Source organism: Siniperca chuatsi, linkage group LG13, assembly GCF_020085105.1.
Source record: "Siniperca chuatsi isolate FFG_IHB_CAS linkage group LG13, ASM2008510v1, whole genome shotgun sequence".
In the NCBI taxonomy this organism is placed as follows: Eukaryota; Metazoa; Chordata; class Actinopteri; order Centrarchiformes; family Sinipercidae; genus Siniperca; species Siniperca chuatsi.
In genome coordinates, this window is record NC_058054.1 from 21,042,143 (window position 1) to 21,159,569 (window position 117,427).

General features: G+C 41.7%; 10 protein-coding genes across 18 annotated transcripts; 6 read left to right on the forward strand and 4 right to left on the reverse strand.

The window, feature by feature from the left end:
- Positions 1-5,778: 5,778 nt before the first annotated feature.
- LOC122887563 (protein zyg-11 homolog) lies at positions 5,779-13,477 on the reverse strand. Of its 2 annotated transcripts, none has more exons than XM_044220890.1 (14): positions 13,282-13,477; positions 12,539-12,704; positions 11,370-12,169; positions 11,015-11,155; positions 9,807-9,983; positions 9,479-9,543; positions 9,112-9,211; positions 8,795-8,845; positions 8,159-8,317; positions 7,991-8,038; positions 7,402-7,602; positions 7,260-7,312; positions 6,718-6,815; positions 5,779-6,054 (listed from the first exon to the last, which is right to left on the reverse strand). In XM_044220890.1, the coding sequence occupies exons 1-14, from the start codon at positions 13,282-13,284 to the stop codon at positions 5,882-5,884; spliced, it is 2,235 nt and encodes a 744-aa protein (XP_044076825.1). In that variant the 5' UTR covers positions 13,285-13,477; the 3' UTR covers positions 5,779-5,881. The 2 variants fall into 2 exon arrangements, with proteins under 2 accessions (XP_044076825.1, XP_044076824.1); XM_044220889.1 differs by having other exon boundaries at positions 8,159-8,320.
- On the forward strand, positions 12,601-26,122 carry LOC122887564 (angiopoietin-related protein 1-like). 2 transcript variants are annotated; one of them, XM_044220892.1, is made up of 6 exons: positions 12,601-12,721; positions 15,204-15,364; positions 19,181-20,019; positions 21,612-21,805; positions 22,921-23,191; positions 23,624-26,122. In XM_044220892.1, exons 3-6 carry the CDS (start codon positions 19,218-19,220, stop codon positions 23,809-23,811), a joined length of 1,455 nt encoding a protein of 484 aa, XP_044076827.1. In that variant the 5' UTR covers positions 12,601-12,721; positions 15,204-15,364; positions 19,181-19,217; the 3' UTR covers positions 23,812-26,122. The 2 variants fall into 2 exon arrangements, with proteins under 2 accessions (XP_044076827.1, XP_044076826.1); XM_044220891.1 differs by having other exon boundaries at positions 12,624-12,721; positions 15,074-15,364.
- Positions 26,123-30,141: 4,019 nt separating this feature from the next.
- tada1 (transcriptional adaptor 1) lies at positions 30,142-36,234 on the forward strand. The gene is made up of 8 exons (XM_044220895.1): positions 30,142-30,294; positions 30,887-30,978; positions 31,391-31,456; positions 31,906-32,000; positions 32,220-32,432; positions 33,337-33,488; positions 33,740-33,896; positions 34,778-36,234. The coding sequence occupies exons 1-8, from the start codon at positions 30,212-30,214 to the stop codon at positions 34,928-34,930; spliced, it is 1,011 nt and encodes a 336-aa protein (XP_044076830.1). The 5' UTR covers positions 30,142-30,211; the 3' UTR covers positions 34,931-36,234.
- A 424-nt stretch (positions 36,235-36,658) lies between these two features.
- On the reverse strand, positions 36,659-39,316 carry LOC122887568 (transcription factor AP-1-like). 2 transcript variants are annotated; one of them, XM_044220896.1, is made up of 2 exons: positions 38,558-39,316; positions 36,659-38,440 (listed from the first exon to the last, which is right to left on the reverse strand). In XM_044220896.1, the coding sequence occupies exons 1-2, from the start codon at positions 38,607-38,609 to the stop codon at positions 37,482-37,484; spliced, it is 1,011 nt and encodes a 336-aa protein (XP_044076831.1). In that variant the 5' UTR covers positions 38,610-39,316; the 3' UTR covers positions 36,659-37,481. The 2 variants fall into 2 exon arrangements, with proteins under 2 accessions (XP_044076831.1, XP_044076832.1); XM_044220897.1 differs by having other exon boundaries at positions 36,659-38,445.
- A 3,692-nt stretch (positions 39,317-43,008) lies between these two features.
- fggy (FGGY carbohydrate kinase domain containing) lies at positions 43,009-54,955 on the forward strand. Of its 2 annotated transcripts, none has more exons than XM_044220893.1 (16): positions 43,009-43,169; positions 43,508-43,701; positions 44,399-44,510; positions 45,083-45,234; positions 45,483-45,571; positions 45,813-45,928; positions 46,086-46,214; positions 47,767-47,870; positions 48,321-48,428; positions 49,721-49,782; positions 50,197-50,359; positions 51,488-51,562; positions 51,712-51,832; positions 52,038-52,132; positions 53,911-53,972; positions 54,407-54,955. In XM_044220893.1, exons 2-16 carry the CDS (start codon positions 43,519-43,521, stop codon positions 54,486-54,488), a joined length of 1,653 nt encoding a protein of 550 aa, XP_044076828.1. In that variant the 5' UTR covers positions 43,009-43,169; positions 43,508-43,518; the 3' UTR covers positions 54,489-54,955. The 2 variants fall into 2 exon arrangements, with proteins under 2 accessions (XP_044076828.1, XP_044076829.1); XM_044220894.1 differs by having other exon boundaries at positions 52,038-52,097.
- A 152-nt stretch (positions 54,956-55,107) lies between these two features.
- On the forward strand, positions 55,108-61,748 carry LOC122887570 (phospholipid phosphatase 6-like). The gene is made up of 2 exons (XM_044220902.1): positions 55,108-55,325; positions 60,931-61,748. Exons 1-2 carry the CDS (start codon positions 55,271-55,273, stop codon positions 61,350-61,352), a joined length of 477 nt encoding a protein of 158 aa, XP_044076837.1. The 5' UTR covers positions 55,108-55,270; the 3' UTR covers positions 61,353-61,748.
- LOC122887569 (peroxiredoxin-6-like) lies at positions 55,428-59,659 on the reverse strand. Of its 3 annotated transcripts, none has more exons than XM_044220901.1 (6): positions 59,641-59,659; positions 58,284-58,420; positions 57,497-57,653; positions 56,789-56,938; positions 56,506-56,652; positions 55,428-56,376 (listed from the first exon to the last, which is right to left on the reverse strand). In XM_044220901.1, exons 2-6 carry the CDS (start codon positions 58,373-58,375, stop codon positions 56,233-56,235), a joined length of 690 nt encoding a protein of 229 aa, XP_044076836.1. In that variant the 5' UTR covers positions 58,376-58,420; positions 59,641-59,659; the 3' UTR covers positions 55,428-56,232. The 3 variants fall into 3 exon arrangements, with proteins under 3 accessions (XP_044076836.1, XP_044076835.1, XP_044076833.1); XM_044220900.1 differs by lacking the exon at positions 59,641-59,659 and adding an exon at positions 58,976-59,131; XM_044220898.1 differs by lacking the exon at positions 59,641-59,659 and adding an exon at positions 58,534-58,606.
- A 2,187-nt stretch (positions 61,749-63,935) lies between the features above and the next one.
- Positions 63,936-67,164, reverse strand: LOC122887572 (myocilin-like). The gene is made up of 3 exons (XM_044220904.1): positions 66,426-67,164; positions 65,732-65,836; positions 63,936-65,594 (listed from the first exon to the last, which is right to left on the reverse strand). The coding sequence occupies exons 1-3, from the start codon at positions 66,910-66,912 to the stop codon at positions 64,792-64,794; spliced, it is 1,395 nt and encodes a 464-aa protein (XP_044076839.1). The 5' UTR covers positions 66,913-67,164; the 3' UTR covers positions 63,936-64,791.
- A 9,982-nt stretch (positions 67,165-77,146) lies between these two features.
- On the forward strand, positions 77,147-98,502 carry dnm3b (dynamin 3b). The gene is made up of 21 exons (XM_044220903.1): positions 77,147-77,456; positions 77,854-78,184; positions 80,376-80,449; positions 80,662-80,811; positions 82,079-82,282; positions 83,205-83,303; positions 83,485-83,645; positions 84,019-84,161; positions 84,349-84,484; positions 85,345-85,412; positions 86,054-86,192; positions 86,539-86,625; positions 87,333-87,403; positions 87,597-87,651; positions 89,148-89,261; positions 93,410-93,519; positions 94,365-94,479; positions 94,830-94,994; positions 95,207-95,439; positions 95,554-95,727; positions 96,814-98,502. The coding sequence occupies exons 2-21, from the start codon at positions 78,024-78,026 to the stop codon at positions 96,854-96,856; spliced, it is 2,502 nt and encodes an 833-aa protein (XP_044076838.1). The 5' UTR covers positions 77,147-77,456; positions 77,854-78,023; the 3' UTR covers positions 96,857-98,502.
- A 5,028-nt stretch (positions 98,503-103,530) lies between these two features.
- LOC122887573 (SUN domain-containing ossification factor-like) lies at positions 103,531-117,091 on the forward strand. Of its 3 annotated transcripts, none has more exons than XM_044220905.1 (24): positions 103,531-103,806; positions 106,324-106,438; positions 106,752-106,871; positions 107,234-107,466; positions 107,651-107,758; positions 107,880-108,021; positions 108,109-108,226; positions 108,374-108,498; positions 108,587-108,654; positions 108,763-108,870; positions 109,193-109,298; positions 109,825-109,845; positions 110,305-110,360; positions 111,211-111,293; positions 111,542-111,607; positions 111,715-111,780; positions 111,969-112,056; positions 112,550-113,899; positions 114,012-114,099; positions 115,125-115,229; positions 115,537-115,694; positions 115,973-116,064; positions 116,217-116,272; positions 116,372-117,091. In XM_044220905.1, the coding sequence occupies exons 1-24, from the start codon at positions 103,742-103,744 to the stop codon at positions 116,837-116,839; spliced, it is 4,005 nt and encodes a 1,334-aa protein (XP_044076840.1). In that variant the 5' UTR covers positions 103,531-103,741; the 3' UTR covers positions 116,840-117,091. The 3 variants fall into 3 exon arrangements, with proteins under 3 accessions (XP_044076840.1, XP_044076841.1, XP_044076842.1); XM_044220906.1 differs by having other exon boundaries at positions 107,883-108,021; XM_044220907.1 differs by lacking the exon at positions 109,825-109,845.
- The last annotated feature ends 336 nt before the right edge of the window (positions 117,092-117,427 follow it).

Here is a 117,427-nt window from a genome sequence, read left to right on the forward strand (position 1 = left end):
TACTATGACAAGTCAAAATGTCTATGTTGAAAATACCTATTATGCGACTTTTACTTATTAACTGTTGGACTGTCCGCCTGTTGACAGACTATCAGGTTGTGAGAAGTGAGGAAGTAGTGGTACTACCAAATATAATTGTGAATAATTGGATTATTACCATGTAGAAGTAGTTATTTGGTACTTGCATGATGAAAATGCGGTGAAGATAGAGCAATTAATTTGCGCTCTGACTCCGCACAATCTGTTCTCTTTCTGTAATGTGATCTGCAGTACTACTGAGAAACCTTTCTTTCTTCACACATTTACTGGCACTCACATGTGCATATTGTTGGGATTGGTCCAAAATGAACTACAAATACGAAGTTATTGGTTTAACTAAAGAACTAAATAGTATAATGATAGCATACTATACAGTATAATCATGCTGCTTATGGATGGTTGAGTGTCAGTGTCGAATGCAAAGCTAATTTTCTGCTTTGACCATTTTTCCAGACAGTTTGACTTATCATAGCATTAAAAGCACAGGTGTAATTAATAACATAAATGATGACTGCATTCCATTTAGGTGTTCATGTTTCAGGGCCGTTGTCTCATGCATCATTAATGTTTTTAATTTCACCTCTGCTTTTCCTGCAATGAAAAGTCAAAATGTTTGCTGTGAAAAATGTCTATTGTGAAGTTTCTCCTTTTTCAGTTAGTGAAAATGTGGAAAAAGCAAGCAAGTCTTTGGTAGGAGTGTAATATTTTTTTCATTACACCACTGATATAAGACACTCAGGAATGAATCTTGTGTGTATGTCTGTGTGTGTTTGCTTGCACTCCCTCGTCATATAAGGGAGTGATCTTGACTCATGGCAGTATGCATGGACCAACCTAAACATACTTACTGGCGTGCCATACGTAACTGCATGCCAAAAGTGTCAATCCAAGATTACACCCAAAGCCACGGGAGCAACCAACAACCAGTAACTTGGCTTTGGGTGTAATATTTGCATGGGTTCCTTCAGCATATACAAAATGCATTGCATAGTGTGCATGTCTATTGAGGTCTGTGTAGTAAACTCTCATCTATATCTACATACAACACATGTATATATGAGTTAGTCTCAACTGTGAGGGTGTATTACATTCTGCTACGCACACTGATTAGGCCATGTGACGCCACAGGCAAGGGTGAGGGTGCGGCCTGGAAATAGGATAGCCGGTTGCCCTAATTTATGTCAGCACAGTAACACAGATGGAATGACAAGGAATACCCACGTCTCTCTTTCTTAATAAACATGTACATAGTTGCTATTCTTGTGGATACCTGGCTCTGAAAACCGTCAGTATTGACAGTTTGTGCTCCATATGAGCACTTGGAGGTACTGTGTAGCAGCTGAAAATGCTGAGCTTCAGTAATATACTAAGTGGATGAGCTGCAATTCAATATTCTGCACTTTTTACACCCCCACACTGCAAACTCAAACCATATTTAGGCACATGTATGTGCTCAGACACACAGAGACAAAGCAGCAGTTCTGCCTCCATAATCGACTCCAACACGAATCACCTCTGAGTACAATGTACTGTGCAAAAGCTTAGAAGAAGTGTTCTACTCTCACTAATGCTACATTTACTGACACTAACCAGAACAGCATCTTCCCACATCATCAAAACACAAAAATCAGAAATTTAAAAGAGTTAGACATTTTGGGAAATACGCTTATTAGCTTTCTTGCCGAGACTAAGATCAGAAGATCGATACCACTGTTTGGTGAACATGAAGCCGCAGCCAGCAGCCTATTAGCTTAGCTTAGCGTAAAGACTGGAAATAAGGGGAAACAGCTCGCCTGGCTCTGTTCAAAGGTAAAACAAAATCCACCTACTGTACCAGCACCTTTAAAGCTCACTAATTAACACAATTTGGATGTTGTTTGTTTAATCAGTACAAAAAACAAAGGGTAAAAAGGACAAATTGTGGTTATGCGAGGGGATATGTGCTAGACTATTTCTTGGCCGGGAGCATTAACTTCCTGGAGCCTCCGCTGGTTGCCTAGCAACCTCACAGTGATAGCAAAACTCCATACTCCTGTGTCCGAAATCCCTCACTATTTACTATACTGTGCACTATATTTACCCTCCCCCATTTAATTTGAGTGTCTGAATTCTGAATATGAAATTCATGCTCTACATAATTCCAACAATGGAACAGAAAAGTAGTGTCCTTAGCATGTACACTACTTAACAACAATACCACAATGCAATGCTCTGCATTTTATTGATGCAAAAAAATAAATTACAGTTAGGAAACAATGTACCTCTCTGTGATGACGCAAAATGGTGAAAAAAGTGTCCGAATCTCAATTTATTGCTCACTATAGAATAAACTATTGAGTGTCTATTATATAGGGATTTCTGAGTGAGTTAATAGCCTGCAGGCGCTGGGAGGGGTTCTTTTCTAAATGTATCAACACTCGTGTTCTCTGCTGCACCTTATTTTGGTTTTGATAGCCAAGCTTACCAAGGAAATAGCATGATCATTTCTGCACAGAGAGAGAGAGTGTGTGTAGCTGTGTTAGTAAAAGTAATGGATTAAAAAGTAGTCTGGTCAAATTTGGAGTTTTTCAAATACTAATGGAATTTATTAGGCTATGGCAATTTTACCACTGTGTTTTTTACTGCTTTGAATACCCCTGTATAACCACAACTTTATGTTTTTATACTTTGGTTTTCATATGGATTAAAAAACAAGACGTCTTTCTTTTACACTTGGATAGAGCCAGGCTAGCTGTTTCCTCCTGCTTCCAGTCTTTATATTAAGTTAAGCTAACAGGCTACTGGCTGTAGCTTGTACGCATTGTGGTAACAATCTTCTCATCTAACTCTTGGCAAGAAAGCGTATTTCCCAAAATGTTTAACTATTGCTTTAAGTTGACATATAATGGTACTGATGGGAATATTGCTTGAGAATGGATGTTTGTTTTCATCTCTGTATCCCAACACCCAGAAGCCAGGCCATAGTGGTCAGGATGTGCTTCAGGACAGAGATGCACTCAGATGGCTATGGTCACATCAACTGCGAGCCAGTTCAGTGAATAGATGAGGAAATGCACAGAGCTATTGGATGCCGAAGCTCCTGCAGGTTTGTTTCCAGCCTGTGGATGTTTTACTCGTGTTTTTTTGCACCATTGTGTGCATCTACTGAGCTGAAGGCAAACTGGCCACTGTAAAACACCCGCAGATGGGAGATGTGACATCAAGTAAGAGCGGCGCTAACCGACCGTAATAGCCCTCTGACACATCTACTTACAAACATGCTCGCTCACACACAAACACACACAAAATAGGAAGAAAATCCTTTAGTTGCGGAGCAGTGGAATGACTCACACCAAAGTTAGAAATGAGGGATATATTTCCAGAGACTGCTGCTTGGAAAATGGGTTCCTGTGTTTCAATTATTTCAACAAAATTTCATCATTAATCACTGCCACATATAGATGACAGCATCAAATTACTGTCAGCCCAATCCAACCACCCATACCGCTGTGCTGAACTGGAACGTGCTCTGGAGCTGGAACATAAAGGAACTGCTGCAACTTATATTAAGTTAATATATTTCTTATGCTTACAATTGTAAACATACAAACCGTTTACAATGAGTGTTCCTGTTTTGTACTTTGTTTTGCTTTAATTATTTGTCACTTCATATTCTGACCACACTGAAACACAGAAGGAGGGACAGGAATAATAAGCAAAATGCCTGTTTTTCATTACAGGCCAAAGATGACTTTTCCAGAGTTTTCTCCAGTTTCATTTCCCTCACTTTCTCCATCATTATCAAATCACATTATTGCTGAAATGATTTGTCAGCTGGGATTTATTTCAACTTAATGAAATTATTGTGGTCAATCCTACGTTACATACTGTATGTTTTCTGCTGGACTTGATAGTGACAAGCTCTACTTAGCCCTCCTCTGCACAACTGGCTATTGATTGATGGTGAAGAGTAAGCCCCTGCCTCCACTTGGCAGAGAGGATGGTCCTACTGCTGTTACATATCTGCACACAGGCTCAGGGGCCTGCCAACTCTGTATCTTTCCCCAGCAATAAAAGGTCATTTGAGAGGAGATGGTGTGTCCTTTTGTGCGTCACAGTTCTGCCTGGAGAAGTGTTTTTGTTTTTTTTGTTTTGTCTTGTTGTTTGACCTCTTCCTGCTCTTTAAATCTACTTTTTCCCTCTTTTGCTCTCTGGGTATTTCAAAGGTTAGCGGGGGTCTAATTAACATCCAAGTCAAAAACCTGAATGTCGGCCCTATGGTCTACACTGGGGCCTTGTTAGCTTACAGACATAGCTGCACAAATACACATATGCACTGCCACACAAGTGAACTAGCCCATGCATACACACTTACAGCTAGAGATGTGTTGCATTGTATCTTGGTGTATTCTGGGTGCCCAGACTGGTTCACAATTATGTTAATCCAATAGAGCTGGCTGCAAAAGTGAGATAACGAGATGCTTACTCACACTGAGCACCAACTCAAAAGCAGCACAATGATATTTCAAACTGAGACAGGGAATCTGCAAATTGGTCTGTGGTATTTTTGCACGAACAGTCGTGGAGCATGAAAGGGTCTTTCATTTCCTTTGACTATATCCTCTTATCTCCAGCATGCCTCTCTTCATCCCTCCCGTGCTTTATTTATCTCGTCTAAAGATATTTTTGGCCATAAATCCTATTTTTGCACCTGTCAGTTTCATATATATATATATATATATATATATATATATATAAAACTGGCTGCTGACTGTAGCTTCATATTTAGCCTGCAAACCTGAGAATGCTTTCAATCTTCTATTCTGACTCTCAAGAAAGCAAATAAGTGCATTTCCCAAAATTTGGAACTACTCTTATAATTCTTTCCTCCTTTGTTTTTCTTCCTCAGTCTATTTGATACGGTCTTTTGGTCTGTCTCCGACTCATGTGTCACTTGAATATTGATAGGCTCTTTGAGCCACTCTGATTAACGCAATGCACACCACTATTACCCTTTGTCTCTTCTGTTCACCTTACCTCCTCACATGCTACGTTTTCCACATAAACAACTGACTGCATCACACCATGTTCACTGTAGGACACTTGACCTTTGATCCCACAGGACTGCCACTGTGAGATCAATGTTTAGGGGTTGAAGTGGTTGTTAAATTCTGACCCCGGATCAGTTTACGCAGCTCTTTTCTAACGTACAGCCTACCACTGGCAAGGAGATGACTAACCTGGCTGAATCACAAGCCCGCAGAGCCATACCCTATTTGGTAGACCCCTTTGAATTCCTTTGGGGGATTTAAAAATGTGAGTCGAGGGGATTTGACACTTGAAAGTTGAACATGGTGGTACAACTCAAATATTCATGTGAGGTAGTTAATCCACTTTTCAAAAGGAATTATTAATAGACCAACTTAGAATAGACTCTGTATGCCTACGAGCAGTTCTGTCTTCCAGCTGTGTTACATAAAATATAATGAATTCAGCATCTAGGATACCGGAGAGAGAGATAACTTATTTTAGAGCATGACTGTTTTATAATGAGGCCCTCATGCAGACAGATAAACACAACAGATTCAGACTGCTTTGGAATTTTTCTACTTATCATGTCTGATCTTGAATCTATACATTTAATATTTTACACAAACAGATCTTAAGGGCAAAACAGCCCTGAAGCTGCAGTACTTAAGCACCCTCTAGTGACAGGTTTTGGTTCTATGCCCGATTTACTACACAAACTTTAGTCTCTAGTTTCAGTTTATTTGGAACACTTTATTAAGGTCAAACATTTTCAAACTTAACAGCAATTTGACCTCAGAATAGTGCAAATATTAAATCACTTTTGTCAAGAGTTTCAAGGGCCCATGTGGTTGTTGAAGGGCCCTGAGTGACTCTGGTGTTGCTCTACCATACGCAAGATGCTGTCTGATAGTCCTTTAATGTCGCTGTGTGTGTCGGGGTGAGCAGCCAAAGACTTCAGAAGTTCAGTCACGCCCTCCTTCTCCAGCAGGCTGCTGTAATGTGAAGCTAGAGGATAAAGAGAAGAAGTGATAAGAACATGAGAGAGGAATGGAAGCTTGCACTGATTGACCCCACCACTACTTGAATATTAATACTCCAAAGAAGTCTATATGAATCTATTCAATGGTGCAATATTTGTGGCAAATGTAAAATGATGAAAGGCAGAATAACAAACAGCTCTATTTTACATCAAAATGGGTACTGTAGAGGGCTGAAACTAATGATTATTTTCATTATCGATTAATTGTTTAGTCTATAAAATAAAGTCAGAAAATTGTGCAAAATGTTCATCCCAGTTTCTCAAAGTCCAAGGTGATGTCTTTAAATGTCTTGTCTTGTCTGACCAACAGTCTAAAACCCAAAGGTTTTCAGTTTAATATGATATAAAATAGAGAAATATATATATGTGAGAGGCTGAAAACAGCATTTGTTGCCATTTTTGCATGAAAAATGATCAAAATAGTTGCCGATTATTTTTCTGTCGATCGACTAAGCGATTAGTTGACTAATTGCTGCAGCTCTAGTACTGTAATACACACACAGTTCTGTGTGACAAATTAAATAAAAAAAATCAAATCAATAAATAAGCTGACCCCCATAAATCCACCCATGTGCTCCCCATAGTCAAACTTCCCCCCAATATCCCTACAGTCTGTAAGTGTGTCTCACTGTTTTGACTGCAGACCAGCCGTATGGCCCAGACTGCCCACAGCTGCACTCCTGAGGGCTGACACGTCTGAAGCAGAGGGCAAAATGGACGGAACGACCTGAAATGTGGACACAAGGAGACAGCACACTGAGATTTAAAAAATGTTTTATTTTATTATTTTGTGCTCGAATTGCCAGACAGTCAATTTTCTTTGGCATTAATGCTATCCAGGGAATGTAAACTGAGGTTTCACTCGCAGAAAATGATTTTCAATACATTTTAAAAAGCTTTCTTGTGATTGGCTGAGCTTTCTCTAGCACTCATGCTAGTACTAGTGTGACAAATCCCTATATGGCACCTCAGCAGATATCCAAATAAATGAACCTATACAGGTAATTACATTTGTCTTAAATGTACACAGTATTTCAAACCATGCAATTGTTATGCAACATGTAGCTTGCATGTGATGTTGAATTGAACAGACAGAATGAGTAAATGCATTAAAAATGACTCTACTTCCAAAAAGCTCTCTTTCTGTTTTGTCCAGTTTGCGTTCTCTCACCTGTAAGAGACCATTTCTCTCTCCAGTTGGGTCCACGTTATTATGGATGCATGCTGCAAAGAAAGAAAGACAGCCAAAAGTGAATTGAAATGTTCCCGTTAAATGCAAACCAGCATCCAAAACTTTGGCCTCTCACACGCACCAGCTGCTTCAGTATGGTGCTGCGGAGCTCGTCGTCCAGAGTCCAGGCCTCCGGTCTGGAAGCGAGCTGTGCCAGAATCCCCCCTGCAAAGTAACGGACCCCCACCTCCACCTGGGGATCCTGTAGCAGGCTGAGGATGTGCTCCAGCAGGTCCTCCTCCATCAGATCCGCCTGTAACGCCTCCACCTCTGCTATGTTGTTCTGCAACACAGCAGGACGAATGATAGCAGTGATGACAGCAATAATAATGTTGGATGTAACTTGGTGTTAGGGCCAGAGGGGATACAGCAACTGCTTTATGTCAGATTTCCTACAGATTGATTTGATTTTATATTATTGGTCAAATACATTAAAACACTTGGGGGCAACATGAAACATTTGACAGAACCCCCAAATTCAGATGCTGCCTGATGTCACAGCATTAAGCTCTGAATGTGGGAATGATTGCAGAAAGAAAATGAACATAAGCTGTAAACACTGCAATCACATTTTAGTTTAAACAAGCTATAAACATGCAGCATTGTGGCACACAATCAAAAAAACACATTCTGAACTAATAAGGACACATATACAGACACACTGAACCCACCAGGAGGCCAAGAACTTTCTGCTGAATGGAAGGTTCAGTGTTGTAGGACTGCAATGCAAAAAAAAAAGGACAGCATAAGAGGAAAAATGTTTGAGTGTGTGTGACCCTCTGTGTGGGTGCACTTCCGTATTAACGTGTCTATCAGTGTATTTTGAGGGGCTCCTCTACCTCCAGAACCTCCTCGTACAGCTCCAGGCCCTGGCACTCGATAAAACTGCGAGCAGCAGTGGGCATCTCATCGGTCAGATTCCACAGAGCACTCAGGGCAAATCTCAGCGTGGAGTCCACCACTCCCACCATGGCTTTCTGCTGCACAATAGCCAGCAGCTGCTGTGAGACAGAGCAAATGAGTGGAGAAAACATGAGACGGAGGGGAATGATAGAGAGGGACAAGGAGACGGAGTGCAAGACAGCCAAAAATGACAAAAGAATAGCAATTCTTGTAAATAAACTCAACTGCTGGATACAATTATTTACATATTTATAAGTGGCACCAGACATACAATAAACAAAAATAAATGAAGCGTAGAGAGAAGCTTGATTACATACACAAAGAGGGAAACAGAGAGGTGATTGAATAATGGTGTAACAGTAAACCCAGAAGGATGAGTGCATGGAGCAATGGGGTGACAGTGACAGAGAGTAAATGAGTATATACAGCGGGTAGGTAGTGGAAAATACAGCAGGTGAGAAAGACAGAGAGAGGGAGAGAGAGAGAACTAGAAATACACTCATGCATATCTACCGCTAAGCCGGGGATGTTGTGTACGTTCGAAACTAAATACCCTGAAAGTGTAAATGTACCTTCATAATAAAGACGTCCCTGCCGAGCTGAGCGGTCTCCTCTGTGGACAACTGCAAATAAAACAAACAGATGAGTGCTTCTTTGAATTCTACCCATTTTTCTAAATGTCAAACTCGAACAAACAGTGCTTTTAGTGCACAGAGGAATTGGCCCCATTTAACTGGACTACATGATAGCATAAAGCTGGCTGTTGAAACTAGTGTCAAAGAGGTGCAGGAGGTGACTGAGGCATGGGGCTCTTAACAGGCAGGACTAACAGGTGCTATACTATTTTCCTGCAGCAGACTAATGCACAGTAAGTGAGCAGTGTCTTGACCTTGGCCACCAGAATGGAGATGACAGCCACAGCCATCCTCTGAAGGGTAGGATCCTCGTGGCTGCTCAGCCAGTTAATCACCAGCGTGGCTGCTAAATACCTGAACCATGATCACAGCGTGGATGTAAGGAACACAATATTATTCAAATATACCAGTGATGTACAGACCAGCCTTGGGAAAATCACTTTTACATCTGGAGGAACTATTTCTTTTGGCACTTAGATTTCAAGACAAAATATATTTTAGCTGGATCACAATTTGTTGGAAAAACACTATCGTGCCACTCTATGAGTGCAGTGATTATCTTGGCTACTGCGAGCCCGTGGCCTCATACGTCAAATTGTAACTGAGAGAAAGTAAACTAACTTGTCAAAAGGGACATCCTGAAGGATGTAGTCACTGCAGAGCGCCAGCAGACAGTTCTTTTGCACCTGGAGAGATGGAAACAGTTTATGAAATGAAGAACCATATGGGTGTAAGAAAATATTTGGTTATATGTGTGTATGAGGTATTATGGAGTAACTACAAATACTGTCTGAACATAGCAGAATGGTAGCTGCAACTAAATGCAGCAAATATGAGGTCCGAATCTGATGAATGACAAGCCAGCTGGTAGCAACAGAACCATTCTTTGTGATGTTCTGTAACCACGATAATAGATCTGTAATCGGAGGCACTGAGCGTGTCCCCTGACCTGTTGGTGGTTGGGGAAGGTCTTCATGGCATACAGCAGCTGCGTGACAGTGGAGCTGAGCAGGCTGACAGGCATGGCCTCTGCCAGGTCCTGAGTGGTCAGGTTGAACACACACGCTGTGGCCACCAGGTGGACGTGCAGGGAGGTTGGGTGGTTCTGCATCCCACTCAGCAACAGCTACAGGAAACAAGAAGTTTATGTTATAATCACATGTGTTTCAGAAAAATAAACTGTTTGTGCTTGTGACTGTTTCTGTTGGGTTGTCAGATTGTAAACTGTCTAGAAAAGGCTGGTTGTGGGAGTGTGAGGGGAATGATGTATGCTCTTCTCTCCCTCTGTAACTACCATCAGTAGAGGACAGTGACGGGACAGGGCACGTTCCAGATATTATTAGCGTCTAACTTTCCCACCTCCTCAAACTACTCACCAATCCAGCTGTGAAGTTGCATTGTACTATTTATCTGAAAGGCTCTACTAGAAACTGCCTCTTTACCTCGGCTTTCCAATCACGCCTAAATACAGTAATTATAGTATCAGGTCAGAGGACATTTTAACTTTAGCTGTACAGTATGTTCAAACTGAGCTCGCAAAAACGGGTCCTTACAATGGGAACACTTTTAAATTCCAATATCTCATTTATTTTTATATCTCATTCCTTTTTTAGATTTTACAACATTATATGTGAGCATTTTGAATGCTACTTGAAATTGTTTCCTTTACTTTGGAAGTAATATCTAATGTGAATGAATATTGTGTGCTGTTGTGAATTTCTGTGTGTTTTTCTGTGCTTATGCAGTATATGTTTATTCTTCTGGAAAGGTCTCTCTTGAAAAAGAAAATCTTGATCGCAGTGAGACTTCCTGTTTAAATAAAGGATTAACTAACTAACTAACTAGTTAAAGCTACAGCATCTCAACCTGCAGACAATAAGTGAAGATATTGTGCAACACTGGAGTAAAGAATCATAAAAAATCTAATTTAATTTACTATACAATGCAATTATTAAAGTATAACTCTAGTTTCTCTTATTAGCATAGTTTTGGCCATTGTTTTAGCCATGTTGCCAGCAGTCCAGATCTAATTACTTTTGTGAGTACAATGTAATCATAACCTACTGTATATAAATGATGGCCGAAATGACAAAAGTAAGGGCTGTGCTGATATTGATATTGTAAGATATTGTTCAAACACAATGCTAACCATAGTACCTTTAGCATATCTGGTCGTGGTTTGTCAATGTCAGTGATTAGATTGTAGAGATGGACGAGGGCCTCTCGTATGAAACACTCACGGTCTCTGTACCTTCTCAGGGCCTCGCACACCTGGTTCTCATTAGCCTCTCCAGTTACCTGAACATACACAGCAGATCAGCACTGTCAGAGAGACAGGAAATGCAGCAGCCATATTCAGTACATATACAAACAGAGCCTCAAGTCAAACACAAATGAGAAACTTATGCGAGAGTCAAGCTCATGTGTCTACCCGTAACATTCTCTGACGTCCTGACATGTCACAAATAGTATGACATCAACTCTGTGCCCGATGCTCGCACTAGGTCCTTACTTTTAGATTTTTCTGTGAAGACAGGAGATCACAGGAGCTAGCCCCAGTGGCCAGCAGGCCCAAGAAAACCAGTCCACTCCTGGCCTCCACAAACGCTCTGACTGCTGCTTCAGTGATTCTCTTCCGTCCAGAGATATCTAGAGAAACAAGGGAAGGGAGGACCTGGGGACTCCCCTCCAGAAGCTGCCGCACTGTCTCATCCCCATCTCTCCCGTCGCTGTCGTCCACAGTAAAATGGTCATCTGAAAAGTCTAGATGCCTGAGAGTGTGAAGCTGGCTGAGGACAAAGAGCAACCTGGTAGGTGACATATCCAGCTGCCGCAGCCGGTGGGTGATGAGAGATCTCAGGGTGTTCTTGCAATCAAGCAGTGCAGTAAGCTTTGAGACGGCACTGCAGGAGATATCCAGGCTCTCCAGCTGAGGGAGAGTGCAGATATCCTCAAGGACAGCATCAGTCAGGTCTGTGTTGGCAAGGTTGAGCGTCCTCAAGCCCTGCAGGGAGCTGAAGCCAACACGGGTCCCTCCATCCTCCCCCAGAGACTCCCAGTCCAGATGTAGCCCATTGAGGGATAACCTCTGCAGGCTGGATCTGCACTCCGGGTTGGAGGCCAGGCTTGAGACGATGTTAGCCCCTGTGAGGCCCCCCGAGACACAGGAGGCATCTAGTTCCTGGAGCCGGTGAGGGCAGAGGGCCAAGCGAAAGGCTTCTGCAGACACAGGACAGCAGCGGATGGAGGCTCGGCGCAGGCGGAGCTCTTTGGAGTTTCGGAAAATCCCAACAGTTGTGTCATTCAGTATCCCTTGTAGGGAGAAGCAAACAGAGGGACGTTGTAGGAAAAAGTAGCATCAGTTTGGCCGCATTTATGTTTGTGGAATAGACATTTCCCACCATTTCAGCCTGGCATAGTACACTGTGAACAAGTAACAGTCATATGATTATAGGGTAAGTTAAGGATAATGATAGTAATTAACTTTTGTTTATATAGGAAGTTATGTGCTTGAAGAATTATAACTAACTGAAGGTCATAGGTAAGTCACATCTGTCGTGGTGTTGGAGTTTTGTCCCTTTTCTTCAACTTGCCACAGAACTACTATCACTTGGTAGCTGCAGTTGCCCTCACTTGTTGATATGAATGTTGTTGGGAGTCTTTTCTGTCCCCCTGACCTACCTTTGGTTGCCATCTTACGCAGCAGCTGGTCAGCCATCTCCTGTGGGAAGAGTGGGGCCCAGCTGAGGCACATGGAGCTGTCCGCTCGCCTGCTGCACAGAGCGTGCAGGCTGTGGCACACCTGAGCCAAGCAGAGGTCATATAGGGCCTGGGGGCCCTCGGCATCCTGCAACACAGCTACAGGTAATGAGATAGTACTGGATAATTACATATCATAGTGTAGGTATATACAGATCACAGAACAAACATTACGTTATATATTAAAAATCAATTTGAGTGAAACAGCCCCTTTAAAAATACAATAATTATTTCATTATTGTAAACCTAATATTATTAGGGTGTTATTAATAATTCTGTATTGTACAGGGTGCAATACATCTATGCAGTAACGCCATAAATGTTACAGAGGTTTTTGTTTGTTTGTTCACATTAAATAGATTTGTGAAGCACACTTAGGCCCTGACAGTTGTCTCTCAGGCTTCTTCCTCAGGGGCTCACCAGATCCACAGTGACACAGGATCTCAAACGCTGCATGAGTCTAATTTTATCCGCAACAGATGATGCACTGCACACAAGTAAAGCCCGTTTAAGTCACCTAATCCAACCGGTCTCTGTAGGGCAGTGGACAAAAGCCATTGGTCCTACAGCGCGGTGTGTAGTCTAAGCGAAGTTTGTCATTGACAAGAAGCTCACGAAGATAAAACATTGGCAACATTTAATAGAGGGGACGGGGTCAAACTCACCATGGTTGAGAAGTCGACAGGAAAATAACGGTATCAGGTCGTTCAGCAAATTCTTACATGAAAAGATGTTATTATTTTAATCAATATCTTCCCTTTAAATCAAAGAAAGTTATGAAATCTTCTGTTTGATTAAAGTCGTTGCTGCTGACCGTCGAGTATCAACTGTCACAGGTTGGCTCCCCGCCTCCTATTGGTCAGTGCGCATGACGTCACCGAGGGTTTGTTTGGGCATGTTAGCTTGTTCATTCATGCTAATACAGTGATAATCTCTATTTATTCGACTTTTAACTCCTATCTATCTGTCTGTCTGTCTATCTATCTATCTATCTATTTACTGTACTTTCTTGCACATTCATCCTGGTAGTGTTTTTACATAGGATTAAAGCAATGGACCTGCAACAACTGTGAAGGTGGAGGTGGTAATAAACTCGTTTAGCCACAAGGAGGGGCTCACAGAGAGAGCTGGATTTTAACATTTAACCAGTGTGACAGCTTATGTTAGTTATGGTGAAATGTAAATTTAAACAACTAAACAATTAATTACTAAATACAAAGGCCCAAACTCCTTTTTGTGCATGAAAAAAAAATACTATCAGCAGTGATGTGAACAGACTTTCTAAGGGCAGGGGCTAAAATGAAAAGGGGGCGTCTCATCCATGTACATTTGTGAAGAAGGACCTTGCCTTGCTGAAATATCCGTCTAATGTGACATTAGGGCACAAATCAAGCATGGAAGTGACCCTTTAGGGCACAAACAAGTCCCGTTTAAAATAAGTAAAAAAGACACAGATTTATCTTGGGCCCCTGGGTTGGGAAACACTGATTTAGGCTACATAAGAGTGGGGCTTGTTAAATGTGGTGCAGATACAGATAACGATTTCCAGGCATGGATTGAATTAGCACAACATGTGTTCCTTAGCTTCTTTCAGTAACAGCTTCCTCCAAACACATGTTCTTCTATATATCATTTATTTTAAATGGACGACCCCTATTATATACAACCGACCACCTACACTAGGAGACGCACACTCTCAATCACACATACACTAACATATGTTCTCATACATGTACGGGTCACACACAAGCACCCACACACATTCACTCCTACATTATGAATGTCCTGCCTCGATTGCTCATAAGCAAATCTGTCCACCCACATGCTGAAGTATGTCTCCCCACGCAGAGAATCCCTATGCATCAAAGCCTGTGCTTCCTCCTCAATCCAAAACATTTAGCCGAGGGGCGTTCTTTTTGTCTGCAAAGCCCTCTGCATATTGTCCTCATAACCAAATAAACACAGCTGCCAATAGCTCTTAGGGTTGCCGCAAGAGACGCACACATCCCAAATACAAAGCAAACACAAGAGAAACGCTCACATCCAAAACAGACCTTCTATTATTGTGCTAAAGCTACTGGATCGCCAGAGTCATCCAGTCATTAGATTAGAGCTGATAGGAAACAGCTTTGTGAGGAGGAGTAAGTAGACTATGAGAAATGGTAGTTATATGAATCAAGCTGACAGATGTGTGTGTGTCTTTTTGTGTGTCTGAAAGAAAGAAAAAGAAAGTGTATGTGCATGTCATCAACTTCTACAAGACAAATAGCGTGTGTGGGAGACAATATAACATTGTAAGACCTTCTGAGAGTTAAATGATGACAGCTAGACTGATTTTGAGTGTGAATGTCTTCACCACTCTTTCTGACTCCCAGCCAATCTGATTCACTGCTTAGTTTTTCATTAGTGGTGAAACCTTATATTAGGAGGAGTCTTTCTTTTCTTTCTAAACTTTAGAGGAGGAAGGCAGGGCCAAGCCTTCCCTCTGCTCAAACTACAGAGAAAATCACACCATCAGCCTCCCTCTTTCTGTATATGGACCACCCTCTACTGTTCTCCTAGTGGACAGTGTTTGCTTGTGCCATAGCTGTGTGCAGGCCTTCATTCTCAATGAGAGCAAAGACAGAGGGAGACTGAGAGTGAGAGGAGGAGAATGGAGAGCATGAACCTGCATAGGAAACACAACTGAGACACCAAGCTGGGTCTTACCTGCACCTCCTGGACCGCTGACTGAACTCACTGACACAGGTAAGATGTTTGGGGTTTTTTTTTTCATTTCTCTGATCAGGTTATTTATGAAATGAATATGACATTTGTATTGTTTTTTATGCTTTGGAAAAGTATTGCCAAATTTTCCCAGTCATCACTATGAATAAAAAATTGCAATTTACTGATAAAAGTAAAGGTAGTATAGAACAATAAAGTTAGATTGAAAGTTTAGATGGAAGTGGGGTCCTCTAGACATCTGTGACTCTTCATAAAAACTGTGGAATGACTGTAAAATGCTGAAATTAAGGTAACCATTGGAGCATTTTTAAGTATTCTATATTTGTTTTGAAATTCCATATGTATACATATGGAATTTGATGATCATATTCACCATGTACAAAGCTCATGCATCATGTCATCCCCTCAGCAGACGGACCTAATCAGTGGCACCATCAGAATAACTTGTGGGCTAATTGGCACAGTCCTAAAAAATCTGCTGTCCCAGAGCAAAAGCCACAACAAAGTTAAACTGGAAAAATGGGACTTTCTGATTAGCAATATATTCATGCTGTATGTTGAAATAAAGTTGGAGAGAAATTAAGGCATGCAAAGGCGGTATTCCCAGGGATAAGGTTTTTGAGGGTTTTGATGTCAAAGAAAATCTTTTAATTGGGGAGCTTACCAGTAGACAGTTAGAGCTCAGTGGCACCACTTAGAGTCAGTGGGCCGATTGGCAGTGTCCTCATGTTCCTCTGGGCTGGGAAAACCAGCCACCACAAAGTTTGACCTGTCTGGTTGCAAGGACTGCATTAATATAGATGAGGTGGCTGGATCTGGTCAGGTCTGGCTCTGAGCGAGGAGAGGAGAAAACACCCGTTTAATAAATCAACAAAAAAACATGGCTGCTGCGGCTGACTTGATGAAGACCAGCAGGGTGTGAACGACAGAGAGAACCCTGGTGGTAATAACTGGCCGATGAGATTCACAGCCCTGGCTGAGGAGCCTCTGTGTAAACACTGTCACTCCTGTCAGGCCAGGGCCTGTGAGATTCATATTGTGGGGTTGGAGACGTGCAGACGGGCCAATTGCTGAGACCGAGCTATTGAAGGGGATGACCTGTGATTACGGAAAGACAGGAAAAAGTCTTCTCTGGGTAATAATAACTGCCTGACAGTGCCAAGGTGTTTCTGAGCTCTGACACATGGCCCGTTTTCCTTAAAGTGCCTTTTTCTTTGCCCTCAGATGGTTTATAATCTATGACAAAACAAACTGCAGCTTGTTCCATATTATTTTAAAGCTAAAGTACAGGCTTCAGGGCATTTTCTTGTGCTGCTGAACCTTTAATCCACTTATTAAAAATTAATGTTGGCTCAGACACTTTCTTTCTATCAATAAGTCATTGTGCCTTATGAAAACACAAAAACTTGATATTATATATTTCCCTTGAGGCAAGAATGTTTTTTCCTTTGACAATGATAAAAGGGTACTATTCTGCTACAGCAGCAGTTTGAGCTTAGGTAATGCTCTGGGATCTGTCCCATTAACTGTGGTCAGGACTCTTCAGTGCAAACATCAAGAGGAGACCACAGAAATCATTTAAAGCCCCTGCTGTCTCTGTCTTGGACTCATGTAATTCTGCTTCTTTGGCATCTGTTAAAATCCTCTGCAGATTTGTTTTTAGAGCTCTGATATGAAGTGGGTCATAGTGTGCCTGTCAGAAGTGTTAGATGAAGGTTACTTAACCTCCTTGGCCATATCCATCAGACTGCCTTCTGGTTGGATTTGGCCCGAGTGCCAACATCAGACTGAAGTTGGCTCACCATTAGCCCCACTTCCAGATCCAAACCTCGCTATTGAATATGGAAGGAGGGTTCTTCCACTTAGTATGCATTTTTGAACGTCACCCACCCCTGCTCCATTCGTTGTGCTGTCAAAACCAATAAGATCAAAACACAAGCTTCCCTTCCAGAAATAGACTCCAGAAAACATTACTCATAAATCAGGGATTCCTGCTCCCGCTGCTGCTCCTCAAACACATCAGTTTCCTCACCAAATTCAAAAAAGTATCAGTTTGTACCAGCCAGGCAGAAATGGCAGAAGTCAGTGATGCCCAATGATAACCACCTGCTGACCATTTTGCTCATTACTGATATATGCCGTTCAACACCTCAGTGATTCAGTGTCATCCATGACCACATTAACTAAATTTTCTGCCAAATATTTCATGCTTTTGTCAGGTTCCGAGGTTTTTAACATGCTAATTCTCCACATGAGCCAGTGCAGGTACACTGAAAGTCTATAGGGGAGGTTCATGGAAGGTCTGAGCCAGGAGATCTACAGAAATATGAAAAACAGATCCCAGCACTTACACACACCCAGACACCTGATACAGATGTGGTGAGGGCCGTAATGAAAGAGAAGCCATGAGGGAATGTATTGAAAATATGAGCTATGATAACAGATTTGTGGTGGGTGGGTGGCACTGCTCTTAAGCGTACCGGAAGACACATCTTGCCAAGGGCAGGACTGTCTGCAGTACTTGATGTGTAAAACCAGCTGTGCCTTTGCCACAGTCTGCTAGTTTTCACTCACTCACTAATTAAGCAAGACTCTTGTGTTGAGTCTTGACTGGAAGCCCTCTCCTGTATCATGCCAACAGATGCTCCTTGACTATGTAAGATTTGCAGGCACAGTGGTTATATCGGATTGTACTGGATTAGAGGAGAAAAGAAAACATCTGGTAGGAAATTGATCAAAAAGTACAAAATGAAACTGGACCAAATTAAGACTAAGTCTAGTGATATTCAATATTTTTCTTATTGTCAACAAGGCCAATAAACAGACCACAGCCAACAATGAATTCATCCTACTAACAAGTATTGTCTGTGTAGCCAAAGCTTGATATGGCATAATCCTCTGTGCCATAAAGTAGGCCTTCACTCTTGTCCAAAAACTACTTAAAACCCAACAATGAGTCACACTGTTCCACAGGGTGACATCTCCCATTCTTATGATGAACATGGCCACATGTTCATCATGGTAGTTTTTTTTAGTTGTTGAGAAAATTCCATTCTAGGGCTGTCAATACTCCTAACCCATCAAATGAATATTAATCTGTGGCTTCTCTGTACTTTACTTCTCTTTGAGTAATGTTCGCTAAAGACTACAGTGCCCAGCTGTTTTAGGTTAATTACTGTGCTTATTTTAACTTATTGCTAACATGCTCACAATGGCAATGTTAACATGCTGATGTTTAGAAGGTATAATGTTTGCCATGTTCATCATCATAGTTTAGTATTTGCACGCTAACGTTTGTTAATTAACACAAAACACAAAGAACAGCTGAGGCTGAATACCATTTGTTGTGCAATTATTTAGTTATAAACCAAAATATTGGACAAATTAAAATTTTGACCTGATGATGGAAGCAGATGAAAAGTCAGGGCATCACCAAAGTGATTAGCAGTCATCCCCTGGGAACCACGAATGTCTGTACAAAATTTCATGGCAATCTTTCCAATAGTTGTTGAGATATTTGACTCTGGACCATAGTGGTGGACCGACCGGCCCACTGACCGGCAGAGTGACAATGACATCCCTAGAGCCATGCTGCTAGCATGGATAAAAATAAAACCATATATTCGTGAATCATTTTAAAGATTCACCTCTTAGGAACCAATGGACTTTAGGCTGAAAGCCAAAGACAGGGTAGGGAAGTTGAAAGTATTGAGAGATGGACTAATACATTATTGGTTTTGGTCATTTTATGGGAATTATTAACAATAAGTGTAATATCAAATAACACCAACCTTTGCCTTAAGTAAAATGGTCTACACTTCTCTTTTCTTTTTATAGATCTTTAGCTTGTTTGGCGATAAAGACAGGAGGAACCATGGGATCTGGAACATGGAGCCTATTTATTCTGTTTGGTCTGTCTTTCTGGAGCAACAGCCAAGCCCTCACCAAGAACCCCATCCTCTCTCGGATACGAAGGGCACCAGAGGCCAACGGAGAAGGCAAGAAGTGCTCCTACACCTTCCTGGTCCCTGAGCAGAAGATCACAGGACCAATCTGTGCCGCCCGCGGTTATTCAACCGACAAGGACCGAGTGACACGTCTGGATGTGGCTGCGGTGCGCGACCTCCTTTCAAAGCAGCGTCGAGAGATGGAGACTTTGAAGCTGGTGGTGGATGTGGATGGCAACTTGGTGAATGAGATGAAGCTGTTGAGGAAAGAGAGCAGGAACATGAACTCTAGAGTGACTCAGCTGTACATGCAGCTGCTGCACGAGATCATCAGGAAGAGGGACAACTCACTGGAGCTGGCGCAGCTGGAGACACGCATCCTCAACGCCACCGCAGAGTCACTGCGCTTGGCCTCCAGGTACAGGGAACTGGAGGCCAAATACGCAGCCCTGTCTGCAGTAGTGAACAACCAGTCAGTGTTGATTGGGGCACTGGAGGAGCGTTGTATGCAGGTGTACAGCCGCAGGCATGAGCATTCACCCTTGGGACCTCCACTTGTGCAGGTGGTGCCTGAGAACATTCCTGTTAATGTGCCACGTTTCACCAATGAGATCCAGAGGGACAACACCCGAGGGTTTGCCCGTGAAAGGGGCTCTCGCTCTGGGCCGTCACCCACAAGTGGCACCCTGGAAGTTCAGAAACCTCCACAGAGAAACTTCAGTGCTGAAGGTGAGTGAGTGAGAGAATGAATTAGTGAGTGATCCATCCATTCATTCATTTATTCATTGATTCAGTCACGAAAATCCAAAACAGTCATGGTTAAATTTATAGCAGTCATGACTTTGTAGGCCAACCATAACAAAATAATAATCACTGACTTTGAATACAGCTGCAGGTGGGCCAGTGGCCTCATTTTCAAAGGTTAAAGATTTGCAAATTCAGCTGGAACCCTGCTCCCCGCTCAACAGAAAGAACACAAACCAGATTGGAAATAAAAATGTTGTAACGTCTCAATTGAGGCAGGGGACTTAAAGCAACGCAAAGAAAGACCTAACCTGTGTGATTTCACTCATCAACAGAAATTCCTGACGCATTTAGATTGCCTTAGCCCAAGAATAATAAAGTGTGTAGGATTTCAGTGCAGCTGTGTATGAAAATTGATCCTTTACAAAACTGTTCCATTGCATGTGAGACGTAGACAAAACCCAGGCCGGCATGATAGGCTCCTGCAAACCACAAAGTAGAGGCACTTCTGGTATACTTCATGAAGTGAATGAAGATACCTTTACGTTGTTATTGTAATATTATTAGCCAGGAGAGGGTTACTCGCCCTTAAAATAAACTCACTGCTACATGTGCTATTAATTAAAAATCTTGTAATGAGAATGTCAAATTACCTTGAGAAAAGACAGATGTTAGTCACTTATACAGTGGGTTAACAGGATATTGGTTTTTTGACCTCAAATGAAGGCAAGTAATTTCTTATTAAAGTAACTTAATTTGCCCCATTCTCCTCTGTTGTTCTGGGAGTACATAGTAAACATCTTTGTGGACCTAGACAAATGTGTTTTATATTAGTCTGTCTGCTTGTGTGTTGTTTGTTCTTGTTTACTGGTTTTTCATACTTATTTTACCTTCTGTCAGACAGTGACTTCAATGTTTCCTCATCGTGTAAACTCATAGCACTCATGTTGTTGTCTCAGTGCTCTGGCACCAAAAGGGGCTAAAACTGCCAAAATTCAGTGACTGTGACTTGGTCAAAAGTGAGTTAAGACCAGAATCAGTCTTTTTGACATATATTTAACCATATAACTTTTTTATGCCATAAAAATGTGTCATTTTTGGGGAAAAAAAACATGATTTTTATTTTAGGAACAGCAGTGACTTCACCCTAGCTAGGCTAGCCTAAGGGCAGACACAGCTAGCTTTAACTAAAGTTAATTTACCAACTTTTTCTGAACTTTTTCCTGTAGCTGTGAAATCAATTGTGATGCTCCAACATCTCAGTAATGGAGGTTGTTATACCACATAAATAAGGCAGTAGCTAAATCTAATCATAATGGAGGAATAATCAGATAATGTAGTCCTGCTAAAAGCTAACAAGCCTAGCTTAGATGCCCTGTGCATAGTCCAAAAAGATTTCTGTTCTTTTTGTTTGGGGTTGGCAGTGGAAGGTTGGTGTAATTATCCTTAAAAAACCTTAAGTTAAGGTTTTACAACTATTTAGCTGTTTAATACTTTGTTAGACACTTTGTCTCATTTCCAGCCGGCCCCTGTCTTTCTTACCACCTGCCTGCTTCTCTTATTGTTCTTTCCTTCAGGCCCGTTCAGAGACTGTCTCGAGGCACAGGAAGCTGGCCACAGCACCAGCGGCATGTACCTGATCAGACCAGACGAAGCTGAGAGGCCAGTGCAAGTCTGGTGTGAACAGGATATAGACAACGGGGGCTGGACCGTTATCCAGAGCAGGAGAGACGGATCCGTTAACTTCTTCAGAAACTGGGATAACTACAAGGTGATGGCAATGACACTTCCTTTGCCCTGTCTTACTTTTCTCTCTCCTCTCCTGAGCCAACCAGAATATTTGGCTCATCCAGAGACAACACGGGTGCTGTTACATGACCCATCTAGAGGAACCATCTGGGGTCTTTGGGACTATTTCCTGGGCCAGATCCCTGTGTTTTCACTTACTGTAAAATATAACGCCCTGTCAGCAGCACTATTTGTCCGAGGTCGTTTGGTTTGAGATTCCCATTATGAAACATTAGATGGCCCACTAGGAAGGTATGTTCCACAGCTCAGTCTGCAGGCGTTATTTTCCAAAACCACTACTACTATGGTGCCTTCCTGGGTAGATGGCTGGTTGGCTTACTACACCACACCATATAGACCCTTTCATCAAAGCTCTGTGAGAATGAGATGGAGTTTATCACTGCTGGCAGCCTCGGCGATCCAGGGTTCCATTCTGCCCGGCCAGGTTTGTGCATGTGTAACTGGAAGCTAAATTGCTCTCTTCAACATTGATTTGCCTCTGCGCTCTCCCACAACGCCACCACATGCACACACACGCACAGCACCATAGAGGAGGCCCCGGACTGAAACCCTACATCATTCATCATCTGTTGGCTCACCCAGCTAATCCACAATCACAAACCCCAACCTTCTCTTCCAAGTGAAGTGTGCTGGAGGCACATGGCCAGATGTAGATTGCTCGCGGTTGTTCAACACAAGCGCCCAGACCAGTTTCGCCATTAGCTGTGATCCAAGAGATCTGTGGGGTTTTGAGCGATGAACCAGCATTCTGAAGATGGATGCTTATTTTCCTGCATAAACTCTACAACATGTCTTTCTTAGGAATTTCAAAGACAGGGTGGCATTCTTTGGCAACATGTTTTTTTTTTCTTTTGAAGTTTTGTAGTTTGTCTTGACTACAGAACCATGACCAAAACGTCATCAAAAAGAAAATTCTCATTTGTTCTGTTACAATCACACAGTCTCATCCACAAAGAGGTTTTATGTTCCCAAACAATTCTCATGTTTCTAAACTCCTCCAGCAACCACATAAAAAACAATGCGTATTATTTTCTGTAATCTTTCTCTAACCATCCTTTTAATCTTCTTTTGACTCAGAGCGGCTTTGGAAACATAGACGGGGAATACTGGCTCGGTCTGGAAGGCATCTACAACCTGGGGAGGCAGCGGGACTACAAGCTGCTGGTGGAGCTGGAGGACTGGATGGGCAAGAAGGTCTACGCTCAGTACAGCAGCTTCCATCTGGAGCCTGAGAGCGAGGGATTCCGCCTGCGCCTGGGCACCTACCAGGGCAACGCCGGGGACTCCTTGAGCAGTCACAACGGCAAACAGTTCACTACTCTGGATCGAGATAAGGATGCCTTCTCAGGTAGATGAACATGGGGACCCTTTGTGCTCTTGTAGCATATAGTTTCATCATGATATTTTATTGAAATTTCAAGCTCTTTTAATATTGTGACCTGTGAATTATAGGGTTCTACCTGATATTAAGCTTTAAAGTTTTCACATCCTATATAGGAAAAGTGACATACAGTAAAGTTCCATTTTATTGGTCAAAATCAGACACCCTCAAGGTAGTCAAATAAAAACAAAAAATATATAACACATTCTTGGAATGGGGTTTTCTCAAACTGATGGATCTCAGATAGACCCTTACGTGAAGACCAACTGAACGGACTATCTTTAAGAAGGCAAAACAGAAAGCAATGATTTTCTTGAAAAGTTCTGCCACTGTGTCAAATGTATTTCTTTGAAACTCACTCCAGAGCTAATCATCACTCCTCCTGTTTCCCCACAACAGGTAACTGTGCCCATTTTCATAAAGGAGGCTGGTGGTACAACAGTTGTGGCCAAGCCAATCTTAATGGTGTCTGGTACACCGGAGGCGTCTACCGCAGCAAATACCAAGATGGGATCTTCTGGGCCGACTATGGCGGAGGCTTCTACTCTATGAAGTCTGTCCGTATGTTGATCAGGCCCATAGACTGAGGAGATACTGTAAGCCGGGCTGGTCCAGGGGCAGCTATGGAGGCCAGGGCAAACTTGAACCTTGTTCTAAATTGTGACTAAAAAGAACTCCAATCAATGGAGATTACAACCATCAGTAGTGACTTGAACTGCCTCCCGTAACAGACATGGACTCTGCGTGAACATTGTTCTCTTTATATCATAATAGATTCACACATAGAGGGATTTAAGGGACATTACTATTTATAGTAAGCCATACAGCTACAAATACATGTGATGGTGAAGAGAAATTAAGAATAACTGCAGCTAAATAATGATCTGATTAAGAGACCGCAGTGTTTTCCTCATTACTAGGTCACCCCGTGGAGAGGAGGCGCCACATCCTAAGTTCACTGGTATTGATTTCATTCATAAGCTTTAGCGTCACAGGGTCTAAATGCAGCTCTTCCTACCTCGCCAAGATAAACGTGTAGGGGAAACATTCATACATGGTATTTAACTTGTGCTATAGTTGCTGGGAGCTGGAAAATACATTTTGTTAATACATATATAGATTTATTTAGACTCTGTATCCACTTCCAGATCTGAAAAGACCAACACATTAAGGAGTTGGAGAAAGGAAGGTGGTTTAAATTCATGTTTTATGTACATTTGATTACACAAAAACAGTACTGATTTTTATTTTTCTCTCCCTAAACTTCAAGTGACCTTTATACTGTATGTTAAACTACTTTGTCCAAGTGCAGATGACCAGAAACAATAATTTATGTGTATGATTAACTTATCATAACAGTCAAAAGGGCCAGGTGTCCTGAGGGAACAGTAAATGATCCTACAGAAAATACAACTAATATCCTCCACTGTATATATGACAATCATTCTCAAAGTGTGCTCGCACGTATGGAAATTGCTGTTATATGTTTTTGTCATTTGGCTGTTGATTAAATTTCAGTATGACTCTGGGAAAAACAAGCATTGTTGAGAGAGAGAAAAAAAGATGGAATTACGTTCTGTTTTGAGTGGTTTTCGAGCATGAAAAATATGCTGACCAAGCTTTGAGAGTTATAGGCAATGGGATAGACAACGAGAAACACATTGCTGAAAGCCAGACAGGATGGAGAAAGAAAAAGAGAGGAGGGAGGAGGGAGGGCAGGAGATGAACTGGGATGGAATCGGTCCAAATTTCCAAGTTATTTTCCCCCCCTCTTCCTTTTAAATACAGAGAAATTTACATTCTTTCCACACAAAAGTGCTTGAACTGTATGTTTTCGTAAAAATATCTTTCATTGACAAAGTCACGGGTGCCTGCACTCTGTAATCACCGGTATGGAAGGAAAGCGGCATCCTTTTGGGGAAACCATCCCAGAGGAGAGGGGAAGGGGGGGGTTTGAAGTGGTCTGCTTTGAACAACAGCACTGCATCCAACAGTCTTTGGTCTCTGAGCCCAAAATAGACCCTCATATTGTGTTGTTTTTTCTTATTGACCACAATGGCCCTCACACCCATCTCTTTAACAAACTTTTATAAAGCAACAAAACACAAAGCCGGGAGACCGGTCAAACCCAGCTGGACATGGAAACATGTTTATGAACATGTAACAAAGCAGTGTCTTATAAAAGCAAAAAAAAAAAAAGTTAAAATTAAACAGCAATAAAAGCTGAAACCAATGAGTCACAATACTTGGCAGAACAGTGTTACGCAACTAACAGTCAATAAATAGAGAACATTTAGAGTCACATCAGAGGACATTCTTGTTCATTCGGATTCAAAGGAACTCCTTTCATGTCCCATGCTGATTTATACTGTTAACCAACTTATAATTAGTGCATGACTTGTTAGTTTTTAGTCTTTGCTAAGATTACATGCACATTTCAAACTTATCTTGTTGGTGTGAGTCATGCAGATGAAATGTTGATGTTTTTCCAACTGATTCAAACAGACACTGTAAGTCTTTATGGAAGGAAGTACCAAAAGGATGTTTTCCCGACTGAAATTGTGAAGCATAATTGTGTTTAACAGTAATAAGAGTTCTTTTAAATGTGCGTGGCTGTGTGTGCTTTGCGTTGGCATGAAAAAGTTGTGAGGAGACTGATGAATACATAGTAGAGACATCTCATTTCAAGTTGTAACACATTTCTGTGGATGACTGGGTAAGGGCAAGTCATCAGTTCAGGTCTGAACTACATGACTCTTTTTCACTGTGTATTTCTTTTTGTTCCACTGTCAAACAAAGCACAATGAATACCTTTGTACCTTAAATTTGTCATAACCATCAAACTTCTGTTTCCCGAAGGTAGGCCTAATGATTTCATTAATAGAGTGTCTACATGCATCTCTGTGTTATTTGTGATTTTAAAGGAATTGACATTTTGGCCATACGCTTTTCTTGTTTTGCAAAGAGTTAGATGAGAAGATCAATACCCGTCTCGTGTCTGTACTGTTAATATAAAGCTACAGCCAGCAGCCAATTAGCTTAGTTTGGCACAAAAACTGGAAGAGTTATCTATGCTCATTTAGACTTAAAGGAATAGTTTGACATTTTGGGAAACGTGTTTATTTTCCTTCTTGCCAAGAGTAAAATCAGACGATCAATACCACTCTCATGTCTGTATGGTAAATATGGGGTCAGTTAGCTTACATTAGCGTAAAGTCTGGAAGCAGACCCAGCTAGCCCAAACCCTACCAGCACCTCTAAAGCTCCCTAATTGTGGTTGGTAGTTACGTGCTGGAACTGCAGTCCTATGTCAATGCGCCCAAGAGATAGTCCAGAACATAAAACCCACTAAAACCACAACTTGTTAAATGTAATTTTAGTACAGATTATAGAAATGAGACACAATGTGTTAATTAGTGAGCTTTAGAGGTAATGGTTGGTGGATTTTTTTAAACTTTGGACAGAGCCAGGCTAGCTGTTTCTCCCTGTTTTCAGTCTTTATGCTAACGTAAGCTAACCGCCTGCTGGCTCTAGCTTCATATTTAGTGTACAGATATCAGAGCGGTACTGATCTTTTCTTTTCACTGTCAGCAAGAAAGCAAATAAGTGCACTTCCCAAAATGTCGAACTATTTAGTTTAAGCACAAATCCAATCTAAGTGTATGTATATGAGAATGTGCCCCATCAACCCACACAAGTTCTTTTGTTTTGTACACAGCTGAAAACATCAAGTGCAGGCTCAGAAACTCTCTTCCGAGGGTTTTATTGAACAGCCAACCATCTGAGCACACTTGTTCTTTAAATCCAACACCGTTTTGTGACAGGGCCACCTTCCTGTCACAAGTCTGCCTCTCAAACGTCAAGCCTAACAGCCCCACAGACTGCGAGTGTGGGATACTCTGTCACCACAGCAGCGGTAACTGAAGTCTTCCAATAACTCTGCCCACCACACACTGAACCCTCACATTTTAAACAGCCTCATGGGGGTATGGAAATGCATGATTAGCCCACAAAAACCAAACTCCTGCGCAGTCAGACGTTGGAACAGAGAAGGTGACATCCTTGGCTCTGGCGAGGGGACCACACTCGGGCCTTTACCACCTCGAATACCTGGCCTACAGACTGGGGACGGCCGAGCACTGCTGCAGTGTGGTCCTCTGAGAACCGCTGCAGGTTAAAAGCCCTCTTTGTCACTGAGTGAAGCTTCGCTGTCTATGAATTTCACCACCAAAATGGCACCAGGCTCGGAAGATTTCTGGAAGAAGCTGGCTCGACTGCTGTTTGCTGAAAGACATCTGCTGTTGGGGGAATGTCCGTGAGAGTGACTCATTAGGCCTCAAAAGCTCAGTTAGTGTCACCCAGCAAATCAACAGAGAGGATGTGGACTTGTTTTCTTTGAAAATAAGCACCATGACTAATTTTTGCCCTCCATAACTAAGTCTGTTCCTAAGTGCCCTTTTGATTTAAAGCTTAACAGACACTTGTTTAAGATGGATGATCATTTGGAGGGATCTGGGAAGGCTCACTGAGCTGCAGCTGCAGTTTCCACTCTCCCTTATTAGTCTACAACATACAGTAGACTGATATTTCATTTAGCTGTGAAGCACACAAGCGTGTGCTGAGATTGTGGAAATTAGATTTATTTTAATTAGGTTCTTTTTGACAGAAAGAAGTCAATCTAAGCAACGATCGCAACCCAGAGATAACAAACAACGGAACATTTGAGCCATGAGAAGTGCGCTCCTCGAGTTTCAGCTGCCTATTAGCAGATATGTAGTCTGTTAAATACATCTATTAGTGACCAAAAATTCACGTGGTTTTCATCGTTCATGTGCTTGGCATGAAAGGCGTGTTTATTCTAGACTCAAACCTTGAAACCCCTTATCAAATGGATCTCCTTTGTAGAGAAGTATGATCTCAGAGCACTGTGGAGTCAGCATTAGTCACTGAACTGGAGGGCCCACTAATAGTCTACAGTGTGACTGTTAACTGTATGTATTCTGGATATACAATTTCACTTATTGCGATGAATGGTGTGAGTCATGGAGGTCTGTTTAAGGCTTCATGACCGCCTGGGGAGACAGAGCCAAAGGAGCGATCGCCCTGACTACTCAACTGTTTTTACACCCTAGTTAAAACAGTGAGAAACAAAAGGGCCCCCCAGCCTAAACCTGCTCAAGAGAGGCATGAACCACAGAAATGTTTTACATCCAGTCCAGTGGAGGATTAAAAAAAGAGCAGTAGAACCAATTCTGGTCTTTTCTTTTAGCTGCTAACAACACATTCTACATATAAATTTAAAACAACAACAAAGAAAATAGTTTGCAGCGTCACTTTTATTGAAAAAATAATCCAAAATCACGTTCAATAGAAAGAACTGTCAGAAATAATAGCACAAAAATGATACAAAAAGAGGAAAATAGCTAGTCTTTACATAAATTAAAGATTGTAAGTATTCATGACTTGATGTCTCAAGCTAAACTGAGCCCACACCAAGGGATAGTCAAATGAAATTAAAGTCCTGCTATAGCCAAAACCTAGATGTGCTTTAAATGTGATTAGTACATTTTTTCCACCAGTTCTGAATTTAACTGGTAACGCTACTACGACGGTTAGATGATAGAACAGGAAATATAATGTCTGATCTTTTCATTTAGCAGTTGTTTACATTTTAGCTGCTGCATTCTAAAGTAGCTGCAGATGTGAGTGACTTTTGAATGGGGCAGGAATTTTAGTGGTTAAAATGGATTGTGATACTTTTTTTTAAATGACAGCTTTCTCCAATTTTATTAAAACTAAGATTCTGCCAGCTGGCGTTGTTGTTGGAAGGAGGTTACTGAGATCATTAAAAGTAGTATTTCTGGAGTTGGTGGACCAAAAAGTCCCCTTTACATCAACTTTACTGAGCAGTAAAAAGTTGGAAGATCATTAAAAATCAACATTAATAATACATTCCTAGAGCTGGGAAGAGGGACAAATTAAACTTTTAGATTTACTTTTTGTTGCAAAAGGTTTCCTCTGGTGGCATTCTTGGCATCGATCAGACTTGCACATCGACCCCGCAGCCGTACACATCACCGCAGGCTCCACTGAGCCCTTATCAGCTCATATCATGTTTTGGAACTAAACATGCTGAATCTTAAAAATAATGAGCAACAAAACAGACGACTTGCGGCTTGCAAAAGGCATATAAGCCCTTTGTGCCTTGGAATGGAACATGATGCTGCACTACATTTTTGGGGTAAAATGCACCTTCACCTTGCTACTGTGATGTGTACAGACCCTTTGATAAAGCATGTAAAAGTTCAAATGCACTGGTCCAATTCCTCTTTTTACTCAGCTCTTCTGCACCAAGGTGAAAGTGGACTGGGCTTTGCAGAATTTAAATCATACTATGATACCATCTAGTGGTGGAGTGGTTTTACTACCTAACCACTCCAAGGTATTCACTCTGTGGCAGATGACAAGACAGGTATAACAGACAACTTAGGATGAGTGGTTTGTCATAGATGAAAAGCACTTGTACACATGCCTGACACCCTTCATAAGCATTTCACTCTCAAATGTGCTCTGATGTGGACCAAGGAAAGAAGAACAATTAGTTTTATTTAAAATAAGGCATCTCAAGAAAGATAGTCCGACTGAAATTAAAATGCATGTTTGTTAAAAAAATATCTATCTGCTAAGCATTTGTGTGAAGATTTGATCGAAATTAACATTTTCTGGAAGAAGCCATTTGTTTGAATTTTACTGCGCCCCCACAGCTGTTATTTATTAGCATTCTTTTTTTTAATATTTGTATTAAATAAGTATTATTTAAGTATTGTTAGGTAACGTTAATGATAATAAACTTGTTCTGTAGGATTCATTGTCAAGTAATATTTTTTATCCTGTTAATGAAAGCTTACTTGCTACGATAAAGTTTATATAGACCTACAAAAAAAAAGGAAAACATGTCGCAGGATGATGACGTCCTTGTAGCACTTGATGAACGCCATGGCAGCTCACGCTAGCGAGCTTGAGATTGCAAAGAAAAATTTAACCGATGCAATAGGCGATAATGTCAAGCAGTAAGTAAAATGTTGTTTGTGTGTGTTTTGAGTTTGTGGAGTTGCTTTTCTACCCCATCCCTTGGTTTGCCGCTGAAATGCAAAGTAATTTAGCCATTAGCTAGCTATGCGCAAATTAGCAGCTTGCTAGCACTTGCTAATGTTTGCAGCATTTCTCGTCAGCAATGAGCCAATCTTTTTTTGCAGTTACTGAGTATTTATTATGTGCTCCCGGGAGGAAGTGATACAAACAGCAAACGTGAAGTATGACGTTATTACTCATAAGCTACATCTGTTATTATAGGTTTGTATGAATACAGTTTAAATAAATTTGGATGTGTAGCTTCAGTTAGCATTAAGTGAAAAGAAGATAAAAGAGGGAAAGAGAAAAAAAGCGAATTGTTTTATTAATTTTTCATTAGGTAGCGTTACTTGTTTTAAGCTGTTGATGCTCTTAAATCTAAACGTTTGAAGACATAATGAGATCCGAAGGCCACATTATGTCCATCATAGGTTTGTTTATGAAATGAAAGCAATGTTGTAAATGCACCTTAACTCCTGGAGTAAGGTTTGTCCTGTATTGATGTTTTCTGTTGGTTGTCTCTCCATGCAGTTACTGGGCAAACCTGAAGCTATGGTTCAAACAAAAGATTAGCAAGGAGGAGTTTGACATTGAGGCACGTCGTCTGTTGGCACAGGACAATGGTTAGTTACTGTCATATCCACCTGCCTCATGTATATAAAGCAACCTGTTACATTATCATATTTAATTCAGCACCATTTGCACTCTGCACCATTGCATTAATTGTCTTACTGTTTACAAATGTTACTGTTGTTTTTTTTTTGTACTTTTAAATATATATCTTAAATATATATCTTGCACATAGTAGCTTAATGTTTGTTTACCTTGTTGTCAGCTGTAATTTATGTCTATTTCTTTGTATGTACATTGAGAGCAACGAAAAACCGGAGTCAAATTCCATGTATGTGTACACATACCTGGCAAATAAAGCTGATTCTGAACTTAAGCAAGAAAAAAATGCTTTATATTGTTAATGTTGAAAAATTGATGCTATCTGAAAAACTGTTGCTTATTTCCCTCCTTTTCCCTCTGTAGTCCATGTTCACAATGATTTTCTCCTGGCCATTCTCACACGCTGCCAGATCATCGTCTCCACACCAGGTAAGATTTGTTAAATCATTCGTTTTCTCTGAAACTGCACGTGTGCTTGGGTTTATATTAAAGCTATGTTTCTTTCGAATGTGCAGTACCATAATCTGTTGGCAACCACCTTGTCAGCTGACAAAACAAACAACAATGTCGACAGATATTTTTTTCAGGTTTTGTTTTAAACCTATTTATTTGAATGGAATAAAATACATCTAATTATTTATTTCCGCAACATTTTAATGGTGTTTTTTTTATTATGCCACTAACAACTTTAGATGATACTAACAAAGTAAAGAAATTTTGATTTTTGGGACGGTTTACATTCACTTCGAGATGGTTAAAATTGTATTGAGGGACGGTGATGGAAAAAGTTAGTCTGGAGCCCTGATATTCTTTTAAATGGCATCTCCATTTTTGTTTCTTCAATGCATCTCGTGTTGTGTTCTTTTACTGTCCTCTAGAGGGCGCAGGGCCATTGCAGTGGCAATGTGGCTCTGCTTCAAAGCCTGGCAAACCAAAAGGGAAGAAGAAATGTTCTTCTAGACAGAAATTTGATGTAAGTACTTATTCGCATAGTCATCCCAGCAGAGGCTGGGTATGTTCAAGTTAACAACAGCGCTGCTAAATGTTGACATATTCAAATAAGATAACTGCCCAATTAATGGCTGGGTGTAAATATTTTTTAAGGTTAGTGGCATCTAATTAACCACCAGGTGCTCCAACAATTGACTCGCTGTATCATTTGGATGTTTGCATGTCTTGTTTGCGCCTTCAGCATCGTTTCCAGCCTCAGAACCCTCTTAGCGCCGCCCAGCCTTTCAGTCCACGGGAGGTGGGAGGTGAGGAGGAGGAGCTGCGTCTCAGTGCCCACACTCTGCTGTTGCCCACCCGGGGCCAGCTGGAGGCCCGCATGATGGTGACGGCCTTTGAGCTGGGCCTGGATAACATAACAGACGATGCTGTCAGCACCATGATTTATGCTGTTGAGGTTTGTAGCAATCTTTGCAATTACCACAATCTGTACAGGGTATGATACCCTCTATTGGTGTATGAGTAATTGTGTGCACATGGTTTTGTGTATAGGGGATTTGATGACGGTGTGTGTATGCACACATATGGCTATGTAAAGGTGTATGTGCGTGTGTAACCGTTCAGTCGGTCCACAGTTCTTTTAATAATGCTGGAGCTGGTCATACTCAACCTACAGTTCAGTACTGTGGATGGTCTAGTACTGTGTACCCTGCACATAACTGGGCCATACCGACTTTTGATTAATCTCTACAGAAAGTTATATATATATATATTACCTAATAAAAGCACAAAAAGCGCAGTGAAATTGACAACAATTACAATATCTAAAGGATGCTGTTCTTGATACGTTGACTATTTAAAAATGACAGATGTCCAGGATGTCCTTCGTCAGGCGAGTGATGATTCCCTTTTACACAAATACCGTCATATATATATATATATATATATATAACTGTGTACCCCAGTGAAATGTCAGGAAGGTATGAAAAAATAGATACTGCCCAAGCCTAATACACCTGCAGTGCAATGTAATGCTTTAGCAGAGGATAGATTTAACAGGTTCTCTCCAGAACTCCATGTATCAGTTTTGTTCTTGAAATTCATAAAAGTGTAATTAATTCTGTCCTCAAGAAATGAATCATTCTGTAAGCAAATGTCTTTAATTATGTCTAACTTAAGTACAAACTCATAGAAAATGAGAGAATGGTGGTTGTTTCATTTTGGCATTCTGTGTTTTAACATCCATGCAGAGGCTTAAAATGAATGGAGAGATTTATTTTCTGTACCGCTTATTGACTGAAGTATGACTGACAGCTGTGTGCCAGGAGAAAAGCTTGACTTAGTGCTCTGATTTATTTCAGCATCACTTGAAAGACGTCCTGACTGCTGTAATCACCCGGAGGAAGGCGTATCGGTTACGAGATGGTCATTTCCCTTATGCCTTTGGCAGTGATGTCACGCCGCAGCCTTATCTGAAAAACAGCCTTGCTGCTTACCACAGTGTTACTGAATGGTAGGGACAACTGTGTTAGCTCTTACTAACTGATAAACATTGTGCAGGTTTATATGAGAAAAAGAAGTCAATGTAGACATAAATACTTTTGCTGCTCTGAAAGTTAATACTTTGTTAATGTTATTTTGCTTTGCTATTCATACAATAGTCTGTACAGTTAACCATTGTTTCTGTTGTTGTGATTAAAGGGTAGTATTAATACTGATCACATTTTTCAGTCTCTAGTGATTTTTACTTTCTCTTTCTTTCAGTCCCCCTCCAAGTGCTTCTCTTCCTGCTGGCCCACCACCTCAAGTGTCACCAGATGAGGCCGAGCAGCAAGCTGTTCACTTGTTGGCTTGTTCTGCTGAAATGCTCCCCGCCCCCCTCCCGCCAATCAGCATGCTTGATCTTCTGGAGGCTTTACAGGTAAGAGAAATGTGCTCATGTGTGTTCCCAATTCCAGGACCTTCAACAAATGTAGCACCTAGTATTTGAAACAACCCAAATATACTTATCAAATGGATTTTTGATATTCCCAAGCATGTGGACAAATGTGTATTTGCAAGTGCATTGCGCCGCAGTGGTCAGATTTGGTGAACATGGTCGTGTACCAACTCTGACCCTGTAAAATTTGATGCCGTTTTGTACCTTGGAATTAGTTGCATAGGATTTTCTTTAATCTCTTTTGAAATTATCTAGCATCACACCCAAGTTATATTCAAAACTTGGGTGTAATTGACAGAAGTGGGCATAATAGAGCTGAGAAGATCAGTCGATGTAATCATTTGTCATTTTTCAAGCAGAATCTGCTGCTTTTCTTGGTCTTAAGTAACAGTAAATTAATCACTTCAATCTTAAGTTAAGTTGGTTGGGCAAAACAAGCTATTTGAAGAGGAAATTGTAATCTTTCATAATTTTGTGACAATTTATGGACTAAATGATTTATCAAGAAAATAATCGTTAGGTGCAACCCTAGTCTATAATTGAATAACTAAATCCAGAGACCTTATCCTAAAAACGGAAGCTTCATACAAAGATATTTAGACATTACCTCATTATTCATGATCTAAGAGCGTTAGTTAGCCAGAAGTAAATGAGCTTTAATAACCTTGTTTATAGTACTTAATCGCTGGTTTGTTGTCAGATATTTTAAAATGTTTTCATTGGTCATATTGGTGAACTGTGATTGGACCTCTGTTTGCTGCTTATCGCTGAATTTGTTCCCATTAGTACTTTTGGCCAGCCCTCATTTAACCATCAGAGGTTTAGATGCTTGAATATCTTCCTGAAACATTTGTCTGATACAGGTTCACCATGGTGTGATGCCCTCGCACACCATGTATGCCCTGAACATGGAACGCATCCTGTCACGGCTCTGGCACCCCAGCCATGAAGAACTAGAGCAGGACCGCGTACACCGGCAGCGCCTCGCTGCAAAAGAGGGCGTGCTCGTCAGCTGAGAACCGCTGACACAGGACTGTATATAAGCTGTGCGTATCGTCAGGAACCAAATGCAAAAATAATCCCCGCACGGAAATGGATAGGGAACAGTGTGTCCAGATAAACTGAATACCTTTTTTTTTTTTTTTTATAATACCTGGAAAAGCACACCCCCGTTGCACAAAAAGATAAAGCATGAGTGGAGCAAGATGAAACAAAACAGTTGGCCAATGGACACACAGTGGGCAGTCAACTCCAGACACCAGCCAATAGCTGGCAAATTAGCACTGTAGCTGCTTTATTTTTGTCTGTTCCACCAGCCATTTTGGGAGTCGGCCAACCATCATTTGGAACTTCTGTTATAAAGTGAGGATCTAATTTGGTGGTAAAATATAAGTGTTTAGGATATACCAGCAGCTACGAGCACTGGACAGGAAAGTAAGGTTCGGGACCAGGTTGCAGTGTTAATGTTTAGGTATGTGTTGGGTAAGAAGCTTGTTCATGTTGTCAGATCTGCACCACAACTGTTAAATAAACATCCTGAGAATATACAGCAGTCTTATCTGATCGTGTAGCATTGTGCACATGACCAGGGCTCAACATACTACATGTAAGAGTTTAAATATTTAAAAGGGCGTAAATGTTGCACACAGGTGTTTTCATTTAATCTGCCCGATTTAGACCTCATCTCAGATTGAAGTTGGGGGCACCACTACGATGATTATGGCATCAGCACAGGTTTGAATCCAGCCCACGGCCCATTGCTGCTGTTCTCACCTACATTTCCTGTCTCTCTTCAGCTGTTCCTATCAAATAAAGGCACAAAGCCCAAAACATAATCACACACACACACACGCACACAAAAAAGAGATAAAGATGGAAGTTGTCCTGCTTTAACAGGTGCAACAAAAATGTCAAACAAGCCCAGTCTACAGGATCCTGAGGAGAGGTCTAATCAAGCAATAAGTGAAAACACCTGTGTGGGTTTACTGTGGGTGTGTGGGGTCTTAAAATCTGCCGGACAGCCGCCTCCTGTGTGCCTCCCCCGGGAACGTACCTTGAAATGGTCTCCTTAGTATTCCTAAAGCATTTACTGGTGTCTGGTTTAAGGCCAGTGAGTATCCATCAGCGTTGGTGGTCCACAATGTGTGTGCAGATTAAGCTGAATTGTCTCTGTGCACTTGAATGTCTGTCCGCCATGTTTGTGCGCAGCATCTAGTTCAGGCTGAAAATGTGTATACATTTGCACCTTTTTCTACACCAAGCTTGTTTGTAATTTATATTGCAGACAGTTGTTCACAAAATAAATAAAAATGCAATTATTTTTTTTTGTACAAGTTGTCCACTTGCTAATAGATTGAAAATATTCCTTACATCAAAATATTTCTTTTGTCCCTCAACACACTCTCGCGGAGTGTAAACAGATCTGCTTATGCCTCATTGGGTTTTTTTTTTCTGAGAGTCACCAGCTGTAGTGGGAGGACGGTGATTCTCTCACACACACACACCCGTCCCAGTGCGCATTGAAGACCTCTTGCCATATTTGGCTGCCTGCGGCTCACTTCCGACACCTCACTGTCCAATGGGCGGCCGCGTAGATTCACCAACCATTACATGCGCCACACACTGCACTGGTGACTCAATTTCCCGTCCGTCCCAGTTCCTTCGATAGCAAAAACACTTAATGTAATGCACCGCGAGGCTGCGATCAATGGTTAATTATTCAGTAGGCACAAAGTACTCACACATCACGCGTGTCCAACATTTTATTTTGACATATGTACAGTTCCGAAGTGCTCAAAATACAGCGTACAAATATTATTACAAAGTGTTATTTCGGGTCGAACATTAGTTAGCCTACATCTTTTATCACAAACTTGTATGAACATAAGGATTAAGAAAGTAAGGCAGTTTTTTTTTTCAGTAAACGCTACACACACACACACACACCTATAAGAGTCCTTGCGTAAAGGTGTGAAACATTTTTGTTTGTTAGTGTTACTCTGTACATACTGTATAGTCGCTGGTGGGATACTCAGTGCTTGACTCAAGTCTATATGCATACATTGCTACTTGACATAGTGGGAGATTTGCCAGGCAAGGCCTCGTTCACATTGTGTTTCTGTCCATTTGCAATTTGATCCCAAACAGGCTCTGGCTGTCTGTCAGGGCGCGAGACTGCATGAGACTTCATCAATTTGAAATGAGCTTCAGGTATGGACACATGCCATGCTACCTTGGCTTGACTGAATATACATTTGATCTTGTAGTTTTGAATTGGAGGAGGAGGAGGGACACTACATTGCCAGAAATATCTTACAAGTCACATCAGAGGGGTGTTTGGAGCAAATGTTCCCTCTGAGCTGTGTGTCTGTGCAGAAAGTGTGGTGGCCTCTGCTCTGTAATATTTAATCATACTGACTAATTACTGCGGAAACTTAGTGGACGCAGCCTGAGCGGATAATTTGGTGGAAATGAGACTCCGGGACTCCCCCCCGCCAGGCTGAACTGACCACTTTAAGCTGCATTTGGTCCCCAAGAAATGTCCCTTGGTTCTTTCCCCTTGGCAGTCTAGAAAGTTTGGAGCTGCTGCGTCAAAATGAGCTGGCAGCCGCTGTTAACGTGGTCCATGACCTTTTGCTTGAGCAGAGCCAGCTCGTCCCGGAGGACGTTGGCAGAGGAAACCAGCTCCGTGTTTTGGCTCTTCAGGTTTTTGACCCTATCCTCCAGCCGGGAGATCCTCTCCAGCTTCCTTTTCCGGCATTTGGACGCGGCCACCCTGTTCCGCATGCGCTTCCGCTCCGCTTTGATGCGCTCCTGGTTCTCCATGTTGATGGGGGAGAGCGGCGGGGTGTCGCCGGACATCTCGGGCACCGTCTGCGGCTCCTCTTTGAGCGCGTGTAGCCGCTGGTGGTCCATGTGGTTGTGGGACTGCGGTGGGGCGGACGGGTAACTCATAGATGGGTGCCTCTCGCTGGCAGGTGCAGACGCAGAGCCCACAACCCGGCTGAAAGTGCCCAAGTTTGTGTACTCCGGCGGATCGGTGCGCACCGTGCAGCTGTAGGGAATCCCTCCGCCCTCAGACGCAGCAGAGCCGGATAGCATGCTGTTGGTCGCGCCGGTCTGTGCGGGTCCCTGCTGATGGTAGTGGAGCTCAGCCAGTGCCCTCACAAACCCCTCAGCAAACCCCTCCTGCTCGTCGGTGATGTTCTTGGGACAGGCGAACTGGGTCGGGGTAGGAGTCGTCAGCCCACTGCAGGACTGGATGATTAATCTCTCCAGTTCAGGCGAGGCCAGCTTCAGCAACCCGACATCAGGGGACGTCAGGATGTCCAGGGCCTTGGAGCTCAGCTGGGGTTTGAAGTTTTTCGGGTCGTTTAGGTTTAGAGTCATGGTCTGTTTGAGGGTTTTGGGGTTGAACCCATACACGGTCGTCCCGTCATGCTGAGAGTTGGAGGCATTGACGGCTTCGTCGTAAAATGTCGCTTCCATTTTTCTGGACATAAAGTTTTTATCACCTTGATGGAGGTCTATTCTTTTAAAAAGAAAAACAAAAAAAACAAGGTCGACTGGTTACATATGTCCCGTGACTCCCTTTCTCTCTACTTTTTGTGACAGAGTCCGCCTATTGTTGAAGTTCAACTCACTTGACAACTTCGCGTCCTGAGAAAACTTTTCTCTTGTGAACCGTCCGATCATCAACGAACCACGCAGTTCCCCCGCCGCCGAGCCTCGGTGTTTTTACACCTGAAGTATCCTCTTTGATTTATCCTCCTTCCCAAAATCTAGAAACAGCCTGAATAGGGATAATACTTTCTATCACTTCCAACGTGGAGACGAACTTTATCCACCTCTAAGCTGCAGCTCTACTGAAAATAACAATGATGTCATTTCTACGGCGTCTGATTGGCTTGAGATGATTTGATGGGCGGGGTATGTCTAATGACATGCAAGTTGCTCTGACAACTAGCCATATCTCCGCCCCCCCGCGATGGTTTATGGGATTAGGTAATGCAGACAGTGAAGCAATGTACTCTGGGATTACGTAGTGTTTTTGAATATTTAGTTACCCGCTCAATTGTAAGTTACTCATCCTAAAGCGAGGGCTGCTCCAGATGGCGTGTAGAGTTTAGCCTTGAGTAACACGTGACAGCAAATCATTATTCTTTCAGTAAGATGTTTTTGGTAAGGAACATATTGCTTACAGAAGGTTTCACAGATCAATAAGAGCGAATTAAAACGCTTAGCCTACTTCATTATACAAAATGCAGGGACTCGAAATCGTCAGTGTCTCTGTAGGCTACAGTAAATGCAGTTATAACAGTTCAGAAAGCCAGTGCCGTTGGCCGGTAAAGTAGTTAAGGGTTAAAGATAGAAGAAAGAAAATGAGGTCATACCTACCTGCACCAGGAGCTCTTTTGTTGTAAAGAACAACACATTAAAAAAAAAAAAAAATCTTTCTACAAATGTGCCTGTTTTTGAAGTGCCTTTTTTTTTTCTTCTTGCAGAGAACTTAGGAGGATGTGTTCTTAGAAACACAATCAACTTTATTGGCCAAGTATGACACATGCAAGAGCTATGACTGCGGGTTTTCAGTAGCTCTCGATACACACAGGGCCAAACACACAGTGCACAGGAACAAATACAACAAAGATAAGCAAACACAAACATAATGTGCAGGCGCAAGTGGGTATCAAAATAGATATACATATGGTTAGCCAACATATACTACCTATAATTAGGTCATTGTTATATTGTAAACTGTATATGCTGGGAAGTACAAATAATTAATATTGACTTATAGAGCTAAACAATAACTTAGTTCTAATCCTATTATTATGTGGCAGATTCCAATAAATAGTTCAAATCTCATATAGCCTCATCAAAGTGGTAATAGCTCCAACAAATAATATTTTTATATTTCTATGCTTGTCACTATGTAACATAGTAACACTCACACACTTTTCAGTACTTTAGTTTCATGGTAATATTGTCATATTAATTGCTTATCATTTATAACCATAGTAACCGGTAACCAGCACTTTCATTCATCATTCAATTAAGATATTGAATATATATATCATATTATAATATAATATATATATATATTTTCAATATCTTAATTAACCAATCAGCTCACAGTATAGTCCAAATGTCCAGAATTCTAAACTGGTCATATCTGTATTAAGGACAAACACATGGAAGGAAATATAATGCATTGACGAATTAAAAAAAGGTCATTGCATTTATTGTTATCAATGTAAATGTACCATGATATAGATTTTAGCCCTAAATCGTATAGGCCAGTCATGCTAATAATGTGGCCACTTGATCTTTGCTTGTGCAAGTGTTTAAGTTGCACGATAACCTTCCTGCGCAGGAAATATATTCGTTATATTCTGTGGTTCACTCTCATAGGCCTCATAGGTAAATGTGAAGCTGCACTAATGACTGAAGGCTCTTTACAGCTGCAGTCCAGTCTGTCTGGCCTCCGCCATTGTATTATTCAAAATGTTCTCCTCAAGCCAACTATAAATAAGTTAACAGCCCCAGACAGCCTGGGAGAACCAGAGCTGCCTGAGGTCAACACTCTTGAGATGACATGTTGTCCTCACAACACGGCCGTGCAACACCCATTTGGAAGTATTTGACACCCTGAAGTGGAAATCCAGCGCTGGAATGCTTTAGAAACGTTTGTGTGTAATACCACAGCTGTAATGAAGGCCTCAGCTTTTTCTTTCTTTCGGTTTTCCGTTCTCCTCTCTTCTAATATAACAGAGCAGCTTCCAATGTAACAATAACTTTCTGAGCCACATTACTCTCTCTGTGTCTCTTTCTGTACACCTGTGTTAAGCCCCACCGAGGAGTATTTTCCTATCAAACTACCGCTGTGCCCCGGCCGTGCTTCCTGTTTCTTTGTCAGCTTTTCCCCTCTGCTGGCCTGACGGGGTTGCTTTTAGATAACAGCGCTTCCCTCCTCCTTGCCCAGGCCAGCTGTTTCCACTGCATGAGGTTTTCTAATCAGGAGCTGGTCCTGCCTGTCTCCCAACAGGCCTGCTTTTGTTGTACCCAGGTGGGACAGACCAGGGTCCATGGAAACACTCCCCCTTTCATTCGAGGAAAACACAGAAAAGACTATATATGCATGTGTTGATGTATCAACAGAGCAAAGTTTTGATTACCTTCAGGCGTGGACCAGAGGGACACACACACACACACACACACACGCCGAGCAGTGAGAGAGACAGATGAGATTTCAAACACTGTCCGTGCAGTGTTTGTGGAAGACCATCTGTTTCTTCCTGTCCTGCTGCTTGGTTTTGCTCTGTACTCCATCTCTGCTGATCATTCCTGGTCCAAACACGCTGATCACAGCCAGCACCACTTCCTTTAGACAGCTGTTGATCTCCTCTAAGAAAAGAACACAATGGAGTAAAGAAACAAGGCGGGACGCAGAGTAGAAAGTTTGACATGTCAAATGTTTTTGATGGCAGGTTATTGTCTCTGCCTTTTTGAGACAAAGCCCATTTTGCAGCCCTAACACTACTCCACTGTAACAGATTATCATCTATTACAGTAAATTATGTCCTTATTAATGCAGCTCGCATATGAGTGGTTAGTAATTCATGTACACTGTAGCATGTACTGTCTGTACCCATGTAGTACATTATTGTCATAGACTTTTTCTGACTTTTTTCACAGTAGATATTTTGTGTTATGTAATAGCAGGAAAAGCACAGATACATTAACGATGGCTGCATACCATTTAGTTTTGCCCGTTCCAGAGCCTTTGCATTGTGCATGCTAGCTTAATGGCATGACTTACTGTAGCCCTTAAAGGCAACAGAGTCATGGTTAATGTTATTAGTTACACCTGTGCTTTTCCTGCTATGACTAGCCAAAGTGTCCGCTGAATAATAATAATGAATAATGAAATAATAATAAAAATCCTGCCCAGGGGCCTCAGACCGTCAGGGGGCCCGACAGTTGGTTAATCCTGAGGTCAATCCTGTCTTGTAGAAGACTAGTTTTAATATCTTCATTATTTAAGTTTATATTGCTCACATGGCGCATTATTCTGGATTCATTTGTTTCCTTTGTTTACTTGGAGAAGACAAGATACAAACATACACAAGTGGAGGTGGTGAGGCTCGTGTGTCAATGAGGCAAAAAAAAAAAAAAATGTTGGGCCCCAATTGGACTTGTCACCTCCAAGTTCCTGATAAGTCCAGTGCAGCAGACTACATATATGGTGGCTTTAGTTATTTGCTCAAGACAAGTGTTGACATTTATTGAGGAGTTTTGTAGTCACAGAAACAGTTAAATTTCAGGATAAGTATTCTATCTAAAAATATTTGAATGAGCCTTTAAATACTACCAAGGACGAGCTTGGTGTCCTCAGTGGTAGCTAGTTTGCTTGGACATAATGCTTCTCAGTGTTAATAAGCTGAGTTAGTACTTACCCAGCACTTCCATGCTGGCATGATTCTAATTGCCCCCTATTTTTTGTGTGTCAGATTGTGGTAACATGATAATAATATGCATCATGAGAGAATAATATAAACAAAAATAATAAAGCTCTTAAAATTAGATTTTCACACAGGGGCCCTCTACAAGATAGGTTACAATTAGACTGGATCAATGATGCAGGGCCACGTTTTAGTGTTGAAAATTCTTATGAAAATTCTTATGAAAATGTTCAAATTATAAAACGATGATAAAATAAGGGGCTTTTGGGCCCCTGGAGGTCTGGGGCCCACGGGGTTTTCCTACTTTGCTCGTTTTATAAACCTCCTTTTTGCCCCAGGAACATTTGATCCGGCCATGAATAGTTGTTATGATAGTCCTATTGGACTGCTTTAACAAAATGGAACATGTTTCTGTTAGGACTAAGTTTTCAGAGACATATTACACTATCAAATGGCGCTCCTATCTGCCACAGAAGCCAGTAATGTACTCTGCCTATGAAGATTTTTTTGTGGTGCAGTGATTTTGCCATGGCCTAGTGGTCTAATAGAAACCTGGCCTCAACACAGATAAGGACATAACGAAGGAAAGACAGAGAGAGAATCTAAAATAACCCATTCATGGTTCGGACCAAGCTTGCTTCGGACTTTATACTGCTCAGCAGAAAAAGTCGACTTTGTCCTTTTTGGCAGCATTCGCGTTCCGTCGCAGCCACCGTCTCCAGCTCAAAGTACGCTTATCAGAAACTCAAAAGTGATGTTTTCAGCGCTGAAATAAGAATTTGATCTGCCGGTAAGTTCGGAGAGGTTGTTCTAGCTGACCTACAAATGTCCTCCATGTTTGATGATGTCTGTAATGTGTATTTGAAATGTTATTCTGTGCAAATCATTTGGTGGAGAATCTCTGCCTTACCCGTTGCTGCACTTAAGCGTGATCAGGTTCAGTTGAGGACGATTTCAGTGTCTGATGCGCCAAAGAAATCATTAATTAAAAGGAAATGTACGACATACATGCGTTGCTATCTGTGTTTACTTCAACCTATTTCGAAACAGTGTGTTAAATGTTGACACAGACAGTGTAACTTGGTTAATAATCAACCCCTGCCCCCCACCCCCCTGCTCTACACTCAGCTCGTCTCCTCATGGCAGAGGTCTACTATGTTGGAGTGGACGTGGGTACTTCCAGTGTGAGGGCTGCACTGGTGACCAGGGCGGGCCTGCTGAAGAGCACTACAGAGGAGCCCATCAGCGTCTGGGAGCCCCAGTGTGACCATTATGTCCAGTCCTCCACTGAGATCTGGGAGAAATGCTGCACAGTTGTCAAGGTAGGGTGACCTCAGAGCAGAGGTTTTATTAACATGCCCCCCCCCCGCCAATCCAATCAGATGAACTCATGTATGTTACCCCATCATCATGTTCCAAATGTGTTCGTTTCAAATGATTTTAAAGTGGGTGTTAAGTAAAACACAACACAACAGTGGGCATTGTTGCATTATTTTTTCATACAATTTAATTGTCACTGTTAAGGTATTTACTGTTTCAACTTCTTTGTTAACTGGCTAAGTTGGGAAGTGTGTACTGCACAGTCAGTAGTTGGTCGCTTACTGATTTTTGTGACTTTACTAAATTTAGTAAATTTACTAAACATCAGCATCACACCAGTTATTATTCTAACTGGATGTTTTATTTTTCTGCTAAACACAAACACGTGGATTTTATTACAAATCATAATTTCTATTTTCAAATTAGCTGAGCTACTTCACGGTCTTTCCATGTATCCCCCGGCAACTGCAAAGGTTCGGCCTGGGGTCGGTCGCTGGCTGAGAGGACAAGGGCATCTGTGTCAGTGTCATTCAGACACGCTGATCATTTGTGAAAATAAATAAGGGCTCATTCCAATTATTGTAATCATATCGCTGTAACACGCAACGTATGTTCAACTATGATGCAGTGCCTGCTAATGTATTAATACATACCCTCACTTATGTGTTAAAGCATTGATTTTTTTTTAATCTATTCCAGAGAGTTACCCAAAGTGTGGAGAGGAGTCAGGTACGAGGGATTGGCTTTGATGCCACCTGCTCTCTAGTGGTTTTGGACCAAAGCTTCCGGCCTGTGCCAGTCAGTCAGGATGGTAAGTGAAACATTTCGTTCCCCTATAGCCTGACCTTTGTACCTCACACGTCACTCATATTTTTTGCTTCAGGAAAATTTAGCGAAGCACCATTACATACACCTAAGTGCACATTATGGGTTATTTGTGTTTTAGAGATGGTGACTGAACATTTTCAAGTTGAACAATCTTACTAGAATGGATTTTTTTTTTTTTTTGGAGTGATTTGGCATGAAACCTTTTAGTTGTTGAGTTGGTCAAGCTGTTTTAGTAATGGGATACTTTATTGATCCCTGAAGGTAAAATCCCCTCCTCCACAGCGAGGTCAGGGTCAGCTACAGAGCAGAACCCCTAGAGATGGGAGGGATTCATGTTTTTATCAATTAACCTAGGTGGACTCAGGGGATACTCAGGTTAAATGACTGATCATATGCTGCCCAGATATTACATATCTATCCCGACAGTTTTGTTTATCATCTCCTATGAGACCAATTTAATCTTAGAATTACATCTAGGAGATTCAGTCCATGCAGTATTAGCTCTTTGGTATCTTTTGTTTACATTTTGCTTTCACTAAAACCTGGCTTTCCCAGGTGACAGACAAAGGAACGTGGTGATGTGGATGGACCATCGTGCTGAAGAGCAGGCCGCTCGTATAACAAACGGCGGCCACAGGGTCCTGAGCAGGGTGGGAGGGGTCATGTCACCAGAGATGCAACCCCCTAAGCTGCTCTGGCTCAAAGAGGTGAGAGGTGAGCAAGGTCACATCAGGACCACTGATCTCTATATGTTTTATTGTCGCTCTCTGTATTGGCTGGTCAGCACGGTCCCCGGTGGGGTTTTAGACGTTTTTCTTGGGAGGCATCTGATAGGTGGAAGCTTCAAAATGTGTTGGAGTTCCCTGAAAGTGGTTTGTTGTTAAGTTCTGTCAGTACATGCATGTGCTATTATTGCTCACTACATTAGCACACATTTCTCTTGTCTTTTCATCAGAATCTAAAAGAAAGCTGCTGGAACAAAGCTGCTCACTTTTTCGACCTTCCAGACTTCCTGTCCTGGAAGGCCACAGGCTCTTTGACACGGTGAGCTTTGTTGGATGATGGTCATTGTGACTGTGTGATACATTATCCTTGTATCAAATGTCAGTTCAAAAGAAAGAATAGTGTTGTCCTCTTCAGCAGGGGTAATTCTGAGTCTTTTATCACAGACTAACTGTTTTTTGATACTGTGGCCTTCACCAAATACTGTTAATGTGACCCCATGCTGTACTTTAATGACTATTTTATGAGACATGTTACGGTACTATTCTGCAATTTGTCACAGGTCTTTATGTACTCTGGTGTGTAAATGGACGTATTGCCCTCCAGAAGGATGGGATGCCAGTTTTTGGACTAGCATTGGACTGGAGGATCTCCTGGAAAACAACTTTTCCCAAATAGGTAAACGACATTAACAAACAAACCTCTAATTAATTGTGTATTGTAAGATTTTAAGAAAACCAGAAAATGTTGCTAGGAAACTTCACAGAGCATTCATGTTGTGATCTTTTCAAGCGCGTCATCTATTATTTAAGCTGTGCTGTTTTCTGCCACCCAGGCAGTGTGACGCGTCCTCCAGGGAGCCCGTTGGGGGACGGCCTCACCCAGGACGCAGCAGCAGATTTGGGTTTGGACCCAGGAACTGCAGTTGGTGCTTCTCTCATTGATGCTCATGCTGGAGGCCTCGGTATTACATCCTAAATCTGTTTATTGATCCAGTCTTCTTCTGCCAAATATAATCTATTTTTTTCTAAGGTGCATTAGGTAATTTTGCAGGTTCCACGTTGCTGTGAGTTTTTAGCTAGTGAGCTAGTTTTTAAAATATAAACTCGTATAACCATAAAACATGAAACGTGTCATCAGGGCAAATTCATGTTTACCAATCCTGCCAGACCTTGACGCTTCACAAGACACCAAAGGGAGGTAGAAGATTTAATGTTAATGTCTAAAGTTGACATTTTGGTCTAGGGTGCGTGTAAGATGAAGCTGAGGGTCAAAAATGAAGATGTTCATCCACACTTCATCCATAAATAAATTCAAGAAACTTTATGATTAAATTAATATTTCTTGTGCACAAATATAAAGTTTAGTATAACTGTGGTGCTAGAGAAGGTCAGGGCCTCATCAAACACTAGATTTCAATCTCGGGAATGTAAATATCAAGCAAGCTCATGGATATCCAGCCAACAATTTTCAGTATGTTGTGCGCAAAACAGAAAAGTTTGACCTGAATCTGCCAACGAAGTGTCCCTAAAGGAAAGGGCTCATTCTCTGGGGTAAACGACGGTGTTTGGTACATTTCAAAGTGACCTGTCCTTTTAGATTGTTAGATTTCTTGTGCACAAATTACAATTTTGGGCTGATAGTGGTGCTAGATGAAAGGCCAGGGGTTCACCAAAATAACTCAGAATCATCCTCTAGCGAACATGAATATCCATACAGAGTTTTCATAGCACTCTGAGCCAGTAGTTGTCAAGATAAGAGAGACAGACCGACTAAACAACAAACTGACTCACATCACCACCCAAAGATAGATAGCCAACAGCAGTAGTGATACAAGAGGGGGATGACATATGATAAAGATCCCTGACTAGAACTGAAGCAGGGATGTTACAGTAACTCGTATGCATTTTAGACTGCTAGCCCACCAAAACTCCCCCAGCTTTATTATTTTGTGCAAAAATTAAATAACATGCAACAAACAGGTTTGTCTTTGAAAAGTTACTAATTAATGCTGCTGTATACTGTATCTGTGAGCACTTTGTTAGCTTCAGGGCAGCAGTGGACCTTTTCTTTGTGTTAGAAATCCTAACCATCTGGTTTTGTTCTTAAGTTCATGAGATAAACTGCTCATGAACTCTGCCCTCTGACCTCTGGCTGTGACCTCTGCCGATCACACATTGTTGCATCAGTCAGAGGTTAAAACACGCTGCACTTTTAGTTGTCGTGCATGTCACACACCCACTGCCCCCGCTCGTAGATGAACCTTCCACCTTAAACTCAAACCAGCTTGACAAACATTATCCCAGCAGTTAGTGTCACTGCTGAATCCCATGTGAAGGTTAGAGAACCACATCAAAAGGATTTAAGGCTTTTGATCTGCAAATCATTGTGATTAGTTCCTGACGGAGCTCTAACAGGAGTTCTCCAAACTTTGTGTTAGGTAACACCAAAAAATATAAAAACATTTCCCCCCAAAACAAATATTTTCATTTATTCATTTATTTTCCTCCTCCCAGGTGTGATAGGTGCAGATGTAAAAGGCTTTCATTTGCCCTGTGAGGACCGGCCAATCACCTCACGCATGGCGATGATCTGTGGGACATCAACCTGTCACATGGCAGTGAGTGGTTTACGCTTCCTGTTGTGCATTTCAGTGGAACTTATGTTTAGCAAACACTACGCTTATGTGCTATTAAAAAAAGGTGGATATGGTGTGGACTCAGTGATAACCTTTCTGACACTTGCATACTTTTCTGAGAATGTCATGACTAATATAAGACGACCTATTATTAATCATATACTCACAGCCTATGGTGTCTTAACTGAGACTTCACAACTCCGAGGCAATGCAAAACTTAGCTAAAACTAGTATGCAGGTATGCAATCTATTAAAAGAAGTCTGATACATTTTTCTCTCTTTAATTTTTTACATACGTCATATTTTCAGTGAATTGTTATTGCATGTAGAAATGATCCTGTCTGCACATAACAGCAGTAATCTCTTCGTAGAAATCATTGTTAGTGTGATATACAATGCTAACATTTAATTTTTCACCTTCGTGTGCATCAGATTAGCGAGCAGCCTCTGTTTGTGCCAGGCGTGTGGGGGCCCTCCCTGTCTGCCATGGTCCCTGGCATGTGGCTCAACGAGGGAGGACAGAGTGCTACAGGAAGGCTGGTCGGTCCACTCTCAAGCTTTATACATCATGTGGCCTGGTTTATGCCCGCGCAGTAACCGAAAGCTGTATGCAAGTAGACACAAAATGTATATGATCCATGTGTAAATGCACCCAGATGTGATCAACACATCTAGCTACATAAACAACAACATTTAATAGCAATCTGTCTCCTCACCGTTAAATATATGTGGCAAAAACAATTGGCAAAAAATGATTCTCATGGATGGGAACAAGCAGGGCAAGGTGTTTCATGTCTATAAAAAAATTATTATAAAATGATTATAAAACATGAGGCCTTCATTTTGTTGGGGTAAAAGAAATATTTTTTTAAAGTATACTCTATCTTTTATCTTCGGGTGTTAATGTAATTCAGCTGAGTCACATCAGACACAAGCCAGATAAATAATGAGAGGGGTAAAAGAGACCACAGTGACACAATAATTTCATCAGTTTTTACAGGTGTGGAGAAATTAATTATTGACAACGTTTATAAATAATTAACAGTCATTTGACATTTATTTATATAGTAAAAACACCAAATACTTTTTTGGTTTATGGCTTTTCAAATGTGATGATTTGATGCTTTTTTTTCTGTTTCACATCTTTGTAAATGAATGTTTTTTTTAACTGTTGGTTTGACAATATAAGCTATTTTATAACATCTCTTTTAAGCTCCAGTAACTTTTCATGGGAATTTGTAAAATACTTGACATATGACATTTTATAGATTCAATGTTTAAGCAATAATCGAAAACAATTGATTAAATGAATCAGTGATGAAAACAATCAGCAGTTGCTGCTTCATAAGCCTTTATGTCATCAGCCGTGTCATCTCTAATCCATCCATCCATCCATCCATCCATTTTCTACCGCTTGGTCCCGTTAGGGGTCGCGGGTGACTGGAGCCTATCCCAGTGACTTTGGGCCTTAGGCAGGGTACACCCTGGACAGTGGCCAACTCGTCGCAGGGCTAACACAGACACAGACAAGGACAGACAACCATTCACTCTCACATTCATTCAATACGGGCAATTTAGAGTTATCAATTAACCTACACATGCATGTCTTTGGACGGTGGGAGGAAGCCGGAGAACCCGGAGAGAACCCATGGTAACACGGGGAGGACATGCAGACTCCACCCAGAGAGATTGTGTGATGTTGGTCTGGTCCGGGAATCGAACCCACGATCTCCTTATTGGGAGGCAGGAGCATTAGCCGCTCTGCCACCGTGCACCCCTCATCATCATCTCTAATCCTTTCTGTTAAATTGTGTTGCTCTCTCCTCCCCCAGGTCGACCACATGGTGAAGGGCCATGCTGCCTACACCCAGCTCCAGGAACAGGCGCAGCAGAGGTCAGCTGATGCATTTAGCTGCACTTCCCAAAAACATTCTAGCACAGCTGTCATCCCTGTATAATAATGTACAGTAAGCTTTGGGGGGATTAGCAGCTTAGTAAGGTTGTGTGTTCTATACACATACAACTCGACTAATATGTAGAAGTTGTAAATACAGGGGGATTTTCTTAACATTTACTTAGAATTAAAGAAAAATGCCCTGGTATATTGTTCATGCTCGCCCACTGACATGTCTTACTGTTGCATGTTATAAGTAACACCTGTGGTTTTCCTGCTGTGGCATGTCCACATGTCTTCTGAGAAAAAGGCCTGTAGAATTTTCTAAACAAATTGTTAGTTTCCACACAACACCATCTTTAATATGATTGCACAAGACTGGGTTCTTCATTTGTTTACTGTTATTTTTCCAAGATTTCCTTTTACTGGCAAGAACATCTACAGCTACCTGAACAGCCACCTGAGTTTAATGGCTAACTCCGGCTCTGCTGTCGACCTGCTGGGCTCCAGTCTGCACGTGTGGCCGGACTTCCACGGGAACAGGTCGCCCCTGGCTGACCCCACCTTAAAGGGCATGGTGAGGGAACATGAGTCAAGGCTTCACATGACATAAAACATTATTGGTCAAAGCATGGGTTTTTAAATGTATTTACCACGCTAACCTACAGAGGTGAAGTGGCCATTGCAGACTCTCCTATAACTTAAAAAAAAATACTTAAGTGGTCCAGTTTAGTTACCACTTATCATTTTGGTAAATAAAGAATAATAATTAATAAAGCATATATATAATGTGAAGTTAAGTCGTATGTTCTCCTGAGAAGCTGCTCGTTGACTGTGTTATGAATTTATTTTATTCAACATTTTTGGGAAAATATGGTTATTTGCTTTTTGTTCGAGACTTAGATGAGAAGATCGATACCACTCTCATGTCTGTGCATTAAGTACGGAGCTGGAGTTGGGAGACAGTTGGCCTAGCTTAGCATAAAGACTGGACGCAGGGGGAAACAGTTAGCCTAGCTAAACCATAAACCACTCTCATATTCTCCCCATAAACCACAAATTGTCATTTTTACATATCTGTGTGTGTGTGGATTAAACAAATGAGATAATTTGTTAATTAGTGAGCTTAAGGAGATTTGCCTCCACTCGCTAAGCTAAGCTAATCGCCTCCTGGCTCCAGCTCCGTACAGAAAGCACCGAAATGAGAATGGTATCAATGTTCTCATCTAAATCTTGGAAATAAACTGAATTACTGTATTTTCCAAAATGTTGAACTATTCTCTTAAACAAAATAAATTCATAATACAGTTAGCTAGCAGCTAATTAAAGCAGCTAACTTCAAGCCCAAGGTCAATTCTCATTGCATAACAAAAGTTTACATTCACTGCTAAGAATTTCACAAAAATATCATGATTTTGTCAATGCAAAGAATAAACTTCAGTAGTTGAGCCACTGAAATGATTTCTGTGTTCAGTAAGCTAAGTGTTGTTTCCAGTCCATATCTGTAGTTCCAGGAAGCAGGAAGCCAGGGAGCAGAGACTCGGTGGATATTGTTTCAACTGAATCACTGGTGATTTGAGATACCAGACCCTCAGTGACAGCTTTGCTTTCACCAACCCTTTTGTTGGTGAAAGCACACCTCTGGTGACTCTTATTATTCAGCACTGAGACATTTTTGCATGAATGACTCATTACCGTGTTGCAGGTGGTCGGACTATCACTCTCCCAGACTTTGGATGACTTGGCCCTGCTCTATTTGGCCACTATACAAGCCCTCGCTGTAAGTCTACTGTGTTTTTATTTGTGTCAAAGTTTCAAATGACTTCCTCTGGGCCTCAGTCTGACATCCAAGTACCTTCAAGTACGAAGGAAGGTTGTATTTGTTTACTTGTAACCTGATTCCCCTTGTGTCTTCTCCTCTGGTTCCAGCTTGGTACTCTTCATATTCTGGAGGCCATGAAAGAAGCAGGACATGACATCAGAACCCTCTTCCTGTGTGGCGGGTTGAGCAAAAATGCCCTGTTTGTACAGATTCACGCCAACGCTACGGGTATAAAATACTAACAAGGGACGATGGCAGTTTTGTGAATTTAGCTAAATAGACATTTCACTCAAAATTATTAAATAATGGTAACAAAAAAACTTCTCTACAATTTCTACTAAACCATACACATTGTTATGATAACTTTTGTTGAACAGTATCTCCCATGGAGGCTTTAGCCAATTCCACTTTTTTTCAATATTGTCCTTTTCAGGATTGCCTGTGGTGTTGCCTGACCAGATGGAGGCTGTGTTAATAGGAGCAGCAGTCCTGGGTGCGTGTGCATCACAGGACTACAGCAGTATACAGGTGGAGTGACACACAAACACATACAGTATGCAAACTAAGGTCATAAAGTTGATGCGGGCTTCGGCAGAAAAGGATTTTGAGACTTCATGCAGTAAATGGCTTTTTTTTTTTTTTAGGGGGGTTACAATTGTCCCTGATAATTAGGAGTACTGCTGTGTGCTTTCAAACACACGTTCTTGATGAGTTTTCAAATATTCACATGTGAATGCAACTATTGTCCAACATGGTAATTCAACGTTATACGTTCCCAGATAAATGCCTGGGAAATTTGGTACAGTTTTTTTATATGGCGATATATTTGAACTTTTTTACAAAAACATCACACAGATCCTCAAAAATATGTAATTGTAATTTTTTTAAGTTGTCTCTTTGTGTACTCTTAAACAATGAAATCTGGTGTACGTGTAGTAGTGTTCCAATGGAAAGGCACTGAGACATCATGAATAGCCACAGTGGAAATTTACATTCGCTATGTTATGCAGGTGGAAAAAAATAGTTTAAACCAGTATCCTCATGCTGTATATTGCATGAGAGAGGAGGTACTGTATGTTGTTTTGTGCTTCTGAATGCACTGCTCTGTGCATGTTGCATTACACAGCGTGCTTCCCAAAAGCATAAAAAGTCATTTAAAGGATTTTGGAGTTCAACAGAAAATGTGTGAGAAGGAAGAAGCTTGTGTGCCTGAAACAGTTCAGCAACAAACAAAAAAAATTCAAGTGCTAATACAGTCTTTTTAATTATGTTAATATTTTTCAAAGTAATGAATAGAAGTTAAAACAGTGCTGTTATTGAAGCAGAAATGTAAACTTTGTTGGATAATTCTGAAATTTGTTGTTAAAGGGGTTCTCCAGCAATTTAGTATTGCACTTCCATAAAGTTTGGGGAATTGTGAGACAGATTAAAAAATAATGGTCAAAACTGAAGCAGACTTATAGTATTCCCTAGTACTGGCTTCAAAAACCCTGGATCCTATATTTTCCAACTGGATAGCATCTTTCATTAGACCACCCCTGCCTTCTAAATGCTCCCTTCTTTCAAACCATACACCTTTAAGAAATCTCCTTCCAGAGCCACAGAAGACATTATACAATTGTTTCCACAGGCCGAGTAGCACTCCCTACGAAGAGTGAACTTCTACTTCTAGTTATCTTAAACTTCATGGGTAACATCAGTGGCTTGCTCCTTTTTAAAACTGTGTTTATTTTGCAATATATTTAGCAGTTTGCAAACCAATCTTCTTATTTTGTAGTCCAAGAAAATTTACCTCAGAAACGTTAAATGCCAAGCCACGGCACAGTCACTGACTCAATGCCTCCATCTGCTGGGTGGAACCAAAATACAAAGTATAAAGTGCATGGCTTTGCTTCAAAGAGAAGATTTGCACGCAATGTTTTTAAGATATAAAGCGATGATTAAGCTTTTGCTAGGTCAGGCTATTAATCCTTGATGTCTCAGTACCAGAGCTTGTAGCACAAGAGAATGGCAAGCTTTTAAACCAGATGTACTAAAAATAAGACGTTATTGTTTGGACTAGGCTGCACCTGTCAACCCATTTTCAGCCATAACCTCTAGCAGGCAGTTGTTGTGTCTGATCCTCTGAGCTGCACACAGTCAACTGGCTGGATTTTGTAGGTTTAGACTGCAGAGCACTGCACTGCATTAGTCATAAACTCAGCCACACTGAAACCACTTCAGTTGGCTTGTGTTAATACTATAACTGGGTCATGGCTGGCCTGAAACTGAATGTGTATAACATGATTTTGCAATTTTTGTTTTAGGAGGCAATGGAGAAAATGGCTAAGGTGGGGAAAGTTGTTCAGCCTGACTATGAACTCCAGAGGTGAGACAAAGAGGGTTTTTTCTACCCTTTCCTTTTATTGCTTAATTAAATATATATTTGAATGCTTTTATTTTTATTTCTAATTTGAAAGAAATTGCATTGCTTTTAAATATGCAGCATGACCTATATAGATAAAGACTGATTGAGTTACAAGTATTTTTCTGTTAAAGGGATAGTTCGGGATTTTTGAAGTGGGGTTGTATGTTGCGCTTATGCGTAGGAATACTGCTGACCATTTCCAAAGCAATGCGTTGCTTAGCTTCCGTGCCGGTACAATAAATATTGAACTAGTCTCCTCTCAGAAAAGGGCAGGTTACGAGATAAACCTTATGATGTAATCAGCAACTGCATGTTGTATTACAGTGAAAACTGAAATATACACACTATGCATCAGATTTGTGTAGTTATTTTCTACATTTCATGCTTTTTTCCAGCTTCTATGAGAGAAAGTACAAGGTGTTCCTGCGACTGTTCGCCCACCAGAGGGAGTACCAGGCCCTCATGAACCAGAGATGATCGCTGGTGGGAGGCGGCCGGGCTGGAACTGACTCTGTGACGTTATAGTGATGACAAATCCACACACGGGAAACAGGAACAGAAGTCTTCACCTTGCTGCTTTTCCTGATATTATTAATGGTCCGTTTTTTTTAAATGTTCTAAATAGCCCGATGGAAAACGGCTCTGTGTGGTTGAATATCTGTCAGGGTACTGTCTAGAGTTTAGACTTCACACATGCAGGATTTCACACCACCTGGCAGATGACAGTAAAGAAGACCTCTATGGAGACAAGCTGTTGGTGCTTTCCATGGCTGTCTGTCTTCCCTCTGCTGCAGTTCTACCCAAAGTGAAGAGGAGGATGTGGGAGTGAGTGCGGTGACATCAACAGAAATACAGCGATGACTTGTTCCATCCAAAGTCAAATACGATTAAGTGCTGTCACCTTCAAATGTATTCCTCATAAATAATTAAAATGATAGAACTCATGCCTTTCACTGGCACTCCAACCTTTTGATATATAATTTAGTGCGCTTCAACTCAATAGAGACACTAATTCATTTTTAAACACCTTGTCGTTTGGTCTCTCTTCACTGTATTTGATCTTATCCTTCCATTTCCTGTTTGTAACGCTTCCACTGTCCTTAAATTCTCCTGTCTGCTGGTCGCAGAGTGGAGCCTGTTGACAGCAGCTCCCAGGATCAAAGTTGATAAGCTCTTCGCTGATGCTGTCGACCCGGTGATGGGGGAACGCCAAATCCTGCACAGCTGAGTTAACAGCCGCCTTCAAACAGAACTAACTTATGATAGAGAGGCGACAGGGAGACCGCTGCTGGCCAGAGCTAACAACTAATGCAGGTGCTTCTGAGTCCAGAAGTCATAAAAGAGCGATTTTGTTGCTATAATTCATTGTTTGCTAAACATACATTCTTTAGTCTAAAAATTATGGGAAAGAATGAGCAACCTTAATGCTTTTATTGTCCCACACAGGTGAAATCAATACTCATCTATACTCAACCATCAGAGTATAAATACAATAAATCCACAAGACTTTCAGTGAAATAAATCAGTTTGGCCTGGCAAAACTAATGCAAAGTTAGAGTAATCAGTTATGTGAGAGTAGACAATTCCTATACAATTAAGAAGTTTGTAATTAAACAACTGTGTTTAATGACGTAAACCTGTCAGATAAAATGAGTATCCAGGCATGACAGTAGTATTATTTGCTTTCACTAGGTCATCCTTTGTGTAAATGGCACCATAAACCACTTTCATTGCATTGGTCCAACAAAAAAGAGGTAAACAACACACGTATGATCCAAAATATTAGAACCCCGACAGTACCACTGTTACAAAATAGAAACTTCTTCTGCCATACTGTAATTAACTCTTTGTTATATTTTTAGATAACAAAAATGTATGTTCCCATCTCAACCCCTACCTTTCCAAAAACAATCCCCCTTTAGGAAAGTAAGCTGAACATTGTAGGTTTTATTATTGAAGTTGTACATACTGTAAAACTTACTGTAACTGTAAAATGTCTAAATTAGAAAAGGCATTCTATAAGGCACTGGTTTTCATTCCATCCATTTTGTCAGGGACTGATTCACAACTGGGATGCCTGCTGACTTGTTTATCTACCTGGTAGGGACAAAAACGAGCCAAACTCAAGGTCCATAAGGTCCAGGATTGAGAGCTGCTGGGTTAAGGTACAGTCTGCGTGACATAAGCGAGTGATGAATTTCATTGCTGCCTCTGGCTGTGCTTATGGCTGGGGTGTGTACACAGAGGGCGTGTAGCGCAGGTACCTCTTGCCAGAGGGCAGGTCTTTGGTGTAGACGCCATCTGGGAACAAAGAGGCAGCCTCCTCCTCAGACATGCTGGGAGGGACCATCACACAGTCTCCAGGCTGGAGGAAGACAGACACGGAAAAGGTTATTCTACATGGCAGCAGGTCAATTCCTGTTTCTATTATCTCTGTAGTCAGCTGCTGAAATGACTGGTGCCAACTGAGGTCACTTTGAAAGGTGTGACATACCTTCCAGTCGGCAGGTGTGGCCACTCGTTTCCCTGCTGTGATCTGGAGTGAGTCAACCACTCGCACAATCTCATCAAAGTTGCGCCCAGTGGTGGCCGGGTAGAGGAGTGACAGTTTCAGCCTTTTGTCAGGGCCAATGATAAACACCTACACCCAAACAGAGACACAGAGATGGAGCCTGGAAGGGTTCATATCTACTCTCTATACAGTATGCATGCGAGTAGATATTAGATATAAGTTAAATAAAATAGGAAAATTAGATTTTGATTGTGAAGACTCTTACACAGCGGGCAGTGAGCGGCATGCCATCTTTGTCCTTCTCATCGGGGTCCAGCATGCCCAGGGCCACTGCCAGCTCCCGTTTACTGTCCGCTATGATGGGAAAGGGCAGCGAGCAGCAGCCAGACTCCTCACAGTTGTATGCCAGGATGTCCTGGTTAGTACAGAGACACAAGCCCTAAGTTATCGTAGAAAAAGTTTCAGTCGTAGTCATCTGGACACTGTTTTCAGAATCAAGACGTTTCGGCTCCCATCCGGAAGTCATTCTCAATTGTGGAGCCCTAAGTTAGTTATTTAAACCAAATATAGGAGTTGTCGTATACAAGCATCTATATTAAGTGATATTTATGATAAAAACAATTTAAAGGAAACGTGTAGTGCAGCACAGACAGTAGAGGTAATTTACATGGCATTATTTCAGTGTGTAGTTACACACTAAAACATAGTGATCTAAGTCATCTTATCCACTGTTAAAACACGGGTTATGTGTAACCTGTCTAATTCCTTTTTTGACCTGCAAAAAGCTATGCTGGGTTGTTCACCGTAAAGAAGGAGCTCACTACATAACACTTTGATGCATCCTTCTAACAACTACAGAACCTCCCAGGTTGACCCATTGTGGACAGCCTCATGCCTCCTCAGTTTTACTGATATCAGCTCTGTGTGTTACTCCAGATGTGGTGTCAGAAAACAGATGCTGTAGATATCACACCTTGGTCCAGCCGTGGTGATCCTCCACGGAGTCGATGGAGAGGGCGATCATTTTGACGCCGCGTTTACTGAACTCACCGCTCAGTCTGGCAGCTCGACCCAGCTCTGTGGTGCACACAGGGGTGTAGTCTCTGGGGTGGGAGAACAGGATTCCCCATCTGAAATGAAAAGAGAGATCAGCGAGGCTGCGTCAGGCGTGTGGCCGGGTCACTGCTTCAGTAATGAGCAGATGCAATCTGAGATTTCACAAGCAGGTTTCAAACTGACCTGGTTTCCTCTCAGTATTGTGTTGCCTATTGTTGCACAATAGGATGAAGCTGAATGAGGCGTCTGACACCAAACTGACAGGATGTGAGCCCTGTGGCACTTCATTGTTTCAAAGGACAGGAGGGACTTCATCATCATGATGGAGGGAGTTTAGGTTTGACTGGTCATCTTACTGAGGCTTTTGATTTGGATCATCTCACCATCTGACCAAGAACCCTATGGTCTGTTCATAAACAGCTGTGCGTCTGATGACTGCCAGAGTAGATGAATTTGTCCTTTTGTCCACCGCATTATAGATTATTTTTTAATGACATGCGTACTTTTAGGCCACAATACCACCATTATGTGTTTAAAGGTTTGGATTGTATATAGAGCATAGTGAAAGGTCTAAAGCAGAAGTCAAAAAGCAATAACAGGAACAGGACGCAAGCTCTCTCTCTCTCTCTCTTGTGAACTGAATTTTCGATAAGACTACGAACCAATAACCCAAAACAATAGCCATATTCAGTAAGCATACTTACGAATCACCGAGAAATTCGTGAAGTTTAATTTTGCCAATGGTGGTCTCTGTCTCGAAATTAGGAAAGACATCTCCGAGCAGCAGTCCCGGCATATTCAGTGTGACTGTGGAGGTTTTCCGTCTGTTCAGCAGCAGCTTCTGATGACAGAAGATAAAGAGGAGGTGGCAACTTCCCTCTGAAAAGGCCACTCGGTTTACATAAGCATCCACTATAGACTAATAGACATACAATAGACCACGTTCAGACTCACAAAATGTGCTGCGTTCAGTTCGCGTTTTGACTGATTGGCGCTGTTGTCGCAAGGTTTCCAGATTACCAATTTAAACACGCGGAAGGTCCGATTTCCTACCAAGGATTTAGACATTTTATTAAAGCACAGCACTGAAACACTCCTCCACTAGAATAAGGTCATGTATTATTAAGCAATTTCTTCATAAAATCGACGACAACATTTATAGAAGCAGTGCGTTTGTTTGAGAAGTTACACTACACCATACATTTAAGGATAATGTTGCCACGTGACCAGAGCAGTCCAGTTCTGAATTGGTGACATTTCAACCCCTGTATCCTCAGTTTGCAGGATGTTTTGCGTCTAAGCGCAGCCGGATTAAAGTGTTTACGCGCCACAGGTGGTCGATAAAGAAGGGCGGATAGATAACTGTGGACACTTTGTCAAACGAAAATGTCCTCACCAACGTCCAGACGAAATAGTTGCCGTGGAGTTGTGTGTGGAAACCGGGCATCACCAGAGTGCCATGTCCGCCGCCGGGGCTCCAGCTGTTCTTACTTTTCCTCTGGAGCGCAAACTCAAGACTTTTCCGTCAGTCTGAGTCAGCCGATATTCACTATAACGCTCCGGTTTTTGCTGGCGATAGATCTGTGGCTGTCCAAGCGGCTCGGGGTGTGCGCCTGTGAGGAGTCTCCATGGGGCAGCATACGGCCCCTGGTTCGGCTGGTGGAGTTCTCGGGGCATGTCATCCCGTGGCTCATCGGCACTGTGTACACTCTGCTCCGGGGAGAGAGTGTGGCGGAGCAGGAGATCATGCTGAATTTGGCCCTGGGTGAGCGAATGTGTGTCAATTGTTTTGAATTTGGGTTATTAAAATTACTAATTAATTAATCAAATTATGAATTCAATTTAATCCTTTATTCAGTCAAGTATCCGCTTCTTAAAACTGCCATCCATGATCGCCTTATACATGGCACGCCAGTTTGGAACATTTTAGTCTTCAAAAGAACACGTCTGTATTTGCGATATCATCTTTCCTGAACGCAGCAGTCTTATATGGAAAACAAAATACACACTACAGACTAATATGTCAACCTGCTCTCATTTAGGTGTCCGTTGTTTACGCACCTTTATATTTATCGCCACATTAGCTGCGGGCACAGCCGATGCGTTATTACGCACATTTGTGCCAACTTCAAAGTGAAGCCTTGTGTGGACACAGTGAAGGTAGTCATCAGTGGCTATGTTAATAATGTTAACAGCTATTGAAATAGCACAACTTAACAGGCCAAAGCCTCATCAGTCCACCCAAGTGACAAATAATGCATTAGTAGCGCTACAGGCTGTTTGTGCGTCCCATGGACCGAGCGAGAAACAGCAACAGCGCAGCCATTGGACGTTTTCTCCTTTGAGCCGCAGCTGACAGCATCCACGGCCACGGAGAGACACGCAAGCGATGTGGCTGACGCTATATTCGCGTGTGTAGATTATATTTGTTGACTGACAGCTATGAGATCGAGTCCTACGCTGTTACACTGTATTGTGCTGTGGTGAAGTACCAGAGCTATTTTTGGTTTTGGAAATAGTGGGGATAGCTGAACTCTTCATATTCTGCTACAGACCGATGAGAAATGAATGAGGTCCAGGGTTTCATTTAATTCAATTTAATAGGGGAGAACTTTTTAGACAATTAAATGAGTGTGGTATTGTTAACATTTACACTTGTTACACATATAAGTCACATATAAAGCGTTCAACAACAACTTCAAGATCCTTAATTGGAGTTCGGCAACACTTTCTAATAAGACACCATTTCTAAATGTTTATATGTAGTAAGTAATGTTTAATAATGGTTATCAAATAATTTACTTATGCTTTACAGATCAGTTATAAGCCAATAATAACAGGTGGTGAAAACAAGCTTGCTTTGTCTTTTTGCTCTTTCAGTAGGATGGATTTTTGCAAAAAGCCCTTTATTAATGACTTATTAATTAATGACTATTAATCAACATTTATAACTGCAGCTTTGATGACTTATTAAAAAGTGAGAAACTCAAGAGATTTATGAATGGATTACCAACATTTCTAACTGTATTATTTCCAAATGGAAAGCATAGACACCATTCAAGGGGATTTTCCACAAAAAAGTGCTCTTATTAACTGATCTATAAAGCATTTCTAAGTGATTTATTACCCATTAATAAAGCCAGTTGTTACCACTTATGAACCCTTAATAAAGGATGTCGTATTAGAACATAGAAGTTCAGTAAATCAGAGGGATAGAATTAATTAAGAACATGGAGTAAGGTAGAGAAGAAACTGAGTTGCAGAGTGATAGCCTAGTATGGATTAAAAGCAATTGCTGTAAGGGGAAATGTTTACCAAGCTGAGTTGTATCTCTCGCTTTCCTCCTCACAGCTCTGTTGTTGGACCTGCTGTTGGTCAGAGTTGTGAAGACTGTGGTCAGACGTCGCAGGCCAGCCCAGAACCGCTCTGACATCCTCTCCACCTTCTTCGTGGAGCGCTACTCCTTCCCCTCAGGCCACGCCACACGTGCGGCCATGTGCGCCCGGTTCCTCCTAGCCCAGCTGGTGGACACTGCCTCCATGAGGGTCCTGGTGGTAGGTTGGGCCGCCTTGGTGAGCCTGTCCCGGCTGCTGCTTGCCAGACACTATGTGACAGATGTGGGCTTTGGCTTGGCTATGGGTTACTGCCAATATAGTCTAGTGGAAAGGTTGTGGCTGACCTGGGACTGTCTGCAGGACCTGCTGCTCATGCGACTGAGAGAGAGACTCAACAAGGTTTATGGTGGACTCTGGATGGCAGATGGGAAACTTTAGGTTTGGTGGAACTGTGTGTTGTCAGCCTATGTATGGGGAAAATGTGTAGCATGAGTGTGTGTAATTCAAAAATTCCCTGCTGTTAAAAGTGAATTTTCTTATTTATTGGATTATATAAAAGTTACTCCAGTAGGCTTATATTTTGTTTATCTGTATCGGTTTTTATGTGTACTTGTTGTGTGTGTTCTCTCTTCTTTTTTTTTTAAAGAATGAAATGGAGACATTGAAATGGATGGCTTGGGTGGTCACTGGCGGGTTGGTAGCATATTCCATTAAGATGCACATGCAGCTTGTTTCCACAACGGTGTTGATGATGCATGGACTTAATCTTTCAATGCTGAAACCAAAGCTGAATTTAATTAAATCCTTTTTTAATAAAACTACAATTCAAGTAAACTGTGTACCATTTACAGATGAGTAATTTTGTGGCTGACTATGAAAGCTTAAACTACTGTATGAAAATGAATGAATTGCAACTCAGTATGTGGTGGCACAATGTCTCATAAGTGGTATGCAGTTTCGTATTGAGCTAAAACAACCCACAGTGGGTTCACTGTCTTTGTGTGAGCACTAGCGGGGGGGGGAGGCAACTCACACTCACCCAAGTTTCCATCAGCTGCTGCTGCTGAGTCTCCTGACTGTCATTATAATACATCCCATCTCCTCTTACAGTGTTGTGCTGCCAACCACCATCTTTAACATACCATTGCAATTTCCAACCTAAACTGCACATATACAAGCTGATTTATTTGTGGTTTTGCCTTTAAACTGAGAAACCAGAGAGCAGACGAGTCCTTTTGCTGGTGCGTGATTGAAGTCGAATAAACTCACTAGAGCTGGTACAGTAGGTGTGTATGCATAATACAGATGCAAACAGTTGTCCACAGAGGGCAGTGCATAATAAGAATATGCTTGCAAATGGCAACATGGGGGCTTGTACAAAAGGATATAGCTGGTTCAGGTAGTTTTTCACCAATATAGGTTGTCGGGTCAGAACACAGAGACAGAGACGTGTGTTTGCACTGTGGCTTAAGGCGTCAGGTACATAAGCACAATTAGCTCACAGTCCTTAAATCTCATCCATCTGTCAGCCCCAATGCAGGTGAGGCGCGGGTGTATATGTGGTCTAAAGACAGGAGTTCTCATTAATACAGTAAACAAGAATTACAAGCCCAAATACAAGCTCCAACAGTAATAACTGAAAGAGCACGGACTAACTTATATAGTTAACAGTGGGTGAAATTTCACACACGCACATGAAGAATCTCCCATTAACAATACTTTGTGTGCAACGAGAGCTGGCAACTTCCATACAGCTTAGTCGCTAGTTAACATTTAACAAGGCTCCCTAGCCTCAGCTAAAATTAGCATAGGCTAAATAACCACCAAAACAGGCAATAAGGTGCTAACTTATCACAAACTGTATACATAACATAACCACATAACGGCCCACTCACTATTCTATACTCACTCATCTATGCATACAATAGGCAAGGTTTACTTTGATACGTCCTTTCTGAATGACTGACTGCTGCCAGGCAAGGGGGATTTCTCCAGCCTACAAGATGTTGTTGCTATGGTGATTAATTGGCTCCTTGATGAGCACACTGGATCCTTTACTACAGGGCTTGTACTGTACCCATAAGGGCCACATTGGCCTACAGAGCCAAAATGGAGTAACTACACATTTGGTCAAAATTAAGTTAAAACCAGAATCTGACTTTTTTTTTTCCAGGGGAAAAAACATGTACATTTTGCCAGAATCACAAAACATAGATAAAAACCAAACCACAGTGACTGCACTACGGCTAGTTAAAGTTAGACAGAATGCGGTCACAGCTAGCCTTAGCTAAAGCTAATTTACAAACATTTTCCAACCTGTTTCCTGTAATTGAAAAATCAATTTTGATGCTTCAGCATCTTAGCAATTGTTTGTTATACATATTGTACATATAAGGCAGTAGCTAAATCCAAGTACATAACAAAGGAAAAAAAGTAACACCGGATAAACTAGTACTGCTAAAAGATAACTAGCCTAGCCTATTGGTGAACTGATTCTAACTGTTTATAGCATCATTGATGGATACATTAATGCTAAAGTTGCTTCAAAGGCTACAATAAACAGAAAGAACATCCAGGTTGAAACTGTTGCACATTTTAAGCAAATTGGCAAAAGTATAACTTGATAGGCGCCTGCTCCATGTGTTCTGAATTTCATGACCTTCTTGAGCCATGATGGAGGAGCACATGTTGTGTTTAATGTCGCCGCCTGTGAATGAATCTGAATATGTAGGTAGAGCTTAGTTCCTCCACCCAAATATTGTCTCAAGCTTCGTCATGTTTTGGTGAAAACATTCAGGATCAGAGGTCAATGACACTCTCGGTCACTTACAGTATGTGATGGGCCACAGCCATCCTCCAGTTCAGTGGCTCATAGTTTCATTTCAGTATCTTGTATTTTGTACAATATATTGTATAGATGCAATTGCTATATTTGGTGCCCTCATGTAGCCAATTGAGACCATATTTAATAATTTAACAAACCTAATTTCTATGGAACCTTTATAAAACAGACAAAGCAAACATTTTATACATATTTAATACATTTAATACATATACAAGCATACAACAGGAATCTCACTGCATGTAGAGAAGATATTATACACACACTAAACACATCTGTAATAGTGGAGTGTACACAAATGTTACAATTGTTGTAAAGCCTTAATCGCAGTATCCAAATTGCCCAAACAGTTTTATCAGTTAGCCTAGTTTATTAAGACTTGCATGTGCATATTTAATGAAACACTTAATTCATTCATTTCAATTCATTCAAGATGATGAGCACTGAGAAACAATGTTTTGGAGAAATTCTGTGTTTTGGTAACAAACAATCAAACAAATTCCAGAATTAGATAGCTGTCGTCTGTGTGTCCCTCCATACAGTGTGCCTTGCTACACTATCCATACTCACCATACACATCACCCATGTCCCCATTATCAAGGACAATAACTGGTAGCACAAAATATCTGTTCATTAGTTTGAAATTAACTTGCATACCAAATTATGACACAAACTAGCTAGTGTCTCATTTTATAGATGGTTTTTGTTGAGAACTTAAATAACATGAACATTTATTAACAGATAACAAAAATATTTCACAATTTTAAACCATGATAACTGTTTGTCATGATCACTGAGATCATCAGGGGCTCTATCATAGCTACATTAATCTACTTTCTGAATATATTTCTGTTGCTATAATAGATCATATTTACAGTAGTAATAGAAAAAATAGATTTTAATGATGCAAAAACACATTGATTACCAAGCCTTGCCATAACCTCAGTGCAATGCAAGTGATTATATGTTTGATCTCATTCACTTGCTCTTCAGCACAGTCCTGTAAACAGCAGTTTCTCTCTGTCTGTGTCCCCTTTAGCTGCTGCCATGGCTGGCCCTGCCCAGTGTGATGTCATAGTTGACCATGTGGAAGTTGTCCCAAGCGTACAGCTTCCTCTGGGCGTGGTTGTAGTCCACCATGCTATTGTAACGGTACTTGTTCTTGAAGGGCACAGCAACAGCCCGCCCCACGCCGGTGGCCGTGTCAAACACGTAGTTGATGGTGGTGTTGGGTGCAGTGTAGCTGGCCACCGTGTACAGACGTCCACATACCATGAAAGCATTGGCCACTGTGTTCTTCCTGATATTGGTCTCCCAGCTTTTCTTCACCTCCAGTCTCTCAGGATCCAGCTGGGAAATCACGATTGCACCCTTTGCCTTGCTTGTGCTGTAGATAGCCCACAGGCCCTGTTCGTCCACCGCCAGGTCGATGTCAGTGTAGCCGCCCCAGGAGTAAGGATGCTGGCCGTGGAAGCCAGCGTGAGGCAGGTCCAGGCGTGATGCCAGACTCTCAGAGGCCAGGTCGAAACGGATCAGGGTACGGCTGCGTCTGCGCTGGTAGTAGAGGGAGCCGCGGTATATGGTTGCCCCTGTGCTCTCCACAGGCTCTGGTAGGACCAGGACCTTCATAGGGAAGCCACGGGAGAATTGATCCATGTCTTCATATGCAAAGAGCTGACGGACATCTTTACCCACTGTGTCAATACGCCACACAGTCTTGTTGGTGTAATTAGGGCCCTGAGGCTCGGGATCCTGCATCCACACTCCATACTTCCCTGTGATACTGTCAGCCTTTCTGTGCAGCACAGGATCTCCCACTGACTGCAGCTCTCCACAACCTGGAAAAAAAGAGATTTAAACTTCATCGTATTTGTTATATATTTACAGTGCTTTTGAAGGCATTCATTTTCATCAACACCCCACCACTAGGCTGATTTGAGCAGCTATGTCAACATAACTAAAACCCAAACTTTACCTGTGAAGTTGTGATTTCTTTCAGGAATGAGGTGGGATGCTGGAACCTCTGTTACCTCAGCCTTCATCTCCTGGTACGCACCATTCCCAAACTCATATGCAGTGTCTGGGACAGAATATGGGAGAAATGTGTGTACCAAAGCAAAAATATTACACAAAAGTACAGACTGGGAAGGAATTTTGAGTAGAACATGGCAGAAAATAAAAATGTATGTATATAAATGTAGATAAACCATAGTCAGTGCCGACACACAGACATCAGTGTGTCATTCATTTGCCTCAGAGCACAGCAGGTTCCCCCTATAACCCTGCTATTGCTCTCCTGAAAATGATCACACGCACGTAAACAGACATGCATGAGTGACAAAGCCATAAAAGAAGAGCCTGTGTTGTAAATTCCAATCCCCTTACTCAACCTGGGACAGCTAACTGCAACCTGACCTGTTGTCCCGGGATACTTTTCTAAGCCACAAATACATTTAGCAAAAAAATAAAATAAAAAAAAACAGCCAAAAAGCATCAACACAGAAGAGCAGCTGTCACTAGAAAAATTTGCAGAAATTTATCAGCTTCCCCAAAAGAGAGCTTGTTGAATGCCACAACATTTTTAGAGGTTAAAAATGTGCTCTTTTGGGCACAAAAGAGTTCAGGTTGTGATTTGTGTGTGTGTTCCCTTTACACACTGATGTACGTACCACTGGCAGGTGGTCTGTTTTCACGCTGAGTCCCCCCTGAGGTGTGTGTCTGCTGGCAGGGTTTCTGCCGGAGGGTCTCTGCCTCCTGAGTCAGCTCGGCCAGCCTCCTCTGCAGCTCCTGGACCTGCCTGTTCAGACGCTCCTTGTCCTGCTGCAGCTGGTTTCTTTCCCCTGTAACGTGGGAGTAAGCCTCCTGGAGACCCTCTTCACCGTTAGCTTGGACCCCAGTCCCGACGCTTCCGTCCACTCCTGCTATGAGCCGGCTGACCAAAGCCTCCAGCAGAGTGAGCCGAGACAAGACTCCATCCTTCTCTGGTTTCATGCTGCTTCCGGAGCAGCTGGACTCCTCTGGACTGGCCACGGTGAAGGTGTAGTGGCAGCGCCCGGCGTGGTCATTGGAGCGGCGGAGGGAAGCTCGATCTTGGGCCTGGCTTTGGCTGGACAAAGTTAAGCAGGACAGACAAAGGAGAGACATCTGGAGCCACATTGTGGAGGGTAATCGATGAACTTCTGGTTTGGGGAACTTTGCAGGGATGCAACTGTTTATCCTCCTCCGTTCAGTACAGAGTTTCTTCACTTGATATATTTTCTTTCTTTCTTTAGCTGGACTCTTCCCACCTGAGTATCCCTGGTCAGTGCAGGTCAGTGTCTGAATACCAGCAATGCTGAGAGTAGGATATTTATACAGTTAACTGTCAGAGAGTGGGTGGGGACGAGGAGTGTGGCAGGGAGGGAAATAGCCAGGGGCGTGTGGAGTGTGTGGGTCTTCTTTTTGGCGGTGGTGGGGTGGGGTTTGCTGAAAGCAACAAACAATGTGAAAATCACACAGTATCAGTGGAAAAATACACAATTTGATGTTTGTTTTTCCTGCGAATAAGCCTTTCATTGTGTCTCAGCAGTTGGTATGTCTCTGCAGGTTGTTTTGACTGGACAGCATCTCTTTATGTGTCTACTGGCTGTCAGCTGCAGTGCTGTTTACTTCCCCCATAAATGATAGTTTTACTGTTAAACCACCATGTGATTTACCGTAAACTTAGTTTATGACCTGGGTCCTGGGTGAAATATGGGCTCGAGGGCGAGGGTGTAGGAATCTGGGAATCTGAAGCCAACATTCACTGAACAGGCTCAACAGCAAGGCAACCTGGTCCTTCAGAGGACCTGAGCGCACACTGGTACTCTTCTCCCCTCTCCGCAGCTGGGCAGGATGTCTGGCACAGGAGGATAGGCCGGCGGTCTGGCTAGGAATGGAGACATGGTGTGGTTGCTCCTCCTTTCTTCCTACCAAACCCACATAAACCCCACATGCCGACATCCCCACATGGGAATATTTACTATATAGTGCGCTATGTTTACTGTCCGTCATTTTATTTGAGTGTCCGAATTCTCAGTGTGTAAACGAATCCACTATATAATGCTCTCAAGAATTCCACAGTGAAATCGTCTACAGACATGCTAGGGGCTAGCACTAAGCATAGTAGTGCTTTGAGGTAAATGCTAACACTAGCATGGCAACATGCTCACAGTGAAAATGCTAACAGGCTGATGTTAAGCAGGTTTAATGTTTGTGTTTAGTTGTAATTAGCAAATGTTAGCATGCTAATACACTAAGCTAAGATGGTGAACATGGCAAAGTACAGCTGAGGCTGAGGGGATTCATTTTGGAGGTATTTAGTCATAAACCAAAATACTGGACAAATAAAAAAAGTTATCACAATTCATTCTGAAGTGAACATGAATATCTGTACCAAATGTCATGGTAATCCATCCAGCAGTTCACTCAAAAACACAAATGTCAACCTTGAGGGTTCATCGTCTGGGAACCACGAATGTCTGGACAAAATGTTGTGCCAATCCATCAAGTAGATGTTGAGATGTTTCACAGGACAAATAAAAATGTTGACCTGTTGCTGGCGCTGCAAGAAAAGTCAGGTGCTCTCCAAAGTCATTAGGATTTATCCTCTGGGCACCATGGATATCTGTACCAAATTGCATAGCAACTCATCCAATGGTTGTTGAGATGTTTTAATCTGGACCAAAACTGTTAACCCCCTAGAGTCCTGCCGCATGCTTTAACGACTTAAAGCATGGCTTAAAAAGCTAAACATAAAAGCCATGGATTTTTATGTGACTGGACACATTATAGTGGAATCTAAACCTTTTTATTATCAAAATCATCCCCTCTGGCTTTCCTTTCTGTCTTTACACGAGGCATGTGGCCCTCCTGTTATCCAGCTGTCTCCATGTGATACTTCTGGTTCTGTGCTGAACAGAGAGGGAAAAAGGTAAATACATCACCACTGGAATCCAATACAAGTGTACCCATTGTAAGTGTGCAAAAAACATTATTCTGGTCTCTGAGGGGGTAAAAGCCATCAGTCGCAGTTATGAACTGGTAACATTTCTTCTCCACTGTCCTTTTCATTTGTCTTTTTTCTCAATAAACATGCTGTGACTGCCCTCTGTGACAAAATATTTTATATAAATACCAACAACAATGAACCAGTTAACCCTGAAACGCAGCTTGCAGCGCACATCTGTTTGGTTCCACAAGATCAATCTGCTGCCTAGTTGACCTGTCTGTTTTACAGCCCATGGAAAGTCACCAGTATTCCATGATGTTTTTACCGCTGAGGTGTGTTTTTCTTATGTAACATAACGACTCAGACAACCTGTAAAAAGAGAACAGAGTGTACTGTCGCTACATTCATTTACAGTACGTTTTCTATCATGTACGATTTGTTGCTTAACTGTTATTTTTGCCCTACCCTTTATCCAGTTTCCCCTTTTTGTTTCCCCTTATGTAGCTTCAATCCACACAGCTGGCTTTTCGTTGAAGTCATTTGATGTTTACACTGAATAAAAACCAAGACTTCACCTCATGCTACATCATTCCATCAAATGGAACTATTCTACATGCTTTGTACATCATTTTATACACATTTACCCAAACTTGAGCCAGAAAGAAATTATATCTTTGAAAACTTTGGGATCTTCACTACAATTTAAAATAAAGTTCTGTAGGTTTGAAACAATGTTCACCTGCACAAAGATGAGTTTGTAATGACTAGCCACCATTCAGTTGGGTTTAAGAGGGTAATGAAGTCTGTCTTTAAACCTCCAATATCAGTTTTTCTGGCGGCATGGGGGCAGTGGTAATAAGTTGAGAACACAACATTGACATGTCATCACCTTTTAAGTTGATATGGTGAACATGTTCGCAAACAGTTGCTTATTTAAACATCCAGCAGTTACAGAGCAACATTAGCATTCATTTGTAGTGGTGTTTCCTCATCACAGGTTATGGTCTTAATTGAAATAGTTTTATTTGAAAGATTTTTGGAGGCCCAAAAAGGTGAAAGTATCCAGTATTTCATGACAAAAAAGGAGAGCAAAAATTAAAGCCAAGTAAGAAAAAACAAACATACAGTATTTCTGTGTAACAGAAATATTCCTTTTCTTTCTCATCTCTCCTGTCTCGATGGTGACCCTTCGGATTTATCTTGGGACCCCTTTAGGGTCCTAACCCCCAGGTTGGGAACCACTGCCTTAGTGACTGCAAGATGGATACCTAAAATAGTTCTCACAGACAGCATCTACACTATAGCATGCTTACACTTCTCAGAAAAATAACACAGCTGTCAGCTGTTAGTTAATAAAAATGATGAATAAATGAATAACAAACAAATAATCAGATGGAGAAAGGAGAAAAATAGCAGACATCATAGTTATTTTGGTAGTTATTTCAAAAACCCTTTCAAAGTACAATCCCAGAATTCTTGGCAGAGTAGGATTTCCACTGTTTGATTCTGAAGGGACATTTCACTGCTGCGTTTGTTTGAATATGTATTACATAATATTATGCAACAGGGCACGGGGGGGGAGGGCTGTCGGGAGCATTGGCATCACAGAAGGAAAAACAAAACAGATGAGAGAAACAGTGGGATTGCTGAATCGGGACAGACATGTGGAAAGTGAAATGCTCAGAGTTGTTTACACAGCAGCCACCACAATCAGGCATGAGGGAGTTTATAAAGCAGGAAAGTGGGCTTGGTAGCAATTTAGATGACTTGTTAGTTCTCTCATACTGTCATTAAGACAATGACAACATAATTTTCCAGTGGCTGATGAATAGCAAATTTGAGCAACACTGTTACAGAACAATCATTGGCTCACCGTATTAGCATTTACATGAGTGCCAGTCTTGCTTTTTGATATGCAATGTAATACAGACAGGAAGCATTCCCTGACGAGAAGAGTGTTGAGCACTCGGTGGTTTAACACCCTTGAACACAACTTCCCACCTCAACGTATAGGTGACATTTTAACAACTTGCTGCAATGCTCAGACTAGAAGTACAGAGCCTGAGCCTGAGCCTGAGCCTGAGGTGTGTTTCTCCAAATGTCTGTGTGCGTTCAAGTTTATGAGACAGAGGGAGAAAGAGAGGCTTGACGCTTTGCTCGTGTTGTGATGTAAGCTGCCGACGCGCAAATGATTCATTGTGTTTGATTCATAGTGAGCAATTGATGGCATAGAATGAGAATGAGTGTTTATGACTATAGGGGGCCCACAAAAAAGCATTAAAAATGGCCTGCTGTCTGCTGTGACTGCGAGGGTATAATCACAGTGGATCACATGCCTACACACACGAAACCTCAGCCTCACAGCAGCACAGTAGGTGTTGTTTGGTCTTTGACAGTACAGGTGTTACACCAGAGGTTCTCATTACTGATACAGACATGGCACCAGAGTGTCCTTTGTGAAAACACAGACAGTCGCAAATACAAACAGATCAGATGCAACTGACATAACATGGTAGTGATGCAACCTATTTAACATTTGGCGTCTACTCTAGGTCACAGGAAGTGATGTGGTTCTTAAAGGTCTCATGAAATGGTATCATGTCAGCTCACTAATTAACGTTGTAACTTGTTTGTTACAAATAACGACACATAACCCCCTTTAAAACTGTAACTTGTCGTTTTTTAAAGTAAATTTTTTTTATGGATTGAACAAACAAGATATAACATGTTTATTTTGATGATTTTATTGGTTGGACTTTCTAGTGACGCCTACTAGTGCTGCATGAAAGCACCACTGAAGATTCACTGTCTTCCAGGATATAGCAGTTTTCCAGGAAATTCAAGTGCCTATTATTTTTGGGATTTTCAAAATATGTAAATAATAAAACTTGGTGGTATAAGCAGTGATAGCCACTGTAGGTGGGCAGACAAATAAATCAGCATCACCCACAGAAACTTCATCCACACAGAAAAATCAAGGAAGAAAAGGTCATAGCACTTATTACACTGTTTGACAAGTGATCTGCAGTGTAACAAAACAAAGAGTCTACAGCCATGCTAGCGGCTCCGTGAGGCTGTGAGGCTGATGGGAACGTCATCAGTTTTGTAAGTATTTGGTCATGAACCAAAATTTGGACAAAGTCAAATTTTGACTTGATGATGGTGCTAGATGAAAACTCAGAGGATCACCAAAGTTATTGCAATTCATCTTGAGGGGTACCAAATTTAATGACAATCCAGACAATAGTTTTTGAGATATTTCAGTCTGGACCAAAGGGATGGGCCGACAGAGTGACATCGCCATTCAGATAGATATGCCGCTAGCATCAGTAGCATTGAGTACTTAGCAGCAAAGATGTCATCAGATGTCAAAGTTAAAAAACAAAGTCTGACTACAGTACCTCTGAAATAGGCTAAGAGTATCCAATTAGATGCTTTAAGATTCAAAATATGACATAATTGATGTTCAGCTGAGCTAATATTTTATATCTCTATGCCCTATGTTTTGCCTTGTAAATTGTCTATAGGTAGTGTTTGTGTCTCTGTATTTTGTGACATTACATCATCTAAATACATTCCAGTAATATCTGTCAGAGCATCACCGTCCAGGCACGTTGTTTTTATAAGTAAATTCCTCTTTGCCTACCTACAACACAAACTGTCGTTCCATCTGTGTGTGTGTGTGTGTGTGTGTGTGTGTGTGTGTGTGTGTTGTGCAATATGTGACTGGGCTGTTTAAAGGTGTGTGTTATGTAACAGGGCCACTGTTTTTCCCCCAATGATGACAGTTTAACAACAGGGCCCTTCCACTGTGGTGCAAGTCAGGCTGAGATTTAGCAAGTATGCCACCAAACTAGCTAAAAAGAGCAAAATGAAGAAAAATGTGAGTCTATTCAGTTAAATATTTTCCTAAAACATTAGAGCCATGAATAGTTTGCGACCTTGCACAAACCCAAACACTGCTGTTTTCTTCTTGAAACGACCGGATCTCATATATTTCTCTTTGGCTCATCTCTGTGGCCTTGTAATCTCATTTGAGAAAGGAAGAAAGGGCAAGGTTAACTGAACCTTCCCTGTAAACAGATTTAAATCTAAGGCTGTATCAAATTCAGCAGCTGCATCTGTAGTACTGTCTGTGACGTCTTCTTGGGCTCTGCAGAAAAGAAAACAGTGACCTTACTTTCAACAGCAGCTCATGTTCTGGTACCGCTCAAACCGGACACAGTAAGGTCATTTAGCTTAGACATGGTGAGCAGACAGCGCCATCCTGTCCAAACCCAGTGCTGCAATGAAGCATGGGTAATGGATGATTCAGGGCGATGATGGAGTGGCGCTTGGAGACCAACGTGTTGATTACTCTCCCTGGCCTCCCTTTGACCTGAAGCCAATAATTTGCTTTCCACCAGCACTCTTCCGTCTGTCTCTTATTCAAAACACACATACAGTTACAAACAAATGCACATGCACACACACACACACACACACACACACACAGACACACACACACACACACACATGCGCATGCACGAAACCTACAGAATAGTGTACATCTGTAATACTGTAGGATCTACTGTACTGTACATGGGCCAAGGTAGACAAAATACTATAAACACCTCATGGAATGGACTTAAACTCTGAAATAATTCATTCACGATTACAAACACTCTTAGGTTAAAAACTAATTAGAGATTTGTCATGTATATGTTTTCAAAAGAATACGAGACAACTAATACAAACTCAATAATTTGTACATTTGTGTCCGTATTGTATCAGTAAAAAAACTCCAATATTATTTTACATGCCAATGGGAAGCAAATTACAAAATATCAGAATCAGAAATGCTTTATTGATCCCTGAGGGGAAACTCTTTAAGCTAAAAGTTGGAAAAAGTAAGATGACGAGATGGAGCAACGGCAACAGGCACAGCCTGTGTTATACTGGTAGTGGTGTGCACAGTGGTGGAAAGTAATAATGCACATGTACTCCAGTACTGTACTTTAGTACATTTTTTAGGTACTTGTCCTTTCCTTGAGTATCTATATTTTATGCTGATTCATATATCTACTCGAGCACATTTCAGAGGGAGAAGAAATGATGAGCTTATAGAATATGATGCATTGTTATAGATTAAACTACCCAACAGTCGAAAGCAGTTCAAATTATCTCTACCTCGACCAGACGACCACCGTATACATTAAAATGCTGTGCTACAGTAATGCACAAGTCATGATAATCAAATATTAGAAAATATAACACAGCCATTTTGCTGCATAACGACTACCTTTAGTACATTTGTCTGACCTCGGTATTTTTACATTTTAAATGCAGGATTTGTAATTGAGTATTTTCAGATTCTTGTATTGCTCCTTTTACTAATAAATAACATATTTATGTGGATGAATATTGTTTTTAAAAAACACTTCCACAGAGCTTTTAGAAAGGTGTGGAATAAAAGATCACTTTTCCTTGAAAAAAAAAATTTAAGATTGTGAATTAATCATTTAAAAAATTTTGACGGGTCCAAAATGAATGTTTCGTTTATCTCTGTCTGAAATATCTCACGTTTGGTTCCTGCTTCTAACAAGGCTTGTGAGCCAATAGTATAACAAAGTTGGTATCACGTGGTATAGTTGCCAGTTAGTGTGGAAAAAACGGACACTGACGTTAGCACATACATATTAGCCATCTTAGCTTAATCGTCCAAACAACAATAACCCATAAAATTACAGTTCTGCATATTTAAACAAAATAAACAACAACTAGTCCTTAGTCATAGTCCTTACAACCTTAACTAATGTGTTGTCACTGGTTAGAAAAGTAACAGTGTCAATCCCTGAGGAGCTACGTTAGCATTAGTGACGGTTGCGTCCAGTTACCAAACTTTATAGTTCCCCCCACGTTATAAAGAAGATGCGTATCAGAGAGGATTTAGAAGTGGGAAAGGGTCCGACATAACCGATGGCCCGGGGCCAGTACAAGTTTATGCAGGACAACTTGATTGACCAGTCACTTGTCTGTCCGGGCCAGTGGCGGACTGGTCCGCTTATGAAAGGTTGCTCTTCTTTAGGAACAGAGTGGACATGGGATCTCAATATACTACCAATGTGGCATGTCAAAGCTAAATTAAAATTCAGAACTACTGTAAATCTGCTCATTATACAATTTAGATCTGAAATGTGACTGTTATTGAGGGTGTCATCTCATATAGCAGTCTAACGTTAGCCCTATTATGAGACACTTCGCTGAGGTACTTGTGGCTAGCTAGCCATGTAGCTGTGCCATTGTTGCTGTGTGGCGCTCAGCTGTTTTTTTTTAATAATCCGCTATGAGATTTGTTTTCAGCAAGAAAACACTTCGACTAGTGTTAGGTCAACACTACGCTAACACTAACGCTAGCTAACGTCAACTTTTACTGTAGCTGTCTGCCTAATGCCTAGCGCTGTGGGTTTTAATAGCATCTCTACAATGCACTATACTGTACTATTTGATTGGATTAAAATGTAACGTTAAATATTTACCTAGTGTCTTATAGCGTAATTGAATGAAGGTTGAATAAATGATTGAAATATCATTTTACTTTTAAGTGTTGCAATATAGGGCCCATATAATTATTAAATGATGGGGGGAAAGGGTTAGCTAAAGCTAGCCAGCCATAGCACCTTTAAGTAAAATATCTGAAATCTGAACTATACATTAGATAATAAAGCCTACTGATACTTGTAATACTATACTATATTAAACTGTATTGCTTTATACTTTACTGTATAGCAAGACAGTACAATGCTATACCATATTACATGTAGTGCATTGTTTATACATATTTATATATGATATTATGTATAATATAAAACGATATAAGGATGCCAGACCATTCTAGTATTCTATGTTATATTATCTGTACTTCTGTCTTTATGAAATGTAATTGACTGCTTGAAATTCAGATACTTTCAGGTCACCAACAGTTCTGACACAATAAATAAATATAATTCCTAGAATGACCGGGGGACCCTGTCCAACTCTGAGGCCCCTGACTCATCCAGGGCCTTGTTTTTAATGGCATCCCTGCTGTAGGTGGACAAGTCACAGTCGAAGTGACTGCCAGGTCCTGGTCTAAAAACAGGCCCACCTATGTTTTTAAGCGTTAAACACTGACCCGGAGACCAAATCTCCTGTCACCCCAGATACTCCAGGAAACAGGATCTTTGGCAGGAGATGAAAAGGATGGTTCAGAGAAAGAGGTGTTGGATTGATGTTGATGTTACTGGATACTTCCTGCTCACACATCCTTTCTCTGTCAGGTAAGGTCACAGGGGTTGAGCCTGAGATGAACAATAGCAGTCCAGTCAGACTGTTTTTATGTCGGTATAACTCTTCGTAATATCCTAACAACAGATTCAGTTACTTCCACTCCTGTTTTCTGAAAACACCGGAAATATAAAGACCACCAGACACTTCAGAGCAGAATTTACATAGGCCTGCTTGAGTTTTCCCCCCCATGATTGTGACTTTATTTAACTTAAAAGTATGTTTTGTAATGATTTAGCTCTGGTATAATATGCGTTCTAAATTTATTTTTGTCCTTTAATAATGGCAGACATCACATGGGCCCAAACGCAAAGGTCGTTACTGCCCCCTAGTGATATTCCAACTCACTACAACATAATGTGCCGACTAGACCCATCTTAAGAGGCCTGACCATAATAAAAAGGCAAATACTGACCTAATCGGTAAGATTTTACTTTCACAGGCAGATAGAAGCAGCGCACACAGCTGTGCCTGTTATGTCCTCGATGCATATCAGATCTCTTTTCAATCTCTTTGCAGAGGGGCGTGAAGAGCAAATTAGATCTCTCCTCATAGATCATCTCATGATAGGCGACGTTCACATGCAGTGGAGGAGAGACACTTGTTATCTGGCACAGAGGTTGTCCTGTCAGAGGTTAAGGCGGAATGGCAGCGTCCTTTCCGCACGACCGCCTCCACCAGCCACGGCCTACAGCGACAGTCTGGGACCGAGCATCACCCTGTCCAGTTAAAGCAAACCCTTCTGGGCTTTATGTTTTCAAACGTGGGCCGATAATGTCAGTGTCATAAAGAATGCTGCTCATCACAGCAATGTTTTAATATGCACAAAGCAAGGCGACATGAAATGACTGCCATGGCCTGTGCCATGTATGGAATGGTAGTGTAGCCTATGTAATTTACGACAGCTGGTTTCTGCCCCTACTGCGGGGATCTGAGTGCATCCACCTCTTCTGTTGCAGCGATGCGCAGCCGTGCCGCATGACTCACAACGGCAGAAATGGCACGGATGTAAACAGGGGGCGGGCTCAGGTAGGCCTAACCTGGACCTGTCCAGCCAATGGGGCGCCGCGTTTCTCTGCCTCTTCTCCAATCCTGCGGTTTTCATTGGTCCTCCGCCGCGTCGATATGGTGTAGGAGCGAGGCGCAGCTTCGCAATTACACCGCGGAACGGAGGAGAGGGCGAAAAAATGATTAATCTGTGAAAGGCGAATTTGTGTTCGGCATGAGATCGCTCTGACATTCAACCGACCGTAACGAAGCCCCACAGGAGAACACAATTAATGCACAGGAATTTAGCAGGTGGTGCTTGTGTAATCGTCCAGGGTCTTATCACTTGTCTTCGCAGCCTGATCTGCGCGTCGTTTCAGCACTGGACAGCGACCGGGACCATCGGACACTGAAAACACCGAGGGAATCCTGAGGCGGGGTAGGCTCACAGCAACACAGCAGAACGATGTGTGATTATCACTATGATGTGTTTTCAGCGGGCACTCTTTTCAACGTGTATCTGCGTGCAGCGAAGGCTTTGTTTTGTCTTCATTAAGCGTGATTCGTGAGTGATTTGTGGAGCCTTGAGCGCACGGGCTTGTTCAGTGTGACTATATGGAGCCTATGGAGCTCCACTCACCAAATGCCCTTGAAACCGTAGTCTTCGTGCGGCTCGCTGTGTATGTGTGTGTGTGTGTGTGCAAGAGAGGGAGAGAAAGAGGGAGATAGAGGTTATGGTGGTTGTGGTAAGCAACTGCGCAATTGTCTGTCCCTGTCTGTTCTTATCTCTCTTTTCTGCACCCCACCCCCCCTCCTCTGCTCCTCTGCTTCCACAGTCGGTCCGACCCTCACTTGGCTCGGGGCAATACGCGGCTAGATGACTTCACTACATCAACAAGCACCGCGGTATCCTGGACTAATATAGTAGCGCCACATCCCCCCCCTCCTCCTCCTCCTCCTCTCTCTCTTCATTCGCTGATCCCGAGTCCCTCCGTCTAAAGGCACCATGGGAAACCGTGGCATGGAGGAACTGATCCCGCTGGTCAACAGGCTGCAAGATGCCTTCAGCTCCATCGGTCAGGCCTGCAACCTGGACCTGCCGCAGATCGCAGTGGTCGGCGGCCAGAGCGCAGGGAAGAGCTCCGTGCTGGAGAACTTTGTAGGCAGGTAAAATTGACCACCAGAAATAGGATAATCCCTTCTCCCGTTAACCTTGAGGATGGCATAAGAGGCCTATGGGGCCAATCTCTCTGTGCAGAGCTCAAACCATCTCTCCCCAGCTTTAAGTCACTGCTGTTGTACCTTGTGATGAGATAAGACCTTCACTTATGTTCTGTGCAGTATATATTTTTTCACGCACACAACACTGTCTTGTGGCTAGAGGAGGGAAGAGGTATTTGGGTTACAGCAGCACCTTGGGGATTTCAACCCATCATCACCAACTGCAGTCAGGCTCCTTCACAGTCCCAGAAATATCCATCGCATTTCAGTTTCCAAGAATCCTTCCAACGGTATTAATATGCCGTTGACCTTATGAAAATGACAGTTTCATGTTCTGCGTTGCATAAAATGTAGATTGCAGAGACACATCGCTGCATGCAATTTTAAATCATCATCCTAGTGTACATGCAACAGTGTCAGCTCCCACTCCTGAAAACACACATAAATATTCATCATCTTGCCCTGTATTTCGGTCACTCACAACAAATCAGTTATGAGCAGCTGCGTTTGAATTTATATTTCTTTCAGGATAAGGATCGAGCCCTTCCCCAATGTGATTCTGTTGGCAACATCAGTTCCAGTGTTTAAGTTAAAAAATGTATCAGAAACAGAAGTGCATCTAGGTCTCACAACAACTGCCCCATAGCTATGATGTGCTTTTGTCTGCTGCAAAAACCTTATTTTCTGCCCATTAATACCATTCTTTATGTTTTATAGCCCTGCATTTCTAAGAGAGGACCTTTTAGGTATAGTATTGAGGGCTAGTTATAGTGCCCATCAATTTTCTAATAATAAATAGAAGTGCTAATCACTTAATCTCAAAAATGTACATTAAATTGATTCATTTATTGTATAATTTCTTTTGCCATGCAGTGTCTGCGCCAGTTGATATAATATGTAACAAATTAAAGGGTCACTCCACCGATTTTACACATGGTACACACAAAGGTCAGTTTATTCGTCATGGAGAACACTACTCAGCCTATGAAACCTATAGCTGTATAATGTCTTCTGTGGCTCTGGAGGGAGCATTCTAACGTCTGAGTTAGGCTTTAGACAGAAAACATGCGTTATAAACTGGAGGTATTGAGTTTGAAAGATGAGAGCAGGGAAGGTCTAATGAAAGATGCTACTGAGTTGCATTATGGGATAGTGTTTTTGGAGCTTGAGCCAGAATGGCCTTGGCCTCTCCTCCTTCAATTTTGACCACTCTTTTTTCAGTCTGTCTCTCACAAGTCCCCCAACTTTGTGGAAATGCAACACTAAATCAATAAAGAGTACCTCTTTAACTGCTTTTTTACAGAACATACAGTCAAATGCCGTTAGCTAGATTGTCTTCAGTGTGACCAAATAGTTAATTTCTTGTGCAGTTCTAACATACATGTGTACAAATCCAGATGGATGCATTGACTTTGTCCTGTTCCAGCCCTCATTGAGAGTCGTGATGCTGAGTAATGGTCCATCTGTCCAGAACTGGCTCTGCACAGCGCTGAATGGACAAGTAGTGGGCTCGTCTTTTTTTAACTCATCCCACTTGAGGGAGTTCCGAGGGTCAATATGCGTTAATAAGGTTTCTTGGAACAGACCTTTAGCATAGGAGGTAGTTGTGATGGCCGTCAGGTGTGTGTCAAGCTCACGCATGCATGCACATACACACACACACACACACACTGGTGGACACACATTCACGCACACACAAATTGAGTTGGTGTGGAACGCCTTAGGAAATGATGAAGTCATTGTTTTTAAATGAGGAAGCTCCTTCACAGCAGTGCAGCTCTTCATTTTGACCTGTTTATCAGGTCAGTTTGTTCTGCATTGTTGGAGCACTTGGTTGCAGCAGCAGTAGCTGAAAGCTACAGGAGTTGCTGCGTTTTAAATTGGCCCCTATTCCACTCAGACTGTATTGAACTGGCTTATAGCATACAGTACCAGATGAGTGATATGGATGGCTCTAAATAGCTGGCATGCCATTATAAAGGGTGCAATTGTAAGAAATTTGCCATTCAAGAATTCAAAGGAAAAAAAGCCTCAAGATGAAGATGCCATTATGCTACCTATAGCCATGCCTACACTCTTTGATAAAAGTTTACATTGGCTGTGGTTTAATGAGTTTTGATTGGCTGTCTTTCCTCAGGGACTTTCTGCCCCGTGGATCTGGCATTGTCACCCGCAGGCCCCTGGTTTTGCAGCTTATCAGTGCCACTGCAGGTGGGCGCACACACATTTACACACACACATTTACACACATACGCACACACACACACACACACACACAAATACAGCATCCCTCTCTCCCCTTTTTAAATGCTACTGCTTTTTTCTGCTGTCCCCCTCTCACACTGGTATTATTTTCTTCTCCTACAAATGCAGCACAGCCACCACTAATCTCAGTTATATATTCTTCATTTTCATCCTCTCAGAATGGGCCGAATTCCTCCATTGTAAAGGGAAGAAGTTCACAGACTTCGATGAGGTTCGCCAAGAGATTGAGGCCGAGACAGACCGTGTCACGGGGGCCAACAAAGGCATATCTCCCGTCCCCATCAACCTGCGAGTTTACTCCCCACACGGTGCGAAACCATAACTCAGTTTGGACACTTTTGAATCAAAATAGATTGTGACAAGCTGTGAGTCATCATACTCAACATACTCTTTGTATTATTAGCTGGCAGAAAATGTTTTTAAAAACGGGGTCATTGGAAACAAAAAATATGGTTTTGCTAGCGAACTACATGTGAATGAATTTCTTTGTTGTTGAGGAGTTAAAAGGATTCAGCTAAACAGGAACTTTAAAAGCTCTGTGTTAATATGGCTGAATATAGCATATTCAAATACACTATACTGATGTCCTAGATTGTTTCCACTGTAAAAGTGAAATCTGTCCTTTATAACCAGGGACTTGAAATTAAGTGAATTTGAAATGGACTAATTAATTCATATTTTTACCGTCTGTGATCCTCTGCCACTTGCAGAGCTCCACTCAGAATAAAACTGATAATGTGAATTGTTTGGAATGAGCTTGGAAACAGCTAGACTGATAGCATGTACAGTTAACTTCCAAGAACACTGGAATTACATCTTGAAATGCTGAGATGCAGATGATGGTTAACTGACAGTTAACAACAAGGCCTAAAGTGCTTTAACAAGGACATCTCTGTGAAAAATATGGTGTGCATACAGCATGGACAGTTAAAAGTAAAAACTAGAGAAGTGAGTTCTCTAGTTCCCTAGGGATTCTTACAGAATTATCAGCAGTTTTGCTCCTGGGGGCGGTTGCACCAAATTGCTAAATGGAGATTGACGCATCACTAAATTAAAACAAGTTTCATCAAACAACATTTTTTTTTTACGTAGAGGTTAGTAGTTACATTGCAGATTGAACTGACTTGTTGGTGAATATTGTATCGTGTCACAGCATATTAGCGTGCCAACCAGTGGCTCTCCGAGAGGCTCTTGTTTTAAGCATGCACTGTATGTACCAAGGGGCCCAGGTAAGGCTTGGAGGGCCCCTGACAGTCTGAGGTCCGGGGCACTGGCCCCTCTGGCACGGTCCATAATCCAGCCTTGTTTGGATATTTATATTGTGTTTTTTTTTGTCTAAATACAGATCTAATTGTTGTGGACAGGCTGAGAAATATGTCCAAAAGTACTAATTTCATAGTATTTCTATTTTTTCCTGCTGTAGGGGGTAATGTTAAAGCTACAGGGACCCTCCCAGCTAAAAAACAAACAAACAACGTAAAGGAAATAATGAAGATCTTTGACTAACAATAGGTCACAGAAATGTTACGCAGGTATCTTCAGCTCTTCTTATATTGCATTCCTCTGACTGTGCAGTGCTGAACCTGACTCTCATCGACCTGCCGGGGATCACTAAGGTGCCGGTTGGAGACCAGCCCGTGGACATCGAGCAGCAGATCAGGGACATGATCATGCAGTTCATCACCAGAGAGAGCTGCTTGATCCTGGCCGTCACTCCGGCCAACACTGACCTGGCCAACTCTGATGCTCTTAAACTGGCAAAGGACGTCGATCCACAGGGTAAGGCAAGGACATGAGGGTATGGAAAGGATACTGGGAGTGAAGGAGGCTGTAGGAGGGATGTAGAAAGAGGATTGGAAGTACAGAGAAGGTGGCCTTGTGGTCAGTGAGACAGACCTGAACAAGACATCGAATCTCTGTCAGCTGCAGGGATGGTGCTCAGTGTCTGACCTTGTCCTTTGACTTCTCTGAATGTGGAAGCAGAATTTCCCTACAGGGATCGATCAAGTGTCACATTACTATTAGAATTGATGGGGTGAGAGATGGGGGAAAATGGAGGATAAAGAAGGCAACAAAAGATACAAGAGTAAGGAGAGAAAGGAAAAAGAAAATCTGAAAGACATGGGTGGAATTAAAGAAACACAGCAGAGGTGAGGCTATAGAAAAAAGAGACACTGAAAGTGGGATAATGAGAAAGGATAAGAAAGTCTGACCTTCAGACAGGAGAGGAGGACACAGGAGAGGAGAAGAGGATGAATTAGCTAGTAAGAGGAGGACTTGGATGAAGTAACCTTTTGGGAGGGATGAATGATATCAGACAAGGAGAGTAAGATGGAAGAATACGGGAGAGAACAGGGAGAGAAGTGGATGCAAGTAGCCAAAGATGCTTGGAAAGGACAAAGTGGCAGAAGAAGAATTAAATACGAGTAAAGAAGAAGAAGAAAGAAATATGGGAGAGGGAAGGAATAAAGGAAAGGAAAAGCTGGTTGCAAAGCCTAATTAGGAACTGGGCATCCAAAACAAACCCAAACATATTCAATTTGCAATGACAGAAAACAGAAAAATGCAGAAAATCCTGTTTAAGAAGCAGGTACTAGCAAATGTTTGCGTAGAAAAGTGACCCAAATCATTCATCAACTAAATAGTGCCTTCAAACTTCCAAAAAGCATGACTAAAACATTATTTTTGACCCCCTTTCCAGGTCTGAGGACTATTGGAGTAATCACCAAACTGGATTTGATGGACGAGGGCACAGATGCCCGAGATGTACTGGAGAACAAGTTGCTGCCGCTGCGAAGAGGTACGAAATTCTCTCCCTGTGCTCTTAATCACAGTATCCAATAACGCTGTCCTTGTTCTACCTTCTTTCACTTCCACTGCTTGTCTTTCTGTTTATCTTGCTCGTGCTACTGCTGCCTTCGGCTCCTGGGATTACCATTCATTATTTCTCTCAATTTGTGTCCTTGTTTATTCATTCCCAGGTTATATTGGAGTGGTGAATCGCAGTCAGAAGGACATCGATGGGAAGAAAGATATCAAGGCAGCTCTGGAGGCTGAGAGGAAGTTCTTCTTGTCCCACCAATCATACAGGCACATGGCTGATAAAATGGGCACCCCACGCCTGCAGAGAGTGCTCAACGAGGTGATCATAGATTTACTCGCAGTGCTTTCCCACAGTGCACTTTACATAATTAATAAGAGAGCGGCCTTGTTGGGGTTTTTTTTGCTTCCACTGAATGGCACACCAGTGTGGGTGATACAAGACTGTCAGGTGGAAAATGCACTCGCTCTTTCTAGTTCAGCTCCAAATAATTTATAATTTCACTCAGGCAGGCATTCCACACTGTTTCTGCATTGTTAACGTATGAATGTTGCGTCGTCTTTGATTACAGTGAACTATACAGTCTTGATTGATTATCGCTCTGTACAGCCAAAATGCCAGTAACATAATCTACTTATTGACGCTCCTATGTGAATGTAATTTGTTTCATTTTGCTGGCTTTGTGTCTCTATAGCAACTGACCAACCACATCCGGGACACCCTGCCAGCTTTCCGCAGCAAGCTGCAGTCCCAGCTGTTGGCTCTGGACAAGGAGGCCGAGGAATACCGGGGATACCGTCCTGATGACCCATCCCGCAAAACCAAGCAGCTGTTGCAGTCAGTGCCCCATTTTCTCACAAGCATTTACATTAGATTAAGTTCATACAAACAAAAAATATCCTGCAAAATGTTTTACCTCTGAAGAAATAATTACCGTATCCCATGGCACCCATTGCTTATCAGCTTATATTTTAGCATTGCTGGTCTTTTATTTATTCTATATTTTCCATTGATGTTGTTTTAGGATGGTGCAGCAGTTCTCTGTGGACTTTGAGAAAAGGATTGAGGGTTCAGGGGATCAGGTGGACACAGTGGAGCTGTCTGGTGGAGCAAAGATCAACCGCATCTTCCATGAGCGTTTCCCCTTTGAACTGGTCAAGGTGATATATTACACGTAAAAGAAGATGGCACTACAAAAAAAAAGTGAAAAAATCTGCTGGGGTGAAATTATTTGACGTGTTTCAAATACAAATGGTTTCTTTCTTCAAGTCGGGTGTTATTTTCTTGGTATTAGTCCAATCGTCTCATGCCCGTAGCCAGGATTTTAAATGACTGAGGTCATGAGTCCAAGTCCCCCCAACACACCCTCTGAAAATTCTGACCAGATACGAAAAGTAAAATCTCTCAAAAAATTTAACTGTTTGGATTTTTTCACATTTTATTTATACAGCTTTAATTATACTTTGATTATAGTGTCTGTAAGTTCCCCAGCATAAAGATCTGTTGGTGTAAAAGGTGTCAAATTTAAATATATTGAATCTCTCTCTATTTAATTGTAGAATTTAACTCCCCAAGGTTGCTAAAACTCACAAATTCCACTGAGCCACTGCCTTATTCTGTCTTGTTTAAAGATAGTGACTCTGAAAGAAAGGCAACTGCACAGGGAACAACTGAAATAATGACATCCCCAGTAGACATTTTTATCTTGTCATTTTAAGACACTTAAGTCTTGAAGGCTGAATATAAGACTAAATGACACTTTTTGCAGTCTATTTCCTCTTTGCCCTGTTTCCTCCCAGCTCCTCACACACACTGGATAATAGCTTCTTATGTTCTCTCTTTTGTGATTTTCTCTCCCTAAATAGCTTCACTATTATTCAAACTTATAGTACAAATGCAGCTTTTAGTACTATTTTCTCTCTCTCTCTTTTATTTTTTTAATCTCGGTTGCGCTTTCTCTCATCTTTTACAGTTTTACAACTCTGTATCCACTGTCTAAACTCCTCTCTGTTCCCCTCAGATGGAGTGTGATGAGAAGGAGATGCGTCGCGAGATCAGTTATGCCATCAAGAACATCCACGGTATCAGGTAGGAATTTGTTGACCAAACTAAAATATGTGATGGCCAAAATTCATTTTTCAATTTCTATACCCCCTACACATCAGTTTTTCCCAAAAAGGCACACAATTCCTCCAAATATTTGAGTATATATTTACTATCTATATTTGATACTAACCAGTGAAGCATTGTAAATGTATAAATACATTTATTCACAGCCTGACGACAGTCAAATATATTAATGTTGATGTGGCAAACATCATAACAAGTTTAAAAAAACAAAAACAGATGTTTGCCAACAGCCTAAAAATACTGGATGGGAATTTATCAAGGGAGGAGCATGTTGTCTTTCTTTCTTTCTTTTTTTATGTTGAGTCCAGCCTCTCAGTGTGTTTCTACGTTGGTTCAGCAGCGGTTAGCCACCACAACCGGGAAAAATTGCCACCCAAGCAAGAGAGAATCTGGCATTTAAAGAAACACCACATTTTAGCCTGAATTCTCTCCAAAAACAATAGCAGGTCCAATATCTATGATTTTTTTTATCACAGACTGTGCACAAAGTCTATGGTTGCTACTGGTAGAACCAAAATACAGATCAAAGTCATTGATATATGTCAAACCGAGATGGAAATCACTTTTCATCGAAATTGGACCCTTTTGGTGGGTTTCAGGACTGGACTTTTCACCCCAGACATGGCGTTTGAGGCTATTGTGAAGAAGCAGGTCATAAAGCTGAAGGGGCCCTGCGTCAAGTGTGTGGACATGGTCATCCAGGAACTGATTAACACCGTGCGCCAGTGCTCCAACAAGGTAACTCATGTTTGAAGGGAAGGAGAGAAGGAGAGAAGCAGAGAGGGAAGGATAGTTGAAATAGGATGGATGAATTAAAGAAACTTAAATTGAGAAATGATTAATTGTTGGGTCTCTGTAAATAATATTATAAAGAGTACGGTCTAGACCTGCTCTATAGGACAAATGCAATGAGATAACTTCTGTTATGAATTGGCGCTTTGTAAATAAAATTGAATTAAAAGAGAGAAAAATGAAAGATGAGCTCACTGTTGAAAAGATCTGTTTTCAGTTTGGTTTTTATAATTCATTATTCCACATTTCTCATCATGTGGAATGAGTGATAAACTGTGTGATGTGTTTTCAGCTGGAATGCTTCCCCAGGCTGCGTGAGGAAACTGAGAGAATTGTGACTTCTCATATCCGAGATAGAGAGAGTCGAGCCAAGGACCAGGTAACACTCATTAGATTGCAATTATGGACATACATTATGGTCATACATGTATACACACATATGCATGCAAAGCCAACTTCAGTAGCCAGTTTTTCTATATATGGAGAGATCTCTATCCATATCTGTCATTGTAATGGAATGGAATTACAAACACGGTACCAATTATCCAAATCAATTTCTATTAATATACATACTGTATAACATATACTACATTTAAAGAAATAGTTTGACGTTTTGGGAAATAAGCTTATTTGAAGAAGATCAATGCCACTCTCACATCTGTACAGCAAATATAAAGCTACTACAAGCAGCCGGTTAGCATAGCTTAGCACAAAGAATAGAAACAGTGCAAAACAGCTAGCCTGGCTCTGTCTGAAGGTAACAAAATCCACCTAACAGCACCTCTAAAACTCACTAATCAACACTATATCTCGTTTGTTTAATCTGTACAAAAACCGAAGTGTAAAAACGACACATTGTGGTTTTATGCGCCAGACAGAGACAAGCTAGCTGTTCTCCCCTGCTTCCAGTCTTTATGCTAATAAGCTAATCGGCTGCTGGCTACAGCTACATATTTACCGTGGTGGTATCAATCTTCTCATCTAACTCTCGGCAAGAAAACGAGTCTTTCCCAAAATGTCCAACTACTGTATCCCTTTAAGAATGAGTTACACTCGCTTCATGTTAAATGTTTTGTGTTGTTACAGGTTCTGCTGTTGATAGACATCCAGCTCTCTTACATCAACACTAACCACGAAGACTTCATTGGCTTTGCTAAGTAAAGACTCCATCTATTAGCTCGGCTCCACCATGACAAATTATTTATGATTAAACATGTCAGGCTGGCGAAAACAAATGTTTAGAAGATCTCCTTTTACCCCTGTCACGTCCTTCTCTTTCCGCTACATTCACCCTTTTCTCCCCATCATCCTGTCCTCCTCCATCTCTGTTTTGTTGTCTCTCCACCGCAGTGCGCAGCAGAGGAGCAGTCAGACTAATAAGAGCCAGAGTTCAGCAGGAAATCAGGTGAGCATTTGTCACGTCTTCTTTGTCACACACAAACAGCAGGAGCACAAGGTCAAGGGAGTGCTGCACACCCACACAGTGGCAGGACAGCTGCTGCATAGAGAATAAAGAGAGAGAGATGCTGAAATCTTTTGCATTTTGTGTTATACACATTTTAGCCTTGTGTGTTTTATTTTTTTTATTTTTTAGATTTTATCATTATTATTTTATATTTTAGTCATGCATGCTGTATTATGTTTAGTAGGGCACCAGTTGTGTACAGTGGTTTGTTTGCTTCTTTGGTTTTATGATTTTATCTCAGTAAAAGAATCCCATTGGGTTCTATTACTTTATGCCACCATCACCACTGGTGTTGTTGTTGAGACATTTCCCTTTGTTTGAACCCTTCCTGTGTCATCAAGGTGCCACTTTGCATTTCATCCCCATCCCTTAGTGAGAATCTCAGCTGCCCTCTTATGGGTGTCTGATGGTGAGTATCGCTCATTGTGGGTTATGGTTTGCAATGTCATTTGTGCCTGCAGTAACACTTCTGCCCATTGTGTGGTGCTCTCCAGCTCTCCAGCCGCATAAGAACCTGTCAATTTCTCGTCTTCCACTCTGACTGGTCAAGAGTGGCAAATTGGCTGTGTAAACTACTGTTGGGCAGAGGCATTTTCTTTAAGACAAGTTGCACTAGAAACATTGTTTTTAGTGCCACAAGGTTTTCTAAATCCCCCACATTCCTTCCCGTTTCAGGCCTCCTCTCCTCCCGCATCAGGCCTGATTGTAAGAGTTTACTTTCTAACCGTTTACTCTCTAACACCCCCTCCACCCACCAGCGTCCGCAGACTACAAGGGGTTGCCAACTAGACAAATAGAAATGAAAATGTTCCTTGGTTTGGCAGTTCAAATATCATCTCTAAGACTAAAAGTGTTAGAAATATATCTTTTAGTATCCTGCCATGGATCCAGGCACAAAACAGCCCTCTAATTTGTGCCTATGACAGAAAGGCTTTGTAATGATTTGGGTAACCTCCTTAGTGAGTCTTAGGCGGTGCAAGACTGACAGTAATCTAACCTAATAATCACTTGGCACTGTGCCCACAGGCCTGTTTATGTAGGGCTTGTGGGGTTAATACACCTAACACAGTTGACACACACATGCTTTATTGTCTGCTTGAAGCACTTAACACAATGGTCACTTAACAAGCTAACACAGGGCCCTGCTTGTGGAGTTGTGAACACAGTTCCTTGAATGAGACTGCACTGACACAGTCACATGCTAGGCTCTGAGTGAGTCACGAATACACAATGACACACCTAACCTGACCTTCACACACATCTCATCGCAATTTATGCATTGATGACTTGCACAGATTAATTTGTGCTAGCTTTAGCCAGGATTTATTGTTTTAGAAGCGAGTGAGTTTTTTTTAATTAAAATTATTACGGATGAAGAGCTCCTGTCATCCTCTTGTTTTTTTGTTTCTGACTTTCTGACCTTTCCCTCCCCTCAGGTCATTCGCAAAGGCTGGCTGACCATCAACAATATCAGCATCATGAAGGGAGGAGCCAAGGAGTACTGGTTTGTGCTGACTGCTGAGAGCCTCTCCTGGTTCAAGGATGATGAGGTGAGTTTAAAGCAGCTATTATCAATATTTTCTATAATAACAATGGATCAAATGATTCTGTAAGGGGTCGCTTTTAATAACAAATCCACAGAGAATTATCACCAGACTCTGCAGTTCCCCTCAGCTTTACGGAGCTTTTTAGCATCTTTCAGCTCATTGTTTTGGTTTTTCCAGCCAGCAACTGTACTGTTTTAGTTCAGTCTCACCGCTCTCATAGCGTTGTTTTTGGCCACAGCAGACAGCTGTTTTGTTTGTTTTTTTAGCAAAAAAGCTCTGAAAACCCACTGTACACTACCTGCTCAGCACCAAACAGCAGACAGGTAAAGTAAGCAACTTTAGTAGGATTATTTAGCAGCTAAAGAGACAGATATTTCCCTCAGGAGTTAGAGGGTTTGGCTTAAATATAAATATGTGCCAGTTCCAAGTTTCATCTGAATGTCTCCTCGGTGGGAAGGAGTGTGAAAATGGTTGAGAAAATGTGAAAAATATTCTTTGTGGAACTTCTTTTTTTTTGTATTTAACTCTCTTTTAATAAAGATATATTGCAAAAACAAATCAACTAAGACTGATGGATGACAGTCTGATGTTGTGCAGAATGGAACCATGCAACTAACTTCATACAGTATATACCAATGGTGGATAAATCTTAGATTTTTTATTTTATTTTTTTAAAGCATTAGTCTTTTTATTTCCATTATCATTGACAATACATCAGAAAGACCAACAACGGCATACTGGTTTTTGGAGGAAAGCACACCATTTGCACCCACCACTCCGCATCGACGGGATGCAGCATTTGGTCCATGCTGCTGGCTTATTTGGCGGGCTGATGTCTATCTGCCTGTCTGTGCCTGCTGTACAGGTTGGAGGATATTCTGCACAGCAAGTGTAGATAGGCAGACACACTGCAACTCCTTCAGCCAGTTGGTGTTGTTGCTGCATTGTTGTTTGTTAATTGGACCTTGTTTAGTCTCTGGTCAGGGTACAGTTCAAAGAGAGATTCACAGAGTAGAATTTGTATTTGTGCAAAAAGACAAATTGATAGAGACGATAGTGTTCTCTCCCGCCTTGATTTTTGTATGTAGTTCCACTTTAATGTAGGTCAAGTAAACTTGTGGCCAATTCACTATTTGTGAGCTATTTGTGTGGCACTAGAGTGGATCACCACCATGATGGAGCAGTTTACTGTATGAATAACGTATGTGAGGAGTTTAGCCATGGTTCTGTCATTCACTCGTTCTTTCCATTCATCTTTCCCTTTGTCTCGGAGTTTCCCTTCTTTTCTCCCTCTTTCTTCTCTCCCCACCTCTTTCCACCGGGAGTTCAGGCATTCGCTTCTTCTTTGCAAATTTGGAACAGTCCCAATCCCAACCAAATGTTCACTCACAGACACCCAAAATATCTGAAAGCACTCAGCCCTCAGACAACACATGGGCCGCACAGCATTGGGTCTACAGATTGTCATTTGATACGTTAGTGTGGTAATATAGGAAATTATAGACTCTGCGGCCTTGCCTTGTATATTTCAGTTTTACACTCCGTGAACTTTCTATAGTCACATACGCATGCGGATGCACATACACACACTCGCACACCCTCCTCCCTCTCTTGGTGTGGTTGGCAGTTACTTTGGAACTGCTCACATTCTTGGCAGGAAAATCACAAGTTTTTAATCCAAACATCAGCCTCCAGTGTTTCAGCAGAGAGAAACCCCTCTATTAAATATCAATAACACCCCCTCTCTGTTTCTGACGTTCAACTTCATAACCAGCTATCACTTCATGACACTGAGTCACTGTTTTGACCCTATACAATGCGTAATATTCCACATGCAACAGTGAAAAAGTTGCATGTCCACTCTTTAACTTTTCATACTTACACCAAACACAACACAACACAAACGCTCACCTAAATAGACTAACACTCATTTAACTGACTTTTCAAATGTAAAACATCCTGTGTGTACATATATTCTTTGTGCATTGGGGCTTTTGCTCATGTATGTCTTGCACCATCTGCAAAACACTTTTCCTACTAGCTTTTTGCAGTTATTTGACACCACAGCAATCTAGTTTACATCAGTGTCCTTTGCCTTAAGTCTTCCAAGTCCATTTTGGCCACCCACTGAAATAACTTCACTCGAGGTGTCTGACTGTATTTTCAAACTCCACTTGATTGATTGGCCCTCGTTCCTTTGGCCTGTGTTAGATGCTTTGCAGCCACATTCGCTCCTCCCCCTTCCAGTGGACCACATCTTCATCAGATCATCAGGCTAGCAGCCTGCACACTTACTCATTCATGCTATAAATTACATGAGCTTGCTATTTTGTGAGTTTTGGCTTTAAATCTTTTATCATTATCTGGCTCAAAATTTCGATTTTTTTTTTTTTTACACCTTGGTTTTCACAGCAATTTGTCAAATCTGCAGTTAGTATTGAAAATTGGTGATTGGTATGTTTATTCCAAAAAGAAGCGAAAAGGAAGTGGTGAGTGTTAGAATGCACTTAGGACAAAATACAGATGAATAGATATCACATACAGATTATAAATATATTAAAAATAGCAAAGGGTGAGAAGGAAGGAACAGATGCAAAAAAACACACATCTTGGAGACCTGAAATGCCAATAGAGAGACAGAGAGAGCAACACAGAAAGACAGACTGACAGAAGAGGGTCCATGCCCAGTCTAACCAATGTGCAGACTACTGTACACCAGTATGACAATGAACAGGTAGTCTGAACACTGGGTGGACGGAGCCGGAGTTAAGAGCCAGGCCTTGTGTGCTGTTTTCTGCCATTCCAGATGTCGTCTGTGCCCTCCCTTCGCCCCTCTCCATTTTGGCAGCAAGGATCCCGTCTATCGAAAACCCCTCAAAACTGCGATTCGCCTCATCCGCGTCTGCAGCTTTCTGATGCACGTCTCTTGGCGTGTTTATTTGTTTTGGTAGACGTTTGAGCTCTGGGTCCCCTCGCGGTCCGTTTTGGTCACGCCGGCCATGAAGAGTATCCAGCCTTGACGTGGCATATTCGCTCAGACGACTGGGACAGACTGGCTGCACGTTCAGGGAGGGGATATTACAAAAAAGAGGGAAAGAGAGAGACGGAGGGGGGGAGTGAGAAAGGGAGAGAGGAAGAGGGAGGGGACCTGTGTGACCATATATGGGCTGTAGTGACCCCTTGGGGAATACAACACAGAAGAGTCTGCAGAGTTTTCTTGTCTTCTCTTTTTTCCTCTCTCCTCATCCTCTTTAATTCTTACCTGCGACCATCTACCACCACTTTCCGGACCTTCAGACCAGATGTGGGCTTTCTTCTGCAAATCTTTTGCAAATCCACTTTTGTGTTTCTTCTTCTTGGTCTCTCCTCCTCCTTCACCCTCCGTCTCTTAAACGTCTCCCTCCTTCCCGGGTTCTCTGTGTGCTGCTAAGCACTACCAGATGTTGAGTTTTAACGCCAGGCTGTCATTTAATCTCTCTCCCTCGCTCTCTCTCCCTCCTTCTTCAAAAAAAATCAGGCAGGAAGTGGGCCCCTCTGGAATGGAAAGAAAAAATATTGAAAAAATATAGAGGGGGAGGGATAAAAGAAAAAAGACAGAGAGTTAAGAAAGATGGAGGCTAGGATGGAGTGTAAAAATGAAGAGCAGGGTTTCTTCAAGCTGAGCATCCGTCACAGGCCCTTTTTGAATCTGTCACAGCCGTGCTTGAGCTTCTACCTCAGAAGACGAACACTGTGTCTGCGCTCTCAGCACCTCCTGTGCGTATACATACCATGCCTTTAGCTACCAGCTCTCCCCGGCAAAACGCACCGTGAAGAACGACTGTGTCTTGACCCACACTGTAATGACTTCCACATGTGCTCTCCTTCTCCCTTTTCTTCCTCTGTTTCTGCTTCCCTCTTCTCTACACCCCCCCACTACCTCCCACTCTCATTTCTCCCCATTCCTCCTCCCTCCCGTCACCCCCTTTCTCTTTGCTTACCCCCTCTCTCCCTCTTTAAAAAACTGATTTCACCTTTCTCTTATGGGCATAATCTTGTACAAGTGTTTGCGCCAATTTCATTGCACAACATTTCATTGCATAATAACGGGGCAAATTGCATTAGTCATGAAAGTGCTCATGATCCATACCTTCTGTTCTCCTCATTCACAGGAGAAGGAGAAGAAGTACATGCTCCCTCTGGACAACCTGAAGGTCCGCGATGTGGAGAAGAGTTTCATGTCCAGCAAGCACATATTCTGTATTTTCAATACAGAGTCAAGGTCAGCTGTGAGATCTTACATTTTTAATTTCTACTTTTTTTTTTATTTGCAGCTCATGTGGCTGCAGATAAAACAAGACTTTTGACAGCAGTCCCATGCAGTAGATGGAGTTGGAGAGTTCAAGGCCTGTGTGCTGGTGCAGCGGCTGAAATATGTTTTGGATTATGTGTTTTGTACAGTATGTATGCATGATTGCAGGATGGGGCAAACTGGAACTATTTCCAATAGATCTACAGCTCAGTTTATGATGTTTGTCATTTATATTTTGTGTTCCTGCAATTTATAACAAAATGCATCTCAGAAGCATAAAATATCATTTTAAAGTATCAGACATTTTACAGAGAATTATTACAGGGAATTGTTAGAAAAACAGAGTTATTTGATGGTCTTGATGTTGTAATAGTAGGTTGAACATAATATTAGGGAAACCAAACAGCGGATTGCCCTGACAGGACTGTAACCGATAATCAACAACATGATAAATCTGCGTAAAATGTCAGACCTGAACTGTTAGTAATGGGTGCAGTACGTCCTGTAAAAAGTTTTGTTAATTCAGTTTCTTCATCCATTTGAAGGACTTCTTGGCTCAAAACCTTAAAAAAGGGCTAAACAAAAAAATATCCCACATGGAAGGAGGCACATAACCTAATACCATCAATACTTCCAGATGTCAGAGTTTATATCTTCTGCTGAACACTTTTTGTCACAATGAGGAGTTTTGTCTGCATGTTATTAAATAATTCATCTTGCATACATTAGTTTGATCATTTTAAAGTTTATTTTATTAAATACACTGTGGTGTAAAATATTAGCTCTCAGGTGAATGCATGGTCTCCTGTGTTTAGGAATGTGTACAAGGACAATCGCACCCTGGAGTTGGCCTGTGACTCTCAGGATGATGTGGACAGCTGGAAATCTTCTCTCCTACGTGCTGGGGTTTATCCTGAGAAGACCGTTACGGTTGGCAAACTCATTCATTCTCCACTGAGTTAGTCCTTTACTCCCTGGGTGAAAGTTTCTTAGCTTTGGTTCCCCCGTTCTGTCTGATCCTAACGTAGTATTATTTACCTGTCTTCTTTTACATTATTATTATTTTATTTATAATAATATATTAAATAAATATTATTTATTTCTATGTTGCTCATTTTTAAAATATTTCTTCTCCTATCCAAAGAAAAACATTTTGCCTTCGTTTTCTAACATTCATACTTTAGAGGAGTGCACGTGCAATTATTTCAGTGCACCCGATATTTTTTGTAAATGTAGGCCCCTCTTTTCTCACCTGCCTCTTTCTCATTCTACCTCTATAGGTTGAGAGTGAGACCACCACCACCGCAGATAACTTCTCCATGGACCCTCAGCTGGAGCGTAAAGTGGAAACCATCCGTAACCTGGTGGACTCCTACATGGCAATTGTCAACAAGTGCATCCGGGACCTCATGCCCAAGACCATCATGCATCTCATGATCAACAATGTAAAAAAAGATTACTCAGATGTTCATTTATATAGGCCGTTAAGACATCTTTCCTTTGTTGTTACTGTATTAAAGTAAAGATACTGCTACTATCAATGATAATAATAGTGACATTATAACCCTTACGTGAAAAAATGACCACCTTAAGGCCTGTACTTTATCTTCATTTTCACAATGATTCATCATCCTGCACTACCTCTCCCTGCCACTAGGTGAAGGACTTCATCAATGCAGAGCTGTTGGCCCAGCTGTACTCTGCAGGTGACCAGAATTCCCTGATGGACGAGTCCCAGGAGCAGGCGCAGAGGAGGGATGAGGTGCTGAGAACCCACCAGGCCCTGAAGGAGGCCCTGGGCATCATCGGTGATATCTCCACCTCCACCATCACCGTCCCATTGCCTCCGCCTGTTGACACCTCTTGGATGGGAGGAGCAGGTGGTCGCAGGTAAAGTTACTGGAATGAAATTGATTATATACAGTACATGCATACTCTAACCAGTTTGAATAAAAACTTTCTTTCCTAATCCTTATTCAATACTATATCCTTTTCTTTCTCCAGGTCTCCTCCCCCCAGCCCCACTGCCCCCAGGAGGATGTCTTCAGGCCAACGCCCGGCTCCCAGAGGGGCCCCGCCACCACCGAACCGCCCAGGACCCCTGGGGCCCTTCAATAACAGTGCTGACAGCCCTCAGGCTCCCAGCCGCCCTAACAGGGCCCCTCCTAGCATCCCCAGGTAAATGCAGCTTTTACATAACTCATCTGTTGGGAAGACGCTGTGTATTTTGATTATTGATCACAAATAAATGATATCTTTTTACATATAGTTGTAAATATAACAATATTATTGAAAAACAAAAGAACATAGGGCATTCTTTGCCAATAGAAGTTCTTAATATTTATCATTATCAAGCTAGCGTGCTCAGAATCAAATCTCAGTTGCTCTGAATAGCTGCTCCGTATCTTCCACTAGATCAAGAGTTCATACTTTTCCAGCCATCAAATGTAATCTCCTTTTCTATAGCAAGCCAGCTAACAACAGTAATATCAACACTGATTCCCCTCTTAAGTTGAGTAACAATATGGTAATACTGAGCTAAAAATTAAACAATAGGTGTGTTTTTTGTAATGGAATAAACTGCTAAACAAATTGTTTGGAGAATTCGATTTTTTGCTCACAAGGAGACACATTTGTCTTTTTTGGCGGCAAATGTCGATGTTTTACACTGCCTCACATTTTTGTTTTTAAAAGAGTAGTTCGACATTTTGGGAAGAATCGCGTATTTTTCGAGAGTTAGATGAGACGATTGATACCACTCTTGTTTGTACGGTGAATATGAAGCTACAGCCAGCAGACAGTTAGCGTAGCACAAAGACTGGAAACGGGGGGGAAACAGCTAGCCTGGCTCTGTCCAAAGGAAACCAAGCTTAGTAATTCACACGTTATATCTTGTTTGTTTAGTCCGTACAAAAAGAGAAGTTTCCCTCCGTTTCCAGTCTTTGTGCTAAGCTAAGCAAACAGACATGAGAGTGGTATCGATCTTCTCATCTAACTACTCATTTTTGTTTTTAACAATCTTTACATGGCTAATTTTGACTGTATGTGAGACATTGAAGGAGTGCGAACCATTTGTATGCACCTTTATGTATGTTATTCGCGACAGAAACATAGCATCTCTTAAACTTGCGTGAAGACTACAGACTAATCTCGTCTCTTTTCTTGTCTTCTTTTGTCTCATTCTTATTCTCTTCTCATTTTCCCTCTCTCATTCCTGTTCTCTGACACTTCTCCTTACACATTATTATTAATTTTCTACCAAAGCCGGCGGCCCCCGCCATCTCCTACAAGACAAGCCCCACCATAAACATCTGAACGAGTTCCTCATACCCTTATCTCCCTCCCTTATCAACTCCATCCCTCCTCTCTTAGCCATGGCTCTGCTGTCCTGGTCTCTCCTTAGTGCAGACACTGACGTCTTTGACCCCTTGAACCTCAATTTCCTGCCAGTTGACGATGTCCATATATCTATGTACAGTATGGTACTTGTCTTGTGGTGTATGTGTATGTGCGCTTGTTGCTCGCCTGTGGTCCAGGTTTGCTTAGCAGATCCACTTCAGATCTCAGTCCCTGGAACCCTTTTGCCCCCACAAACCCCTCACCAAGTCAACCACTACCCCCACTTGCTGCTTCTACATGAAAATACGCTCAGCAGTCGTACTGCCCTACTCATTCCAAATGCAGCATGGCACATAAGCTGCTTTTATTGCATGGGAGTGTGTGTATGTAGCGTGTGTGTGCGTGTGTTTTGTGTGTATGTATACGGGGGAGGGACTAATTTGCCTATATGTAGGCTGAGTTTGATTTAGTATTGTATTAATTTATTGTATAATGCCCCCCTAAGTGTTAATTATCAGCTTAATGTTCTCTTAGGAACAGGAGTTGTATCTTAGTATGTGTGTGTACGTGTGTGTTTGTGTGCGAGTCATTTTGTGTACGTGCGTACGAGTGTGTGAGGACACGTGTGCATGTGCTGTCCGTCTGCACGTTTGTTGGCGTTTCAGTTGTATTTGTTTTCATGGTCAAAGCTGTTAATGATGAATCATAAAACCTTCGGGGTAAATTTAATGTTGGACTTTTGTGAGTTGTTCCTGTGTTGTAGTAGCAGCCATACACACATAGCAAGGCTGAGGAGCACCTTCAGTATTCTCTATATGGAAACAGCCTCAATAATGCATTTAACCCTGTCATAGGTGTCCACCTGTGCTGTATCAATGGTCAAGTTGTGACCCTTGCAGCCTTAAGCTTCGATTCAGATGCTGACTGGTGAGATGGAACTTGCTACTTGAAAAAAAAATAAAATAAAAATCATGGCAAAACACAAGTTCCTTCTTGTATGAACAAAGAACATGCATTTACATGTTTCCATTTAGCCTTTTTCTCAGGTTTGAAACATGCAACTCCATGCACATCACAAACTAGCGCTCTTTCTCTTTTCTCACCCCTTCTAGCCTCTCTCATTTCTTCTACTCTCACAACCATTGAAGCCAGTCAGTGAGTCAGCGTCTGCGTCAGAGCTTAAGGTGGTATTGCCAATGTTCAAGTGCTTCTCTGTCAGTTTGTTATTGTGTATGTGGGCCTCAACTGTGTTCTGATGTATATAGGTAATGATAAGGAGATACTGCACCTGCGGACTATAAAGACCTCATCAAGGATCCTTGCGCTTTAATCGTTCTCTGTGTCTCTATTCACTAAATGCTCTCTTCTCTCTGATTTAGACTGCCTTACCGGCATGAATTACAATTCTGTATTGCCAAAGCTAAATGTAGAAAGAGAATTGGAAAGTTAAAAAAAATAAATAAAAATCTCCTGAAGACCAACAACGAAATGGTTCCAGTTGTAGTGAGATGGCATTGTTTAGCAGAGGGCATAATGTTAAACTGGGGAATTGCATCAGTTGTTATTTTCTGTGTCTCTGTATCGCTCCTCAATAAACTTCTTCCTCATAATGTCTCACTTTGTCAACAGAGTCTTTATTGTTTAAGCCACCTGGTTTTGGGGACGGTATATATATTTATGCAGACCTTGCACTCGAGTGCAGCAAAATAACATGTCGTTCACTAATAATATGCTATGGCTCGCTTGCTTACTTATTACATACTGAAACTTCATGTATTCTCTGTAGGTGAATTGTCTACCACGCCCACAAGACAAGCAAATTCTCTGATAGCAAAACTGTAGAATACTCTGCAGGACAGAAAATAAACTTAAGTGGTATTATTACTATGTATTATTATTATGTATGTATTATGTATATTATGTATTATTATGTGCAATATAATTACTTCTTAAAGATCACAAACTTGATATTGAGTCCAAAGACTGTGAACAAGTCTTTGTGCATTATTAATGGTATTTTCTTTCAGTAGGATTTTCTTGTATACACGGGGTAACCAGAAGCACAACTGGTTTTCACAACATAAAACTGAGGCGCAGAGGTGTAGCGCCACCACCCCATATATAAGGCAGATTATGTTACTTGGCACCAGAAAAGTTTAAAAGGGATTTGGAAGAAGCAGGTCGACAGTCAGGAGTAAGTGCAACAACAAAAAAAGGCATTTATTGACAAAAAGATGACTAAAACAGAGACAAAAAATGGAACCTGGGAAATTCAACAAAACTAAATTATTGAAGCAAAAAGAACAAAAAACAAATGAAAGCTGCAGCCTCACAGCAAACTGCCAACATAATGATGCAAACCTGTTTTCACTATCCCTGACTGAGCAGCTGATCTACCCAAACATCCCAGGCAGAACAGCAACAACAAAACAACATAACACTCACAATAGGGTGGACCCCTTTCAGCAATAAAACAAGACATTAAACAAGCTTGTTTTTTTAATAACATGATTGATAATTTACTGAATAAACTGAATTAATTAAGCAGACACATAAAAACACTATTAATGTTAACAGGTCCTAGTGAAAAGGGAGAAATGCAACCTTTTCACAAGTGTTTCAACTCAAAGAAGAAGATGGCTATATGACTAGAAAAAAACGAATTTTATCTTCAAAGATTTTCAATTCTTATTTATATGTTTGCTTTCTTGATAGCTTATAGTCATTTTAGATTTTTTTTTTGCCAGCCTCACTGAATTATAACATTGGCTATTGTTCAGTATGTACAAGTGTATTTATTGACAAGTATCAATCAAGTATTAGTAGTAGTATCAATCTTGCATCTTCATTGAAACTTTCCAAACAATATACTGTGAATGTAAGCTACATGAAGTGCTACTGTAGTTTAACAACAATGCCCCTTGTGTATTATATATTACATTGATTTCAAAGATGGAAACAATATTTAGAACTTGCACCTTAAAACTGTTTCCTATAGTATTCCATCCGTCAATACAAAAAGGCAGTCGGCCGCAGATGCCTCTACAATCAAAGCACCTTTTCACCGCCAGCCACATGATGGCAGCAGAGGCCTAGTCGTACAGTTATTTCAGTAATTGAACAAATCTGGAATAATGTCATTTTGGCGTATATTTAGTGTTTCCATTTCAGTGGAGCTTAATCGGGGGGAGGGAATCAGCTACAATGACAAACAGGTGGCATGTTGGATGATGATGTGGTATATCTGTGTCTGGCTGCTCACACAATCTGTGGTTACAAAGTGCTGCTCTGGTGTGATCATGCATGAAGGTGTGACCTTTGGGCACTGCTCATGTGGGAAATGCCTCCTTTCATTTCAGTCAGTGCCCACTGACTCTTGTGATGTGTCGTCCTTTGCCCTCACCAAGGTGGTTTCAAATCATCTTTTTGGCGCCTGGCAAATGAGTTGAGTAGAGGGCTCCCTCTAGTGACCTCTACATAAACATCCATTTACTGTCTCGAAGGAAAGGTTTGAAGCCTGGTACTTTTAGTCCCGCAGGGTTCCTTTTTCTGGAAAGTGGAAAGTGAACCCCCAGGGCCAAAATTACCACACGGCACTTGCTACTGGTATTGCAAAAACCTGTTGCAATAAAGTTTGATGCTTTTTTTGTAACAAACGGATGCAACAAACCATCAGAATCAGAATCAGAATCAGAAATACTTTATTGATCCCCGTAGGGAAACTCTTTGTTACAGTAGCTCGCCTTTACGTCAGTGCACACAGGAGAAAACGATATTATACACTATAAACAGGTCAGAAATAAATGTAAAATGTAAATGTAAAAGTAACATGTTGGTATAAGTATAAGATAAACTAAGTGTCGAGTACCAAGTGGGTTTACTGGTAGATGGTGAAGTACAGTATAAATACAATGTCACTAATTATGTAATAAATAATAGTAAAAGCGGAGGTGCATGTACTGTCGAGAGTAATTGAGGTATATCCGTAACAATAAATAAGAAAAACTAACAAGGGAAAACTAATATTGCACTTGAGGAGTAAACAGAATATTACACAATTATTATTAATTATGGCGGAGATGTAATGCTCAATGACCAGTTTAGTGACCTAGGGTCAAACAGACTAATCCTTAGAGGGAGGAGTTAAATAGTTTGATGGCCACAGGCAGGAATGACTTCCTGTGGCGCTCTGTGGTGCTCTTTGGTGGGATGAGTCTTCCGCTGAAGGTGCTCCTTTGTTTAGCCAGCACGTCATGGAGCGGGTGGGAGACACTGTCCAAGATGGCATGTAGTTTGGCCAGCATCCTCCTCTCTGACACCACCGCCAGAGAGTCCAGCTCCACCCCCACAATGTTACTGGCCTTACGGATCAGTTTGTTCAGTCTGTTTGCGTCCGCTACCTTTAACCTGCTGCCCCAGCATGCAACAGCATACAGGATAGCACTGACCACCACAGACTCAGAAAACATCTTCAGCATTGTCCGGCAGATGTTGAAGGACCTCAGCCTCCTCAGGAAATAGAGGCGGCTCTGGCCCTTCCTGTAAACAGCCTGAGTGTTCTTGGTCCAGTCCAGTTTGTTATCTAAGTATACTCCCAGGTACTTGTAGTCCTCCACAATGTCCACACTGACCCCCTGGATGGAAACCGGGGTCACTGGTGCCTTGGCCCTCCGTAGATCCACAATCAGCTCCTTTGACTTTGTCGCATTGAGCTGCAGATGGTTCTGCTCGCACCATGAAACAAAGTTACCCACCACAGCCCTGTACTCCGTCTCATCACCACCGCTGATACATCCCACCACAGCAGAGTCATCAGAAAACTTCTGAAGGTGGCAGGACTCTGTGTGGTGGCTGAAGTCCGTGGTGTAGATGGTGAAGAGGAAGGGAGAGAGGACAGTCCCCTGAGGGGCCCCAGTGTTGCTGACCACGCTGTCTGACACACAGTGCTGCAGCCGCACGTGCTGTGGTCTGCCAGTCAGGTAGTCCACAATCCAGGACAAAGGGGGCGTCCACCTGCATCGCTGCCAGCTTCTCTCCCAGCAGGGCAGGCCGGATGGTGTTGAAAGCACTGGAGAAGTCAAAAACATGATCCTCACCGTGCTTGCCGGCCTGTCCAGGTGGGTGTGGATGCGGTTAAGCAGGTAGATGATGGCGTCCTCAACTCCCAGCCGGGGCTGGTAGGCAAACTGAAGGGGGTCCAGGAGGGGTCTGACGATGGGCCGCAGCTGTTCCAGCACTAGTCTCTCCAGGGTCTTCATTATGTGGGAGGTCAGTGCCACCGGTCTGTAGTCCTTGGAGCCACTGGGACGTGGCGTCTTCGACACAGGAACGAGGCAAGATGTCTTCCACAGAATGGGGACCCTTTGAAGACTCAGGCTCAGGTTGAAGACGTGTTGAAGGACTCCACAAAGCTGGGGGGCACAGGCTTTTAGCACCCCGGGGCTAACGCCATCGGGGCCTGCAGCCTTGTTCGAGTGGAGCCTCATCAGCTGTCCTCTCACCTGGTCAGCAGTCAGGCACACAGCAGAAGTTACAGGTGGGGGAGGGGGGGAGTCGTCGGTCTGGAGAGGGCCGTTAGCCTGATGGGGAGGGGGAGCAGAGTACTCAGAGGAGATTGAGGGCCGACAGCAGCTGAGTTAGAGGGGGGATGACCAGGAGCCGGTGTGTCGAATCTGTTAAAGAACAGATTCAGTTCGTTGGCCCTGTCCAAGCTGCCTTCAACTCCTCTGCTGCCAGTCGGTCTGAAGCCAGTGATGGTCTTCATGCCGCTCCAGACCTCCCTCATATTGTTCTGCTGGAGTTTCCGCTCCAGCTTCCTCCTGTACTTCTCTTTGGCCTCCTGATTTTCACCTTCAGGTCGGCCTGGATTGCCCTCACCTCCTCCCTATTACCATCAGTAAAGGCCCTCCTCTTGGCATTTAGAATGTCCTTGATGTCTTTTGTTACCCACGGTTTGATATTTGGGTAACAATGGACCGTCTTGGTTGGGACATTGCAGTCCACACAGAAGTTAATGTAGCCAGTGATGCACTCAGTGAGCCCGTCAATGTCCTCTCCATGAGGCTCACAGAGTGCATCCCAGTTTGTCACTTCGAAACATTCCTGCAGTGTCTCATAGGCCTCCCCTGACCATCTCCTCACTGTCCTTGTGGTCGCAGGCTGCCTTTTAACTAGAGGCACATAGCAGGGTTTAAGGTGAACCAGGTTGTGGTCTGACCTACCCAGAGGGGGAGGGGAGAAGGGGGGGGGCGCTTTGATTTGCACAATGTGGGTCATTTTACAAATAACTGCATCAAATGTATATTACTCATCTATCTCATTTTAGCGAGCATGGATGTACACTATGTCAGGTTTCGTATTCAAACGAGGTTTTATCACACATCGTTTTTAAAAAGTGGACCACAACTCGGTGGCTCGTGTATCATATTTATCACACTGTGGGGTCTATTTTTTTTCATCATGAGTCGTAATTAATAACTACAATTATGACAACATTTGAAGGCAGGATTAGCCGCTCTTACCCGGTTTAAATACCTTACTGAGAGAAACTCCACCCACTCGAGCGACCAGAGGCTACGAAACGAGCGCTCCCAACACACGCTCGCTCAGTTTGAACTGCGCAACAGCCTCTCTGCCTTTTCATTGGACAGTTGAAGACTGACACGCAATGACAGTCAGTAGCAGGTTGTGTGTGGGTGACAGCGGCTAGCATCACACTCATTTCACCCGTCAAACAGCGAACGGTAGTAAAGTTAACAGGAAACTGCGGGTGAATTTATGCTGTGACTGCTAGCTAAAAGAGTAAAACGCTATTTCTGAGTACGGCGATAATGTCTGTCCCGGCAGGAGAGGGATGAAGATGACACCACTGGTATGGCGACTTGTGTCAGTGTGGCTATGTGTAGCTGTAGTCTGTTGGTAAGTTGATTAAATTTGCACTTAGTGTTATTATCATGTCATTGACAAACATTGACAGGGAAAACTAACAAACTGTCTGACAAACGTTACCCAAGGTTTAAATCAGTTACTACGCATTGCATTAGCTAGCTAGCTAGCGTCAACATTATGCTGTGATGTGGCACCTGGCTGACTTCTGACTTGTCAGTGTTACGAATTAGCTTTAGTTGCTGACCATAAGTACTCACTAGCTTGTTAGCTAGGTTTAACACAGCTAGCGGATTAACAAGTTGTGCCTACGTAGCTATCTAACACATACCGCCTCATGACATTGTACTACCTTGGCAGAATTATATAAATATAATCAGCCGCCACAAGTTTGTGCCATGTATCAATCTCCTTTAAGCACTAGCTGACAAGCATGCAGTGAAGCCTTTATGAAAGACTCTTGACTAAAACAACCATAAGATCTTTGCCACACACAAATGAATCTGCTGAGTCTACATCACTGGCTGTTGATTCCCACGACCCATATTGTCACAGAGCTAACGTTAGCCGACGTTACATTTGGTTCGTCAGCTCTTGACAGGATTATAGGCCTGTCACCGTCAGTCCTATTGAAAGCTGGCGGTCTGTGTAAATCTGACAGAACACAGTAAAGCAAGCAGGAAGAGAGATTATGTAGGATGATTATGGGCTCTAGTCATGATCTTAGAAGATAGTAACAAAACATAACACGCACTGACACGTTACTGTACATAAGATAAGATAGAGAGAGAGGGGAGGGAGGGAGGGATATGATGTAATATGATATTAAGTTCAGTGTTGGTGATGTTGACCTGGCCTACTTTCACCAGCATTGCTTTAGCTCATTTTAGAGTGAAGCTGTGAGCGATAGTATTTTTTGACATTTCAATGTCTGTTATCTGTACTCTTGGCACAGTAGATTTCTGTATGGAACGGAGGAACTGAGCCGTCATACATTTCTTGAAGTGTCTAAATGTCTGCTGTGAAAAAGTCTGTCTGTCTACGGGTGATGCCACATCCTCATGTACTAATCTTATCAGATTATTAGTCAGGTTCAAAATTGTAGTAATCATGCATCATGTCATGTGACAGCAGTTGAAAGACTCACGGGTTACTTGTCAGTCAGAGGTGTGTCTCAAGGACAATCTTGAGAGAGTGGACACATGCACATGATCTTTGCACCTGTGGGAAACATTTGTATCTATTGCATTTGTTGCATATTGAGCAGCTCACGCCTTCATATCCAACCTACTTTGTAAAAGTTCTGTTTCTAGGTATTGCATAGCATCTGCTATCCCTTAAATACTACATCCTATTCTTGCCTATTGAATTTCATTTGACCAGTTACTCTTGAATATTGAAAAACTCATCACAATATGTAACACATAGACTCACCCACACAGGGAATATTCATTTCATTATGAAGGATACACCTAAAAATGTTTTGCATTTCCTACCATTTTCTTTGGAAAGTCTACTGCTTTAACTCTTTGTCTGTAACCAGTTAATTATTTAGCAAGTCATGCCTAAACACTACGCTTGCTCCTTCTGGAGTTACATTATGGCTACTGGCTTTCAATTAGAAAACAAATGCTCTGTTGTTCACAGAAGTGTTCGTGACTAGTCTAGCCTCTCAAGTCAGATCAACAAGGCAGTTGTGCCAGCCAGCCCAGTGGTGTAGTAAAGTACTTGACCTGGAAGCCCAGATAAAATCCAGATAATGGCTTGAATTGTTGACAAGTTGCAGTTGCTGTTGGAGTGTGGCCTTTGAGACTGGGCGAGGAGGACCTTTTCCCCCACAGGAACGTGCCATTATTATTGCAATTATTTAAAGCCTTGTTACTGCTAATTATTGTTGTTTTTTACCTGCCAGGAGTGAGAACAGACACTGTGACCCCGACCATTTTTCCGGCACAGTGTCACCCAACAGAACTCTGGTGTTTAAAACAAAAGAATAGGGTTTAAAGATATATTTATACACAGAAACTGAACTCATTTTAGAAAAAAATGTATAATAGTAAAAAAGGTGAATCTCATTCATTCATTATTTTTTACTTTCCTAAATAGTTTCTTTTTTTTTAACTAAACAGGTGACAGATACTGAAGGTTTCAGACAACAGACAAAAACAGAATATATTGAAATATAAATAACATTTAAAAAAAGGGTAGGTTTATTTTTCAAAGCCCTACCGTCGGGTTGAACAGTATGTAACTTGTTTTAGGTGTGTCTCTTGACTTTTACAACATTTCCTTACGGCATACAGATAAGATAAATTGCCTAAATTGGGGTACAGGCCACTGGCATTTACACATCGTAGGGACATTGGCCTGCAGCTTCCTCTGTGTATGACTTACTGCAGTCAAATAAAGAGTTTAAGAATAGCCCTATACTTGTGCTTCTTTCCCAGATATCAGGACATTTTTCACCAATGCATTAACAAGTGACCCATTTCCAGACAAACTGACTCAATGGTATTATGACACTGGTTGTCTTTCCCTTTTGTCTCGTAGGTACCCTAGTTGCTATGTTGGTTGCACGGAGTCGCACCAAGTGGCCCAGAGGCCCGTGTCCTCACAGGACGACGGTTCGGAGGAAGAGTCAGAGGAAAAGATTCATTATCACAAGGTAGCATCAGCTGTTTACTACCATAGTATAACCCACCTCATTGCCAAGAGGTTTCACAGGTTGCTGTATGAAATCCCTCATGTGGCCGTACACTTATTTTCTTTTAGCTTATTTAACCACACAGGAAACCTGCTGCCATGCTATACACGTATCAGATTAACAGCAGTTGCACCACAGTTTCTGTATGAGCTAGTAAAAAATGTATGTTGCTCATTCAGATTTGTGGGTGTTTTGGCTTCTGGGACTGAACTGTCCCTTTCATGGTGTCAATGATATCTGTGTGTGTGTGTGTGTGTGTGTGTGTTTTCTCTAGGTTGAGGAAAGCTGGGTCTTACCTGCCCAGTCTATATCTATAAATGAGCAATTGATAGAGGATGAACAGCAAAAAGAGGAGCAGACAAGACAAGAGGTGGACAAAAAACAATATTCAGAGGTACAGTACAGTTGAAGCATTTATGTAAATAAAATTTGCCCCATCCCCAAAAATAATATACATAATACTACAAATGGATTATGTGCTGTGATGTTTGCCTAATGCATGTGAGTAATAATTTCAAAGACATGTTTAAAGTAAGATTTCTAAAGGTTTTACCATTTGGTTTCCTCCAGAGCAGCACAACAGTTTTACACCTGGATAAGCAGTCATATGCATCGTACTATCCAGTTCTTTTTATTGATCGTTCCTGGAACATTTGAAGCTTTAAGTGTTTGGTTCATCAGTCCAACTCTGGCTAATGGGCCAAACGTTTTAATATTTCCCTCCACAGCTCAAATATCTCTCTGTTTATCCATCAGGCCTTTGAAGTGGAGGAGCCTGCTGTAGAGGTAGAGTTGGAGGCAGACAAAGGAATTTCACAACCTGAGCCAGAACCTGAGCAGAGCTCAGAAAATCAACATCCTGACACCTCCATCACTCAAGACCAGGACTCAGCCTCCCTGCTACCTTCCTCTGACCATGTCGATGGTTTTGCTGCTGAGCTGAAAGACAACCCCAACATCCTTAACCTTCAAGACAACCTCCCAAATAGGCAAGATATTATTACCTCCAGGTTTATTTTAAAAAGAGCTGTTCAGTTATCTGTTTATTTTGGTGTTTGGTTACAGCACTGTATGAGAGCAAGTTCCTTTTTAAAGTATTCATTTTTTTCTTTGATGTCTCCCTGCAAATGAAAGGGCTGCAACAATGTAACATGAATTGTTGTTTCATTTCAGTTTTTCAGATGATGCATCTGAAGTAGCTGCATCTGAGGTAATTGAATCTGACCTGCCTCCAGCTGACTGTGAAGAAGAAGAAGAGAGCAATCCATATGACAGTGATAGGTAGGTATGGTTAATCTTGTGCCCTGCTTAGTGAGCTAAAAATATCAAAATAACATTTCTCTTGCATCGTTGTCTCTGACACACTTAAACAAGGCAACAATGCTTTCTTTCCCTTGACCAGCAGTCCTCCAGTTGCTCTGGAGAACACTATCAATGTTCACACTGCAGGTACAAAAACCCACAATGACCCTCCCCTGGGTTCTCCGGCTGGTCACAGCACACAGCATCTGGAGGCCAACACATCACACATGCTGAAAGAGCAAGTAAGGAACTCGGATACCATGTGAACTATTTTCCTCTCTTTACCAAAAGAGGTGTCCCAGCTCTCATTTTCTCATTATCTTTGACAGGACCTGAGCTCCCCTGTTACCACAGACACAGATTCCAGTGTGAGCAGCAAAGACCCCGAGGACATCCCCACTTTTGATGAGTGGAAGCGGAAGATGATGGAGGTGGAGAAAGAAAAGAGTAAGATTATGTTAAAGTTTATCCTGCTTGTAAAGCTGTGTTAAGCTTGATGATCCAGATCACAACATATTCCGGTATATGTACGAAACCAAGGACTGGAATTTAAAACTCCCCCATAATTCTTTGTTATATTCTTCCTCTCAATAGCTCAGTCTACTCATACTTCTAACAATGGGGCTTCTCATACGGTGAAAAAGGTCCAGAAGAACTTCAATAACTATGCCTCAGTGGAGTGTGGAGCCAAGATCCTTGGTGCTAACCCAGAGGCAAAGGTATTGTGTATATATAATACTACATCCTACTATGATGACATAATGGCAAATACAAGCGCATGTTGATTTGTGAATTTGTTCCATACAGAGCACTTCGTCCATATTGAAGGAGAACATGGACTTGTACATGCTAAACCCCTGTAGTAATAAAATCTGGTATGTAGTATTCATGCATCTACTGCTTTCTATCCACAGATGCAACCTGAGAAAATTTCTTTTCATCTCCACTGGAAGCCAATTTTTAAAGCTTTGTTTCTCGTTCAGGTTCATCATTGAGCTCTGTGAGCCCATCCAGGTGAAGCAGTTGGACATTGCTAACTTTGAGCTCTTCTCTTCTACTCCCAAAGACTTTCTTGTCTCCATCAGTGATAGGTACGCACTGCAGCTATCATACACGTTTTTAATACAGAATGGGAATATTTATGTTATATCTTCAGTGAAGCTATATTTAAAAAAAAAACAGTATCCGCCAGTATATTACTAATGTTAATCTTCTATTTTTCTTCTTTTTGGGAGAAAACTAAGGGCATTTTATTGGAATAACTGAGTGTGGTTCATTATAGAAAACATCAGAAATAGGAAATCAAATTTTAATTATCAAAACTGTCATGTTTAATGATGCCAAGCTGTGATCCTTGGCTCCCAGACATCCATATCACTGTACTGACTGTGTTGTGTAAATCTACTCCGGTAGATATCCAACAAACAAGTGGCTAAAGCTGGGAACCTTTCATGCCCGAGATGAACGCACAGTCCAGAGCTTCCCATTAGATGAACATCTTTATGCTAAATATGTGAAGGTGAGCACACATCACTACCACTGCATCTGTCTCTGTTCTATGCTAAAGTAGTGCAGAGGAATTGCTGTAATCTCTTAATGCATGTGAGCATTTAACATGGAACAGTTTAGCTGTTTCTGTACACTTTCTCTTTGAATCCCTTTGAATGGAAGTTTCAGCTCTTTTCAGCAACTTTTATTCTTCCTTTTCTTTATAGTCACAAAGTCTACGGTCTGTAGAATGATAAGACTGTATTGTAGGAGGTCTGCATGTAACAGTTTAACTGTTGCTCATATTATTCATTATTCTGGATAAGAGCACCAGCAGATTCCTGAAATGTAAAATGTGACTAGGCCAATTTGGACAGTGTTTAACATTCTAGATTTAGACATGGCTGAGTCTCAGAGATGATGGCATCACGGTCATTTTGCCTCTGAAGTGACTCAAATTAAAACCAACATACACTCTTGGTACATGCAATCCTGTTTTGAATGCATGTATACATCTCCTTAATTGTTTTCTCTTTTTTCTGTCTCTCTTGCTTCAGATGTTCACCAAGTACATAAAGGTTAGCCTGCTTTTCTTTCAGAGGTCTGTGGTTGAGTGAGCATAGTAAACCATGTATTTTGTGTCTTTCTTTTGTCTAAGTGGTGTGATCAACTCTAGACAGAATCAGATCTAAGTAGCTGCTAACTCATTATAACATGGGCACATTCATATCACACATAATGAACTTTTGATTAGCCATGAAATGATACCCACCAGTTGTCATTCAAAAAAATCAAACATAGTATGTCAAACGATCTAACTTATCCTATACTGAGATGTTCTTCTCAGATTCATTCACATTGCCAATCAGTCGCTTAATGTTTCATTTTAACCCATTGTACTGATTTTATAACAAAACAAAATCACGGCTTTGCTGATTGTAAATAACACAACCACTGTTGAGAATGTTGATTTGCGTGGGGTATAATACAGCACACATTTCCATCATAATATCGGAATCATTTTTGCATTTTTGTAGGTAGAGCTGGTCTCTCACTTCGGCTCTGAACATTTCTGTCCCCTCAGTCTCATAAGGTACGTACTATTCCGGCATTGTCAAGTTTTTCTAACATACTCTTAACATAGCAAATGGCATGTTGTCAGATTTTACTCTTGTAAGCTGTTTAAAAAGGAAGAAAGAAACCTTACTATGGAACAAACATGGAAGTAAAAGCAACATGTAGCTATTGCTATGGATGTGTCATGTTCTTATCGTCGTACTTTTTATTGTTTTGTGTTGTAGGTCTTTTTAATTGATTATATATTTTTCTATTTTAATTGATTAAAACATTGCTTATTTTTTATTTGATTAATCCAGTTGGCTTGAAGTGTGTTTTCCAAATGATAGCTTGTTGTATACTGCATGAGCTCAAGGTGGTGTCAAGTGATATTATGTAATATTTGGCTCATGGTCATCTCACACCCTTACCACACTATCAAGCCTTTGGTGGGCGCAAGGAGAACTGATGCATGTGTTAGCAGCTGTTCTTTCCACTTCCACTTCCAAAATGTAAAGACAAATTTGGCTGAAGCTTGTGGCAGAAATTGTTAAAACCAACACACATTTCACAACATGCTACTATTGACTATAATAGTTACTGTAAGGCGGCGGTTATTTCTGGTGCAATTCCAGGTGCCCCATCAGGGGAAATCAAACACTAGTTTGATGCTTGCGTTAGAACTTCCTCATGTTGAGGAAGAGGATCAGCTATTGGATGACTCTCTTCTACTGTGTGTGTGTGTGTTGTAGGGCGTTAGTGTAGCTCTCTGCCCCCTACAGGCTGTCAAATAATGGACCACTTTTAAGTTAAGTTACTAGATAACGCAGATTAGATTTCACTGTTACATGAGCCTGGTTAAAGAATGATTTTAACGTACTTTCCAGGGTGTTTGGCACAAGCATGGTGGAAGAGTATGAGGAGATAGCTGATCCCCCAGAAAGACCAGATGATCAGGATGATGACTTGGGTGAGAACTGAGAACATGATAAATTTCATATAGTTAGAATGTTTTCCACCTGTGATAAATTGAAGCATTACAAAATGCAAGATACACTCAGAGCAACCTATTTGGTACAGTTTGTATCACTTGTGAGGATAAATATAATATACTAGTCACATAGGCACCAAAATAAAAAGGGTTTTACAGTCACAATTATCATTGTCCTTTACTGTTTTGTTGTGAGATTGATGTGTGTTATTAACTGCTCCCTACAGATTATCCTCCTGGATATGCACCTGGTGAAGACAAGTTATCCAAGAATCTGATTGGATCAGCAAAGGGTAAGTATAGCAAACATGCATTTCTACTGCATAAAGACGACTACAATGATCCCAAACCTGGATTACTGTATTAACTTGTTACTCTGGTGTTTACATTTTCTCTTCAGATGTCATTTTGAACATGGTAAATAATATTGCTGTCAATGTTCTCGGCGGAGGCCCAGAGATGCAAGGTATAACCAACACAATCCGCTCTAACATCCAGTTTTGTCTCACAACCTCTGTTTTTTGAAGGAGATACAGTCAATATTTTATTTTTCCAACTTTTCAGTTGTTGACAGTATGTTTGCGATGACTTTTGTAAATGATAATAATTTGTGTGTTCACTCTTAATGTTATTTTTCTTATTTACGTTTTGTAGGCAACCTTTCATCACAGGAAGTAAACATGAGTTTAGGAACACGGCTTGAAAGCACCACTGAAGCTACCACCACAGACCTTACTTCAGTGTGAGTACATGTCATGAGTCTTATATCACCTTTCATAATTGTAAATTGACCTTCAACAAATCTTAACTCTATCATTGTTTTTCAGAGCTGAACAAAAACATTGCGAAATTGCTTGTAATGTGTTTCATTAAGTATAATTGGACGAGGGGAAACTCTTTCGTTACAGCTGCTCACTATCACGTCAATGCACAATAGTCTATGTTAAAGTTAGGTTGGAATGTTTGTGCAAGTTGACACTGGTATAATATAATGAAATCCCTACAAACTAATGCTAGTACATTATGCTGTATCTGGTACCTTTTTTTAAAATTAGTTTTTCATATCTGGAAATCTGCTTTTCCATTAACCAGTGCTTTGTGAAATAATGGATACAGTTCCTCTACATGCTCTTCAGATATTTTGTAGATTAGCTTTTTTGTCTTTCATGACTGTTGTATTGTGTTCTTCCTTTACTGTATTTAATATGTACTATATTGTCCTTATCCCTCTCTAGTCCAGAGTCTGTTGAGGAAGAGATTTTACCAGACCCTGATATCCTTGCAACTGAAGTCCCCTCCTCAGAGACCCCTGTGCCAGAGACACCTACCACTGATACAAGCAAGCAAGAGCTCCCCCCAGTGGAGGAAAAAATTGTCATTCCTTTAGAGAAAGATGAGGAAGAACATATCAGCTCTACAATCACTCTTTTGGATAAGGAGGAGGAGTTGGATGAAGGAAAAGAGAAAAGGGATCAGCATGAGCGACAACAAGAAATTCAAAACTACTGTTCACTACTTCATTCATTTTCTTCCTCTTGCTCTTGTGCAGCTTCCCTCCAGGAGTATCTCCATCAGCAGTGTTCAGCCATGCTGTCCAAAAAAAGGAAATGCCAAACTATAAACAGAAAGCAAATGATTCCTCCCATCCTACCCGTGTCCCCCTCTGCCTGCCCTGAACTTCAGCAGCACCACAGTGAGGTACATCAGCCCCATGAAAAGGAACAAGCTTCTGAGCAGGAGCCAGAGAGTGGAGCCAGCCCGTCAGAAACACTACAGCCTCCAGGGAACACAGTACAATCTCTTAAAGAGTCCATGTCCAAACCTCCTCTGCTGGAGCCCAGTCAAACCTCTAACCTCCCCAAACCCAGTGCCACTGACTCATCCTCTGCCAAATCTACCCCTATTGTGGAGACACCACAGCTGTCTTCTGAGGAACCAGCGAGGGAGCTAAGGCCAGAAAAGATCCAGGATGTGCCGGCTGAAGAGAAGCACATTGAGCCGTCAGCTTCTCTCAGTGGCTCCATCTATGTACAACCCAGTGTCAGTGCCACAATGGACGATGGCTCAGTGGCACTAACAGAAGAGAAGCCTAACGTTGATGTGTCACCACTAGAAATAAATACCCCCGTCCAAACCCCGGATAAGACGGATCAATCCCAAGTTCTCCATCCCACCACCGCCCCTCATTTAGAACATCACCCTGACCCACCAGCTGTACCTGAAAGTGGTACTACTTCCGCTGAAGTAGCCCACCCTGCTCTAGACACTGTAATAGAACTTGAGCCCTCTGGTGGTCACCCGGTCATCACAGAAACTAAAACGGAGGATTTCGCAGAAGACATCTCTACATCATCAGGTGGCAACGGTCAAATGCCTCCGGCTCCTTCTTCCTCTCCTTCCTTGCCTATCTCACCGTCCCTCTCAGACATCTATGCAGAGCCGCCCAATGGCACGGAGCAGAACGGGAACCCAGTGCATGGCTCCAGCCAGAAGGAGTCTGTGTTCATGAGACTCAACAACCGCATCAAGGCCCTGGAGATGAACATGTCACTCAGCGGACGCTACCTGGAGCAGCTTAGCCAGAGGTGAGAAACAGGGGCACACACCAGTGCTACAGAAAAAAAAACAAAACAGAGTAACATTGTTGTCCTTTGTGTATAAACGGAGTAGACTTCTTCTTCCATGTTTTGATTGAAGGTATCGAAAGCAGATGGAGGAGATGCAGAAGGCTTTCAACAAAACCATCATTAAACTCCAGAACACCTCTAGAATAGCAGAGGAGCAGGTGAGCAATGAAAGGACATAAATGTTAGTGTAGACAGTTGCCATGTAGAGTTGTATGACTTTGAGATAATTGTCCCAAATCATTTTGTCATATATATTCAAAATGCAATTGAAAAAATTGCTAGGCTGAGTACAAAATTGCCATGGGTTTGAGCTGCTGCTTCCAAGTTTCAAGTGTATTTTTTTCCTTAAGTTTTCTGCTTTAGGTTTAAAGCTGCACCGTCGGTGAGCGTCTGTAGCCCTAGTTTTTACTGTGAGTTCCGCACCACTGGCACTCGACGGCCCTCGTCTGAGGCTTTTCCGGCCAACTGTGCATGTTGAATCAGCGGCGGAGCCAGTCAGTGAGAGAAATCACTCTTATTGGTTGTTCAGCTCGAGCGAAACAGTGTACAAGAAGAAAAATGGAAGTGAACAAAGCAGCAAACGACTTCAAGAGGGCACAAAGGATTTTTTCATTTTTCAGCTTCATCTCATCTGATCATTCAAATACAGGGATATTTTAACAACGACATGGCCATCTGGAATGAAGCGCCTGAGCGAGAGCAGGCAAACCTACATCCATGGGGCTGCTTTGTTTGCATCCGCAGTCCTAGGTCTTCCGGCGTTCTTTCTTTGAATGACGAATGCAGACTATCGCCACCTGCTGCTATGGAGAGTTATGACCTCTCGCGCAGGCGCAAAACCTACGTGCTAGTTGGCCGTTCGCTGTAGTCAGTGTGTTCTAGTGTCACTTTTTGGCCTATACACAGGCGAAGTGAGGCAATGCAACAGTCAGCTTTTGTCGCCGCTAGTTCTTTGACATCAGTTTGGTGTGTCAGGGCCTTAAATGAATGCTAATGTTGCTCCGTATCTAACAAATGTGTAAATAGGCAACTGTTTGCTAACTCATTAGCTTTATCAACTTTATAAGGTGATAATATGTCAGTGTTATGTTTGTTTGTTTGCTATTTATAATACCTTTACATACCATTTCAATGATGTGAATGTGTGTGTGTGTGTAGTTGCTTAATTTGTTGTCTCCCAAAGGACCAGCGTCAGACTGAGTCCATTCAGTTGCTGCAGGGCCAGCTGGAGAATGTGACTCAGCTGGTTCTCAACCTGTCTGTCAAAGTCAGCCAGCTGCAGAATGAGGTAGATACAATGCTCCAGGCACAAAGCCTTCATTTGTAATCAGGCAGGTTTTTTTTCAGCCTGATATCAAACGGAGTAAATTTCCCAGGACCAAGTCAGTAGGATGTACTTGGTCCTGACACATAGTTTAAGATACATCTTAAAGGCTACTTGGTACTTGGTGATTCAGCTTCTGAAATACACATCTAAATGTTTACTTGTTTTAGTCATACTCCATTTTATTCATTGTATTTTTCCATCCCTCATTTTGTCACATCAGACATTGCTGCTGTTTTGCTAATGATATAATCAATGGTCTGTCTCCTAGGTATCAGACAGGCAGAACTACTTGCTGCTGTCTCTGGTGTTGTGTCTCTGTCTCGTCCTGCTGCTCTATGCCAACCACCGCCGTATCTCCACTATTCCTATAACCACAGAACCAGAGCCACCCATACCTAAGAGCTACACATACTGTTGTTCTGAAAGGTACCAAGACAATTGTACAGTTTTACTTTCTACTAACAATAATATATGTAATAACAAATACTACCATGGAGAAATCCTATCCTAATGTGCTATTACAGCTAATGGGCAGAGGTTACAATGCCTTAAATGGCTTCTACTCATTAAGCCAGTTTATTGATACAGTTATTCATCAAGAACATCGCAGCTGGAATCTTAAGTGATGACATAGCCATGACTCATGTCTTACTAAAGGTGCTACATGCAGGCTTTCCCCCCAACCATTACTGTTTCTTTAATAGGCAGTTCTCTTCCGGTGATGAGATGGGCTTGAAGAGGAGCGCGTCCTATCCACTTATATATTCGGAGTCATTCCAGTTAGACACCACTGAAGGTATAGTTCTACTACATAAGTGCCATCACGGTAATAATACTAATCTGTTTCAAGGTTTTTCTCTTACAGTATATCTTGAATAATAGCTAATCAATCCAAAATTGAACCGTTCCTTATCTTGGTAGAAAATAACCTCATTCTTTGGCTCTCAGGCCCAGAAATGCTGCACTCAGAGGAGACGCAGAGTCTTTGTCCAGCTAACAGAAAGGTGTGTAAAGATCAAGTTATTGCAGTGCAGAATATTAGTGTAAAATATATGTTTGAAATACTGGTAGTAAGGGTTTCTCTCTAACTTTTTCCCACACAGAGGAGACGCCGTAAGATGAAACCCATGGAGAAAGTGGAGACTCTGAAACCCTCTTTTCATGCTGCTCCAGAGCTGTGTAATGGAGCTGTTGTATGTAATGGTGTACCTGTAACCACAAACCCTACACCCCTTACAAAAAGGTTACTTCAACCTATGTTTAGAGACTCGCCATCAGAGGGCAGCTCGGAGGCGTCTTCACACTCGGATGACCCCACCTTCTGTGGCATCACCACAGCTTGCAGTCGAATCTGTGACGGGCTCCCTCCACCCAAGACCCGTGCGGAGAAACGGGCATTAAGACGCAGGCGTCCTAAGCCCAGTTGCGTGGTGGTGGACTTGCTTCAGGCCCCACGGAGGGACAAGAGCGAATCATTGCCCATCTCTACCATACAAGACATCATGAACAGGAAAACAGAGCAAAGCTCTGGGACATTTGGGGTAAATGTTGCCCTTTCAGGTCCTGTTTGACGTTTGACATTTGACATCTCCACTCGTTCTCACTGACTGCTAAACTCTTTCCAAAAGAGGATGGATGTTCATTTCTGTAGCCACAGGCAGCTTTAAGCTTTGATATGAGACAATCCCTTCACTCTTACTTTAGTTTTGTTTTCTGTTCATGTTCTCTGTCCAGTTCTTGTCAGATGTTTATATTTGTTATACTTCAAATCAAAGAAATGTCTTCCCAGCTTTCCATTAAAGCTTTTCTCTTTTGTTTGGAAATATTGATTATATTACTATTGACCCTACAAATTTAACAAAATGATTCAGTAGAGTTTTATTACACTAACCCCACAAACAACATCTCAGTTTTCTATCTGTTCCTTTATTTAATAAAAATTCAGTTCTGACTTCTAAGTAAACCTATTGTCAGGACTTTGCCTCAAATTTTCAAGGACAAGCACAGGACTTTTTCTTTAGTCGGTTCACTTTAAAAAGATATGTACAGAAACTGAAAATGTATTTGGGGTGTCAATTGCAGAAGATATCATATCAAAGTATTTGGGGAATTTTTGTTTTGAAAGTGGAAAAATAGAGCTACAAACCTCATACAAAGGA

What these genes read in the sequence shown, in the direction of transcription:
- LOC122887563 (XM_044220889.1), bottom strand. An exon ending in CTTCACAGAAAAATCTAAAA is followed by an intron (nt 11,156 to 11,369) that starts GTAAGGACCTAG and finishes GTGTATGTTCAG; the next exon opens with GTAACTGGAGAGGCTAATGA. An exon ending in TGTACGAGGAGGTTCTGGAG is followed by an intron (nt 8,039 to 8,158) that starts GTAGAGGAGCCC and finishes TTTGCATTGCAG; the next exon opens with TCCTACAACACTGAACCTTC.
- LOC122887564 (XM_044220892.1), top strand. Translation starts at nt 19,218, where the DNA reads ATGGGATCTGGAACATGGAGCCTATTTATTCTGTTTGGTCTGTCTTTC. An exon ending in GAGAAACTTCAGTGCTGAAG is followed by an intron (nt 20,020 to 21,611) that starts GTGAGTGAGTGA and finishes TCTTTCCTTCAG; the next exon opens with GCCCGTTCAGAGACTGTCTC. An exon ending in AGATAAGGATGCCTTCTCAG is followed by an intron (nt 23,192 to 23,623) that starts GTAGATGAACAT and finishes TCCCCACAACAG; the next exon opens with GTAACTGTGCCCATTTTCAT.
- tada1 (XM_044220895.1), top strand. Translation starts at nt 30,212, where the DNA reads ATGAACGCCATGGCAGCTCACGCTAGCGAGCTTGAGATTGCAAAGAAA. An exon ending in ATAGGCGATAATGTCAAGCA is followed by an intron (nt 30,295 to 30,886) that starts GTAAGTAAAATG and finishes CTCTCCATGCAG; the next exon opens with TTACTGGGCAAACCTGAAGC. An exon ending in TCTGTTGGCACAGGACAATG is followed by an intron (nt 30,979 to 31,390) that starts GTTAGTTACTGT and finishes TTCCCTCTGTAG; the next exon opens with TCCATGTTCACAATGATTTT.
- LOC122887568 (XM_044220896.1), bottom strand. Translation starts at nt 38,609, where the DNA reads ATGATCGGACGGTTCACAAGAGAAAAGTTTTCTCAGGACGCGAAGTTG. An exon ending in TCAGGACGCGAAGTTGTCAA is followed by an intron (nt 38,441 to 38,557) that starts GTGAGTTGAACT and finishes TTAAAAGAATAG; the next exon opens with ACCTCCATCAAGGTGATAAA.
- fggy (XM_044220893.1), top strand. Translation starts at nt 43,519, where the DNA reads ATGGCAGAGGTCTACTATGTTGGAGTGGACGTGGGTACTTCCAGTGTG. An exon ending in AAACAACTTTTCCCAAATAG is followed by an intron (nt 45,929 to 46,085) that starts GTAAACGACATT and finishes TCTGCCACCCAG; the next exon opens with GCAGTGTGACGCGTCCTCCA. An exon ending in CCACTATACAAGCCCTCGCT is followed by an intron (nt 51,563 to 51,711) that starts GTAAGTCTACTG and finishes CTCTGGTTCCAG; the next exon opens with CTTGGTACTCTTCATATTCT.
- LOC122887570 (XM_044220902.1), top strand. Translation starts at nt 55,271, where the DNA reads ATGATAGAGAGGCGACAGGGAGACCGCTGCTGGCCAGAGCTAACAACT. An exon ending in AGAGCTAACAACTAATGCAG is followed by an intron (nt 55,326 to 60,930) that starts GTGCTTCTGAGT and finishes TCCTCCTCACAG; the next exon opens with CTCTGTTGTTGGACCTGCTG.
- LOC122887569 (XM_044220900.1), bottom strand. Translation starts at nt 59,026, where the DNA reads ATGCCCGGTTTCCACACACAACTCCACGGCAACTATTTCGTCTGGACG. An exon ending in CACGAATTTCTCGGTGATTC is followed by an intron (nt 57,654 to 58,283) that starts GTAAGTATGCTT and finishes TTTTCATTTCAG; the next exon opens with ATGGGGAATCCTGTTCTCCC. An exon ending in TGCCGCTCACTGCCCGCTGT is followed by an intron (nt 56,653 to 56,788) that starts GTAAGAGTCTTC and finishes GTTTGGGTGTAG; the next exon opens with GTGTTTATCATTGGCCCTGA.
- LOC122887572 (XM_044220904.1), bottom strand. Translation starts at nt 66,912, where the DNA reads ATGTGGCTCCAGATGTCTCTCCTTTGTCTGTCCTGCTTAACTTTGTCC. An exon ending in AAACAGACCACCTGCCAGTG is followed by an intron (nt 65,837 to 66,425) that starts GTACGTACATCA and finishes ATTCTGTCCCAG; the next exon opens with ACACTGCATATGAGTTTGGG. An exon ending in AAGAAATCACAACTTCACAG is followed by an intron (nt 65,595 to 65,731) that starts GTAAAGTTTGGG and finishes CTTTTTTTCCAG; the next exon opens with GTTGTGGAGAGCTGCAGTCA.
- dnm3b (XM_044220903.1), top strand. Translation starts at nt 78,024, where the DNA reads ATGGGAAACCGTGGCATGGAGGAACTGATCCCGCTGGTCAACAGGCTG. An exon ending in GCGAGTTTACTCCCCACACG is followed by an intron (nt 80,812 to 82,078) that starts GTGCGAAACCAT and finishes CTGACTGTGCAG; the next exon opens with TGCTGAACCTGACTCTCATC. An exon ending in ATTTTCAATACAGAGTCAAG is followed by an intron (nt 93,520 to 94,364) that starts GTCAGCTGTGAG and finishes TCCTGTGTTTAG; the next exon opens with GAATGTGTACAAGGACAATC.
- LOC122887573 (XM_044220905.1), top strand. Translation starts at nt 103,742, where the DNA reads ATGAAGATGACACCACTGGTATGGCGACTTGTGTCAGTGTGGCTATGT. An exon ending in GTGCTAACCCAGAGGCAAAG is followed by an intron (nt 108,499 to 108,586) that starts GTATTGTGTATA and finishes TGTTCCATACAG; the next exon opens with AGCACTTCGTCCATATTGAA. An exon ending in TTTATGCTAAATATGTGAAG is followed by an intron (nt 109,299 to 109,824) that starts GTGAGCACACAT and finishes CTCTTGCTTCAG; the next exon opens with ATGTTCACCAAGTACATAAA.